This window comes from Oncorhynchus gorbuscha, linkage group LG26 (genome assembly GCF_021184085.1).
Source record: "Oncorhynchus gorbuscha isolate QuinsamMale2020 ecotype Even-year linkage group LG26, OgorEven_v1.0, whole genome shotgun sequence".
Lineage (NCBI taxonomy): Eukaryota > Metazoa > Chordata > Actinopteri > Salmoniformes > Salmonidae > Oncorhynchus > Oncorhynchus gorbuscha.
Window position 1 is genome coordinate 32,719,597 of NC_060198.1, and position 135,324 is coordinate 32,854,920.

At 46.8% G+C, this 135,324-nt stretch overlaps 5 protein-coding genes and 1 long non-coding RNA gene across 11 annotated transcripts; 3 read left to right on the forward strand and 3 right to left on the reverse strand.

Moving 5' to 3' along the window:
* The first annotated feature begins 15,648 nt into the window (after positions 1 to 15,648).
* Positions 15,649 to 62,001, forward strand: notch3 (notch receptor 3). The gene is given in 31 exon segments (XM_046331622.1): positions 15,649 to 15,924; positions 17,886 to 17,958; positions 39,032 to 39,174; positions 39,383 to 39,718; positions 40,603 to 40,959; positions 41,135 to 41,290; positions 41,411 to 41,596; positions 44,695 to 44,808; positions 46,064 to 46,177; positions 48,092 to 48,325; positions 48,461 to 48,910; positions 50,136 to 50,522; positions 50,734 to 50,962; positions 51,096 to 51,297; positions 51,550 to 51,706; positions 52,166 to 52,350; positions 52,483 to 52,615; positions 53,454 to 53,711; positions 53,817 to 53,929; positions 54,163 to 54,698; positions 54,792 to 55,267; positions 55,414 to 55,639; positions 55,751 to 55,934; positions 55,936 to 56,011; positions 56,212 to 56,516; positions 56,713 to 56,860; positions 56,993 to 57,090; positions 57,272 to 57,730; positions 57,733 to 58,362; positions 58,364 to 58,645; positions 58,647 to 62,001. Coding segments are annotated over 31 exon segments (7,428 nt in total). The 5' UTR covers positions 15,649 to 15,860; the 3' UTR covers positions 58,764 to 62,001.
* Positions 62,002 to 62,291: 290 nt separating this feature from the next.
* On the forward strand, positions 62,292 to 63,892 carry LOC124016455 (microfibril-associated glycoprotein 4-like). The gene is made up of 5 exons (XM_046332032.1): positions 62,292 to 62,485; positions 62,575 to 62,778; positions 62,982 to 63,078; positions 63,224 to 63,391; positions 63,534 to 63,892. Exons 1-5 carry the CDS (start codon positions 62,480 to 62,482, stop codon positions 63,779 to 63,781), a joined length of 723 nt encoding a protein of 240 aa, XP_046187988.1. The 5' UTR covers positions 62,292 to 62,479; the 3' UTR covers positions 63,782 to 63,892.
* Positions 63,893 to 64,704: 812 nt separating this feature from the next.
* Positions 64,705 to 65,168, reverse strand: LOC124016456. The gene is made up of 2 exons (XR_006835355.1): positions 65,059 to 65,168; positions 64,705 to 64,843 (listed from the first exon to the last, which is right to left on the reverse strand). It is a non-coding gene; the product is annotated as an uncharacterized LOC124016456 (long non-coding RNA).
* A 2-nt stretch (positions 65,169 to 65,170) lies between these two features.
* On the reverse strand, positions 65,171 to 78,948 carry zmp:0000001048 (retinol dehydrogenase 8). Of its 3 annotated transcripts, none has more exons than XM_046332031.1 (7): positions 78,767 to 78,948; positions 77,285 to 77,403; positions 76,995 to 77,156; positions 70,031 to 70,210; positions 69,821 to 69,914; positions 65,661 to 65,844; positions 65,171 to 65,521 (listed from the first exon to the last, which is right to left on the reverse strand). In XM_046332031.1, the coding sequence occupies exons 2-7, from the start codon at positions 77,373 to 77,375 to the stop codon at positions 65,306 to 65,308; spliced, it is 927 nt and encodes a 308-aa protein (XP_046187987.1). In that variant the 5' UTR covers positions 77,376 to 77,403; positions 78,767 to 78,948; the 3' UTR covers positions 65,171 to 65,305. The 3 variants fall into 3 exon arrangements, with proteins under 3 accessions (XP_046187987.1, XP_046187985.1, XP_046187986.1); XM_046332029.1 differs by having other exon boundaries at positions 77,285 to 77,441; XM_046332030.1 differs by lacking the exon at positions 78,767 to 78,948 and having other exon boundaries at positions 77,285 to 78,277.
* Positions 78,949 to 100,720: 21,772 nt separating this feature from the next.
* On the forward strand, positions 100,721 to 106,520 carry shfl (shiftless antiviral inhibitor of ribosomal frameshifting). The gene is made up of 9 exons (XM_046330952.1): positions 100,721 to 101,079; positions 101,574 to 101,709; positions 102,373 to 102,422; positions 102,589 to 102,648; positions 102,972 to 103,013; positions 103,156 to 103,311; positions 103,572 to 103,675; positions 103,766 to 103,926; positions 104,168 to 106,520. Exons 1-9 carry the CDS (start codon positions 101,053 to 101,055, stop codon positions 104,383 to 104,385), a joined length of 954 nt encoding a protein of 317 aa, XP_046186908.1. The 5' UTR covers positions 100,721 to 101,052; the 3' UTR covers positions 104,386 to 106,520.
* A 10,480-nt stretch (positions 106,521 to 117,000) lies between these two features.
* On the reverse strand, positions 117,001 to 133,946 carry LOC124015893 (histone acetyltransferase KAT7). 4 transcript variants are annotated; one of them, XM_046331376.1, is made up of 14 exons: positions 133,788 to 133,946; positions 125,504 to 125,651; positions 124,493 to 124,654; positions 122,811 to 123,050; positions 122,548 to 122,630; positions 122,307 to 122,393; positions 122,027 to 122,125; positions 121,634 to 121,744; positions 120,967 to 121,152; positions 120,736 to 120,825; positions 120,489 to 120,629; positions 120,308 to 120,401; positions 119,925 to 120,178; positions 117,001 to 119,336 (listed from the first exon to the last, which is right to left on the reverse strand). In XM_046331376.1, exons 1-14 carry the CDS (start codon positions 133,800 to 133,802, stop codon positions 119,238 to 119,240), a joined length of 1,809 nt encoding a protein of 602 aa, XP_046187332.1. In that variant the 5' UTR covers positions 133,803 to 133,946; the 3' UTR covers positions 117,001 to 119,237. The 4 variants fall into 4 exon arrangements, with proteins under 4 accessions (XP_046187332.1, XP_046187331.1, XP_046187330.1 ...); XM_046331375.1 differs by lacking the exon at positions 133,788 to 133,946 and adding an exon at positions 133,116 to 133,196 and having other exon boundaries at positions 121,655 to 121,744; XM_046331374.1 differs by lacking the exon at positions 133,788 to 133,946 and adding an exon at positions 133,116 to 133,196.
* Positions 133,947 to 135,324: the final 1,378 nt, after the last annotated feature.

Genomic DNA, 135,324 nt, shown 5'->3' on the forward strand with positions numbered 1-135,324 from the left:
TGGGGTGTTTCTCTCATGTGGGGGGTGTAAACCCCCATAGGTGGGGGGCTACTTCTTACATATCAGGAATATCAGAGTAGAGGTCTGCTTTTTGGGGGGAGTGATTCTGTTGTGTTCTCCAGGGGACTGGAGGGTGGGAGGATAAAAGGTCCACTGTAGCACAGGTCTACTACAGGGGTTGTCTTTAGGTGCCTCTCCCCTTGGGGCATGTGATCTAACACTCCAACAGAGCCATGGCACATTTCCACACAGAAACAACAGGGGCAACAATCACTAACCAGGAGAAAAGAGTAAATGAGAAAAGGGAGGGTGGAGAGTGGGAAAAGATCCTGAAAAAAAATCTAACCGTTCCCCTCTCTCACACACACACAAACTACCCCCCTGAGGGAGACGTGCACACATGCAAGATTTAATAGCCGTTTAGAGGACTTGTGTGAAAGTCAAACACCTTTTCCCACAATCCGTAAAAAGATCCATCACTCACAATTGTTTACTTTAGGTAACAAGCCTCAGTTTCCCTGTGTGTGTGGAGGGAGAGGGAGAGGGAGAGGGAGAGGGAGAGGGAGAGAGAGAGAGAGAGAGAGAGAGAGAGAGAGAGAGAGAGAGAGAGAGAGAGAGAGAGAGAGAGAGAGAGAGAGAGAGAGAGAGAGAGAGAGAGAGAGAGAGAGAGGGGAGAGGGGGGGAGAGGGAGAGGAGAGAGAGAGAGAGAGAGAGAGAGAGAGAGAGAGAGAGAGAGAGAGAGAGAGGGAGAGGGAGGGAGAGGGAGAGGGAGAGGGAGAGGGAGAGGGAGAGGGAGAGGGAAATATCAAAGCCAGAGAGCGAGAGAGGGGAGAAAGTGTGAAGGAGACAGGATGGGGGAGATTATGATGAATTAATATGAAGAAAAAAAGGTATTTTCCGCTTTTAAGCCTCCAGCAAACTGCTTCACCGGTATAGTTCATGAATACACACAGCGGAGAAAGTACAAGATCAAACCACATGAACACACATTTCACCAACACATTATTTAGCCTTCTAGTCGCTCTGTTGGCTCAGCAGGATATTCTTGAAAGATTAGGAAACAGGAAATGAACAAACCACACTCAGATAGGAAGAAAGGAAAAATCATATTTTGTTCCTCTCCATTTACTTATCATCCTGGGAAAGGCAGAGGTGTTCCCATTCCCGCCCTCAGAGATGATCCCAACTTTCCATTCAGAGCAGAGCAAGCGAGGTGATGTCTTATCATCCCGGGAAAAGGAGTGTGTGTGTGTGTGTGTGTGTTCGTGTGTGAGTGTGTGTTCTTGCACTACTTGTAGAACAAACTTTATTTAATGATAAGAACACAACACCACAATAATAAGTCAACGTGTCAACAATAGATATGGTTGGAATAGACCACATTCCCCTCCGAAACACAAACATTATTTTAACAGTCAAAGTTGTCCATTTTACAAGACCCTTGACCCTTGGGCCTGTAAGCCGCTTTTTGTTTCTCTACCTGGACATAACACACACTTAATCAATAGAGGGATCTATCGCATATGTACTTAATTACAATTCCATGGCTGACATGTAAAGCATGCAAATGGATTCAACCTTACAGAGCCTGATGATAGAGAGATCATAAGATCATAAAGGAACTGGGAGGAGCTATAGTTAGCTAATAAAGACAGCAGACCTGAATGTTGCGTTTTGATTGGCCGTGACGTCTGTCTGTAGGGGGTCAGAGTTGCTGATTGGCCGTGACGGGGTTGTGTGGCGGGGGGCTCTAATCCTCTCCACACTCAACAGGCGCTCTGGGAGCTTTTCCCACATAAATCAGCCTGGTCTGGGTGGTAAAAGTCATCACCTCCCCTCACTCAATCCAAACAGCCTCACATCACAGAGCAGGATAGGCTAGCCTAGATCTCAAAGGCCACTAGACTAGGCTAGAAGAGCACTCACTCACAGCACAGGGGCTTGCCACAGTCTGTTTTAGCATTAGTTCTCTCAGGTCATACTGCATGTTACAAACTCACCTTCCTATCATATGAGGCATGTTAGGTTAGTACAGGGCACAATACAGGGCAATTGTTTGTTTTTGTCTTTTGACAAAATTTTACCGCTTTTTCTCCCCAATTTCATGGTATCCAATTGTTTTTAGTAGCTACTATCTTGTCTCATCGCTACAACTCTCGTACGGGCTCGGGAGAGATGGTTGAAAGTCTTGCTTCCTCTGATACACAACCCAACCAAGCCGCACTGCTTCTTAACACAGCGCGCATCCAACCCGGAAGCCAGCCGCACCAATGTGTCGGAGGAAACACTGTGCACCTGGCAACCTTGGTTAGCGCACACTGTGCCCGGCCCGACACAGGAGTCGCTGGTGCGCGATGAGACAAGGATATCCCTACCGGCCAAACCCTCCCTAACCCGGACAACGCTGGGCCTATTGTGCGTCGCCCCACGGACCTCCCGGTCGCGGCCAGTTACGACAGAGCCTGGGCGTGAACCCAGAGTCTCTGGTGGCACAGCTGGCGCTACAGTACAGCGCTCTTGACCACTGTGCCACCCAGGAGGCCCCAGGGCAATTGTTTTGATGTCATCCCCAACAGCATTTTTTTCCCTACAGTCTTACTGTCTACAGTACATTTACATTTTAGTCATTTAGCAGACACTCTTATCCAGAGCAATTTAGGAGCAATAAGGGTTGAGTGCCTTGCTCAAGGGCACATTGACAGATTTTTCACCACGTCGGCTTGGGGATTCTAACCAGCAACCTTTGGATTACTGGCACAATGCTCTTAATCGCTAGGTTACCTGCTGCTACATAGTAGGGATTAGCCTACAGACTGCCAGTGGGCAGAAACAGACTCCAGATCAGGGCTTCAAAACAAAACTCTATCTCATTAGATATATCTTAGTGGTCAGTGTGTCTGTTATGTTTGTCCAAGTGACCCCTGCAGGGTATCAACGTGCTCCCCTGGGGTCTGGGTGCGAGGTGGAGGGAGGTTATGCAGGCAGCTTTAATCTCTCTTTACACACACACCTACACACACAGCAGGGTGGTCCTCCTCACTAAGTGGCTTTAACCTCAAGCTTTCATTCTCCTCTCGGTAAACAGAACATACAGTATCATTCTAATGTGCTGCTGAATGGATAAAAGCAGACTAGCATGCAGGCCAGGCTGGTGTTGCATCACAATAGTACAGAAGCACATGCTGTAGGTTTCTCATGGGAATCAGATTTGGAATAGTATACTTTGGACTAGTTAGTACAGCTGAACATACAACTAACTATACGTAGGGAATTGTCAACAACAAGATCTTACAAAAAGCTATTTTGAATAGCCAAGCCCTTGGATTTATGTCCTTAGTGTAAACATGGGATTTTAATAGGGACAGATAGATCTACAGTGCCTTGCGAAAGTATTCGGCCCCCTTGAACTTTGCGACCTTTTGCCACATTTCAGGCTTCAAACATAAAGATATAAAACTGTATTTTTTTGTGAAGAATCAACAACAAGTGGGACACAATCATGAAGTGGAACGACATTTATTGGATATTTCAAACTTTTTTAACAAATCAAAAACTGAAAAATTGGGCGTGCAAAATTATTCAGCCCCTTTACATTCAGTGCAGCAAACTCTCTCCAGAAGTTCAGTGAGGATCTCTGAATGATCCAATGTTGACCTAAATGACTAATGATGATAAATACAATCCACCTGTGTGTAATCAAGTCTCCGTATAAATGCACCTGCACTGTGATAGTCTCAGAGGTCCGTTAAAAGCGCAAAAGCGAAAATTGGGCGTGCAAAATTATTCAGCCCCCTTAAGTTAATACTTTGTAGCGCCACCTTTTGCTGCGATTACAGCTGTAAGTCGCTTGGGGTATGTCTCTATCAGTTTTGCACATCGAGAGACTGACATTTTTTCCCATTCCTCCTTGCAAAACTGCTCGAGCTCAGTGAGGTTGGATGGAGAGCATTTGTGAACAGCAGTTTTCAGTTCTTTCCACAGATTCTCGATTGGATTCAGGTCTGGACTGACTTGTCCATTCTAACACCTGGATATGTTTATTTTTGAACCATTCCATTGTAGATTTTGCTTTATGTTTTGGATCATTGTCTTGTTGGAAGACAAATCTCCGTCCCAGTCTCAGGTCTTTTGCAGACTCCATCAGGTTTTCTTCCAGAATGGTCCTGTATTTGGCTCCATCTTCCCATCAATTTTAACCATCTTCCCTGTCCCTGCTGAAGAAAAGCAGGCCCAAACCATGATGCTGCCACCACCATGTTTGACAGTGGGGATGGTGTGTTCAGGGTGATGAGCTGTGTTGCTTTTACGCCAAACATAACGTTTTGCATTGTTGCCAAAAAGTTAAATTTTGGTTTCATCTGACCAGAGCACCTTCTTCCACATGTTTGGTGTGTCTCCCAGGTGGCTTGTGGCAAACTTTAAACGACACTTTTTATGGATATCTTTAAGAAATGGCTTTCTTCTTGCCACTCTTCCATAAAGGCTAGATTTGTGCAATATACGACTGATTGTTGTCCTATGGACAGAGTCTCCCACCTCAGCTGTAGATCTCTGCAGTTCATCCAGAGTGATCATGGGCCTCTTGGCTGCATCTCTGATCAGTCTTCTCCTTGTATGAGCTGAACGTTTAGAGGGACGGCCAGGTCTTGGTAGATTTGCAATGGTCTGATACTCCTTCCATTTCAATATTATCGCTTGCACAGTGCTCCTTGGGATGTTTAAAGCTTGGGAAATCTTTTTGTATCCAAATCCGGCTTTAAACTTCTTCACAACAGTATCTCGGACCTGCCTGGTGTGTTCCTTGTTCTTCATGATGCACGCCCAATTTTCGCTTTTGCGCTTTTAACGGACCTCTGAGACTATCACAGTGCAGGTGCATTTATATGGAGACTTGATTACACACAGGTGGATTGTATTTATCATCATTAATCATTTAGGTCAACATTGGATCATTCAGAGATCCTCACTGAACTTCTGGAGAGAGTTTGCTGCACTGAAAGTAAAGGGGCTGAATAATTTTGCACGCCCAATTTTTCAGTTTTTGATTTGTTAAAAAGTTTGAAATATCCAATAAATGTCGTTCCACTTCATGATTGTGTCCCACTTGTTGTTGATTCTTCACAAAAAAATACAGTTTTATATCTTTATGTTTGAAGCCTGAAATGTGGCAAAAGGTTGCAAAGTTCAAGGGGGCCGAATACTTTCGCAAGGCACTGTATATCATCGAAAATAATTCATCAGAGAATTGCTGAATGCCATAGGGGTGAGGGTAATTTGATGTATGTGTAACGGTTCTCCTTCTCTTCTGAGGAGGAGTAGGAGAGATCGGACCAATGTGCAGCGTGGTAAGTGTCCATTTTAGTTCATTTAAACTGAACACTAAAGAATACAAAATAACAAAGTGACTGATACAAACGAAAAACTGAAACAGTCCTGCAATGTGAAACAAACATCCAACAGGAAACAATCACCCACGAAACACAATAGAAAACAGGCTCCCTAAATATGGTTCTCAATCAAGGACAACAATTGACAGCTGCCTCTGATTGAGAACCATACCAGGCCAAACACAGAAATAGCAAATCATAGAAAAACTAACATAGACAACCCACCCAACTCACTCCCTGAACACACTAAAACAAAGACATAACAAAAGAACTAAGGTCAGAACGTGACAGTATGTATTTCATGTCAACACAGTATGTACTGCATGTAGACTGCTAATAAAGACACATATCTGTAGAATTCCTCAGTGCATTGCTGTCTCCTATAGGAGTGAGGGTTCAAAGGGTAATACAGGGAGTGTTACTGGGTTCCCATCAGTGGCCAGGGGTTATAAATCCTGACTGCTGTCAGTGTTGTTTATCTGATGTGAGATCCCCTCGGAGTCCTGCGAGAACTCTGCCACCAGCCTTTTCCTCTCTCACACTCTCTGTCCCTAACACAAACAAACATTAAGTTCCCTATCTCTGTTTGTGTGTGTGTGTGTGTGTGTGTGTGTATTTGTGTGCGTGTGCGCACCCTCACGCATGTTTATGTATCTGAAACTATGTGCAGTAATGTAGGCTACAGAATCAACAAGAAGTTCTAAATTCACCTCGTCCCAAAAACGCATCGCACAAATAAACCATTGTTGCTGTGCACAGCCGAAACAACACAACAGTACACTACACACTCACCACCACAGAAGTAGTCTGGTCACGGTGTTCTCTTTCTTTCTCCAAACAATCAGGGAGAGTTCACATTTCCAGAGGTGAAGGGCTGGGGCTGGCTCTTCCACTGATGAGTTCAGAGAAAACACGTCAAACCAGAATCTGAAGTGATTGTGTTCCTATTTCCTGGGTTAAGATCAGATGAACCTGGTATTATTCCCACACATTACGGGGTTTAACGCAGGCCTCTGGGCCTGCAGGGTGATGAAAAGACTAGGCCCCCTTGCATATGAACCGAAGTCTTGGAGACGTTTACATGGTTTGCGCATGTGCCAGGTGAAACAAATTTCAACATCAGCACCTGTGCTCTAAAAACTTGGGTAAACAATACTTTGCTGTGGATATTTTGTCTCACATTTTGAGTAGTTGAAGGACCAATAGCATGGACAAGTTCAAATATAATTGTTTTCAACATTCTGGCTTATAGAGGACCATTTCCAGAATCAAACACTCATGTTCCAGACAGTGTATTTAGAAATTCACCATCTGGTCCTCAGGCAAGGTCAAACCTGCCCCGGTATCAGGGCATTCGAGATGACAATGATGACTATGACATGTCATACTCATCTGCCACGTTCACGTGCTAGTCGGAAACAGGAAACTCAGAAATGTAAGACTGGATAACTGTTTGGAGTTATACACGTGCAGTTAGCAAGTCGGACATTTCCAAATTTCCTAGTTCCGACTAGCACGTGAACGCAGCCCAAGGCAACATCTCGAACGCAACGATACTGCGGCACGACGAAGAGGAGACACGTCCGGAGAACAAGTTTGGTTGATGTAAGGCTCATGCTCTCAAAATGTCGGCGCCTGGAGAAGACATGTTTCTGAGTTGAACAGGACGATTATGAGATGGAGTTACATCAGGATGCCCCCCGGGCAAGCTAAGTCGGGAGAAGAGGAATATTGGGACAGGGACACAGAAATGTGGATTTCTGAGGAGGAAAGGAAGGGAAAAAGAGGAAGAGGTGGTTGAAGAGAATGAGGAAAGCAGAGGTTGGATTTGAATCTGATGAAGAAGGCAATAAAAATGGAGATGGGCTGTTGAAGGTGATTGGTGTCAAACAGAATGAGTCGTGAGCCAGACTGAGTTCAAGAGGAGAAATTAAAGTGAATAAGGGAAAGTTAAGTGAGGTGAAAGGTGAAAGGTGTGGTGAAGAGCTTGACATCGTTGGACAAAATACAAAATAATCTAGTTCAATAGGAGTGACATTTTTGGAGAAAGTGGACCCTTGCATTTTGGCAGATCCATTTGTGGTTTCAGGATGGGTGGACAATGAGTTGGGGGCATTAGAATCCATGAAGGTAACCTGAAGTGGACTTGTGATATTTGCTTGTGTTTCTTCTGTACAGATGGAGCAGGCGTTCCATGTCATGCAACTTGGGTCAAGATCTGTTTCGCGCGTTGCTCTTAGGAACAGGGCACCATTGAAAGGAGTGAATTCTGGGGAAGCGTTAAGTGTGGAGGTGGGGCAATTGAATTTGAAGATTCCTGGTGTTTGTGATGCCTACAATTTGGTGCAACACAGACACGATGGTGAGTGTGGTGAAACAGAGGAGTCACTGTCAGTCCTTCCGAGTTTTGAGCCTTTACCCGACAAGGTCATGTTAGGCTGTATCCTGTTTGAGCTTTTGTGGCGAATCCACTGCTCTGTTTCAGGTACAACGTTTATGGTCATGTTGCAGCAGTGTGTAGGAGGGAGATTCTAAGATGTGGGAAGTGTGCAGGAGGGCATGGGATAGAGGATTGTGTCGTTTCGGGAATGTTGAATGTGCCAACCTTGGGGTTGCCCATATTGCTGGGGATCGGAAGTGTCCGATGCGTGAGAGGCAGGTTGAGGTGGCTAGAGTCAGAGTAGTGAGTAGTAGATCTGTGCCAGCACACGGATAGGCCAACGAGTGATATATGCTTCAGTAAGGTTGGCTTCTTAGAGTTCATAGCGATGGTTATCAACTGTACTGCAGAAATGGAACATAAATCACAGAACATGTGGCAGCTGCAGAGAAGTATTTGGGTATACGACGTTTGACTTCAGAAGAGTTACAAACTGTTGGCATGGTGCAGGAGCAGATAGGGTCAAAGTGGGGTAGTGGGTTTTTAATGAGTTGGAAGGGTGTTAATTCCCCCGCCACCCTCCTTTTTCCTCTATGAATCACATAGTATAATGGATTTATATTATATAATGCAACATATTGAATGCCAACCGCCGTTAAACTCAAAAGAAGATAAAGAAGAGGAGAGGAGACACGTCATACCCATCGTCGACATCTCGAACGCACAGATGCTGGGGCAGGTCAAACCCAACCTCAAACACTCACAGCCAACTCAACACTACATGGCCCATGGGAGATTTAGGATTCCTTCTAACAGCAAAACATATCACATATCACAATACCTGGCAACTGACTCAATGAATAGGAAATATTAGGCAATATTTTTTGCATCTCTGTGACGACACGGGCTCGCGTCGTAACGCTTATTCAGAGTAGGCCCTAGGCCTATTTGTATCTTGCGCTGTCACGTGTGATTACAGTTGCCTATTTAGGCCTGTCCTTTTCAAATGAACGCTCACATTGGTATGTGTAAGTGTTTCTATACAGTCAAGCTTAGGCCAAGTCACTATGTTGCTTATTTTTCCTAAAAAGACACGGTTTAGATAGTAACATTTCTACCGCAACTCACCTGCTTGCTTGAAAATCACGTTGGGAAGTCTTATTCTTCTATTACATCATGGCGGTCCGCAAACAAACGTTTAAGTGCATGCCGCCACCTACTGTGCTGGAATGTACGATCAATCAAGATCTGGCCAATTCTGTACTAACATGAAAAATAACATTAAAAACCCCCACATAAATCCCTACCAACTCCCTACCAGATCCATAAGTCTGACAGTAGGTCCACTTACTACAGGTACATCCATGTAAACTCCATCAGTCTGACGGTAGGTCCACTTACTACAGGTACAGCCATGTAAACTCCATCAGTCTGACGGTAGGTCCACTTACTACAGGTACATCCATGTAAACTCCATCAGTCTGACGGTAGGTCCACTTACTACAGGTACATCCATGTAAACTCCATCAGTCTGACAGTAGGTCCACTTACTACAGGTACATCCATGTAAACTCCATCAGTCTAACGGTAGGTCCACTTACTACAGGTACATCCATGTAAACTCCATCAGTCTGATGGTAGGTCCACTTACTACAGGTACATCCATGTAAACTCCATCAGTCTGACGGTAGGTCCACTTACTACAGGTACATCCATGTAAACTCCATCAGTCTGACGTTCCTTCTGTAGGTCCACAGAGTTTACTCCAAACAGGTACATCCATGTAAACTCCATCAGTCTGACAGTAGGTCCACTTGACAGAGACACTACAGGTACATCCATGTAAACTAGGGACCATCAGATCTGGGAAGACTAAATGATGATTAGGGGAATAGGTCCAGCGAGAGAGTGAGAGAGGGAGGGGGAGAGAGAGGGATAGAAAGAGGGAAAGAACCTAATAAGACCAGCAGAGGGAAACGAATAGAATGGGGAGCACAGGGACAAGACATGACCATGTAAACTCCACCAGTCTAAACTCCACCAGTCTGACGGTAGGTCCACTTACTACAGGTACATCCATGTAAACTCCACCAGTCTGACGGTAGGTCCACTTACTACAGGTACATCCATGTAAACTCCATCAGTCTGACAGTAGGTCCACTTACTACAGGTACATCCATGAAAGATCCATCAGTCTGACAGTAGGTCCACTTACTACAGGTACATCCATGAAAGATCCATCAGTCTAATCTGTAGTTCTACCAGTCTGTCTTATGGCCTCTGCATATGATACATCATCATCGATCCTACTGTATATCTCTGAGCCTCTCTCTGCACCTGGCATCCAAATACTCCACTGCTTTCAGTATCTTCAAATCAGATCAAATCAAATGTTATTTGTCACATGCACAGAATACAACAGGTGTAGACCTTACCGTGATACACTTACTTACAAGCCGTTAACCAACAATGCAGTTTTGAGAAAAATAAGAGTTAAGAAAAATATTGACTAAATAAACTAAAGTAAAAAAATAAAAGAGCAACAATAAAATAACAATAACGACTAATGAGGCTATATACAGGGGGTACCGGTAGAGTAGGGGATAAAGTGACTATGCATAGATAATAGATAATAAACAGCGAGTAGCAGCAGCGTAAAAAAAATGGGGGGGGTCAATGCAAATAGTCTGGGTAGCCATTTTATTGGATGTTCAGCAGTCTTATGGCTTGGGGGTAGAAGCTGTTCAGAAGCCTTTTGGACCTAGACTTGGCGCTCCGGTACCGCTTGCCTTGCAGTAGCAGAGAGAATCTATGACTGGGGTGGCTGGAGTCTTTGGCGATTTTTAGGGCCTTCCTCTGACACCGTCTGGTATAGAGGTCCTAGATGGCAGGAAGCTTGGCCCCAGTGATGTACAGGGCCGTATGTATGCACTACCCTCTATAGCACCGGAGGCCAAGCAGTTGCCATACCAAGCGATGATGCTACCGGTCAGGATGCTCTCGATGGTAGAGCTAAATCATTTTTTGAGGAACTGAGGACCCATGATAAATCTTTTCAGTCTCCTGAGGGGGAATAGGCGTTGTCGTGCCCTCTTCACAACTCTCTTGGTGTGTTTGGACCATGATAGTTTGTTGGTGATGTGGACACCAAGGAACTTGAAGCTCTCAACCTGCTTCACTACAGCCCCGTCGATGAGAATGGGTGCGTGCTTGTCCCTCTTTTCCTGTAGTCCACGATCGTCTCCTTTGTCTTGATCACGTTGAGAGAGAGGTTGTTGTCTTGGCACCACCCGGCCAGGTCTCTGACCTCCTCCCTATAGGCTGTCTCATAGTTGTCGGTAATCAGGCCTACCACCGTTGTGTCGTCGGCAAACTTAATGATGGCTAACCTAACCATCTGGGGTCGGTCGTCAGGAAGTCCAGGATCCGATTACAGAGGGAGATGTTTAGTCCCAGGGTCCTTAGCTTAGTAATGAGCTTTGAGGGCACTATGGTGTTGAACGCTGAGCTGTAGTCAATGAATAGCATTCACACGTAGCTGTTCCTTTTGTCCAGGTGGGAAAGGGCAGCGTTGAGCGCAATAGAGAGGCGTCATCTGTGGATCTGTTGGGGCGGTATTCAAATTGGAGTTGGTCTGGGGTTTCTGGGATAATGGTATTGATATGAGCCATGACCAGCCTTTCAAAGCACTTCATGGCTACAGACGTGAGTGCTATGGGTCGGTAGTCATTTAGGCAGGTTACCTTGGTGTTCTTGGGTACAGGGACTATGGAGGTCTGCTTGAAACATGTAGATTTCACAGAGTCGCTCAGGGACACGTTGAAAATGTCAGTGAAGACACTTGCCAGCTGGTCAGTGCATTCTCAGAGTACCCATCCCGCTAATCCATCTGTTGACACGTTTAAAGGTCTTACTCACATCGGCGTGATCACATGATCTCTCTTCTTCCTATGTCTTTCCACTACAGACCATGCAGATCCTTGACCCTCATGCTCCCGCTCCATGTCATCAGAACGGTCATCCATATTGTTCACATTCCAGCACAGCTGTTGCTTCTCCAACCTTCTCTCCATTTCTTCCATTTTGACCACACTGCTCGCCGCCATTTCCCCACTCAATTCCTGCCATTATTTGTCTTCATGTTGGGAGTTCTAGAGAGCATGCCCTTCTCGTGCACTACTTTACCTGTGTAGTGAACACACATTGTTTGGGATAATCCATTCTGAATTGTCAGTGACATAATATTACATTTTGTGCTAATTAAAATGGCTTACACTATTTCCTATTACCACTGTATGTACTGATGTAAAATACATGTTTATTGAATCTCGTTGAGGTGTTTATTTAGTTTGAATGGACTGTACATCTGGACTGTACATTTGTAAATATCCTCATGAATGGATCCACCTGTCGTTAGGTCATAGTATGATCATTTCCGCTTTCAGGCTATTTATGCCATATGTGCTTTTTCACCTGATGTTGGTGGTATATAGACAACATGCTGTTGATACAGTGTTAGGTTGTTACAGTAAGTAGGCCTAGCCAACTTAAAACCTACTACTACAACCATTTGTTTTTTATGTTCCTGGACTGTACATTTGTAAATATCCTCAACATCACTTTTGCACTGTAGACCTACAACATTGTAAATAACTATGTTTTTGATCACGCTACTCCGTCTGCTCTCCCACTCTGGTCCCACTGTGTGCTCCAAAATCCAACTAACTGGGCTGCGGTCCATTATCCTTAAAGATGCAATATGCAGATATCGCTCCACCATTTCCTGGTTGGTCAAATTCAAGTAATTCGCCTAATTTCAGTTTATGTGACAAAACAAGAAAGTATAGTGTAGAAAATCATTGTACCGTCTAAACCGCTGTGAAATATCTCTTCCATAACCAAAAATATTGCATTTTCAACTGTTTGAAGCTGGTGTACAAAACCGAAAGTAAAAGACGCAAAAACTAAACTTAAGCTCGGGAAGCATAGAAATAGCAGACATCGAACAGATCTGCTGCTTCTTACACTTGCTTTCAATAACAATGACAGATTTACAACACACTTTTCTATGTGAATTTGGTCAGGTCACCCAAAAAGTTACATAGTGCAGCTTTAATAGGTCAATATTTTTTACACCTCAAATAGTGTCAAGGCTCTACACTGGCAAGCCTGTGTCTGTGTCTGTGACTTACACACCGTAACACTTAACTACAGAGTTGTTATAACAGTGTACATTTTTTTTTACAGTAAGTACAGTGTTAACAGCATATTGTCAATTGTTACACTGTATTGTTACACTGTATTTACAGCAGTAAAAAAATGAATAGTGAGAGTTTACAGGTTTCCAATCCTGCGCCACTCTGTCACATTTAGTGATGTGACTCATCGGTAACACCTCTGTTGTCAAAGCACTGTCAGAACAGAGCCAAACAGCCTGCAAGCTGGAAGCACAGGGAAACACACACACACTTTTTCACCCAGTGATATGACAGAGATATAGGTGCAGGGCGTGCCAGGCCAGTGCCGTGCATAAATCGGAAATACCAGAACACACACACAAACAAAAGTATCCCAAAACTACTTTGTGGTGCTGGGTAATGACCCTCTCAGTGGTCCATTACCCCCAAATATAACATCTCCAACAGCAAATTCTAATGAGATATATATCAGGACCCGGTTACGAACCCGGGTCTCCGGAGTGAGAAACAGTCACTTAACCAGCTGAGCCACGAATAGTCGGCAGAACCCAGAAGATGAGGCAGACACAGCAGTACTTGAGACGGTGTATTTAATGAAGTAAAAAATGAAGTTCTTCAGGAAAACATGTAACTCCACAACCTCAAAAGGAATCCTACAAGAACAAAGGTAATCCTCCAAGACAAAAAAGGTAAATCCACAAGATGGAAGGTAAAGCACAAAAAGCCTCAAAAGATACTCAAAAAAACAAACAAACAAGAACAAAAAAACAGAATTCCACAAGAGAGTCCACCGGGATCACAGAGTACTAGGGCTGGGTGCTAACATACAAACACAGAGCAAAGAACAGAGGAAAACAAAGGGTTTAAATACAATCAGGGGAAACGAGGCACAGGTGCAAATAATAATGGGCATCAAGGGAAAACAAAAGGTCAAAAGGCACAATGGGGGCATCTAGTGACCAAAAACCGGAACAACCCTGGCCAAATCCTGACAATATATGAGCGTATGACGAGGTTGCAGCTGGGATTGATCAACTGCCCATTTTGACCTCTATTGTGAAGGTCATCAGGAAAGAACGAGGGATGATAAGGCGGCCACAGTCAGACATGGAGTTCCTGGGTGATTATAGACTCCCCTAACAGACTCTCTGTCTTATAACAGACAGGGAGAAAACCCTCTCTGGGAAGTCTTCCAGCTGGAAAGGACTCTCAACTCAGATGGGAGCCTGCCATGACCCATATGGAGAGGTTACACCACAAGCCCTGCGGCTGCAAGACAAAACTGTAGCCAGCCAGGTGAGACACACAAACCCACCCGATCACACACACTCGCAACCTCTCTTCTTCTCCACATCTGTCTTTCGCAAACATATGGAGACACTCACACATAGTCAGAGAGTCTTGGTTGAGAGTGAGTTTGCATCCAGTGGCTATATCAGTGTGAGAACATCAAAATGATTTGTTGGTGCTGGTGAAGAAATGAACTCATCCACCCACCACGTGTCCATCATCAACCATTGTATTCGCTGCTGAATCCGGCTATTGACTGGGATGGTTACAGCAGAACACACGTTTTAGAGGGTCGGTACCAAAAGAGGCGGGTGTCTGGTGGGCCCTAACTAGCTCTTTTCAATTACCCCTATAGAGTGACGTCACTGGCTGTAACGAGCTCCACTCCAAACGAGCTCTGCTACATTCACACCCCCTATCTAGACCTTGCTAATTTATTCAAGGCCAGGAGCAGAATGTCAGTGTGCTTACTGCCCCCCTTCACCTCGGTCCCCCGCGGAGAGAAACTGTGTCATAATGCCGGACTCCTTTTCTCATTCAAATCACGCTTATTGTCTCTGTAAGCGACCGGCTCCGCTCTGAGCACACAGAACAACCGAGGCCCTATACAGCAGCTGTATGAAATGAGTCCACTGACGTGGGGCTGTGGACTCTGGAGAGGCAGGCTGAGAGAAAGAGAGGCCTGTAGCCCTGACAGTAGCAGTATAAAGGGTGGTAACAGGGATGTCTGCTCTCATTTTCATCATGTCAACACGATTCACAGACTTATCTGCACAGCATCAAGTGTAAACACACAAACAAACAAGTAGCACCCAGACACACTCCTGTCAGGATAACAAGGGGCGCATTGTCAGGAAAACAGTAGTCCATCACACTCTACTGTAAACATGATGTTATTCTACAAAGATTGTTATCTATTATTATCAAGTTGATGATAACAGATCATATCAAGTAGTAATGGAAATTATTTTTTTATGGTAAGTCTACTCTAGATTGGCTATTACAGATCGATTACAATGCTGAAAAAACTCAATATAAAGTGCCAGTATAAACTGACTGTCTACATGTGTCTTAACGTGCTGTTATATTAATTAGATAATTTACTGTTTCTTTGAAATTATTTTCAAGTGACATATAAGATACCTCAATGGAACCGCATTGTCATTCTCTTGAAAGACAACAAGACTGGTCTCTCCCTAAATGTCGCTAATGCCATAGAAAAACACTTTACCCTGTCCATTGAGGGGTGGCTTGCGGACTATTTGTCTTGAGCGGAGTGTAACCCGTTACTGCAAGTGGAAAGGGGAGGAAAGGAGGGCGGAGTAATACCAAGTTGTTTCCCAGCGCAGACTTCAAGCTGAGAATAAAAAAATAGTTATTCAAAAGTTCCAGGAGGAGACGCACAGCAGCCGCGTCGGAGCTGCGAATGCTAATACGGGATAGGACCTGTACGATTTATACGCCGTTTTTACTTTTAGTTGATTAATGAACTTTTTGAAGATCCCAGACACTGCCTCTTGGAACTTTTATCTCTCGGTGAACTCAAAGGATGTATTACTGCTAAGTTAACACTTCAAAGAGAAGTTGGGACAAATTTCCACCGAGATGGGGGGGAATTATAAAGTTTGGATATTTTTACCAATTTTATTCTTGGTCCATAATTGCGAAGGTAAGGACAATTAATTCATTTGACAGTCACATAAATTACAATGAATGTGTATGTGAGCTTTCTAAATTTGGCTAGCAGACAAGTCTGTACAAATTCTAGCTGTTTCCGTCCCCCCCCCCCCCCCCTTCACAAATTGTTAACGTTACATTTTGTCACCTGTGCGCTGCACCATTTAAATGTCATCATATTGAAGCACATGCCAGACAACATGCTAGCTGATCTCTAGTCTTGGCTACAAAGATTTGTTTTAAGCATTTCATTTACAAAAGCATGGTTGGTTGTTAGTGGCGTTCAAAGTTCGTTTTCTGACAGGTTAATATAACACCTACGAAGGCTGTCATAACGGGTTAATAGCTGGATAACAAGCATTCGTTTTTGTATAGCCTACAGTAAAAGGCTACGAGACTTTGTATTTGCATAATGTTCTTTGTAGACTGGTAGTGAACAAGGAGGATTCTATCCTGGAATATTTGCCCCCTGAAGTTATTCTATCTTCTAGCAGTGTTGAGTGACAAAGCCCAATGTATTCAATGGAAGGAAGTTGGGAGGTGTTTTGTGGAGGTTGATACCAATGTTGTATCGTCTATTGTATGGGTGAGATTTTTGTTTACAGATTGCACCCGATAACAGCAAAGAATCCGCTTGTCTCTGCGGGATTGGTATGCGTCTCTGTGGGTAACTTTGCGAGGCTGATCGCCACGGTGAGAACTTAATTACAAGCGATAGTATGGAGTGCCGCTGGCAGCGCTGTGCCAGCAAGCCCGCAAGAACGGAACGCGGAATGTAACAATTGAAAGAAAGTTACTTCGGGCATTCGTCCACAAGTTGTAGGCTAGACGCACGGTTCACTCACATAACAACGGAATTCCATATGTATGTCTTGTAGGAGATAAGTATTTTCCCTATTTCATTCAAGTCTATAATCTTCCTTCGTGGGGCTATAAAGTGAGATTTTTTTTGTGAGTGAAGGGCGGTGATGAGCCAACTTCACCCACTCCTTATCTGAACAAAGAGCTGTAAACAATTGAACTTTGTTGCTGTGGGGGATGGGATGAGTGCTAGAATATAATAACATGATTCCAAAAAGGTCATGTATCTGTCTATGCTGTGTAATTAACTCCCACATATGGCTGACAGACCTTTTTGGATGGATGTTTGATGGAGTTGTGAGTTTCAGATCTGTTTGTGCGCGACAATCTTTTGAACTAGGCCTACAGTTGAGAAAGTAACAAATAGGTCTATTTGGTTGACATCCTGCAAAATGTTAGTTTATGGTAGCACAATTTGATTGGTTGCATACAGGCAAGCTCATCGTTGAACTCCGAATTAATTCATTATCTTGCAATAACCCTGAACATTAATCAACTTGAGTCGGCTACATTTCACTGTAATTAAACAAATTATGGAAACCATTCATTGGCTTATAGGCTATGCCTACCCTCAACGAAACGGGTTGGCAGATACTCTTATAGTTATCCCACATAGTCAGTAATTACCATATCAAACCTATTACTACTAAAGCGATTTGGAATCTATGTAAAAGAAATGGAATCCTATCTCGTTTCCCTGTCTACACCCATCTCAGCATGCATCTGCATTCAGTCGCAGATAACGCTATCAGCTCTTGCCAAGAAAGTAAACATAAGCGTACCCATGTCAGCGGGTGTGTCCATAAAGTGTCATTTTAACGAGTGGGAAAATGGAACTGTCTAGCCAAGAGCAACATGTTTGAAATCCAGCACATGGCTTACCGGTATGTTGGAATGATTGATTCTGAACGGCGGAGAAGTGTAATTTGATTATAAAAAATACAATGTTCCTCCATGCCCACTTCTCCTCCCACAAATGATATAGTCTGCTCTATCAAATGTCTGGATTAAATTCATGTTTCAAACCTGCCCTGAGAAAAGGGCCTGATCACCATGGGTCTGCCTCCCTTCATCTCTCCTTCCTCTCCACAGGATTCCGCTGCGTGGATAAATACAGACCGTGTGACAATGGAGGAACGTGCATAGACTCACCCTCGCGATGCATGTAAGTGCAACATCATGTTTTATGGATCACACATGTACGAAATCACTGCAGGCCTACATTGATCCAAATGGTGACGTGATGAGGAGGAACTCTGGAAAACAGTATAGGCCCAGGCCTATGAGTAGGCTCTCAGGATTAGTTGAGGACTTATGGGGTAGAAACGGTTCAGGTAGGCATAGTTTAGTCATTTGTATCAGTAAGCAGAACTTGTGTTATTTAGCTTTGGTTAGTAAATCATTGCATTGCAAACTACTAGAGCTGCACCGCACTCACAATGGGCTGGAACTCAGCCAAGTGCTGGGTGGTTATCAAACTATGTGGACAATGGCAAGTGTTGACCGTGAACATTTGACACGTTTGATCAAATGTTTCAGTCTGCAGTCAAACCACCACATGGGGTGTAATGTGTGTAATGAACAACACATGGATACATACAGACAGGTTGAATGGAGTGTTCCAGTCTGCAGTCAAACCACCACATGGGGTGTAATGTGTGTAATGAACAACACATGGATACATACAGACAGGTTGAATGGAGTGTTCCAGTCTGCAGTCAAACCACCACATGGGGTGTAATGTGTGTAATGAACAACACATGGATACATACAGACAGGTTGAATGGAGTGTTCCAGTCTGCAGTCAAACCACCACATGGGGTGTAATGTGTGTAATGAACAACACATGGATACATACAGACAGGTTGAATGGAGTGTTCCAGTCTGGACTTGTTTGGCTTGTGACACACTGTTCACACCGGAGTTGCACCTGTTGAAGATGAAGAGCTTTGTGGAACACAAACAACAGTATTAAAGTGCTCATAGCGTGACTAAGGTGTTCCCTATACGCAATTTGATGGATTGTTTCGTAACCAGCAGAATTCATTTTGAGAGTTTCCCACGGTTTCTATGTCGGAGAGGTCGTGGCTCCAGTCCTTCGGAGCGAGAGCAACGTGATTGTTATCATGAGAGGGCCCGGGGGCTGCTGTTTTTACTTTCCCGCCTGATTTGGACATGTTCTGTGTGAGCTCTCACCGTCGTTCACGGTGATTAGGGGTCTTTGTTTTTCCACTAGGCGAGGGGGTAGGTGGGAAACAATCTCAGTAGTTAGGATAGATACAGTGCGATGATGGCGAGGGGGTACGGGTACGATTCCACCACAGTAGTCTATACTATAGTTGCTGCTTGCCTGGAACATTCCACGCTGCCATCTCATTACTTACATCCCAGTTCTGACCTGTCTGAAAACATGGCCATTGTAAAAGATCAGTCACAGACACCACATAAAAGTATAAACGTGTCAGGTAGTGTCTGTGTAAACGCACGTGAAGCCAGTCACCAGCAAACGACACTATAGTTCTCAAATCATTACCTAAAGCAGGGGAAGCGGTTGGTAAATGTGTAATTGTGTTAATAGCTCCTCAAGCTGTTCTTTGTGAGAGGAGCTCTCTTCTGTTTGCAAACCGCTTAGACTTTCTGGAGCTAAAGACTTCTGTGTCTTCACATAACTCTGCTACCAACTGGCCTATGCTTCAACCTTCTACGGGTCATTACTGTATCATTGGACATAGTTAAACCCTTGAACGTGGACCGAGCGTGTTCATTCATCTCCCAACTTTGATGGCGTCACGTCACAGGGTTAGTGTTTGCCTTTCGGAGAGTGTGTAGTGTGTTCATGCTTTGTGTTCCTCAGCTTCCTTGGCTCTGCGTGTCTATATGTATGGGGCGTGGAGGGCTATCCATTCATGGGTAATCACCCCTCTGGGTCAGTGTCAACAGCGAGACATAGAAGAGATTCCCAATAGGAAATTGAAATGCCGTACCACACAAAATGGTAACACGTCCACAGCCGGGCCATGACCGGGACAGGCAGCGTAGCCTCAGCCCGGGCCAACGGGGGAGCGGAGTGGTCTAACCAGTCCTAGACAGAGGCGACTGGAGGACCCAGCCCCATCCCCTGGGATCCCAGTGTAACTGGAGAACCACAACAGCAGAAAAGATCCTTTCTTACCCCAGACACCTGACTGTAACCGGGCACCATCAGGAGAGCTGAGAGCCGGGGAGAGGGTGAGAAAGGGAATGGGCACAGGAGAGTGAGGAAGGAATGGAGAGAGAGATAGCAGATAGAGATAAAATTGAGGGCTTTAGGAAGAAATTGCAAAGAGCTGGTGAGACATGTGAGATTTTACCTGAAAATCACTGAGGGCAAACTAGCCATTAGCTCTCTGTTTGAAATCAACCTGTGGATTTTCCTACCTGATGTTTCAGAGCAGAAGCTGTTGATCAGGTCCTTCTCTGAAGTTGTGCAACACGGCTATTATTTTCCTCTGGTCTCAAGTGACAGTAATGTTCTATCTTTTTTTATTGTCATTGGGACATATCTGGGACAGTAACAATGTATTCTCTGTCTGGTGGCCCTGTCTGTGTGGCCCCCTCATTGTTCACTGCTGTGGTCCTGTCTGTCTGGCCCCCTCATGGTTCACTGCTGTGGTCCTGTCTGTCTGGCCCCCTCATGGTTCACTGCTGTGGTCCTGTCTGTCTGGCCCTCTCATGGTTCACTGCTGTGGTCCTGTCTGTGTGGCCCCCTCATGGTTCACTGTTGTGGTCCTGTCTGTCTGGCCCCCTCATGGTTCACTGCTGTGGTCCTGTCTGTGTGGCCCCCTCATGGTTCACTGCTGTGGCTCTGTCTGTCTGGCCCCCTCATGTTTCACTGCTGTGGCCCTGTCTGTCTGGCCCTCTCATGGTTCACTGCTGTGGTCCTGTCTGTGTGGCCCCCTCATGGTTCACTGCTGTGGTCCTGTCTGTGTGGCCCCCTCATGGTTCACTGCTGTGGCTCTGTCTGTCTGGCCCCCTCATGTTTCACTGCTGTGGCCCTGTCTGTCTGGCCCTCTCATGGTTCACTGCTGTGGCCCTGTCTGTCTGGCCCCCTCATGGTTCACTGCTGTGGCCCTGTCTGTCTGGCCCCCTCATGGTTCACTGCTGTGGCCCTGTCTGTGTGGCCCCCTCATGGTTCACTGCTGTGGCCCTGTCTGTCTGGCCCTCTCATGGTTCACTGCTGTGGCACTGTCTGTCTGGCCCTCTCATGGTTCACTGCTGTGGCCCTGTCTGTGTGGCCCTCTCATGGTTCACTGCTGTGGCCCTGTCTGTCTGGCCCTCTCATGGTTCACTGCTGTGGCCCTGTCTGTCTGGCCCCCTCATGGTTCACTGCTGTGGCCCTGTCTGTGTGGCCCTCTCATGGTTCACTGCTGTGGCCCTGTCTGTCTGGCCCTCTCATGGTTCACTGCTGTGGCCCTGTCTGTCTGGCCCCCTCATGGTTCACTGCTGTGGCCCTGTCTGTGTGGCCCCCTCATGGTTCACTGCTGTGGCCCTGTCTGTGTGGCCCCCTCATGGTTCACTGCTGTGGCCCTGTCTGTGTGGCCCCCTCATGGTTCACTGCTGTGGTCCTGTCTGTGGTTCACCTGTGGTCCTGTTCACTGCTGTGGTCCTGTCTGTCTGGCCCCCTCATGGTTCACTGCTGTGGTCCTGTCTGTCTGGCCCTCTCATGGTTCACTGCTGTGGCCCTGTCTGTGTGGCCCCCTCATGGTTCACTGCTGTGGCCCTGTCTGTGTGGCCCCCTCATGGTTCACTGCTGTGGCCCTGTCTGTCTGGCCCTCTCATGGTTCACTGCTGTGGCACTGTCTAAGGTGAACGAGCAGGGTCTCAGACATGTGTAGTGGATAGCAGATTGCAGGAGTAATCCTTCTGGAACCTGTTCCACCATCTCACTGAGCCAGCATGACGGTCACTTCTGATAGGTGTAGGGGCTGGCAGGTCTGGCCTGGGCGGGACTACTATGCTGATGCACCTGTAACACTACAACGATCCAAGTGATTTTTGTCTTCTTCTCTGAGTCATGATAACAGTATATTGGATCCAGTACTTTGGCTTCAGGGCAGGATACTCCCTGTTGTGTCATATGTTGAGTCTTAGCTATTCTTTTCTCTTCTCTTGATGCGCCTGCTTACATCAACATCCTGGTTTGTTGGGGAAAGTACAAAACATACACAAATCATTGGGCAGAACGTTGTTGTTCTCTCTGTCTCTCATTCTGTCTCTCTGAATCCCATAATTGTACACAAGGCCAAGGGAGCACAAAGCCCAGAGACAGACAGACAGACAGACAGACGTGTAGTGCACTTGATGGTGAAGAGGTTGAGTATCATGGAGAGAGTGGCCCTCTAGGTGAGCAGTCAGTTGAAGGGCCATGGGTCCCCTCTGCTCCGCCCCGCCCCGTATGTCTGTGTGTAGATGGAATGTGCAACGGAGGGGCCGCTGGAGTGTCGGAGATAATTAGGCAGATTGAGAGGGTGTCATTCAGAGTGGATCCAGCTGGAAGAATTGGGCAGGGGGGGGACAGCTGGTGCATGTTGTGATGGTAATCCAGTGAAGTCAGATCTTTGACAAAGGGGGAGAAGCGGAGGGCCAGGTGCTGCCATTGAGCGGCCTGCTGGCCGCATGCTGGGAGAGACGGGCTCGTGCGTGGAGGAGTGGAGCCGGCCGGCGGACCAGCCCACATGCCTCCTCTTCTCTGAACATGCTCCCTTTCTCTCACTGCTATTGGGGATGAAAGCTCTTTGTCTCTGTGTGTTTTTCTCCCAGCTCCTCCAATGGTTAATCTATCCTCTGTGTGTTGTGTCTCTCAGAGCCCACAGTGGTGGACCCCACCGCAGATTGCACAATGGCTTCAGATCCTCTGGCAGGGAGGGATGGATCTGAAAGATATGTTCTTCTCTCTCTTGCTCTCTTGCTCTCTTCTCTCTCTCTCTCTCTTGCTCTCTCTTTCTCTCTCTTGCTCTCTCTTTCTCTCTCTCTCTCTCTTGCTGTCTGTCTCTCTGTCTGTCTGTCTGTCTGTCTGTCTGTCTGTCTGTCTGTCTGTCTGTCTGTCTGTCTGTCTGTCTGTCTGTCTGTCTGTCTGTCTGTCTGTCTGTCTGTCTGTCTGTCTGTCTGTCTGTCTGTCTGTCTGTCTGTCTGTCTGTCTGTCTGTCTGTCTGTCTGTCTGTCTGTCTGTCTGTCTGTCTGTCTGTCTGTCTGTCTGTCTGTCTGTCTGTGAGGCCAGGCCAATGGAGGGATGGAAACATTGTCTCTCTGTGTGTTATTAATAGCTGTGATGTGACCTCAGTAGCAGGGTGAGGTCTATAAATTGTAACTGTTGTGTTTTAATGACCTCCATGGAAGCTCCGGCCTCTTAGGACATGATGAACGAGGGACAGTTTTTCAGTTTGATAGGGAACAGCCACTTCAGCCTGTGTGTGTGTGTGTGTGTGTGTGTGTGTGTGTGTGTGTGTGTGTGTGTGTGTGTGTGTGTGTGTGTGTGTGTGTGTGTGTGTGTGTGTGTGTGTGTGTGTGTGTGTGTGTGTGTGTGTGTGTGTGTGTGTGTGTGTGTGTGTGTCTTTGTGTGTGTGTGTGTGTGTGTGTGTGTGTCCTGTGTGTGTCTGTGTGTGTGTGGTAAGAGCTCTGTGTCCTAGCAACTCTGTGTCCTAGGGTCTCTGTGTAGTATGGTCTCTGTGTCCTAGGGTCTCTGTGTAGTAGGGTCTCTGTGTCCTGGGGTCTCTGTGTAGTAGGCTCTCTGTCCTAGGGTCTCTGTGTAGTAGGGTATGAGCTCTGTGTAGTAGGAGCTCTGTGTAGTAGGGTCTATGTCCTAGGGTCTCTGTTCTAGGGTCTCTGTGTCGTAGGGCATCTGTGTAGTAGGGTCTCTGTGTCCTAGGGTCTCTGTGTAGTAGGGTCTCTGTCCTAGGGTCTCTGTGTAGTAGGAGCTCTGTGTAGTAGGGTATCTGTGTATTAGGAGCTCTGTGTAGTAGGGTATCTGTGTAGTAGGAGCTCTATGTAGTACGGTCTCTGTGTAGTAGGGTCTCTGTGTCCTAGGGTCTCTGTGTCCTAGGGTCTCTGTGTAGTAGGGTCTCTGTCCTAGGGTCTCTGTGTAGTAGGAGCTCTGTGTAGTAGGAGCTCTGTGTAGTAGGAGCTCTGTGTAGTACGGTCTCTGTGTAGTAGGGTCTCTGTGTCTTGGGGTCTCTGTGTCCTAGGGTCTCTGTGTAGTAGGGTCTCTGTGTCTTGGGGTCTCTGTGTCCTAGGGTCTCTGTGTCCTAGGGTCTCTGTGTAGTAGGGTCTCTCTGTCTTGGGGTCTCTGTGTCCTAGGGTCTCTGTGTCCTAGGGTCTCTGTGTCCTAGGGTCTCTGTGGCCTAGGGTCTCTGTGTAGTAGGGTATGTGTCCTAGGGTCTCTGTGTAGTAGGGTCTGTGTCCCTCATGTCTGAGTTTCCTCATGAAAAATGCATCAGGCTCTGTTGAATGTGAATATTGTCATTTGGATCCAAACCAGATGGACCAGGGATTTGATTTGGATGGGTCACTGGTGGTCTTACGGCCAGCTATCTAAACTTGTAGTAATCACGGTCGAATTACCGACCGGGCGGCCCCAATTGATTTTGTTAGTCAATCTCAGTCAGATATCATATTAAAAACTGCAAACATTTCTCTCCGCCCTATGGCAAAATTAGTAGAATTGTCGGAAATGAACTCTAAAACTTCACTTTTCGCTTAGGCCCTCCAAAAGGTTGCATATGTGAGTATGGATGTGGGTATGCAGACCCCCCCATGATGAGTTCAGCGTTTTGTGACCCCCGCCCCCATTAAAGTTGCCCATCCCTGAGATGTCATCCTGTACAGTACCCCTGAACAGAGCCAGTTCACCTTGGAAGAGAGATGCACACACATCCCCCACCCACTGGGCACAGGTGTCATTTCAACAACAGTTTTGATGTACATTTGGTTGAGTTGTCAACTAACATGAATTCAACATGAAATCAACAGAAAATGGCACCATGTCATTGGATTTAGGTCCAGAAAAAGATGATGAATTCCCTTACGTTGATGACTTACGTTGATGACTTTTTGCAAATCCAATCCGTTCCCCACGTTAATTAAACATCATCACATTGATTTTGTTTTGCTGCAATGACGTGGAAACAATGATGATTCATCAACAACAATAAAATCCTAGTGGGCAGTCACACGGTGACAGGCAGAGCGAAGCAGGCAGACAACACAGTTAGTTATTACTGTTGGCTTTGCCCGGAACACCTTGGGGCTGGTAGTGTTTTCTCTTGCGTCTTCATGCTGGATGAGAGAGGAATGCTTTAGTGAGATTCCTCCTTTCCCCTCCGATGCTCCTCTCAGTGTAGTGTCCTGCTCACCTCCAGCCTGTTTACCCCTGCAGTCTTCTCAGTGTAGTGTCCTGCTCACCTCCAGCCCGTTCACCCCTGCACTCATCTCAGTGTAGTGTCCTGCTCACCTCCAGCCCGTTCACCCCTGCACTCATCTCACTGTAGTGTCCTGCTCACCTCCAGCCTGTTCACCCCTGCAGTCATCTCAGTATGTTGTCCTGCTCACCTCCAGCCCGTTCACCCCTGCACTCATCTCAGTGTATTGTCCTGCTCACCTCCAGCCCGTTCACCCCTGCAGTCCTCTCAGAGTAGTGTCCTGCTCACATCCAGCCCGTTCACCCCTGCAGTCATCTCAGTGTGTTGTCCTGCTCACCTCCAGCCCGTTCACCCCTGCACTCATCTCAGTGTAGTGTCCTGCTCACCTCCAGCTCGTTCACCCCTGCACTCATCTCAGTGTAGTGTCCTGCTCACCTCCAGCCCGTTCACCCCTGCAGTCTTCTCAGTGTAGTGTCCTGCTCACGTCCAGCCCGTTCACCCCTGCACTCATCTCAGTGTAGTGTCCTGCTCACCTCCAGCCCGTTCACCCCTGCACTCATCTCAGTGTAGTGTCCTGCTCACCTCCAGCCCGTTCACCCCTGCACTCATCTCAGTGTAGTGTCCTGCTCACCTCCAGACCACAGATCACTCCTGTCTGGTTGACAGGCAGATTGAGCCATCCCCAGTCCGTCATGTCAGGAGGAGACCACAGATCACTCCTGTCTGGTTGACAGGCAGATTGAGCCATCCCCAGTCCATCATGTCAGGAGGAGACCACAGATCACTCCTGTCTGGTTGACAGGCAGATTGAGCCATCCCCAGTCCGTCATGTCAGGAGGAGACCACAGATCACTCCTGTCTGGTTGACAGGCAGATTGAGCCATCCCCAGTCCGTCATGTCAGGAGGAGACCACAGATCACTCCTGTCTGGTTGACAGGCAGATTGAGCCATCCCCAGTCCGTCATGTCAGGAGGAGACCACAGATCACTCCTGTCTGGTTGACAGGCAGATTGAGCCATCCCCAGTCCGTCATGTCAGGAGGAGACCATTGACTCCATGGATGAAACTCAGTTGTGTTTCTTGATTTCCTTGCATCCTCTTCCCTCACCTCCTCAAAACGCATCCATGAGAGAGGATCCATGGAGTCAAGTAAACACAATTGAGATTCACTCCCAAGGAGTCAGTGGTCTCTTCCCGACTTGAAGGAACCAGTGGATTCAGCTTGTTGGACCTGTAGATAAGATTCGAGATGGTTGTATATCTAAGGGAAGATGGCCTGTATTTATCTGAAACAGTGGTGGTTGGGTCTGAGCAGAGAGAGGAGGTAGCGGGTAGAAGGGGGTTTGTCCCCGTTGCTCTTGGGTCATGGGGGCTGGAGGAGAACTGGGGGCTGTGGTTCCCAGGCCCTATCAGAGGAAGTGGTGCCTTCTGACCCGCTGTCATACGCACATCCTGACTGTCTGTGCAGCTCAAAGCAGCTTACTCACTGCTCCCTGCCCTCCTCCTCCTTGACCCCTCCATCCACACTGACCACAATCCCACCAACAACGTCCCCTACACAATCATGTTACTGCCACAACTCATCATCAGGGATTGTGGTACAACTTGCCTGCTTGTTTTTCTCATGTGAACCCTTCATGTTTTGTGTTTGGAATCTCTACTAAGAACAAAAACTGACTCACACGCACACAGCACTCAGACACAGACACAGAGACACACAGACACTCAACTGAGCTAGATAATCATCGTCAGACTGTCCATTATTGTGTTGCCCAAAGAGGAAGAAAATATGTGATGAAGTCCTATGTTATTACTATATTATGCTTCAGTTCCTATATGTCTAAATCTCGTGCTTAGATAGGGATAGGCCTTCCTCTGATGTCTCATCCCCTGCTTGTTTCTCTTTCTGCTGGGAGACTACGGCTTCTAAAGAGACATGTAATTGGAATAGCTGAGGTTGAGCCCAGCCGATTGAGATTCCTCCCCGTGTTCCCCTCCCTCTCCTCTCAGACCCAGACTAGCTGAGGAGAGGAAGGGATGGGTTCTTCCCTCAGACAACCAGAGGAAAGGCAAGCACACCTTTCCACAACACAGAAATGTGTTAATGTAATTAATGACAATTACAACAATAATGAATGAGCACTTATTTTAACTTAATATAATACATCAATAAAATCAATTTAGCCTCAAATAAATAATGAAACATGTTCAATTTGGTTTAAATAATGCAAAAACAAAGTTTTGGAGAAGAAAGTAAAAGTGCAATATGTGCCATGTAAGAAACGTTGAAGTTCCTTGCTCAGAACATGAGAACATATGAAAGCTGGTGGTTCCTTTTAACATGAGTCTTCAATATTCCCAGGTAAGAAGGTTTAGGTTGTAGATGTTATAGGACTATTTCCCTCTATACCATTTATATTTCATATACCTTTGACTATTGGATGTTCTTATAGGCATTTTAGTATTGCCAGTGTAACAGTATAGCTTCCGTCCCTCTCTTCGCCCCTACCTGGGCTCGAACCAGGAACACATCGACAACAGCCACCCTCGAAGCAGCATGACCCATGCAGAGCAAGGGGAACAACTATTGAAAGTCTCAGAGCAAGTGAAGTTTGAAACGCTATTAGCGCACACCCCGCTAACTAGCTAGACATTTCACATCAGTTACACCAGCCTAATCTCGGGAAGTCATAAACAGCGCTTGAAGTCATAAACAGAGCTTGAAGTATTGCGAAGAGCTGCTGGCAAACGCACGAAAGTGCTGTTTGAATGAATGCTTACGAGCCTGCTGGTGCCTACCACTGCTCAGTCAGACTGCTCTATCAAATCATAAACTTAATTATAACATAATAACACACAGAAATATGAGCCTTTGGTCATTAGAATGGTCGAATCAGAAACTATGATATCAAAAACAAAACGTTTGTTCTTTCAGTGAAATACAGATCTATTTTATCTAACGGATGGCATCCCTAAGTCTAAATATTGCTGTTACATTGTACAACCTTCAATGTTATGTCATAATTATGTACAATTCTGGCAAATTAATTACGTCCTTTGTTAGGAATAAATGGACTTCACACAGTTCGCAGCGAGCCAGGCGGCCCAAACTGTTACATATACCCTGCTTGCACGGAACACAAGAGAAGTGACAATTTCCCTAGTTATAAGAAATTCATGATAGCAGGCAATATTAACTAAATATGCAGGTTTAAAAATATATACTTGTGTATCGATTTTAAAGAAAGGCATTGATGTTTATGGTTAGGTACATTGGTGCAACGACAGTGCTTTTTTCGCAAATGCGCTTGTTAAATCACCACCCGTTTGTCGAAGTAGGCTGTGATTCAATGAGAAATTAACAGGCACCGCATCGATTATATGCAACGCAGGACAAGCTAGATAAACTAGTAATATCATCAACTATGTGTAGTTAACTAGTGATTATGTTAAGATTGATTGTCTTTTATAAGATAAGTTTAATGCTAGCTAGCAACTTACCTTGGCTTCTTGCTGCCCTCAAGTAACAGGTAGTCAGCCTGCAACACAGGCTCCTCGTGGAGTGCAATGTAAGGCAGGTGGTTAGAGCGTTGGACTCGTAACCGGAAGGTTGAAAAAACGAATCCCAGAGCTGACAAGGTAAAAATCTGTTGTTCTGCCCCTGAACAAGGCAGTTAACCCACCGTTCCTAGGCCGTCATTGAAAATAAGAATGTGTTCTTTTAACTGACTTGCCTGGTTAAATAAAGGTAAGAAAAATAAGACAACTTGAAATCTGGCCTAATTAATCGGCCATTCCGATTAATCGGTCAACCTCTGGTTTAGATGGTACAATGATGCTCTACACTATACTTGCTTGTTTTGTCACATAAACTGACATTTTGGAAACTATTCTAATTTTAGCAACCATCAAATGGTGGAGCGATTTCTGCATAGTCCATCTTTAAAGTAGAAAGAAACCAGGCACAGTTACAGAACGATACAAGTCAAATTCCACGTTGTCGAGTGTTTGTTTTGGTGTTTATGAGATGTTGGAGGAGATAGAAGTGAGGACCTCACCCGTCATCTTAACGTTCTCCAGCGGTTTGTTGGTGAGAGTGCTTGAGATAACGGACATTCTTTGGCCCTTTTCCTAGCGTTCTCCCCCAGGTTTCTTATCACGGTGGAAGATAGTCCCTGTCTTGTAAACATACCTCCAACGACTCTGATTCTCACACAGCGTTTCTCCTGTAAAACGGTCTGCTGGTCTGGACTCCACATTCTAATCCATCAACCTGTCTTCATAAAAGCTTTTGTTTGAACATATTGGAATCCATTCATTGCTCTCTCCCAAAGTCTTTGTGATATAAATGTTCACCGAGGAGTAGAATGGCCAACTATGATAAATGAACTTGGTCTTTGGATTGGAACAAATGCTGTCTCATCATCATTAGTCACATTTAGGCCTGGCTATACATTATTCCTGAATCAACTTGGAACCAGCACAGCGATAAACAGGCAAGATATTGGGAGGGAAGTTCTGCCATTTCAACTTCATTTTGAAGTTGCCTTTGGTGCTGGAAAAAATTCCCTTTTGTTTTCTCAGGCCTTGCAGCAGTCTGGTTCAGTTTAGGTGGTGGGGTGGGGTTCTGTGGTGGAGCACGTTGAAGAATGCTTTGGAAGACCTCGACCCTGGGATGCATGCGATGCGGTTATGGACGTCTGCTTTGCTATTCAAACTATTTCAGGGAGTTTTTTTTTATCCCAAAGAAAAGATGTTGTCATTTGAGGTATTTCTTAAGACATCAACTTTAGTGTTGCATTGTCTCCTAAAGAATCAGTGTCTTCGTTTTCAGTTTAATGTGAGGTAAATGTGTGTGTTTACTGCATTACTGAGCCCTTATTTACACAATTGCAGACATGTGTCATGCCAAGGTACAAAAATGCACCATGTCCATGCAGTCTTCTGACCAGAGAAAACAAGGACTTACAAAGAGCATTGAGACGAGCAAAGCCACGGGAGTTTGAAATACACCGATAGGCCCATGTGTTCTTGTCCCCTCGAGGGTTAAGAGGGTTTAGTGACAGCTTTTTTATGCTCAGATTCATATTTGCTTTTCTCTAAGAGGAGGTTAATTGTCTTAATGTTCACATGGTTAATATTCATGCCATGGGGGCGCTCCTCAAACCTCCCTCTGCTCATTTCAATACCTCCATTGTCTGTCGCCAAGCACCATTGTTCAATAAAACGTTGGACTTTAAACTGGGATACTCTGGTACACTGGTCCTTTTATAGTTGATCATGGTCATTCTGTTTGATCTGGTCACTAACTGAACTCTACGTTACCTGTACATACTGTATGGTCTCCAGAACTTTACAAACTGTCTTCACAGAACCCTCTGTCTCTCACAAATGCCCCCCTCACCTCTCACCCTCTCCCCAACCATGGGTTACTGTTGCCAGGCTACAGCTGAGATCTGTTGGTCCGTGTAAGCTCAGGCCTGAAAGACTGTCTGTTTGGGTCACTGCCCCTCCTCCCTCCACTCCGCTCCAGCCCCCCCCCTCCTCACACAATGGAGTTCTGACTACTTTAGCTCTTTTATTTGGCCCACAGAACTCTCCCCTACCCCCAACCTGTTGGCTCCTCTCTGAGAAAGAGGAGAGCAGGGAGAGAGAGAGGAGAGGGGGTGTTGGGGGAGGAGGATCTCTTCTTGTTGGCAGTGTGGTGTCAGTATGGACTCTCACAAAGAAATGGTGGTGGTGGTGGGGATGGTGGTGGTGGTGGTGATGGTGGTGATGGTGGTGGTCAGGACAGCGGAGTCAATCACCGCCTTCCGGAGACACCTGAAACCCCACCTCTTTAAGGAATACCTAGGATAGGATAAGTAATCCTTCTCACCCCCCCCCCCCCTTTAAGATTTAGATGCACTATTGTAAAGTGACTGTTCCACTGGATGCCATAAGGTGAATGCACCAATTTGTAAGTCGCTCTGGATAAGAGCGTCTGCTAAATGACTTAAATGTAATGTAATGGTGGTGATGGTGGTGGGAGTTTGCCTGACGGGGGCTGTGCTTTGCTGTGGGCAGAACACTGCCTAAGAGGGACTTTAGTTGGAGGTTACCAAATTCCCATACCATCGTAAATTCCTCCCAAAGCAAAAGCTCGCAAACAAGGGAAGGATAATACTTCCATGACATTTCTCAGAAGTGTTGAGGTTGGAGATTCCTTCCTTCCTTCCTGTTGAAGGGGATGACAAGATGGTGGCCCTGCTGTGCTTTCAATCCTGTTATTGTTATTGTCCATTTGTCTTGTATGGGCTTTTGGTTGATTCACAATACCTGTGGAATAGGTCACCCTTTGAGTGGGGATCAGGCCATTCATCCATACTTGTTGCTCTGTAGGCCGTGACCGTGGTTGTGTCGAACCGTGTCACAGATTACGGCGTGACGTCCACAGGTGAGCTGGCCTGCGACCCCTGTGTCAGGCTGGGTGATGTATTGTGTCTCAGAGGGTGGGCTCAGTGTTACCTTGCACAATGGTCCACAGAGCATAAAAAGTGTCTCTGGGTTACTGTCACACACACGGGCTGAACAGAGGTGTCCTGATTCACACACATAAATCAATGCGTCTTTGCGGTAGGTCTGTCTGGGTCCCGTGATGTTGTTCAGAAGTCTCCCCCATAAAGTGTAGAACGTTGGAGTAGCTCAATGTCATTGTCACCTGTTTTGTCATTTCCCAGTGGATCCCCAGCCCTGTGATGGGCTCACCATACTGCCTCCCTCCTCTTCCAGCAGCTATAGTGGTTGTAAGTTCCTGCCTGTGTTTGGATGTGTACTGTGGTGTTTCTTTGCATGTGTGCGCACATTATACCATGTGAATATTTGCATTGTTTTTGTTGTTGTTGGTGCCCTTTTGGTTGAAGGTGTAAAAAGTACCTCCATTGCATGTGAGTGTTTGTGAAGGAATGTCGTGTGTGTGTGTGTGTGTGTGTTGGTGTTCGTGCCTCGTCTACCAGCCAGGCAGAATAGCTCCATTGTTCTAGCAAGAGTAAAATAAAGAGTGGACCAACACCAGACAGCCTGAGTCTCTGACAGATGTGGACAGATGCATGGTGCTGGCTGGGGCTGAGTGGGACTGCAGCTGGCGTTAACCCTCAGGTCTGTTGTGACGTGAGGAGATTACCCTGGCTTTTCTGGCCCCGGGCCCCCTGCACCCCACAGGCCTCCCCCTCGTCTGGCTTTGGCACACTCTCTTCCTCAAAGGTCAGGAGTCAGCCCTCAGTAAATCTTGACACAGGTTGCGCAACCCCCCACCTGCTCTCTCCACATCCTACCACTAAACACCCCCCCCCCACACACACACACACACACACACACACACACACACACACACCTGCTCCCTCCACATCCTACCACTAAACACTTAACAACCCCTGGCTCTGGTCGAAGGTCCAGCAGCTACTGCTCTGCTAGGCTACACTACAGCAGTCTCAACGGACATGGACTTTCAGTGGTGGAATCCAGATGGCTGTAAAAGTCTGAACTCCCAGATTCTGATACGGCTGCATAACTGAACCACAGGTGCAGGACAAAATAGCGTCCCCCACAGCCACGAGACTGACAGAACCCTGGTTTAGTTATGTGTTCCGAAAGTAGCATGTTGACAATGGCCAAGGCCCTACACAAAAGAACGTGTGTTTTGGCTGGAAGGAAAGCAAACAATCTCTCCACTGCATTCCCTCCTGCTCTACCGCTGCTGCTGCTCAATCACAGACACACACACACAGACACACACACACAAACAGACACACACACACACACACACACACACACACACACACACACACACACACACACACACACACACACACACACACACACACACACACACACACACACACACACACACAGACACAGACACAGACACAGACACAGACAGACACACACAGACACACACACACACACACACACACACACACACACACACACACACACACACACACACACACACACACACACACACACAGACAGACACACAGACACAGACACACACACACAGACAGACACAGACACAGACACAGACACAGACACAGACACAGACACAGACACAGACACACACACACACACACACACACACATACACACACATACACACACACACACACACACACACACACACACACACACACACACACACACACACACACACACACACACACACACACACACACAGACACACACACACAGACACACACACACACACACAGACACACACAGACACACACAGACACAGACACACACACACAGACACACACAGACACACACACACACAGACACACACACACACACACAGACACACACACACACACACACAGACACACAGACACACACAGACACACACACACACAGACACACACACACACACACACAGACACACACAGACACAGACACACACACACACACACACACACATACACACACACACACAGACACAGACACACACACATACACACACACACACACACATACACACACACACACACACACACACACACACACACACACACACACACTGATTTATTCTCACAATCCAGTCATACTCTTTCACCCTTACTTCCTGAATTGTAACATCTCTCAGTCAGTATTATCCACACATTATGCATCTCTCTCCACTCCTCTCTCCCTTAAACTTTTAACTGCCGTAACAACAGAATAGAAGTCAAAAAGATTTGAGTGTGACTGCCCGGGTCTCATTCACTGTGCCTCAGACAAACACACACACATACAGTCTCACATCCGCTAGTTTCTAGAAGTAGCTGTTATTCCCTGTCTGTCTGTCTGTCTGTCCAGGAGAGTTGTTATTCCCTGTCTGTCTGTCTGTCCAGGAGAGTTGTTATTCCCTGTCTGTCTGTCTGTCTGTCTGTCTGTCTGTCTGTCTGTCTGTCTGTCTGTCTGTCTGTCTGTCTGTCTGTCTGTCTGTCTGTCTGTCTGTCCAGGAGAGTTGTTATTCCCTGTCTGTCTGTCTGTCCAGGAGAGTTGTTATTGTCTGTCTGTCTGTCTGTCTGTCTGTCTGTCTGTCTGTCTGTCTGTCTGTCTGTCTGTCTGTCTGTCTGTCTGTCTGTCTGTCTGTCTGTCTGTCTGTCTGTCTGTCTGTCTGTCTGTCTGTCTGTCTGTCTGTCTGTCCAGGAGAGTTGTTATTCCCTGTCTGTCTGTCTGTCCAGGAGAGTTGTGAAGGCCTTTAGAACAGAACAACAGGCTGTAAAAGATGGCTGTTCTTTCTTCAGCGTTTTAAATGGCCACAGCACAGAATGGCCTCAAAAGAGTTTGAGTGTCAGTCTGTGTTGTTAGTTTTAAAACCTCCAAGCGGTTCCCCTTCCCCTCCTCAGTCCGTCCAGTCCTCTCTTTGTGCCGACGCAGCGCTGTCCTCGTTTCTTCCTGGGTGACACCCTAGATTCCAGACATAGTTCATTTGCTTCTAAATAAACCCAGCCAAGCCATGACAAATAGCTAAGGGGACGAAGGCTTGGGAGGGAGGGAGTGGGGGGGGTGAGGCGGGTGATTGGTCCGTTGTCAGGGCTTGCTCGTTCGTCTGTGAGGTTGCCTGGGCAACAGAGATATGGGATTCAAAGAGAGTGTTTTCAGAGCAGGGGACGAGAGATTACAGGAAATATGACATGACATTCTCTCTGGACCAGACCCCCCTCTATACCCCACCCATACCCTCCCAAAGACATTATCTCTGGGCCAGACCCCCTCTATACCCCACCCATACCCTCCCAAAGACATTCTCTCTGGACCAAACCCCCTCTATACCCCACCCATACCCTCCCAAAGACATTCTCTCTGGGCCAGACCCCCTCTATACCCCACCCATACCCTCCCAAAGACATTCTCTCTGGACCAAACCCCCTCTATACCCCACCCATACCCTCCCAAAGACATTCTCTCTGGGCCAGACCCCCCTCTATACCCCACCCATACCCTCCCAAAGACATTCTCTCTGGACCAAACCCCCTCTATACCCCACCCATACCCTCCCAAAGACATTCTCTCTGGACCAGACCCCCTCTATACCCCACCCATACCCTCCCAAAGACATTCTCTCTGGACCAGACCCCCTCTATACCCCACCCATACCCTCCCAAAGACATTCTCTCTGGACCAGACCCTCCTCTATACCCCACCCATACCCTCCCAAAGACATTCTCTCTGGACCAGACCCCCTCTATACCCCACCCATACCCTCCCAAAGACATTCTCTCTGGACCAGACCCCCTCTATACCCCACCCATACCCTCCCAAAGACATTCTCTCTGGACCAAACCCCCTCTATACCCCACCCATATTCTCCCAAAGACATTCTCTCTGGACCAGACCCCCTCTATACCCCACCCATACCCTACCAAAGACATTCTCTCTGGACCAAACCCCCTCTATACCCCACCCATATTCTCCCAAAGACATTCTCTCTGGACCAGACCCCCTCTATACCCCACCCATACCCTCCCAAAGACATTCTCTCTGGACCAGACCCCCTCCTCTATACCCCACCCATACCCTCCCAAAGACTTTCTCTCTGGACCAGACCCCCTCTATACCCCACCCATACCCTACCAAAGACATTCTCTCTGGACCAGACCCCCCTCTATACCCCACCCATACCCTCCCAAAGACATTCTCTCTGGACCAGACCACACTCTATACCCCACCCATACCCTCCCAAAGACATTCTCTCTGGACCAGACCCCCTCTATACCCCACCCATACCCTCCCAAAGACATTCTCTCTGGACCAAACCCCCTCTATACCCCACCCATACACTCCCAAAGACATTATCTCTGGACCAGACCCCCTCTATACCCCACCCATACCCTCCCAAAGACATTCTCTCTGGACCAGACCCCCTCTATACCCCACCCATACCCTACCAAAGACATTCTCTCTGGAACAGACCCCCTCTATACCCCACCCATACCCTCCCAAAGACATTCTCTCTGGACCAAACCCCCTCTATACCCCACCCATACCCTCCCAAAGACATTCTCTCTGGACCAAACCCCCTCTATACCCCACCCATACCCTCCCAAAGACATTCTCTCTCCAACAGAATCCGCCCAACCCCCGCCTTCCCTTCCCACAACCACCCACATCCCCCGGCCAGCTCTGCCCCCTCCTTTCCACAGCCTGACTGACATTATCATTACAATCACACTGGTGACCTTTGACATCTGACCTCCCAGCGTGTGAGTGCGTTCATAGGGAAAGCCAGGCCTATGCTGCAGGAGCTTTGGGACACGAAGGAGTAGCCGTGGAAACTAAGCGAGCCAGCGGGGGGGGGATCTCTCTCTCTCTCTCTCTCTCTCTGTATATATATATATACATATATATATATATAGCTGCTCAAGTTCTTCTTCCATGTAGAGGAGCATAACTCTCAACACTGTCCCAACTGACCCCAACACTGTCCCAACTGACCCCAACACTGTCCCAACTGCCAAGAACCATTATGTTCTTACTGTAATGGCAGTTTTGTTCAAAATGACCGGTTGTCTAATTAATCACAGCGGCGTACTTGAATGATCTTGTCTGAGGAGGACTTTCCTGTGTTTTTCTGGATTTTAGGTCCGGTGTGTGTGTGTCTCTATGGCTGCACATTCATGTGGGTGTGCCTGCCTCTCCATGCTGAGCCCTGTGGCTTCTCGGTCTCGCCATTGTCATGGCAGGTAGAAAGAAAGGCCACAGAACACTGAGCAGTCTTGTTTTTAGGAAGCAGAGCTGAGCAGCCAGTGGAACACAGTGTAATAGAGAGACAGAGAGCAGGCCGGCTCAGTATTCAGCACACAGGGCCTGGTAACCCACAAGAAGAGTGGCCCCTACGGGTCAGGAACAGCTCCTCCTCCCCCTGCACTAGCCTCAGGCCCCCCAGTCAGAGAGCAGGCCGGCTCAGTATTCAGCACACAGGGCCTGGTAACCCACAAGAAGAGTGGCCCTACGGGTCAGAAACTGCTCCTCCCCCTGCACTAGCCTCAGGCCCCCCAGTCAGAGAGCAGGCCGGCTCAGTATTCAGCACACAGGGCCTGGTAACCCACAAGAAGAGTGGCCCCTACGGTTCAGAAACTGCACCTCCTCTCCCTGCACTAGCCTCAGGCCCCCCAGTCAGAGAGCAGGCCGGCTCAGTATTCAGCACACAGGGCCTGGTAGCCCACAAGAAGAGTGGCCCCTACGGGTCAGAAACTACACCTCCTCTCCCTGCACTAACTTCAGGCCCCCCAGTCAGAGAGCAGGCCGGCTCAGTATTCAGCACACAGGGCCTGGTAACCCACAAGAAGAGTGGCCCCTACGGGTCAGAAACTGCACCTCCTCTCCCTGCACTAACTTCAGGCCCCCCAGTCAGAGAGCAGGCCGGCTCAGTATTCAGCACACCGGGCCTGGTAACCCACAAGAAGAGTGGCCCCTACGGGTCAGAAACTGGACCTCCTCTCCCTGCACTAGCCTCAGGCCCCACAGTCAGAGAGTCGAGTCATAAAAGCAGATTGAGGTCACAAAAGAAGCACAAACAGTAACAGAGATGATCTACCCCCTCCTGTAAAAAAGAAGAGGAAAAGCCATTGTTGTTTTCTGCCCGGGGGTTATTTTACAGTGAAAGAGGAGAGTGGGCCCCAAGGGAGGGCCAGGGCCCAGCCATCACTGCCCTGTCATCAGCTTCAAACGACCTGTTTGAAGTGGGAGCCAATTCCCGTCCCTATCCCTTGGCCGGACCGGGGCTCCCTGTCCATGGGTGGATGTAGGGTTATCTACCTATCACACTGGCCCCCCTCTCAAACAGACCCCAATAGGTACTGCTTCGCCAAGCTCTCCCTCCCCTGGGGCCCCTGGAGTAGGCCACAGGAAACCTGTTGTTTATCTCACCCTACCTGCACACTTTTGGTTCAGGCTTTAGTCGTCCATCAAGATGGTGTGATGCGTTACTGGAAAACAACCACTAGGAAGAGGCCCAGGAAGCAGAGACATTTATTTCTCACCTAGTCTTTAGAATCGTTCCAAAGCAGCTCTCAGTCAGTGAAATGTTGTGTTAGTGGAGTCTGCATCTCTCATAGGTCAGCTATGTCACAGGTGGTCTGTGACATTGTTGACATGCTTTTGTAAGCTGCTGGTTTTTGGGCGTGCTTGTTTTAACGTACGAGGGGAAAAGTGAGAGCTGAAGTGCGGAAAAGGAGTAATGGTGGAAGAATGTGAACTGGCATGGAGAGAGTGATGCTTTCCAGCTGGGAACAACGGAGGGAGAGGGAAATGGAGAGTGCATGTCTTGTCTTTTACAGACAAGAGAGAAAGACAATGACTGATGGCTTACATCTGTTTCCGAATTAGAAATAGTGTGTGTGTAATGTGTAGTGTGTGTGTGTGTGTGTGTGTGTGTGTGTGTGTGTGTGTGTGTGTGTGTGTGTGTGTGTGTGTGTGTGTGTGTGTGTGTGTGTGTGTGTGTGTGTGTGTGTGTGTGTGTGTGTGTGTGTGTGTGTGTGTGTGTGTGTGTGTGTGTGTGTGTGTGTGTGTGTGTGTGTGTGTGTGTGTGTGTGTGTGTGCTTGCAGTATAAATATTCTGACCGAATGGAACCCACCCAGTCCAGGGCCAAGGGGACTGACTCCTTCCAGGGTCAGAGTCAGGGGCGCCTGCCAAGGTGTTTATCAGGGGGTGGAGCAGGAACAGGGAGGGAGCTGGGAAGGGGGTTGCCTGCCTGGCTTTTGGCTGGAAATCACACTAGTTTCACATCTCTCCCAACTTGCTCAGCTCTGAGGCCTGCTGCTCTGCTGCCAGTCTGTCAGTCTAACCTAGGGTCTAACATACTGTGTTCCGTATTTCTGTCCAGATGTCGGCCGGGGTACATCGGCCCTCTGTGCCAAAGCCTGGACCCCTGTCACCGGTCGCCATGCCTCAACGGAGCCGCCTGCAAGAGCCAGGTGGCCAACGGAATGCCACAATTCACCTGTGTGTGTCAGAGAGGGTTCAGAGGTACGTCTGTCTGTCTGTCCGTGTGGATCAGTGTTTCCTGAGAGAGTGGTGTGGGAAAGAGCTGATCTGTGCACGTTTATGTAAGTATGTAAGAACATTGATGAGAGGCAGTTGAAGGCTCATGCATGCTAATAACAAGGCATATATTAGGTTTAGGTGTTAACTAAAATGTTCATAATGAGACATTGCATCCCTTATCTATCCTCAGGTCAAGACTGCTCCCTCATAGACGCCTGTGCCACCAGCCCCTGTGCCAATGGTGCCCGCTGTGCCAGTTGGAATAACCACTATAACTGTTCCTGCCCGCCCGGGTTCCAGGGGAAGAACTGCCGCAACGATATCGACGAGTGCCGCAAGTCTGGCGTCTGTCTCAACGCAGGCCTCTGCATGAACACCCATGGTTCCTTCCGCTGCCAGTGCCCACCTGGGTACAGCGGGCGCACCTGCGAGGTGTCCTCCCTGCCCTGCGCCCCCTCCCAGTGCATCAACGGGGGCACCTGCCGCCCGACCGGAGATCACACCTATGACTGTGCCTGCCTGCCAGGTAAGCTGATTGGCTCATAAACTGGCCTACACACACACACACACACACACACACACACACACACACACACACACACACACACACACACACACACACACACACACACACACACACACACACACAGAGCCCAGAGCCCCGCCAGTCACTATAAACCCCATGTCTTTCTCAGGGTTCCCATGCCCTTCTCTCTCTCTCTCTCTCTGGCTGCTATTAATAGCTTGTTGACGGGATGGGGGGGACAAACGGGGGTTGGGAGAGGAGAGTGGGCTTGTTGACGGGATGGGGGGGACAAACGGGGGTTGGGAGAGGAGAGTGGGCCGCTGCTCTACTCCAAACTGCTCCCTTCAGGAGGAATTTACTTCATGGCCCTCCTGGCTTCCCTCCTGGGAGCTGACAGGAAATGTCTCTGGGCCGGAGAGGAAGTCATTGAAACTGAGAGATATTATAAAACAAGCAAACATGGCAGGGAGTAGTGGACCTCTGTAGTGCAGCACAGCGCTGTGTGTCAGCCCGGTGGTGTCAGGGGCCTCCCTGGTGCTCTGCTGCTGCTGCTACCTACTGTGGGAAACATCACGCCATGAGAACATGTAAACACTTTTACTGCCCCTCTCTGCCCTTCACCTCCACGGCTGTGGGAAGCAGAGGGGAATGTTTAGGAAGACCATATGAATGGAAGTGGGGGGCATTGGATGTGTCAGTGAGCACTTAACTCTAATGGGAGTGCCTGTTATCCCAGAGACTTGGCTTCTTGGCTCACCTCTCTCTCTCTCTCTCTCTCTCTCTCTCTCTCTCTCTCTCTCTCTCTCTCTCTCTCTCTCTCTCTCTCTCTCTCTCTCTCTCTCTCTCTCTCTTTCCCTCCTCTCTGCTCTCTCTGTCTCTGTCAGGGTTTGAGGGACACAACTGTGAGACGAACGTGGACGACTGCCCAGGGCATAGGTGTATGAATGGAGGCCTGTGTGTGGATGGAGTCAACACCTATAATTGCCAGTGCTCACCTGAGTGGACAGGTCAGTACTGTGCAGAGGATGTCAATGAGTGCCTTATGCAGCCCAACGCCTGCCATAACGGAGGCACCTGCTTCAACACCATCGGGGGGCACACCTGCGTGTGCGTCAACGGCTGGACGGGAGACGACTGCAGCGAGAACATCGACGACTGTGCCACCGCCGTGTGCTTCAACGGCGCCACCTGCCACGACCGCGTGGCGTCCTTCTTCTGCGAATGCCCCGTGGGGAAAACCGGTGAGTCGGCTGGTCCACTGTTGCCGGGAACTTTCCCCAAATTACCTAGTTTTCCTGAAATCCCGGTCTGGAAAACCAGGGAAGCATCCAGATTTTTGCAGTCCTCGTCAGCTGTATGTTAGTTAGGACAGTGTTCCTGACATGACTCTGTTTGTCCCTGTGTCCCCTCCCTCAGGTCTGCTCTGTCACCTGGACGACGCCTGTGTCAGCAACCCGTGTAACGAGGGCGCCGTGTGTGACACCAACCCCCTGAACGGGCGCGCCATCTGCACCTGTCCCGCCGGCTTCGTGGGCGGAGCCTGCAACCAGGACATGGACGAGTGTTCCATTGGTAAGAGGGGATATTATTTAGCACCAACCTCTGCTTTGTGTTGGTCCTATCTCACCTGGCCCCGCCCTATATGTACTGTGTGTGAGCGGGTGCACTGACCCCTGTTCCCTCTGCCTGCAGGTGCCAACCCCTGTGAACACTTTGGGAAGTGTGTGAACACGGAGGGGTCCTTCCAGTGCCAGTGTGGCCGAGGCTACGCCGGTCCCCGCTGTGAGATCGACATCAACGAGTGTCTGTCCATGCCCTGCCAGAACGATGCCACCTGTCTGGACCGCATCGGAGAGTTTACCTGCATCTGCATGCCAGGTAGGACCACATCCCGCCCCGACCACCTGGAGACACCTCACAGCACAGAAATGCATCCCGGGAACTACAAGTAACTACAGCTACGGAACTAAAGTCAGAGAAATACAGCTAGGGAACTACAGGGAACTACAGCTACGGAACTAAAGTCAGAGAAATACAGCTAGGGAACTACAGGGAACGACAGCTACGGAACTAAAGTCAGAGAAATACAGCTAGGGAACTACAGGGAACTACAGCTACGGAACTAAAGTCAGAGAAATACAGCTAGGGAACTACAGGGAACTACAGCTACGGAACTAAAGTCAGAGAAATACAGCTAGGGAACTACAGGGAACTACAGCTACGGAACTAAAGTCAGAGAACTACAGCTAGGGAACTACAAGGAACTACAGCTACGGAACTAAAGTCAGAGAACTACAGCTAGGGAACTACAGGGAACTACAGCTACGGAACTACAACCAGAGAACTACGGAGAACTACAGCTACGGAACTAAAGTCAGAGAAATACAGCTAGGGAACTACAGGGAACTACAGCTACGGAACTACAACCAGGGAACTACGGAGAAGTACAGCTAGGGAACTACAGGGAACTACAGCTACTGAACTACAACCAGAGAACTACAGCCAAGGATCTACAGCCAGGGAACTACAGCTACGGAACTACAGCCAGGGAACTACAGCCAGGGAACTACAGCCAGGGAACTACAGCTAGGGAACTACAGCTAGGGAACTACAGCCAGGGAACTACGGCCAGGGAACTACGGCCAGGGAACTACGGCCAGGGAACTACAGCTAGGGAACTACAGCTAGGGAACTACAGCCAGGGAACTACAGCCAGGGAACTACAGCTAGGGAACTACAGCCAGGGAACTACAGCCAGGGAACTACAGCTAGGGAACTACAGCCAGGGAACAACAGCTACGGAACTAAAGTCAGAGAAATACAGCTAGGGAACTACAGGGAACTACAGCTACGGAACTAAAGTCAGAGAAATACAGCTAGGGAACTATAGGGAACTACAGCTACTGAACTAAAGTCAGAGAAATACAGCTAGGGAACTACAGGGAACTACAGCTACGGAACTACAACCGGAGAACTACAGCTACGGAACTAAAGTCAGAGAAATACAGCTAGGGAACTACAGGGAACTACAGCTACGGAACTACAACCAGGGAACTACGGAGAAGTACAGCTAGGGAACTACAGGGAACTACAGCTACTGAACTACAACTAGAGAACTACAGCCAAGGAACTACAGCCAGGGAACTACAGCCAGGGAACTACAGCCAGGGAACTACAGCCAGGGAACTACAGCCAGGGAACTACAGCTAGGGAACTACAGCTAGGGAACTACAGCTAGGGAACTACAGCCAGGGAACTAGAGCTAGGGAACTACAGCCAGGGAACTACAGCCAGGGAACTACAGCCAGGGAACTACAGCCAGGGAACTACAGCCAGGGAACTACAGCCAGGGAACTACAGCTAGGGAACTACAGCCAGGGAACTACGGCCAAGGAACTACGGTCAGGGAACTACAGCCAGGGAACTACAGCCAGGGAACTACAGCCAGGGAACTACAGCTAGGGAACTACAGCCAGGGAACTACAGCCAGGGAACTACAGCTAGGGAACTACAGCCAGGGAACTACAGCCAAGGAACTACAGCCAGGGAACTACAGCTAGGGAACTACAGCCAGGGAACTACAACCAAGGAACTACGGTCAGGGAACTACAGCTAGGGAATTGCAGCCAGGGAACTACAGCCCAGTCCTCTGATCTCATCTCTCACTGATCTCCCATCCCTCTGGTTTACTATAGACCCTCTGAGCCCCAGACACTCTGGAGATGATGGCTTTACACTTGACTTTCCCAGAGCAGCAGTGGCCACAGCTCTAACCCTCCACCTTCCCTAGGCACTAGATTTTATTATGTAACACGTTCTCACTGCTGCTGCTGCTGGTGGTGGTAGTGGGCTAGAGAGGTGCTCATAACCTTGACACCGGTGGTCCCAGTAAGACAGCCAGCCAGTGTGTTAGTTAGAATGGTACAGAGTCAAGGCTCCCGACCCTCCTTCACAAACACATTGAGACTCTCACGCACGGCACCGTCCTCAGGCCATGCATACTGGCTGGGGGGTTTGGTTTGGGGGACTATGCAAATTTGGGATGGGAGTCGTGGTCTATAGGGCTGGATGGAGAGAGAGAGAGGGAGAGAGAGAAGCGAGGCGAGGGGGAGGAGTGTGCTGTGAATAATAATGAGCGGTGGAGTGGTGGGAATGGAGCAGGACAATAGGGCCCCTCTGTGCTCCACTTTACACCCCTCATACACACACAGAGAAGAGAAGGGAGAGAGGCTTTTTCCCAGAGCTTCTACCCTCCCCGTTCCCCTCCACCTCCCCGTTCATTTTCCACAGACTGCCACCTTCCTCTCTCTCCACCCTCCTCATCATCGGCTAGCCTGGTGGAGCGCCATGTGGAGTGGCAGATTCCGCCTGATTCCACGCCGCTTCTGTCTCTTCAGAGCCGCCGCGGCCCACTCCACACTCAGCTTCACCTCAATGGAGGGGACGCTGCAACACTCTATAGCACGGTTCCACTGAATATAGGACAGTTGTTAAGGGGAAGATGACCCAGGGACAGGGAGTGGTAATACCGCGTGGAACCACGGTGGGGTTTGGTGATACAGGTCGCAGCCTTAGCCCAGACAGCCCAGACTTCAATTAGGTGTATTTGTGATGGTTTCCCATCCTGTGAGTAAAAGCTAACGTTCCCCCTGTGGTTTGGGACTCTTGACAAGAGCAGTGTTGATTGAAAACCTTCTGTGGCCCCTTGAGACTGTGTGAACTCTTTCCACTGCTAGAAGTCCCCTAGATAGATAGGGAAACTATATTGTCACGTCTCCTGGACATAGAAGGGCCCAGAATGAATCCTTTTTCACTTCACAGTTTTGTATTTTATGAATAAATGTGATCTTTGATATTTGTGTTAATAATGTGTATGCAGAGGCTGTTCTATAATAATTATGTTGATTGTCCTGTTTAAAAATCCAATAATATATATGTTAAAAATATATATATATATATGCATATTTACTTACCAGGCTACATGGGGACCTACTGTGAGGTGGATGTGGATGAGTGTGAGAGCAACCCTTGTGTGAACGACGGTATCTGCCGGGACATGGTCAACGGCTTCACATGCACCTGCCAGCCAGGTAAGACCATCATGTCTGAGTCTCTCTGAGCTGTTGAGGTACAGCAAAGAACCTCTCCGGCCTTTCATGAATGAAAATAGCTGACCTGTTGGTCAGTGTGAACCGAACAGGTGTGAGATGTAGAGTTAAATGTCCCTGTGAATCAGTGCTCCTCTTGCTAGTTTTGTCTGATGGGAGTTTAGAGCGACCAAGCCCAGTCATAAAAGCCACGCAGGCCCCAGAGGCAGCCTGCCTATCCTTTCCACTGAACAAAGACACTATTGTGACCCCCCCCCCCCCTTCCTCTCCCCATCTATGGTGGAATGTGGAAGGGACAGCAGTCCTACTAATGAGATTCTTATTCAGGTTGGCAATTTACATCTGGGGCAGACATCCCCCCCCAACCCCCATCTAGCTATTGAGCCTATGTAGCTGATGCAGGCAGGGGGGGTCCCTGAGAGAGAAAACAATCCCACTGTCTCTCCCCTCTAACCTCCTGCCCCAAGCAGCAACACAGACACACAGAGACACAGACCAGGTCCATCCTCTTCACACTGTTAATTACCACTAGGTATTTCTAAACCGACCGCACCAATTGACTCCTCCATGGGCCCCTTCCCCATAGATTTCTGTTGCTTTGCCAGCTAAACTTTTTTCTTAGACATGGAATACAAGTTCATTTGAAGCCTACTTTGGTGTTTCCGTCTCAACAAATTGAGAACGAGCTGTTTCAGACACCGTAGAAGAACGTGTACAAGATGAAATGCCTCAGCTAGTTGACCAAGGCATTAATCATACTCACTATTCTGGTTTGACATTTACATTAATGTCGGGGCAAGAAATCCATTTAAATGGTAAGCATGTGGGAGATAAAATGTTGCTGGGTTAAGCGATTGGTAGACGTGTTGGAAGTTGGAACCGTGACTTGACATTAGCAGACATTCCAGAACACCACATAGTCCTTAGGAGTCCAGACATTCTCAAATTCACCACACATCCCAGAATGCATCATAGTCCAGACGTAACAGAACACTGCAGATTCCAGACATTGCAGAGCCTAACCCCCTCCAGAACCATGTTTAGGTCCTACACTGTGGATCACAGTAAACGTTTCAAGTCCATGGATCACCCAGACACTTTAGAGCCTTACCATCCCACTGTACGGACGTCCCACCCCTAACCTAGCCTGGAGACCTATGGCTGACCTCACTGTGGACCCGTCTACGTCTACCAGAGCTTTTCTCTGACCCCTCACCTCTGTATTTGCCTGTCCCAGGGTTTACTGGCACCATGTGTCAGATCGACATTGATGAGTGCGCCAGCACGCCCTGCCAGAACGGAGCCAAGTGTTACGACCGGCCCAACGGATACGAGTGCCGCTGTGCTGAAGGTGAGGAGCAATAATAATGTCCATTTCTTTATGTCCATGTATGTGTTCTGTGTTTGTGTGTGTCAGTGTGTACATACATGAGTGGTCCTAGACTGTCCTAGACTGACAGTCAGCCCCTAGTCTGTCCCCTCACCTCTATAGGTGTTATAGATGGTGATGGTCTCAGTGAGAGTGAGTGTGATGGTCGGGTCAGATGACTCCCTGGTTGTGTGTCTGTTGCGGCCTCAGACTGCTGGTTGGACTGGACCTGGGAGACTGTTGCTGGAGATGGGCTGGAGAAGGACTGGGACTGAGGCTGAGCTTGGGTTGAGATTGAGCTGGGGTTGAGACTGGGCTGGGGTTGAGACTGGGCTGGTGTTGAGGCTGGACTGGGGTTGAGACTGGGCTGGGGTTGAGGTTGGGCTGGGGTTGAGACTGGGCTGGGGTTGAGACTGGGCTGGGGTTGAGACTGGACTGGGGTTGAGACTGGGCTGGGGTTGAGACTGCGCTGGGGTTGAGACTGGGCTGGGGTTGAGACTGGGCTGGGGTTGAGACTGGGCTGGTGTTGAAGCTGGGCTGGGGTTGAGGTTGGGCTGGGGTTGAGGTTGGGCTGGGGTTGAGGCTGGACTGGGGTTGAGACTGGGCTGGGGTTGAGACTGGGCTGGGGTTGAAGCTGGGCTGGGGTTGAGACTGGGCTGGGGTTGAAGCTGGGCTGGGGTTGAAGCTGGGCTGGGGTTGAGACTGGGCTGGGGTTGAGACTGGGCTGGGGTTGAGACTGGGCTGGGGTTGAGACTGGGCTGGGGTTGAGACTGGGGTTGAGGCTGGGCTGGGGTTGAGACTGGGCTGGGGTTGAGGCTGGGCTGGGGTTGAGGCTGGGCTGGGGTTGAGTCTGGGGTTGAGGTTGGGCTGGAGTTGAGTTTGGGCTGGGGTTGAAGCTGGGCTGGGGTTGAGACTGGGCTGGGGTTGAGACTGGGGTTGAGGTTGGGCTGGGGTTGAGGCTGGGCTGGGGTTGAGGCTGGACTGAGGCCCCTAATCCCCCTCTTCTCCCCAGCCGGTCCCTCGGACCCCAGGATCACACACAGGGTCACCTAGGGCCAGCAGCTGCTGGGGGTGCGGGGGGGTTGGGGCTGGTCATCCCCCCGACATCTGTTCCTCTGTACCCCAAAATACATACCCCCACACACCCCAACACGCTGCACTGGCCTTGTGGTATATCTTAGCTCACTCAAGGTCATTCCCATTCATATTAACATCTATGTGTATCTGTTTTTAGCATGTTTCTTGAGCAGGTGTGTTTGTGTTAGTTGATCTAGTGTGTGTGTATGTGTGTGTATGGGGGAGCCTGTTGCATTGTTTAGCGGTGACCAGCTGCTTGGTATTCCCTGTGTCCCCACACCCCCCCCTCCTCTGTTGTTGAGTGAAGTGGCCCTGTTAGACGTGGCGCGGACCATTGTCCCCGGTGGGAACAAAGCCAGGCCTGTGAGCCTTGTCAAGGGCCCTACTCCTTCTACACCGCAAGGCCCTGTCCCCTGGCCCACAGCACGATGGGGCCTACCTAGCACCCGGCATAGCAGCACTCAACTCACCACACGGCTCTGCTCTGCACACTAACGAACCAACTAACACTGCTCAGTCTCACACACACACACACACACACACATCACCGTCGGCATGGAAACCACGGGGCCCAGAACTCCAAACTGTAGAAGCTTTCATAGAGAGAGAAAGAGTGGGAAATAAGGGGAGGAAATAGAGGGATAAAGAGGGAAGTGGAGATGGAGAGAAGTGAATGGGAGAGGGGAAATGGTAGGAGGGGTTTGGATGAGGAGAGGTGGCAGGCGGATTTAAAGACAAAAAAACTGTCGAAAAGATGAAGAGTGAGACGCAAAGAAACCCCAGGAGGCCTGTTCTAATTCCTGCTGTCTCTTCCCCAAGGGTACGAGGGCACACTGTGCGAGAGCAACACCAACAACTGCCAGCCCGACCCGTGCCACCACGGCACCTGCGTGGACGGCATCGCCAGCTACACGTGTAACTGCGATGCGGGCTACACGGGTTACCGCTGCGAGAACCAGCTGAACGAGTGCCACAGTAACCCCTGCCAGAATGGGGGCAAGTGTGTGGACCTGGTCAACAAGTACATCTGCCAGTGTCAGCACGGTACCTCAGGTGAGAGAGCAGTACCAACATAACACATAACACTAAATATCTTCTACTTTATTCTGATTATGGACACAGAGTTTCTGCTGGGGTCTCTGTCTTAGTACTGCTGTTTGATTGGTGTTCTCTCTCTTGTACACACAGGTACCAACTGTGAGATTAACTTTGATGACTGCGCCAGCAAACCATGTGACTATGGCATCTGCAAGGACGGCATCAACCGCTACGACTGCGTGTGCAAACCAGGCTTCACCGGCCCTCTGTGCAACGTGGAGATGGACGAGTGCTCGTCCGGACCCTGCAGGAACGGGGGGACGTGTGTGGACGAGGAGAACGGCTTCCACTGCCAGTGTCCCGAGGGCTTCCAGCCTCCCTACTGTTACTCTCAGGTGGACGAGTGTGGCAGCAACCCCTGTGTGCACGGCGCCTGCAGAGACGACATCAACGGCTACCGCTGTGACTGTGAGCCCGGCTGGGTGGGGAAGAACTGTGACCTAGACCGTAATGACTGTCTGCCCAGCCCCTGTCAGAACGCTGGCACCTGCATCGATCAGCTGAACGGATTCACCTGCAAGTGTCGCCACGGCTTCAGAGGTGAGCCTGCTGTCATACCACAAACCCTATCTCTATCCCAACCCTGACTCTATCCCAGACCCTGACTCTATCCCAGACCCTGACTCTATCCCAGACCCTGACTCTATCCCAGACCCAGACTCTACCACAAACCCTATCTCTATCCCTAACCTAGACTCTACCCCAGACCCTGACTCTACCCCAGACCCTATCTCTATCCCTAACCCTGACTCTACCCCAGACCCTGACTCTACCCCAAACCCTATCTCTATCCCTAACCCTGACTCTATCCCTAAACCTGACTCTACCCCAAACCCTATCTCTATCCCTATCTCTATCCCTAACCCTGGCTCTACCCCAAACCCTATCTCTATCCCTAACCCTATCTCTATCCCTAACCCTGACTCTATCCCTAACCCAGACTCTATCCCCTAACCCTGACTCTATCCCTAACCCTGACTAACCCTGACTCTATCCCAGACCCTGACACTACCCCAAACCCTGACTCTATCCCAAACCCTGACTCTACCCCAAACCCTATCTCTATCCCTAACCCTGACTCTATCCCTAACCCTGACTCTATCCCTAACCCTGACTCTATCCCTAACCCTGACTCTATCCCTAACCCTGACTCTATCCCTAACCCTGACTCTATCCCTAACCCTGACTCTATCCCTAACCCTGACTCTATCCCAAACCCTGACTCTATCCCAAACCCTATCTCTATCCCTAACCCTGACTCTATCCCTAACCCTGACTCTACCCCAAACCCAGACTCTACCCCAAACCCTATCTCTATCCCTAACCCTGACTCTAGACACACAGAGGCACTACAAACATACACCAGGCACCCGTGATGTATACACTCTCACAGTATACAAACACATGGTAGATAAACACCAATCACTGTTTGAAAGTAAACTTGGAGATGCATGTATGCACCAAAACATTTGAACATCTACAGACCGTGTAAACTTCTGTGCGTTGTTCTCATGCCAACTGATGCTTCACACAACTCAAGAGGCCTTGTTTGGTTTGGTTTCCAGATCATCCATAAAGGGTCCCATCTAATATACTGGCTCATAATGCCCCCTAGTGTATATCTAAAATAACTGCAGCGGGTGACACAGTTTACTAGTTTACTTAGTAAGGTTTATCCCCGTGTTAAATGAACCTACTCAATGACTCTACTCCGTATCGTAATCTAACACATCTCCCTTGTGTCGCTCTGTCCTGCGTTGCCTAGGTAACCTGTGCCAGGTCAACATCAACGAGTGTTCGTCCAGTCCGTGTCTGAACCAGGGCACGTGTGTGGACGGCGTGGCCAGTTTCACCTGTCTGTGTGAGCTGCCCTACAGCGGGCCCACCTGTGCCGACGTGCTCACCCCCTGCTCCCCCAACCCCTGCGCCAACCATGCCCTGTGCACCAACACACCTGACTACCTGGGCTACCAGTGCAACTGCCAGCAAGGATGGCAAGGTCAGCTGTGCAACATTGACGTGAACGAGTGCATCGCCAACCCATGTAAGAACCGTGGTACCTGCACCAACACACTGGGAGGGTTCGTGTGCTCCTGCCGCGGCGGCTTCACCGGGCCCAACTGTGAGACGGACATCAATGACTGTGCCCCTAGTGAGTGACCAATGAGAGACTAGCAATATTCTATTACTGTACTTCATTATCCATAGGACCACAGTCTCTGCTGCTGCTGTACAATACTGGCCTCCATATCTGCTTCTACTTCCTCCAACTCCAGTTTATAACATTATCCATAGAACTATAGTACTGTATAGACATCTCATCCTCCTGCATCCCTAACCCCTCTCTCTCTGTCTTCCTGCAGACCCGTGTCTGAGTGGGGGTTCCTGTACGGACGGTGTGAACTCGATCCGCTGCAGCTGTCTGCCAGGCTTCACGGGGCCTCGCTGTGCCGTGGAGGTCAACGAGTGTCAGAGCGCCCCCTGTAAGAACGGAGGCACCTGCACAGACTACGTCAACAGCTACACCTGCACCTGCAGACCTGGCTTCACTGGCATTAACTGTGAGACCAACATCCCAGACTGCACTGAAAGGTGAGTCTCATAGCCCGCTGTGTTTGTGTGCGTGCCCGTCTGCCCTTTGTGACCTTTGAAACGGTGCGTGTTCTGATGTGTGCAGAATGGATCAGCAGTGATGATCGAACTATCTCTTACCCTACACCCACAGCTCATGCTTCAACGGAGGTACCTGTACAGACAAGATCAACGGCTACTCCTGTACCTGTCGCTCAGGCTTCACAGGCTCCCACTGCCAGTATGAGGTGAATGAGTGTGACTCCCAGCCCTGCCTCAACGGAGGGGTCTGCCAGGACGCTCTGGAGTCCTTCCGCTGTTCCTGTCCCAAGGGATACACAGGCAACCGCTGCCAGGTACACACACAGCATATACTATACTATTCTATTCTATACTATTCTGTTCTATACTATTATATTCTATACTATATTATACTATTAAATTCTAAACTATTATATTCTATACTATTCTATTATTTTCTATACTATGCTATTTTATTCTATACTATATTCTATACTATTCTATTCTATACTAATCTAGAAAGCATTAACACAAACACATATTCAGATACTGTGGTGTTAAGCTGGTTCTCTTCTCTGTCTCTCCAGATGCCAGTGGACTGGTGCAGACGCTCGTCTCCCTGTCAGAACGGAGGGCGCTGTCGTCAGAAGGACGCCTCCTTCTCCTGTGAGTGTCTGGGAGGCTGGTCTGGACGCTACTGTGACATCCCTGGGGTTTCCTGTGAGGTTGCCGCGCTCAAGAGAGGTACGGAAGCATGCTCTGTTCTTGTTAGTTGTGTGTGTTTACTGTAAGTGTTTTCAGCGCAGCGGTGTTAAACTCCCCGGGGGCCTCATTCGGTCTTCAACGAGGTCCAGAGGGCCGCACACAAACATCTTTATATTTCCTCTCCATCAAAGTTAGCAAATAATTGTCCTTTATCCATAGTTGTGGGATTTTCCGATGCTCCCTGACTGTCTAGCTTCATTTTGGTGATTATTAGAGAGCTGGACAGTCAACAAACTGTATGAATGTCGGCCCATTATCATTGCTACACTGTTTTGATTGAGTCATTTTAAAGTATATTGAGTTCGTACATATATATTTTGTTTTACTCCAACCACCCACAGGCCCTATGTTTGACACCCCTGGTTTAGCGCATGTATGCAGTATGTGTTTGTATTTATACCGTAGTATAACCGTCCCCGGTCTCTTGTCTGCTCCCAGGCCTCCAGACAGACGAGCTGTGTCATCATGGAGGTCACTGTGTCAACACAGGCAACACCCACTACTGTAAGTGTCCCGCAGACTACTCAGACAGCTACTGTGAGAGCCAGGTGGACCACTGTGAGGACAAACACTGTCGCAACGGCGCCACCTGCAGGGGCTACGTTGGAGGATACCAGTGTGACGTGAGTCTGATTAGTCAAGTCAGAATTCTGTATAAACTGCAGTTTGTCTAATAACTCTAAAGTGATTGTCTTAATGTTGTTGTAATATGGTTCTAGATATGATGTTAATGGAATGTGTCTATGGCCCTACAGTGTATGCCAGGCTACACCGGAGAGAACTGTGAGATGGAGGTCAACGAGTGCCAGTCTCACCCATGCCAGAACGGTGGCACCTGCATTGACCTGGTGGGACACTACATCTGTTCCTGCCCACCTGGCACCTTGGGTATGTCCTCTTCTGTCCTCACCCATGTCCTCTTCTGTAGTCACCCATGTCCTCTTCCATACTCACCCATGTCCTCTTCCATACTCACAACGTGTTCTCTTCCATACTCACAACATGTCCTCTTCCATACTCACAACATGTCCTCTTCCATACTCACAACATGTCCTCTTCCATACTCACAACATGTCCTCTTCCATACTCACCCATGTCCTCTTCCATACTCACAACATGTTCTCTTCCATACTCACAACATGTCCTCTTCCATTCTCACAACATGTCCTCTTCCATTCTCACAACATGTCCTCTTCCATACTCACAACATGTCCTCTTCCATACTCACAACGTGTCCTCTTCTGTCCTCACCCATGTCCTCTTCTGTCCTCACCCATGTCCTCTTCCATTCTCACAATATGTCCTCTTCCATACTCACAACATGTCCTCTTCCATTCTCACAACGTGTTCTCTTCCATACTCACAACATGTCCTCTTCCATACTCACAACATGTCCTCTTCCAACATGTCCTCTTCCATACTCACAACATGTCCTCTTCCATACTCACAACATGTCCTCTTCCATACTCACAACATGTCCTCTTCCATACTCACAACATGTCCTCTTCCATACTCCCACATGTCCTAATAATTAGAGAAGATTGCTCAGAAAACCAGGTGTTTTAATCTGCGTATGCTAACTACCATTATAGCCTTACGCTGATTAAGATAAGCAGAGTAAGGTGTTTACATGACTATACTCCATACGCCATACTCAGTTTGATATTTCATTACTAGTGTGCCTGTAAACATACTCAATGTTGATACCTGTCCATCTCTCCTACAGGTGTTCTGTGTGAGATCAACGAGGATGACTGTGCTCCTCCTCTGCGGCTGCGCGGGACTCCTCCTAAGTGTCTGAACAACGGTACCTGTGTGGACAGAGTGGGGGGCTACCGCTGTAACTGTCCCCCTGGCTTCACTGGAGAGAGGTGTGAGGGGGACATCAACGAGTGTCACTCCAACCCCTGCATCCCCGCCAACAGTCTGGACTGCATCCAGCTCCCCAACGACTACCAGTGTGTCTGCAAGCCCGGCTTCACAGGTAAGGAGGGTGCGCGTGTGTGTATAGTCGTATTGCTGTGTAATAAATGTGTGTGTTTGTATCTGCTCTTGCCACTCTAACGTGTGTGTGTGTTATTGTGTGCAGGTCGGCGGTGCCAGAGCAGGTTCAGTGTGTGTGAGTCTCAGCCCTGTCAGAACGGAGGGGCCTGTTCTGTCTCCAGCAGCTCAGCCCTGGGATACGCCTGTACCTGTCAGCTGGTAAGTATCAACATGTCACTGTGGCACACTTTTACCTCGTGTCTAGTCCGCCTGTGGAAACAGCTGATATTTCTACAACCATCTCTGTCTCCCTGAACTTCCCTGCTCACAGAGCATAACCTAGAACCATATGTCAAAGCCCCCTGGATTTATTACAATGCTAACGTCCTGTAGTTGACCACATCTGTTTCTTACCCACACTGACGTTGTATGTGATTGTTCTCCCTCCTCAGGGCTATGCTGGGAACAACTGTGAGAGGAGCATGTCGTGTCGGGAGTTGTCTTGCTATAATGGAGGTAGTTGTGCTCTGACCACGCGGGGCGCCCGCTGTACCTGCCTGACAGGCTATGCCGGGCCCCAGTGCCAGCACCGTAGTAACGAGGGCTGCTCCTCCCAGCCGTGCCGCAACGGAGGCCTCTGCACCGAGGAGACCAGCTTCCCCTTCTTCCTCTGCCAGTGTGCCCAAGGCTGGATGGGCAAGCGCTGCGAGCAGGGCAGCACCAGGCTGGTAGAGGCCCTTCTGCCGCCCGCCTGCCCCCTGGCCGACTGCCACGGCAAGGCCAACGACGGTGTCTGCGACAAGGAGTGCAACACATTCCCCTGCCGCTGGGACGGGGGCGACTGCTCGCTGGCGGTGAACCCGTGGGCTCGCTGCACCGATCCGCGCTGTTGGCGTGTCTTCAACAACAGCCAGTGTGACGAGTCGTGCAACAACGCCGACTGCCTCTACGACAACTTTGACTGCAAGAACAAGGAGAAAATCTGCAAGTAAGTACTCCACCGCCAGCATTCTGTTCTGGACTCTCATTCTTTCACCTTAGACCCTCTAAGCTGATCTCTGTAACTCTCTGTCTCCACCAGTCCCATCTACGAGGCGTACTGCATCGACCACTACGCTGACGGCCGCTGTGACCAGGGCTGTAACTCAGAGGAGTGTGGCTGGGACGGGCTGGACTGTGCAGGGAAGGTTCCAGAGAACCTGGCTGACGGGGTGCTGGTCCTGGTGGTCCTGCTACCCCCGGACGAACTCGTGAATACGGCCCCTGCCTTCCTGCAGAAGCTCAGCGCCATCCTGAGAACCACCCTGCGCTTCCGCCTGGACCACAACGGAGAGCCCATGATCCGACCCTACACCCGTCGAGAGGCTCGCCTCAAACGAGAGCTGCAGCCCCACCAGGAGGTGATTGGGTCCATAGTGTACCTGGAGATAGACAACCGTCTGTGTTCCCAGCGGTCTGACGACTGTTTCCCGTCGGCAGACAGCGCAGCAGACTACCTGGGAGCTCTGTCAGCCGTGGAGATGCTCCGCTTCCCCTACCGCATCAAAGAAGTCCGCGGTGAGTAGAAACCCACGGACACTATACCAGGATACAGCATCTAAAGATAACAGGAGATAACCTTACAAACATTTACATATACATCATTTCTCCATCAAATACTGTAACCACAGCTTGTTTACTAAAGTCCTTGTAATAACATGTAGGTGAGAAGATCCCAGACCCTGTAGACATGCCAGAGTGGGGCAAGCTGATGCTGGTGGGCGTGGCAGCCCTGTTCCTATTGGTCATCCTGGTGGTGGGCGTGCTGATCGGCCGCAGAAAGAGAGAACACAGCACCCTGTGGTTCCCCGAGGGCTTCTTCCCCAAGAAGGAGCCCAGCAGCAACAAGAACCGCAGGGAACCCTTAGGCCAGGACGCACTGGGCATGAAGTGAGTAACCACACTGTTGTGTCCTCACTTACAGCACTCCTATGGTGATTCCAAATCAATGTATCTGCTCCACTATGGTATTGTGACTGTGTGTTACCGGTCTCTCTCCAGATACATGCCCAAGACGGTGGAGGAGTCTCTGCTTGGCGACCACAGTGACTCGTGGATCGACACAGACTGCCCCGAGGCCAAGAGACTGAAGGTTGAGGAGCCCAGCATCCTGTCAGACAGTGAAGACACTGTAGACTGTAGACAGTGGACCCAGCACCACCTAGCGGCTGCAGACATCCGCATGCCCCCCCTCCATGGCCCTCACCCCGCCCCAGGGAGAGTTCGACCAGGACTGCATGGACGTCAACGTCCGAGGACCTGGTCAGTATTCAAATGAACCACATGGAGCGTTGTATGTGTCTGGAATCCTTGAGGCTGTAGTATATCCTTTAAAAACCGCTCCTCCTGATTCGTATTCCCGGTGTTTATTGTTAGTTGCTATGTTTGATCTGTTCCTGTCCGTCGTGTTTTGATTGACACATTGACTGACCCATCGCCTCTCCCGTCCTTCTCCCCTCCAGACGGATTCACCCCTCTGATGCTGGCGTCGTTCTGCGGAGGCGGTCTGGAGCCCGAGCTCCCCGAGGAGGAAGAGTCAGAGGAGTGTTCCGCCAACATCATCTCTGACCTCATCTACCAGGGCGCCACATTGGCCGCCCAGACGGACCGCACAGGAGAGACCGCCCTTCACCTGGCTGCCCGCTACGCCCGCGCTGACGCCGCCAAGCGGCTGTTGGACGCCGGGGCCGACGCCAACGCGCAGGACAACACAGGGCGCACGCCGCTACACGCCGCCGTGGCAGCCGACGCCCAGGGGGTCTTCCAGGTAAACACACTGTTCAGATGCTTAATGTTTAAGTTAAATCTTCACATTAACTCAATGTATTCCTCAGTCTTTCTATACGCAGCATTACACATGTAAGACTTGACTTGGCTACTTCTTACAGTTGCCCACTTGCTGAGTAGACTGTTGTGTCATCTGCCAGACTGACATGTTATTTCTCCCTGTCTGTCCTGGTTAGATTCTGATCCGAACCCGGGCTACAGACCTGGACTCTCGTATGTACGACGGCTCCACCGCCCTGATCCTGGCTGCCCGCCTGGCCGTAGAGGGCATGGTGGAGGAACTCATCACCTGCCACGCAGACATCAACGCTGTCGACGAACTGGGTACGTGATTGGCTAAACTAGTGTGTGAGTGTGTGTGTGTTGAAGAGAGACTTGATGCAGTTGAATGGTGATGCTGTGTTTCGTGGTAAGAGGTAGGATGAGTAACAACAGTGTGTGTTCCTCCCATCCCAGGTAAATCTGCTCTGCACTGGGCAGCTGCTGTCAACAACGTGGAGGCCACCATGGCCCTGCTGAAGAACGGAGCCAACAAAGACATGCAGGACCTCAAGGTACACACAGCCCTCTACCTATATCTACAACTGTCAGCTCCCCACAGTCATACAGTCTGGAATATATAGAGATATTGAGGAGCCAACATGTCTAATTCTCTCCCTCTATCTCTCTCTCCCATCTTACCCCTCTCTCTCTCTCTCTCCCGTCTTACCCTCCCCCCCTCTCTCTGTATATTAGGAGGAGACGCCTCTCTTCCTGGCGGCGCGTGAGGGTAGTTGTGAGGCGGTCAAGGTCCTCCTGGCCCACTTCGCCAACAGGGAGATAACCGACCATATGGACCGTCTGCCTCGGGACATCGCCCAGGAGAGAATGCACCATGACATCGTTCAGCTGCTGGATGAGTACAACACAGTGAGGAGCCCCCAGGGCCACGGAGGGGCCCCACACCACCTGGCCGGGGGACACACCCTGTCCCCCCTCATGTGCCCCCCCAGTGCCTTCATGTCCGGCCTGAAGAACACCCCCCAGGGGAAGAAGAGTCGCCGCCCCGGGGCAAAGGGTTCAGGTCTGGGAGGGCAGCATGCCCAGAACCTGAAGGATTCAGCTAAGGCCCGCAACAAGAAGCTGACCCTGGACATGCAGAGCGCCCTGCTGGAGAGCTCTGTCACCCTGTCCCCCGTCGACTCCCTGGACTCCCCCCCCGCGGAGGAGCTAACAACGCCGGCTACATCACCAACCCCTGCTCCCCGGTCGCCATGCCCTCCTCGGGGCTCTTCCACTCCTCCATGTCGGTGCCCAGCACTCCCATGGTGCACAGCAGCATGATGGACAGCTCTGGCCCTTTCGCTGTGTCTCTAGCCCAGCTCAACGACCTGGGAGATGGAGGCATGTCCATGCAGGGCCGCGTGTCCATGGCCAGTCAGGTCAACCAGGGCCCCCACGGCTATGTGCTCAATGCCGGCCAGCTGGGGCTCAACATGGGCCTGGTGAGCCCTGTCAGCGTGCCCTTCGACTGGCACAGCCGCATGCCCTCCTCCTCCCAGTGCGGGGGACAGGTGGTGAACCTGGTCCACAGCAGCCAGGCGGGCATGCACCCTCAGAGCCCCATGCAGCAGCAGCAGAACAGCCTCATGATGCAGCAGCACCAGCAGAACCTGTACCGCAGCGCCCAGCAGGCCATGCTGCAGCCCACGCCTGTCATCGCCAGCACGCCCATCTCCCACAGCCCCGTCAAGCTGCCCTCCATCTCAGAGCAGCAGCAGCAGCTCCACAACCACTCCATGGCCAGCCAGCAGAGCCTCCGCATGGGCACCTCCTCCCCACCCACCCCCCCAGACGACACAGCCCCCTCCAGCCTTCTTCCAGCAGCAGCAGCAGCAGCCTCCTCAGCCCCAGCCAGCCACTCAGCCCACCTCTCCACAGGCCTCCCAGGCCCCTCCGCCCCAGGCCAGTGGCAGCACTGCAGGCTTGGAGGACTACCCCACCCCGCCCTCCCAGCACAGCTACTCCTCTGCCCTGGATGCCACCCCTAAGCATTACCTCCGCCTGTCCAGCGAGCATCCCTACCTGACCCCCTCCCCAGAGTCGCCCGAGCCCTGGTCCAGCCCATCCCCCCCACTGTGTGTCTGATTGGTCAGACTCCACCCCCAGCCCGGCGGTGGCCGGTCCTGCCCAAACCCAGATTCCCCATGTCCAGGAATCCAACGGCAAGATGCAGGTGTTTGCATGAACCCCCAAGGCACCTGGTTAACACCTGGTTAACACCTGGTTAACACCTGGTTAACACCTGGTTAACAGAGACCTGCCTGGGGGAGAGGGGAGAGGAGACGACTGGCTGTAAAGGCCTGTGTGTCTGGAGTTTGTGCGTCAGCCTGGTTCCAAGATTTCCATTGGATTTGGATTGACTGTGTTTTATCACGAGGACCGTCTGCTAGTGTTGTTTGCAGAGAAAGAGTAAAGGGAAAAATGTGTTGTCTGGATATAAAAGAACAGACAATTTAATGAAGTAAGACTTATTCTGTCACAGATGGACTTGTTTTTTTATTATTATAAAAAGTATATGAAGAAATCGAAGTCTTTCATTTCAAAGACTTAGGGATGCTCTCCTGAAAAACTAACAAACCTTTTAAAAAGTAGATCAAAGAAAGAAAAAAGCAACAATGTTGAAGGGAATTCCTTTATTTTTATTTATTGTTTGTTTTCTTCTCTCAGAAGTGCCTTTTCAGGTGTTTTCTCAGCCTCATTCTGTCCTGTCCTCTCACACAGTTTTTCTCACTCACCTGTTACATGTCTTGGGCTCACCTGGGTCCAGTGGTGTTACAAGGAAAACGACTAGTGATTCAGTCACTCTCTCTCCACCCAGCCCACCACCACCACCGGTGTCTAACACTCTGTAGGCAGATCAACATGGGGTTCAGACAGGAAGAGGAAGAGATCCCGCTTCTCTTGACTGATGTTATTTATTTAGGCCAACGGGTAAAACGATCAGATTGGCTTGGGAACAAATATGTACTCTTCTAAGTTGGCTGTCATTAGTGATATTATGTTCTGATTTGATGAACTAGGAAAAAAGGACTGATTAAGTATTATGTGTAACAATGTAGAATGATGGGCGTCTCTGAAGCACTTGACGGGACAAAGCGATGGGAGGGAGGGTGATCAGGGAGGTGGGGTTCTGACACTGCAATGAGGCACTCTGCTTATCCCACACACAAGAGCCGGGAAGGCTTTTAAACATTCATTACAGTACGTTCATTGGCCAGTGTTCAGTAAGAGGGACAACTCAACAAAAACATTGATGTGTTAAAAGTTTCAACTTCCCATTGACTTAAGCTACGTTCTCCCCCAGGCCGTCTGCCTGTCAGTCCCAGGCCGTCTGCCTGTCAGTCCCGGGCCGTCTGCGTGTCAGTCCCGGGCCGTCTGCGTGTCAGTCCCGGGCCGTCTGCGTGTCAGACCCGGGCCGTCTGCGTGTCAGTCCCGGGCCGTCTGCGTGTCAGTCCCAGGCCGTCTGCGTGTCAGTCCCAGGCCGTCTGCGTGTCAGTCCCAGGCCGTCTGCGTGTCAGTCCCAGGCCGTCTGCCGTGTCAGTCCCAGGCCGTCTCTGTGTCAGTCCCAGGACGTCTGCGTGTCAGTCCCAGGCCGTCTGCCCGTCAGTCCCAGGCCGTCTGCCCGTCAGTCCCAGGCCGTCTGCCCGTCAGTCCCAGGCCGTCTGCCCGTCAGTCCCAGGCCGTCTGCCCGTCAGTCCCAGGCCGTCTGCCCGTCAGTCCCAGGCCGTCTGCCCGTCAGTCCCAGGCCGTCTGCGTGTCAGTCCCAGGCCGTCTGCCCGTCAGTCCCAGGCCGTCTGCCCGTCAGTCCCAGGCCGTCTGCCCGTCAGTCCCAGGCCGTCTGCCCGTCAGTCCCAGGCCGTCTGCGTGTCAGTCCCAGGCCGTCTGCGTGTCAGTCCCAGGCCGTCTGCGTGTCAGTCCCAGGCATGGCTGGAGTCATCCTAGTTATTAGTCTCATTGGTCCTGGTCTAAAGGGCTTGCCCCCCCAGTCTGCCATCACTACTTCAGTCATGCAGCTTGTTTTCACTCATTCTGAACATTCATTCAGATGAGGGCATTATTATGCCAATTCTAAAATCAGCCTTGTCACTGCCCTTTAGTTTTGGTTTTAACTCAGTTATGTGTTGTTGTTTTTTTACATACTGTATATGTGTTGACACCATGGTTACTATTTTGAACATCTCCTCGGTGTACTAAGCTATGTTTATCAGCTGCTATTCCTTTACCACTCCCCTGCAAACATTCCTGCATGTTGCCTGTCAGTGTGATAGCAGATTTTTTGACTGCTTCTATTCTATTCTTTGATCTTTTTGTGTAGCCTGAGTCCCACATCTGCTTGTGCTCTCTTGCCGACTCCATTGCGGTCATTGTTATGCGTGCAAGACCGCACACATAGATCTGGGACTCAGGCTAGCTGTCGCGTTGGCCAATAGAAGCACATTCTCTTGCGGTTCCACTGGTAACTGAGGTGTTGGTATGTTCTCCTGCGGTTCAGTTACGGATAAGTCTGTGGACTGATTCCAACTCTGGTGCGCTGCAGTCGTGGTCAGTCAGTCGGTCAGTGTGAGGGCCTGGCTGGTGGGTCGGGACTGCTAGTGCTCTGTCACTCCTCAGGGAGGTGCTATACTACAGCATGCAGAGGAGCGTTCCCCTGCATCTTTAGCAGCTTGCACCCCACTAGCCACAGAGAGGACATTTACATATGACTTGTTAGAAGACGTAGAAGGAGAGAACACTACTATGTAGTGCTGTACCCCCCTACTGTAGCTCTTCACTATGGATGTCACTCCCCAGGGATCCAACTAACCCTCACAACCAGACCACTGCTGCTCCCTGGATAGGATACTTACTACTGGGAAAGCCAATCAGATCCTCCTCCCCTGTTCGATTTCATTACTATGTTTCCTTCACTGGTCCAAGCCTGTTCACTATAACCAGCTACTACAGTACAGTCAGACCTGGGAGGTTTCTGGGTTGGACTGATACTAGGTTCAGATTCCAGTTCAGGGTTCATTTAGTGAAGTGTTTATTTGTTGTCCTTTGATTTCCTTTCCTGGCGACACTACTATGCTCTGTCTGTACATTTCAGATATCCCAACTTCTGTCTGTAAATAATGTTTGTCCTGGGTAGATTTACTTGTTTAAGATGCATCTTATGTTTCTATAAATGATTATGTACTAAAAAGGACAAAAATAAAATGTACTTCCTTTTAGGATTATTGTGAAAATTGAGGATGTGACTGATATTTTATTGGTCTTGTATTATTAGAAGTCATAGATATTTTCTATCATTATTATTAATTCCTATACTTGTTTAAAAGTAGTTTAAAAATCATTGTACATAAAAAAACTGTTCCACAATGTTTCTTTCTACAGACAAAAGTTGTAAAGTAAGTCAATTCTAATAAAAACTGTAGGGAACTACATTTCTGTGTATCTTTTTGCAATCATCATATTTTCACACATTTATATTTGACTTATAATAATGTACTAATTATTAAGTATCACGTGTGAATAGAGCAAATCCTTTCAAATGTACAATATGATGTTGATTGGCGTTTTAGTGAATGGTTAAAGGCATCGCTACGGCCTTCCTGAGACCTAGAAGTACTGTCTCCCTGGGTTTAGGAATGCCTTAGCATTTCTGGGTCAGTGGTATTGACAGTACTTCTTGAGTACGTTGTTACGCCGCTGAGAGTTGTGTGTTCGTGCCCATGTCGGGTGGAATTTCCACTCTGTCGCAATTGCACAAAAGTAAACCAGTTTAAATGGTATAAAACTGAACTTCCAAAGACCAAAAAAGCTATTCATCATTTTCTTCCAGTTCAACGTTACTCTGGGAGCGAGAAAGGATCACAACTTTGGACAACTTTCCTCAGGTCATTTTATCCTATCAGAGAAACAATGAAGGTGAGATTGGTTGTCTTGAATAGGGGATGGGGGATTATTATTCTATAATAATAATCGTGTCTTTAAGTTAAAGTTGACATTTATTGCAGGCTTTGGATGTGCTCATTCTACTACTCCCAGTGGCAGTCAATACTCTACCGTACGATATCATGCCAGTGGATTGTGCTGATGTGTATAGAAAGGGCTTTGGACACAGTGGAGTGTACACCATCTACCCTGCAGGAACAACCTCCCCCATCCAGGTCTACTGTGACATGGGCTGTGAGGACCAACCTGGGGGGGGGAAATGGACAGTGTGTACAGTGACTCGACCGTTTGTTTATAGCCTTTTGAGCTTCATCACTACCACTACCTCAGGGCTCAATCCATGTTGTTGTTTGCGCAATTCACATTTGAAGTAGAGAATTTTATCAACCCGGAGAGATGGATAAAAATTCCCCTTGTGTGGAACATCTCACATTTCTGTGGAACATCTCAAAATGTCCCTCTATTCCAGGTGATCCAGAAGAGAAAGGATGGGACAGTGAACTTTTACCGTGGATGGGACCAATACAGGAGTGGGTTTGGGCAGGCATCTGGAGAGTACTGGTTAGGTAAGAGCATGACGCACTGGACACATTTGAAGTGTCTATGCTGAGATACGAAATGCATTAAATGTCTATTCATGTGTATTATTACTATCTTTAGTACTCACCTCGTGTTATATGTTCTCCCCCAACACCTTGTGCTCTCCCTCAGGCCTAGAAAACATCCATCTCCTCACTCAGAGGAAGAAGTATGAGTTGAGGGTGGACCTGGAGGACTTCGAAGGGGCTAAAGTCCACGTGCAGTACTCCTCCTTCTCTGTCGACTCTGAGCATGAAGGATACAAGCTGCATTTAAGTGGCTTCAAAGATGGAGGTGCTGGTGAGTCTAGAGAACATTTCCATTTCTCCTCCTTTCCCGTGAAACAACAGTATTACCAATCTGAAAAGACTACTTGGTCGATACAGTATGAATAAATTTATACTGTAAATGGAAATGTGGAACAATCCCTTCTGCATTCCAGGAAAATCTATGGATGAACACAATGGGCAGAAGTTCTCCACCTTCGATAAAGACCAGGACACTCACGTTTCAAACTGTGCTAAATCATATCTAGGAGGATGGTGGTATGGAGAATGCCACAGTGTCAATCCCAACGGGGTATATCTGTGGGGCGACTCAATCTATGGTATTGGTATCAACTGGGTGAATTGGAAAGGTTATAAATACTCTTTAAAAGCCATTGAAATGAAGATAAGGCCAGTGGAATAAGTTCACAACCTCTCACACTCACACTTTACATAAAAATATTACCTTTCAAATTATGAAAATATTTGGAAAGCCACTGAAGTTTAAACATTTTAAAGCTAATAAATTGAAGGGAAAAAAGCTTTGTCTCGTTTTATTGAAGTGTTGCCAGTCTTACCGTAAACCTTCATTACACTGTTAAAATACAGTAGTAACACACTAATATCCTCTAAAAGCTAAAGGAACAGTTGAAGGAGTACAGATTTCTGAGACACACTGAACCCTTAGTCCGTACGGCGAGGTTATCGGGTTTGATTAGAGGACAACAACAAACATCAGTCCTGAACTGAGCAGTCATTGATAGTTTAAGGACTGGTTAGAGAATGTTCATAAGGAATCGTGTTGGTCTGAGGCGTGCATCTTTTACTAAGGATCTATCAGGAAGGTCTCAACAGTAATCTTTTGTTGTTTCTATACACAAACATGACTAGCAGAAAAGAAAAGGGGGCTTGTGCACTGCAGAATGGAGTCACTCAATGACTCACTCCTTCTGCTCTCTCTATCCCCATATCTCTCCTCACCAGGTTATTCACTCTGTCTCTCCAACCTTCTGCTCTCTCTATCCCCATATCTCTCCTCACCAGGTTATTCACTCTGTCTCTCCAACCTTTGCTCTCTCTATCCCCTTATCTCTCCTCACCAGGTTATTCACTCTGTCTCTCCAACCTTCTGCTCTCTCTATCCCCCTATCTCTCCTCACTAGGTTATTCACTCTGTCTCTCCAACCTTCTGCTCTCTCTATCCCCCTATCTCTCCTCACTAGGTTATTCACTCTGTCTCTCCAACCTTCTGCTCTCTCTATCTCCCTATCTCTCCTCACTAGGTTATTCACTCTGTCTCTCCAACCTTCTGCTCTCTCTATCTCCCTATCTCTCCTCACTAGGTTATTCACTCTGTCTCTCCAACCTTCTGCTCTCTCTATCCCCCTATCTCTCCTCACTAGGTTATTCACTCTGTCTCTCCAACCTTCTGCTCTCTCTATCCCCCTATCTCTCCTCACTAGGTTATTCACTCTGACTCTCCAACCTTCTGCTCTCTCTATCTCCCTATCTCTCCTCACTAGGTTATTCACTCTATCTCCCTATCTCTCCTCACTAGGTTATTCACTCTGTCTCTCCAACCTTCTGCTCTCTCTATCCCCCTATCTCTCCTCACCAGGTTATTCACTCTGTCTCTCCAACCTTCTGCTCTCTCTATCCCCCTATCTCTCCTCACTAGGTTATTCACTCTGTCTCTCCAACCTTCTGCTCTCTCTATCCCCCTATCTCTCCTCACTAGGTTATTCACTCTGTCTCTCCAACCTTCTGCTCTCTCTATCTCCCTATCTCTCCTCACTAGGTTATTCACTCTGTCTCTCCAACCTTCTGCTCTCTCTATCTCCCTATCTCTCCTCACTAGGTTATTCACTCTGTCTCTCCAACCTTCTGCTCTCTCTATCCCCCTATCTCTCCTCACTAGGTTATTCACTCTGTCTCTCCAACCTTCTGCTCATTTGGAGCTCTTCCCTGCCCTCTTCTGCAACATGCGCAGCAGCCCCAGACTGGCAGTGAATAGACTGTCGTGCTTGAACAACAGCTTATAAAAGGTGTCCAGGGGTAGACGACCGGTAGGGTCTGCGTGCTTCAGGGCAGTCATGGGCATGTACACACGGTTGGTCTGGTGGCGAAACGGAGGCTCCTTCGCTGTGATCAGTTGAAGTGTTTGCTGCAAGAGAGTAGAGTAGAGCGATTAGTATATTCTGTTTAACATTTAGCCACCAAAGGATGAGATGTTGAGACTGCATACCAAATAATACTAGGATAGTAGTCACAAAATATAAGATAGTGACATAACAGAGTGTTACCTCTGCTATTTCCTCGGGTGTCTGTGCGAGAGAGTTGAACACCTTCCTAGAGTAGGGCAGGTAGATCTCACGGAAGATCCTAGCAGTCTCCTCGTCTACCCCCGCGAGGTCCATCTTCTCAGCGTCCTCGTACACCTTCCTCTCAAACTCCGTCCCCACCGGACCAGGCTCCACTAGTGTCATTCTCAGTGTGGAAGGACAGATGGACAGAGCGGGGAAAAGGACAGATGGACAGAGCGGGGAAAAGGACAGATGGACAGAGCAGGGAAAGGGACAGATAGACAGAGCAGGGAGATGGACAGATGAACAGAGCAGAGAGAAGGACAGATGGACAGAGCGGGGAGAAGGACAGATGGACAGAGCGGGGAGAAGGACAGATGGACAGAGCAGAGAGAAGGACAGATGGACAGAGCGGGGAGAAGGACAGATGGACAGAGCAGAGAGAAACCCAGATGGACAGAGCAGAGAGAAGGACAGATGGACAGAGCGGGGAGAAGGACAGAGCAGAGAGAAGGACAGATGGACAGAGCGGGGAGATGGACAGATGGACAGAGCAAGGAGATGGACAGATGGACAGAGCAGGGAGATGGACAGATGGATAGAGCAGGGAGATGGACAGATGGACAGAGCGGGGAGAAGGACAGAGCGGGGAAAAGGACAGATGGACAGAGCAGGGAAAGGGACAGATAGACAGAGCAGGGAGATGGACAGATGAACAGAGCAGAGAGAAGGACAGATGGACAGAGCGGGGAGAAGGACAGATGGACAGAGCGGGGAGAAACACAGCGCAGGGAGATGGACAGATGAACAGAGCAGAGAGAAGGACAGATGGACAGAGCGGGGAGAAGGACAGATGGACAGAGCGGGGAGAAGGACAGATGGACAGAGCGGGGAGAAGGACAGATGGACAGAGCAGAGAGAAACCCAGATGGACAGAGCAGAGAGAAGGACAGATGGACAGAGCGGGGAGAAGGACAGATGGACAGAGCAGAGAGAAGGACAGATGGATAGAGCAGGGAGATGGACATATGGATAGAGCAGGGAGATGGACAGAGCAGGGAGATGGACAGATGGATAGAGCAGGGAGATGGACAGATGGACAGAGCAGGGAGAAGGACAGATGGATAGAGCAGGGAGATGGACAGATGGACAGAGCAAGGAGATGGACAGATGGACAGAGCAGGGAGATGGACAGATGGATAGAGCAGGGAGATGGACAGATGGACAGAGCAGGGAGAAGGACAGATGGACAGAGCAGGGAGATGGACAGATGGACAGAGCGGGGAGAAGGACAGATGGACAGAGCGGGGAGAAGGACAGATGGACAGAGCGGGGAGAAGGACAAAGCAGGGAGATGGACAGATGGACAGAGCATGGAGATGGACAGATGGATAGAGCAGGGAGATGGACAGAGCAGGGAGAAGGACAGATGGATAGAGCAGGGAGATGGACAGATGGACAGAGCAAGGAGATGGACAGATGGACAGAGCAGGGAGATGGACAGATGGACAGAGCGGGGAGAAGGACAGATGGACAGAGCGGGGAGAAACACAGCGCAGGGAGATGGACAGATGAACAGAGCAGAGAGAAGGACAGATGGACAGAGCGGGGAGAAGGACAGATGGACAGAGCGGGGAGAAGGACAGATGGACAGAGCGGGGAGAAGGACAGATGGACAGAGCAGAGAGAAACCCAGATGGACAGAGCAGAGAGAAGGACAGATGGACAGAGCGGGGAGAAGGACAGATGGACAGAGCAGAGAGAAGGACAGATGGATAGAGCAGGGAGATGGACATATGGATAGAGCAGGGAGATGGACAGAGCAGGGAGATGGACAGATGGATAGAGCAGGGAGATGGACAGATGGACAGAGCAGGGAGAAGGACAGATGGATAGAGCAGGGAGATGGACAGATGGACAGAGCAAGGAGATGGACAGATGGACAGAGCAGGGAGATGGACAGATGGATAGAGCAGGGAGATGGACAGATGGACAGAGCAGGGAGAAGGACAGATGGACAGAGCAGGGAGATGGACAGATGGACAGAGCAGGGAGAAGGACAGATGGACAGAGCGGGGAGAAGGACAGATGGACAGAGCGGGGAGAAGGACAAAGCAGGGAGATGGACAGATGGACAGAGCATGGAGATGGACAGATGGATAGAGCAGGGAGATGGACAGAGCAGGGAGAAGGACAGATGGATAGAGCAGGGAGATGGACAGATGGACAGAGCAAGGAGATGGACAGATGGACAGAGCAGGGAGATGGACAGATGGACAGAGCAGGGAGAAGGACAGATGGACAGAGCAGGGAGATGGACAGATGGACAGAGCAGGGAGAAGGACAGATGGACAGAGCGGGGAGAAGGACAGATGGACAGAGTGGGGAGAAGGACAGAGCAGGGAGATGGACAGATGGACAGAGCATGGAGAAGGACAGATGGACAGAACAGGGAGATGGACAGATGGACAGAGCGGGGAGAAGGACAGATGGACAGAGCAGGGAGATGGACAGATGGACAGAGCAGGGAGAAGGACAGATGGACAGAGCAGGGAGATGGACAGATGGACAGAGCAGGGAGATGGACAGATGGACAGAGCAGGGAGAAGGACAGATGGACAGAGCAGGGAGAAGGACAGATGGACAGAGCGGGGAGAAGGACAGATGGACAGAGCGGGGAGAAGGACAGATGGACAGAGCGGGGAGAAGGACAGAGCAGGGAGATGGACAGAGCATGGAGAAGGACAGATGGACAGAGCAGGGAGATGGACAGATGGACAGAGCGGGGAGAAGGACAGATGGACAGAGCGGGGAGAAGGACAGATGGACAGAGCGGGGAGAAGGACAGATGGACAGAGCGGGGAGAAGGACAGATGGACAGAGCGGGGAGAAGGACAGATGGACAGAGCATGGAGAAGGACAGAGCAGGGAGATGGACAGATGGACAGAGCAGGGAGAAGGACAGATGGACAGAGCAGGGAGATGGACAGATGGACAGAGTGGGGAGAAGGACAGATGGACAGAGCAGGGAGAAGGACAGATGGACAGAGCGGGGAGAAGGACAGAGCGGGGAAAAGGACAGATGGACAGAGCAGGGAAAGGGACAGATAGACAGAGCAGGGAGATGGACAGATGAACAGAGCAGAGAGAAGGACAGATGGACAGAGCGGGGAGAAGGACAGATGGACAGAGCGGGGAGAAGGACAGATGGACAGAGCAGAGAGAAGAACAGATGGACAGAGCGGGGAGAAGGACAGATGGACAGAGCGGGGAGAAGGACAGATGGACAGAGCAGAGAGAAACACAGATGGACAGAGCAGGGAGAAGGACAGATGGACAGAGCGGGGAGAAGGACAGATGGACAGAGCAGAGAGAAACAGATGGATAGAGCAGGAGAATGGACAGATGGACAGAGCAGGACAGATGGACAGAGCAGGGAGATGGACAGATGGATAGAGCAGGGAGATGGAGATGGACAGGGAGATGGACAGAGCAGGGAGATGGACAGATGGACAGAGCAGGGAGATGGACAGATGGACAGAGCATGGAGAAGGACAGATGGACAGAGCATGGAGAAGGACAGAGCGGGGAGAAGGACAGATGGACAGAGCGGGGAGAAGGACAGATGGACAGAGCGGGGAGAAGGACAGATGGACAGAGCGGGGAGAAGGACAGATGGACAGAGCGGGGAGAAGGACAGATGGACAGAGCATGGAGAAGGACAGAGCAGGGAGATGGACAGATGGACAGAGCATGGAGAAGGACAGATGGACAGAGCAGGGAGATGGACAGATGGACAGAGCGGGGAGAAGGACAGATGGACAGAGCAGGGAGAAGGACAGATGGACAGAGCAGGGAGAAGGACAGATGGACAGAGCAGGGAGAAGGACAGATGGACAGAGCAGGGAGAAGGACAGATGGACAGAGCAGGGAGAAGGACAGATGGACAGAGCAGGGAGAGATAAAAGACCACTGTTTAACTGAGGGAATTTAACTGAGGGCTATTCCCTATCTCATGCTAATCATCTACATGAAAACATAACCTGTGGGTTCACTGTCGTGGTATTAGGGCAAAGTCTTATTACTGCCAAGTGCTGGTTTAGCTACTGATGTATGACTCGTGAAGTGAGGTGGCTGGATCTCCTTAAATGTAGACTCACTTCACACTGAACTTCATGGCTTGTACTGCTAGACTCTCACAGAACCCCTCCACAGCAAACTTTGAAGCAGAGTAGACATCATTGAAGAGTAGCCCTATCCATACAAATACAATCCATTCATTTGTTTTAATGTACGATTCTATAGGGACACGTTTAGGAAGTAAACACCTTATTTATTTCTGAAGCTGCATTTATGTACTGACTACTCACCCTGAATGCCCATGATGCTGCTCATCACCACAATATGTCCGCTTCGACGTCGCTTCATATCAGGCAGGACCTCCTTCACCAGCCGCACCAAGCCAAAGAAGTTGGTGTCGAAGAGCCCCTGCATGTCAGACATACTTTGACACTCCAACGGCCCAATCATGCCTACACCTGCATTACTCACTGAGGGAGACAGACACTGCCATGTCACACCCTGTTCACTCATTATGGATGACAATGTGTTATGGTGTACTGTGTACAGTACAAGTGAGTTTATATTGGAGTGTGGTTTCAAGTTATCATGCCGTGTGCACTAGTACAGTGAAATGCCAAAAATGCAGTACATTTTTTATGTCAAGTAGAACAATAATGCACAAAAAATTGAAATAAGAAGAACACAAGAAAGTCAGTAGGCTGTATACTGGGTCAGTTCCAGGGTCAGTAGGCTGTATACTGGGTCAGTTCCAGGGTCAGTAGGCTGTATACTGGGTCAGTTCCAGGGTCAGTAGGCTGTATACTGGGTCAGTTCCAGGGTCAGTAGGCTGTATACTGGGTCAGTTCCAGGGTCAGTAGGCTGTATACTGGGTCAGTTCCAGGGTCAGTAGGCTGTATACTGGGTCAGTTCCAGGGTCAGTAGGCTGTATACTGGGTCAGTTCCAGGGTCAGTAGGCTGTATACTGGGTCAGTTCCAGGGTCAGTAGGCTGTATACTGGGTCAGTTCCAGGGTCAGTAGGCTGTATACTGGGTCAGTTCCAGGGTCAGTAGGCTGTATACTGGGTCAGTTCCAGGGTCAGTAGGCTGTATACTGGGTCAGTTCCAGGGTCAGTAGGCTGTATACTGGGTCAGTTCCAGGGTCAGTAGGCTGTATACTGGGTCAGTTCCAGGGTCAGTAGGCTGTATACTGGGTCAGTTCCAGGGTCAGTAGGCTGTATACTGGGTCAGTTCCAGGGTCAGTAGGCTGTATACTGGGTCAGTTCCAGGGTCAGTAGGCTGTATACTGGGTCAGTAGGCTGTATACTGGGTCAGTTCCAGGGTCAGTAGGCTGTATACTGGGTCAGTTCCAGGGTCAGTAGGCTGTATACTGGGTCAGTTCCAGGGTCAGTAGGCTGTATACTGGGTCAGTTCCAGGGTCAGTAGGCTGTATACTGGGTCAGTTCCAGGGTCAGTAGGCTGTATACTGGGTCAGTTCCAGGGTCAGTAGGCTGTATACTGGGTCAGTTCCAGGGTCAGTAGGCTGTATACTGGGCTCAGTTCCAGGGTCAGTAGGCTGTATACTGGGTCAGTTCCAGGGTCAGTAGGCTGTATACTGGGTCAGTTCCAGGGTCAGTAGGCTGTATACTGGGTCAGTTCCAGGGTCAGTAGGCTGTATACTGGGTCAGTTCCAGGGTCAGTAGGCTGTATACTGGGTCAGTTCCAGGGTCAGTAGGCTGTATACTGGGTCAGTTCCAGGGTCAGTAGGCTGTATACTGGGTCAGTTCCAGGGTCAGTAGGCTGTATACTGGGTCAGTTCCAGGGTCAGTAGGCTGTATACTGGGTCAGTTCCAGGGTCAGTAGGCTGTATACTGGGTCAGTTCCAGGGTCAGTAGGCTGTATACTGGGTCAGTTCCAGGGTCAGTAGGCTGTATACTGGGTCAGTTCCAGGGTCAGTAGGCTGTATACTGGGTCAGTTCCAGGGTCAGTAGGCTGTATAGGGTCAGTAGGGTCAGTTCCAGGGTCAGTAGGCTGTATACAGGGTCAGTTCCAGGGTCAGTAGGCTGTATACTGGGTCAGTTCCAGGGTCAGTAGGCTGTATACAGGGTCAGTTCCAGGGTCAGTAGGCTGCAGGGTCAGTTCCAGGGTCAGTAGGCTGTATACCGGGTCAGTTCCAGGGTCAGTAGGCTGTATACAGGGTCAGTTCCAGGGTCAGTAGGCTGTATACAGGGTCAGTTCCAGGGTCAGTAGGCTGTATACAGGGTCAGTTCCAGGGTCAGTAGGCTGTATACAGGGTCAGTTCCAGGGTCAGTAGGCTGTATACCGGGTCAGTTCCAGGGTCAGTAGGCTGTATACAGGGTCAGTTCCAGGGTCAGTAGGCTGTATACCGGGTCAGTTCCAGGGTCAGTAGGCTGTATACAGGGTCAGTTCCAGGGTCAGTAGGCTGTATACAGGGTCAGTTCCAGGGTCAGTAGGCTGTATACTGGGTCAGTTCCAGGGTCAGTAGGCTGTATACAGGGTCAGTTCCAGGGTCAGTAGGCTGTATACAGGGTCAGTTCCAGGGTCAGTAGGCTGTATACCGGGTCAGTTCCAGGGTCAGTAGGCTGTATACAGGGTCAGTAGGCTGTATACTGGGTCAGTTCCAGGGTCAGTAGGCTGTATACAGGGTCAGTTCCAGGGTCAGTAGGCTGTATACAGGGTCAGTTCCAGGGTCAGTAGGCTGTATACTGGGTCAGTTCCAGGGTCAGTAGGCTGTATACAGGGTCAGCTCCAGGGTCAGTAGGCTGTATACAGGGTCAGTTCCAGGGTCAGTAGGCTGCTGTAGGCTGTATACTGGGTCAGTTCCAGGGTCAGTAGGCTGTATACAGGGTCAGTTCCAGGGTCAGTAGGCTGTATACTGGGTCAGTTCCAGGGTCAGTAGGCTGTATACTGGGTCAGTTCCAGGGTCAGTAGGCTGTATACTGGGTCAGTTCCAGGGTCAGTAGGCTGTATACTGGGTCAGTTCCAGGGTCAGTAGGCTGTATACAGGGTCAGTTCCAGGGTCAGTAGGCTGTATACCGGGTCAGTTCCAGGGTCAGTAGGCTGTATACAGGGTCAGTAGGCTGTATACTGGGTCAGTTCCAGGGTCAGTAGGCTGTATACAGGGTCAGTTCCAGGGTCAGTAGGCTGTATACAGGGTCAGTTCCAGGGTCAGTAGGCTGTATACTGGGTCAGTTCCAGGGTCAGTAGGCTGTATACAGGGTCAGTAGGCTGTATACAGGGTCAGTAGGCTGTATACTGGGTCAGTTCCAGGGTCAGTAGGCTGTATACAGGGTCAGTAGGCTGTATACAGGGTCAGTAGGCTGTATACTGGGTCAGTTCCAGGGTCAGTAGGCTGTATACAGGGTCAGTTCCAGGGTCAGTAGGCTGTATACCGGGTCAGTTCCAGGGTCAGTAGGCTGTATACAGGGTCAGTAGGCTGTATACTGGGTCAGTTCCAGGGTCAGTAGGCTGTATACTGGCTCAGTTCCAGGGTCAGTAGGCTGTATACTGGGTCAGTTCCAGGGTCAGTAGGCTGTATACTGGGTCAGTTCCAGGGTCAGTAGGCTGTATACAGGGTCAGTTCCAGGGTCAGTAGGCTGTATACCGGGTCAGTTCCAGGGTCAGTAGGCTGTATACAGGGTCAGTTCCAGGGTCAGTAGGCTGTATACAGGGTCAGTTCCAGGGTCAGTAGGCTGTATACTGGGTCAGTTCCAGGGTCAGTAGGCTGTATACAGGGTCAGTTCCAGGGTCAGTAGGCTGTATACAGGGTCAGTTCCAGGGTCAGTAGGCTGTATACCGGGTCAGTTCCAGGGTCAGTAGGCTGTATACAGGGTCAGTAGGCTGTATACTGGGTCAGTTCCAGGGTCAGTAGGCTGTATACAGGGTCAGTTCCAGGGTCAGTAGGCTGTATACAGGGTCAGTTCCAGGGTCAGTAGGCTGTATACTGGGTCAGTTCCAGGGTCAGTAGGCTGTATACAGGGTCAGTAGGCTGTATACAGGGTCAGTAGGCTGTATACTGGGTCAGTTCCAGGGTCAGTAGGCTGTATACAGGGTCAGTAGGCTGTATACAGGGTCAGTAGGCTGTATACTGGGTCAGTTCCAGGGTCAGTAGGCTGTATACAGGGTCAGTTCCAGGGTCAGTAGGCTGTATACCGGGTCAGTTCCAGGGTCAGTAGGCTGTATACAGGGTCAGTAGGCTGTATACTGGGTCAGTTCCAGGGTCAGTAGGCTGTATACTGGCTCAGTTCCAGGGTCAGTAGGCTGTATACCGGGTCAGTTCCAGGTTCAGTAGGCTGTATACTGGGTCAGTTCCAGGGTCAGTAGGCTGTATACAGGGTCAGTTCCAGGGTCAGTAGGCTGTATACCGGGTCAGTTCCAGGGTCAGTAGGCTGTATACAGGGTCAGTAGGCTGTATACTGGGTCAGTTCCAGGGTCAGTAGGCTGTATACTGGCTCAGTTCCAGGGTCAGTAGGCTGTATACCGGGTCAGTTCCAGGGTCAGTAGGCTGTATACTGGGTCAGTTCCAGGGTCAGTAGGCTGTATACAGGGTCAGTTCCAGGGTCAGTAGGCTGTATACTGGGTCAGTTCCAGGGTCAGTAGGCTGTATACAGGGTCAGTTCCAGGGTCAGTAGGCTGTATACAGGGTCAGTTCCAGGGTCAGTAGGCTGTATACAGGGTCAGTAGGCTGTATACAGGGTCAGTAGGCTGTATACAGGGTCAGTTCCAGGGTCAGTAGGCTGTATACAGGGTCAGTTCCAGGGTCAGTAGGCTGTATACCGGGTCAGTTCCAGGGTCAGTAGGCTGTATACTGGGTCAGTTCCAGGGTCAGTAGGCTGTATACTGGGTCAGTTCCAGGGTCAGTAGGCTGTATACAGGGTCAGTTCCAGGGTCAGTAGGCTGTATACTGGGTCAGTTCCAGGGTCAGTAGGCTGTATACCGGGTCAGTTCCAGGGTCAGTAGGCTGTATACTGGGTCAGTTCCAGGGTCAGTAGGCTGTATACAGGGTCAGTTCCAGGGTCAGTAGGCTGTATACTGGGTCAGTTCCAGGGTCAGTAGGCTGTATACAGGGTCAGTTCCAGGGTCAGTAGGCTGTATACCGGGTCAGTTCCAGGGTCAGTAGGCTGTATACAGGGTCAGTAGGCTGTATACAGGGTCAGTAGGCTGTATACAGGGTCAGTTCCAGGGTCAGTAGGCTGTATACAGGGTCAGTTCCAGGGTCAGTAGGCTGTATACCGGGTCAGTTCCAGGGTCAGTAGGCTGTATACTGGGTCAGTTCCAGGGTCAGTAGGCTGTATACTGGGTCAGTTCCAGGGTCAGTAGGCTGTATACAGGGTCAGTTCCAGGGTCAGTAGGCTGTATACTGGGTCAGTTCCAGGGTCAGTAGGCTGTATACCGGGTCAGTTCCAGGGTCAGTAGGCTGTATACTGGGTCAGTTCCAGGGTCAGTAGGCTGTATACAGGGTCAGTTCCAGGGTCAGTAGGCTGTATACTGGGTCAGTTCCAGGGTCAGTAGGCTGTATACAGGGTCAGTTCCAGGGTCAGTAGGCTGTATACCGGGTCAGTTCCAGGGTCAGTAGGCTGTATACAGGGTCAGTAGGCTGTATACAGGGTCAGTAGGCTGTATACAGGGTCAGTTCCAGGGTCAGTAGGCTGTATACAGGGTCAGTTCCAGGGTCAGTAGGCTGTATACCGGGTCAGTTCCAGGGTCAGTAGGCTGTATACTGGGTCAGTTCCAGGGTCAGTAGGCTGTATACTGGGTCAGTTCCAGGGTCAGTAGGCTGTATACAGGGTCAGTTCCAGGGTCAGTAGGCTGTATACTGGGTCAGTTCCAGGGTCAGTAGGCTGTATACCGGGTCAGTTCCAGGGTCAGTAGGCTGTATACTGGGTCAGTTCCAGGGTCAGTAGGCTGTATACAGGGTCAGTTCCAGGGTCAGTAGGCTGTATACTGGGTCAGTTCCAGGGTCAGTAGGCTGTATACAGGGTCAGTTCCAGGGTCAGTAGGCTGTATACCGGGTCAGTTCCAGGGTCAGTAGGCTGTATACAGGGTCAGTAGGCTGTATACAGGGTCAGTAGGCTGTATACAGGGTCAGTTCCAGGGTCAGTAGGCTGTATACAGGGTCAGTTCCAGGGTCAGTAGGCTGTATACCGGGTCAGTTCCAGGGTCAGTAGGCTGTATACTGGGTCAGTTCCAGGGTCAGTAGGCTGTATACTGGGTCAGTTCCAGGGTCAGTAGGCTGTATACTGGGTCAGTTCCAGGGTCAGTAGGCTGTATACTGGGTCAGTTCCAGGGTCAGTAGGCTGTATACCGGGTCAGTTCCAGGGTCAGTAGGCTGTATACAGGGTCAGTAGGCTGTATACTGGGTCAGTTCCAGGGTCAGTAGGCTGTATACAGGGTCAGTTCCAGGGTCAGTAGGCTGTATACCGGGTCAGTTCCAGGGTCAGTAGGCTGTATACAGGGTCAGTTCCAGGGTCAGTAGGCTGTATACAGGGTCAGTAGGCTGTATACTGGGTCAGTTCCAGGGTCAGTAGGCTGTATACCGGGTCAGTTCCAGGGTCAGTAGGCTGTATACTGGGTCAGTTCCAGGGTCAGTAGGCTGTATACAGGGTCAGTTCCAGGGTCAGTAGGCTGTATACCGGGTCAGTTCCAGGGTCAGTAGGCTGTATACAGGGTCAGTTCCAGGGTCAGTAGGCTGTATACCGGGTCAGTTCCAGGGTCAGTAGACTGTATACAGGGTCAGTTCCAGGGTCAGTAGGCTTTATACAGGGTCAGTTCCAGGGTCAGTAGGCTGTATACAGGGTCAGTAGGCTGTATACAGGGTCAGTTCCAGGGTCAGTAGGCTGTATACAGGGTCAGTTCCAGGGTCAGTAGACTGTATACAGGGTCAGTAGGCTGTATACAGGGTCAGTAGGCTGTATACAGGGTCAGTAGGCTGTATACAGGGTCAGTAGGCTGTATACAGGGTCAGTTCCAGGGTCAGTAGGCTGTATACAGGGTCAGTAGGCTGTATACAGGGTCAGTTCCAGGGTCAGTGCCAAAACCATGTTTACAATGTGCAGGGATACTGGAGTGGTAGGGTTAGAAATGTATAGGGGTAAGGTGACTAGGGGTAATGTATCAGGACATTTGATAAACAGAGTAGCTGCAGTGTATATGATTATTGCATGTGAGTGTGTGTGTGAAGAGTCAGTATGAATGTGTGTTTGTGTTATGTTTGTGCGTGCGTTCGAGCGCGCATGCGTGGTACCCTAATATTCACCGAGTACATCCACCTGTCTGTCTTGCAGGCTGTCCACACACTCTCTGATGGAGTCTTCACAGCAGGCATCCAACTGTCTGATCTCCAGGGATCTGTTCAGGGTGTCCCCAGCCACTCTCTCCAGGGGTCCCCGCTTCTCTAGGTCCCTCATGGTGGCAACCACTGCCTCACACAGACACACTGCAAGTTAACAACACTTGCATTGCATCTCAACTGATGGGGTTGAGCATGTCAATTTCATTTATGAAAACCACAATGTTTTACAATCAAGGGTTCAGTGCCTCTCTGACCTTTGAATCCCTTCTCCTTGGCTAGTCTTACAGCCACAGCCATCCCGATCCCAGAGGAACAGCCTGTCACCAGCACCCTCCTGGTCCCCATGGATACCTCACGGCAGCTACAGTTGCTCCTGATTGAAACGGGGTTCTCAGCAACTCTCCCAGAGTCCTTTGCAGTTGGAATGCATGGACCTTAGTGACCAGTCAACCTTGCGGTCACGGCCAGTGTATGAAGCAGGTGCTTTGTTCAAAGATTAGAAGGCTAATCCTATGCGTCTATCCTGGGAACGCATTGGCTCCATAGACGGGTTGGCTATTTAGCAACAAAACCGACACGTGCGCAACTATGTGGCAAAACTGACGTTGTTGGCTTTTGTTGACAACATGTAAACTATATTTCGTTTACAATATTTGTTGAAAACATAAATCAATTTGCAGTTGTTGTCTCTCAAATACGTCGTTACAGTTGTTGGTTAGTTAGCTAGCGAATTTTTGCCATATTAACATTGACATGAAATCAATCAAAACACCTCAAAACAAGAGATGGTATAAAGTATACATTTCCCACATGGCAGTCTCTTGTCAGCTTTGTTAGCAATCTGGTCATCCAGAATCACAACAACACGCCGCATGGAAGCGCGCCCATCGTTTTCGTGACGTTGTCAGCTAACCCATCTATGCTGTACGACCAAACCGATTGGTACAACGGGTCTGTGGGGTTGCTGCTTGCCCCACTTCATTCAGATGTCAGTAGCCTGTTGCTGATTGCTTAATTTCACTCTAGAGGGTAAAGTTCATTATATGGATGGCTATGTGGATTTCAGTAACAAAGCCTCCCCTCAGCCCCCCCCCCTCACATTAATTTCAATCACTTAAGTATTTTTGCTGGGCTTTACAAATGCACATTTTTTAATGACAACGGGTCTGCACCACTTTACAAATCTAAATACATTTCTAATATAAATATTTAAGTACATAGCATACACACATGCTACCCATGATGATACATTACATCATATTATAAACTGGGTGGTTCGAGGCCTGAACGCTGATTGGCTGACAGCAGTGGTGTATAAGACATATAACATGGGAATGACAAAACCTGTATTTTTACTGATCTAATTACGTTGGCAACTTGTTTATAATAGCAATAAGGCACCTCGGGGGTTTGTGATATATGACCAATATACCACGGCGAAGGGCTGTATATGCAGGCACTCTGCGTTGCGTCACAAATAATAAGAACAGCCATATACCACACCCCCTCTGGCCTTATTGCTTAATTATAATGTAATAGTGAAAGTTATGCGAGTTCTGGTCAGCCTAAAAGGCTACAACACAAAGTTGAAGAAGTTGCCAGCTGCGTTGTTTCCAATGACAAAAAAAAGGTTGCTTGGTGCTGCTATCTGAAATGACCCATGTGCCGGTTAATACAACTACAGCAGGCTACAGTTACAGCCGTTATAAATGGCTATAGTCTACCGGTATACTAACCTGTAGTGTGGGAAATAGTGCGCAGTTGCTACGGTGCAGGTATATATCCCACGTACATGTATAATCTAATACAGATATATATATATAAGTAAAGATTGACAATTTAGAGCAACGTGTAAACATGTAGGTTATTCTAACCAACGCTAAAGCAAAGTGAACAGTCACATAACGACGACCGAGCAGCCGCCAGCCGGATGACCTAACTGGGTCATGTCATATTGCAAACTGTGGCTGCTCTACTGGGAGTTGTAGTTCTTCGTCGGCAATTTACATTAGGTTCTAAATCGTTGGTTTAGGAGAGGGGGCTAGTGATTCCGTGATTCAGTTCGCTTAGATGTGACAGAGTGGTGGGGACGGTGGGGGTTGTGCTACATTCGTTAAAGAGGGGTTGGCATACAGAATATTGGAGATACAGGAATTGGAATGTGCAGGAAGAATAGCAATACAGTTGCAGTCCGAAGTTTACATACACCTCCTCATTAAAACTCGTTTTTCAACTACTCCACAATTTTTTTTAAACAAACTATAGTTTTGGCAAGTCGGTTAGGACTTTATGGATGACACAAATCATTTTTCCAACAATTGTTTACAGACAGATTATTTCACTCATAATTCACTGTATCACAATTCCAGTGCATCAGAAGTTTACATACACTAAATTGACTGTGCCTTTAAACAGCTAGGAAAATTCCGAAAAATGGCATGGCTTTAGAAGCTTCTGATAGACTAATTGACATCATTTGAGTCAATTGGAGGTATTTCAAGGCCTACCTTCAAACGTAGTGCCTCTTTGCTTGACATTATGGGAAAATCAAAAGAAATCAGCCCAGACTTCAGAAAAAAATTGTAGACCTCCACAAGTCTGGTTCGTCCTTGGGAGCAATTTCCAAATGCCTGAAGGTACCACATTCATCTGTACAAACAATAGTACACAAGTATAAACACCATGGGACCACACAGCCGTCATACCGCTCAGGAAGGAGATGCGTTCTGTCTCTTAGAGATGAATGTACTTTGGTGCGAAAGTGCAGATCAATCCCAGAACAACAGCAAAGGACCTTGTGAAGATGCTGGAGGAAACAGGTACAAAAGTATCTATATCCACAGTAAAACAGGTTCTATATCGAAATAACATTAAAGGCCGCTCAGCAAGGAAGAAGCCACTGCTCCAAAAATGCCATAAAAAAGCCCGACTACGGTTTGTAACTGCACATGGGGACAAAGAGCTCACTTTTTGTCCTCTGGTCTGATGAAACAAAAATAGAACTGTTTGGCCATAATGACCAAAGTTATGTTTGGAGGAAAAAGAGGGAGGCTTGCAAGCCGAAGATCACCCTCCCAACCGTGAAGCACGGGGGTGGAAGCATCATGTTTTGGGGGTGCTGTGCTGCAGGAGAGACTGTTGCACTTCTCAAAATTGATGGCATCACATGGGAGGAAAATTAAAAGGATATATTGAAGCAACATCTCAAGACATCAGTCAGGAAGTTAAAGCTTGGTTGCAAATGGGTCTTCCAAATGGACAATGTTCCTAAGCATACTTCCAAAGTTGTGGCAAATGGTTTAAGGACAACAAAGTCAATGTATTGGAGTGGCCATCACAAAGCCATAGAAAATTTGTGGGCAGAACTGAAAAAGTGTGCGTGAGCAAGGAGGCCTACAAACCTGACTCAGTTACACCAGCTCTGTCAGTAATAATGGGCCAAAATTCACCCACATAATTGTGGGAAGCTTGTGGAAGGCTACCCGAAATGTTTGATACCAGGTTAAACAATTTAAAGGCAATGCTACCAAATACTAATTGAGTGTATGTGAACTTCTGACCCACTGGGAATGTGATGAAAGAAATAAAAGCTGAAATAAATCATTCTCTCTACTATTATTAGGAGTAAAAAGCTAATATGGTGTGATTTTAATACCCATCATTTTTATTTCACCATTATTTTTTATTTTATTTTACTAGGCAAGTCAGTTAAGAACAAATTCTTATTTTCAATCACTGAATGCTCTAACCACTAGGCTACCCTGCCGCCCCTATTTAACCAGGTAGGCAAGTTGAGAACAAGTTCTAATTTACAATTGCGACCTGGCCAAGATAAAGCAAAGCAGTTCGACACATACAACAACACAGAGTTACATATGGAGTAAAACAAACATACAGTCAATAATACAGTACTCACGTCACCCCGCTCCTCCGCTCTCTCCACTGGCTTCCAGTTGAAGCTCGCATCCGCTACAAGACCATGGTGCTTGCCTACGGAGCTGTGAGGGGAACGGCACCTCAGTACCTCCAGGCTCTGATCAGGCCCTACACCCAAATAAGGGCACTGCGTTCATCCACCTCTGGCCTGCTCGCCTCCCTACCACTGGGGAAGTACAGTTCCCGCTCAGCCCAGTCAAAACTGTTCGCTGCTCTGGCTCCCCAATGGTGGAACAAACTCCCTCACGACGCCAGGACAGCGGAGTCAATCACCACCTTCCGGAGACACCTGAAACCCCACCTCTTTAAGGAATACCTAGGATAGGATAAAGTAATCCTTCTCACCCCCCCTTAAAATATTTAGATGCACTATTGTAAAGTGGTTGTTCCACTGGATGTTGTGACGACCCTCCCACTCTGTCTGCCGTATTCTGTCTTTGTTCTTGTTTTCTTATTAGGATGCCGGTGGGCGGAGTTGAGAGGGTCGTCAGCTACATGGGAAACACCTGGGCCAGGTGTCTCCCAGGATAAATAGACCTCTTCCACATTCATGGAGAAGACTCTCTCCATGCAGACACCCGTTGTAGATTGTGTTGTGGTTCTTGGTGGCCGTTTGTTTGTTTGCTTTGGCACCTTTCATCACCCTGCATTATCACATTCATGCATGCAAAACACTCACTTACACTACTGATTACTGATTACACACACCATTGTATATTATACTTAATTACTTCTTTAATAAATATAGATTTTGCTACTCCTTATCTCCACGTTGTCTCCCTTTGTTACGGGCTTTGAGCCGGTTCGTGACAAGTGGGGGCTCATCCGGGATATTTGAACTATTGGTTTGGGAGACCGTGGAGGTACGTGTTTGGATTGAATATGGTGTTTGAGTGTGATCGGCCCAGTATTGGTTGCCTTTTTTGTTTGGTTTGTGTGCTATGTTGGAGAGAGTATAATGGTTAGTTTCCAGGCCCTGCCTAGCCTGAACTCTTGTTCTACTTTCTGTTGGGACGTCAGTCTGAAGTGAGTAATCTGCTGTGTACCTCGGTGGGAGATTTGGGTAGGGTAGTGGAACTTGCTACCCGGAGCTATAGCCTTTTTCCCCTGATAGGTTTAGCGACGTGTTTCATTTTTTGGAATATGTTGGGCATGGTTAATGTTTGTTATTTTTGTGTGGTGTCTGTGGACTGAGCAGTTGTCTCGGGGCACATCCGTGGCTTGGTGGAATTTGCCAGCATGCTGGGGAGTTCTATTTCCTTGCCAGCGGGCTACAGTGCGTAAATTCCCACCGCAAATCTGCACGAAGACTAGGGTTGAGTTATTGTAGGTTTTGGGGAAGCTCCATATCTCATCTCTCTTCTGTGGTGCTCAGGGTGATTGTCAATTCTCGGGTTGTGTTCTGGTGTGCTCAGCAGAAGGGAAGAGCGAGAATTGTTTTTTGTGTGATTATGGCGTCTTATGTAGATAAGTTCATTCGCTCTCCATCAGAGGAATTGTTAGATTTAGGTACTAAAGAACAGCTGTTGAAGGTCGCGGAACACTACAAGGTTGAGATTAGTGATAAACGTCTAAAGAATTCTATTAGGTTGATATTGAAAGCCAATCTGATGGAGAGTGGTATTCTTGAAGTTACCACCGGGCCAGCCTCTGCTGAGGATTTGTTGTCTCCCATAACGTTACAATGGCCATTCCATCGGTTAGTCCTAGTAGCCTTCTTTTTGAACAGCAGAAAGAACTGCTTTTGTTACAGCTAGAGCATGATCGTGAGAAGCTAGAGCATGATCGTGAGAAGCTAGAGCATGATCGTGTGAAATATGAAAAGGAATTGGCATTTAAACAAGATATGGAGCGTGCTAAAATCAAGTTGCAACAAGAACGTATAGAGTTGGTTAGGGAAGGAAAGATCTCAGGGGAGAGTTTGTTTTGGGAAGGTCACCCAGATTTACCTAGGGGTAGTTCCGCTTTTGGTCGTGCCCCAGAGACATTTGATATTGTTGGGAACTTGCGGTTATTGCCTCGGTTTAATGAAAGGGACCCCGAGACATTCTTTTCGTTGTTTGAGCGGGTTGCTGACGCTAGAGTTGGCCTGATTCTGACCGCACTTTAATGTTGCAGTGTGTGCTGACTGGTAAAGCGCAGGAAGCATATTCAGCTCTTAGTGTACACGACAGTGCCAGTTATGATAAAGTTAAAACAGCTGTGTTACAGATTTATGAATTGGTCCCTGAGGCTTACCGCCAACGATTTAGAACTTTAAAAAGGGACGATAACCAGACTCATGTTGAGTTTGCGCGACAGTTATCTTTACAGTTTAATCGCTGGTGTTCTGCCTCTGCAGTTGTGACTTTCCAAGGGCTGTGTGATCTGATTATGTTAGAGCAATTTAAGGACACAATTCCTGATCGTATTGCCACTTATATTAATGAACAGAAAGTAAAGAATGTTGCTGAAGCTGCGGTTTTGGCGGACGAGTATGTGTTGACTCACAAAAGTGTCTTTGCAAAACCCCGTATTCGGAAAGAGTGGGGGTGTTCGGATAGATTTGGGCTTCGCTCACCGAGATACTTTGATTCTCGGGCAGAGTTCTATTCAACTAGGGTTGAACCTGACTCCCATGGTAAGGCTGACTTTGGGCAGGAGTGTCACTACTGTCAAGGTTCAGGTCATTGGAAAAACGAATGTCCACTTCTCAGGTCAAAGGGTGCTTACGCTAAATCTAAGCCTGCTGCGTTAGCTGCACCTGTTCCACATCAGTTCATTCTTGACTCATTTCCTCAGGCCCAGGAGAATGTGAAAGTCCATATTGATCCAGACTATTTACCTTTCATTACAGAAGGTTTTGTGTCTATGTTAGGAAGTAAAGACCTAGTGCCAGTGAAGATCCTGAGAGACACAGGTGCCTCTGAATCATTTGTGTTGGAGTCTGTGTTACCCTTTTCTGCTGAGACTGATTCGGGGAATAGTGTTCTAATTAGGGGAATAGGTTTGAACACTCTGTCAGTTCCATTGCATAAACTGATGTTGGATTGTGGGCTGGTGAAGGGTGAAGTTGTTGTGGGGGTGCGTCCTTCATTGCCTATTGAGGGTATCGACGTTATCCTTGGGAATAACTTAGCAGGTGAGCGGGTATGGCCAGTTGTGTTTCCATCTCTAGTGGTTTCCACTAAGCCGTCATTTGTTGGGATTCCTGATGAGAGTGTACAGAGTTTCCCAGAGGTGTTCTCTGCGTGTGCAGTGACACGTTCTATGAGCCGTGGCGAACTAGTCACTGCGCCGACTAATGATAATAATACAAAGTATGTCACTGTTTTCCCTGTTATCCCGTTATCTGTAACCCGCTCAGATCTAATCAATGCTCAACGGGATGACCCCACGTTGGAAGAGTTGCGTGATCAAATTGTGCCTATAGAACAGTTGGGAGATGTCGCCCATGGCTATTTTCTCCAAGAGGATGTCCTGATGAGAAAGTGGGTGTCTCATGATAGTGTTTTTCTGGGGAGGCAATTAGTCAGGTTGTTGTACCAGTTAAGCTTCGTGAGTTGGTGTTGGAAACTTCTCACAGTGACGTTGCTGGACATATGGGGGTGAGGAAAACCTACAATCGCATATTAAGACATTTCTTTTGGCCTAGATTAAAGAGGGATGTTTCTGATTTTATCAAAACTTGTCACACCTGTCAATTAACTGGTAAGCCTAATCAAGCTATTAAACCAGTACCATTGTTTCCTATTCCTGTACTCAGCCAACCTTTTGAGTATCTAATTATTGACTGTGTGGGTCCTCTGCCTCATTCTAAAAAGGGTAGCAGTTACCTGTTCACTGTGATGTGTCAGACCACTAGGTTTCCTGCTGCCTATCCTCTCCGATCTATCACGACTAAATCGGTGTTAAAAGCTTTGACTCAGTTTCTCTCATTGTTTGGAATCCCTAAGGTCATTCAGAGTGATCAAGGATCTAATTTTACCTCTAATCTGTTTGGTCAGGTTCTTCAACAGCTTCATATTAAACACATGTGTCTAGCGCCTATCACGCGCAAAGTCAAGGAGCACTGGAACGTTTCCATCAAACACTTAAGTCTTTGTTGAGAGCTTATTGTACTGAGATGGATAAGGATTGGGAGGAGGGGTTGCCTTGGTTACTGTTAGCCGCTAGGGAAGTTTCACAGGAGAGCACAGGTTTCAGTCCAAATGACCTTGTGTTTGGACATAGGGGTGCGTGGACTTTTATCTGTTCTCCAGGATGACTGGAAGTCTCCCGAGCCTCCTCAGTCCCTGTGTTCGTATGTGTGTGATTTCCGCGACGGCTGTATGCCGCTGGTGAAATGGCTAAAGAGAAGTTATCATCTTCACAGGATAGGATGAAGGGCATATTTGATCGCCGAACTGAGCCTCGTCACTTTAGTCCAGGTGACCAGGTTCTTGCTCTGCTGCCAATTGTTGGTTCTCCTTTTCAAGCCAAGTTTCAAGGTCCATATACAGTGGTGCGCCAGTACACTGAGCAAAATTATCTAGTTGCCACTCCAGAACGGAGGAAAGCACACCAGCTGTGCCATGTAAATCTGTTAAAACCCTATTATGCACGTTCCTCTGAGACTGAACAGTGGGATTCTACAGAGGACGGTAAACCTGTTCTTTTGGCTGATACCGTTGTTTCCTTGGGTTCTTGTCGTGCTAGATCTGTGCATGAGGAGGAAGATGTTCCTGGTCCTGACGATTGTATATTGCAGGGTAGATTGAAAAATTCAGAAACACTGGATATTTTAGACAGTCTTCTCACTCACCTACCTGTTGATGAGCGGAAAGAGATGGTTGGTCTGATTCAGAGATTTCCAGGTTTATTTTCTGATACACCTACACGTACAAACTTAATAGAACATGATATTGACATTGGAGGTGCTGACCCCATTCGTCAGCGGTTCTATAGAGTTTCTTCAGAGAAACTACGTTGTCTGGATGCTGAGGTCAAGTACATGCTGGAGAGTAAGATAGCAGAGCCTTCTTTCTCCAGTTGGGCTTCTCCTGTATCTTGGTCAGTAAACCGGATGGAACAAACCGTTTTTGTACGGACTACCGTAAGGTAAACAGTGTCACAAAGCCAGATTCATTTCCTCTTCCTCGGATGGAGGACTGTGTTGATCAAGTCGGTGCAGCTAAGTTTGTGAGCAAATTTGACCTGTTAAAAGGCTATTGGCAGGTGCCACTGACGAGTAGGGCACGTGAAATCTCTGCCTTTATTACACCCTTTGGTCTGTACTCGTATTCAGTTATGAGTTTCGGTCTGCGCAATGCACCTGCCACTTTTCAGCGACTTATGAACAGGGTTGTCGCCGGTCTGACCGGGTGCGCTGTTTATTTGGACGATGTAGTGATCTATGCAGATACTTGGGAAGAACATCTGTCCCGTATTCAAGCCTTGTTTGAACGTCTGGCTGCAGGTCGCCTCACAATCAATCTGGCAAAATGTGAGTTTGCTCAGGCGACCGTTACATACCTTGGAAAAGTGGTTGGGCAGGGTGAAGTGCGTCCTGTTCGGGCTAAAGTGGTGGCTATTGATGCTTTTCCACCACCAACTACTAAAAAGGAACTGATGCGTTTCTTGGGCATGATTGGTTATTACCGTAGTTTTTGTAATAACTTCTCTACTGTGGTCGCTCCCTTGACAGATATGCTGAAAGCTAAGGCTGTTTACGTTTGGTCTACTCGTTGTCAACACGCTTTTGAAGATTCAAAGAGGTTGCTTACCTCAACTCCAGTGCTGGCTGCTCCTCGCATGGATTTGTCATTTACCTTGCAGGTGGATGCTAGTCATGTGGGGGCAGGTGCAGTTTTGCTGCAAGCAGATGTGTCTGGGATTGAGAAGCCTGTTAGTTTCTTTTCTAAAAAGTTTAACGATTATCAGTTGAACTATTCGGTTATTGAAAAGGAAGCGCTAGCACTCATTTGGGCGCTACAACACTTCGAAGTGTATGTCGGGTCGGGGTAGTACCTATTGTGGTCTACACCGACCATAACCCCTCACTTTTTTGAGGTCCATGATGTGTCCAAACCAGAGGATAATGCGATGGTGTTTATTTTTACAATCATTTCATCTCGATGTGAGGCACATCCGGGGACTGAAAACGTGATTGCTGATGCGCTCTCTCGTGCGCCCTGTTCCTAATGTTTACGTGACTAACCATTGTTTCGTATTGTCATGTTCTCTCTGTCCTGTCTGCTCCCTCCTGGTCTTGTTTTCTTTCCTCTTAAATGTTGCTTCCTGTGCGAAGGTTGCTGAGGTCTGGGGAGGAGGTTGGCTGGGGCAAATTGTAAGTGTGAACACGTAAACCCTCATCAATTTGGGGCGCAGAGGCCTGTGTCAATTTGGGGCGCAGAGGCCTGTGTCAATTTGGGGCGCAGAGGCCTGTGTCAATTTGGGACGCAGAGGCCTGTGTCAATTTGGGACGCAGAGGCCTGTGTCAATTTGGGACGCAGAGGCCTGTGTCAATTTGGGACGCAGAGGCCTGTGTCAATTTGGGACGCGGGAGGCTGGTATGTTGTTCCGGGGTCCTTGTTGGTCCCCGGTTTTATGGGGGGGAATGTGACGACCCTCCCACTCTGTCTGCCGTATTCTGTCTTTGTTCTTGTTTTCTTATTAGGATGCCGGTGGGCGGAGTTGAGAGGGTCGTCAGCTACATGGGAAACACCTGGGCCAGGTGTCTCCCAGGATAAATAGACCTCTTCCACATTCATGGAGAAGACTCTCTCCATGCAGACACCCGTTGTAGATTGTGTTGTGGTTCTTGGTGGCCGTTTGTTTGTTTGCTTTGGCACCTTTCATCACCCTGCATTATCACATTCATGCATGCAAAACACTCACTTACACTACTGATTACTGATTACACACACCATTGTATATTATACTTAATTACTTCTTTAATAAATATAGATTTTGCTACTCCTTATCTCCACGTTGTCTCCCTTTGTTACGGGCTTTGAGCCGGTTCGTGACAATGTCATAAGGTGAATGCACCAATTTGTAAGTCGCTCTGGATAAGAGCGTCTGCTAAATGACTTAAATGTAATGTAAATGTACAGTAGAAAAATAAGTCTATATACGATGTGAGCAAATGAGGTGAGATAAGGGAGGTAAAAGGCAAAAAAAAGGCCATGGTGGCGAAGTAAATACAATATAGCAAGTAAAACATTGGAATGGTAGATTTGCAGTGGAAGAATGTGAAAAGTAGAAATAGAAATAATGGGGTGCAAAGGAGCTAAATAAATAAATAAATACAGTAGGGGAAGAGGTAGTTGTTGAGTTGCTCTGACAGCTGGTGCTTAAAGCTAGTGAGGGAGATAAGTGTCTCCAGTTTCAGAGATTTCTGTAGTCAATTCCAGTCATTTGCAGCAGAGAACTGGAAGGAGAGGCAGACAAAGGAAGAATTGGTTTTGGGGGTGACTAGAGAGAGTTATACCTGCTGGAGTGCGTGCTACAGGTGGGTGCTGCTATGGTGACCAGCGAGCTGAGATAAGGGGGGACAGCAGGGTCTTGTAGATGACCTGGAGCCAGAGGGTTTGGCGACGAGTATGAAGCGAGGGCCAGCCAAAGAGAGCGTACAGGTCGCAGACTCGATATGGGGCTTTGGTGACTAAACGAATGGCACTGTGATAGACTGCATCCAATTTATTGAGTAGGGTATTGGAGGATATTTTGTAAATGACATCTCCGAAGTCGAGGATCGGTAGGATGGTCAGTTTTACGAGGGTATGTTTGGCAGCATGAGTGAAGGATGCTTTGTTGCGAAATAGGAAGCCAATTCTAGATTTAACTTTGGATTGGAGATGTTTGATGTGAGTCTGGAAGGATAGTTTACAGTCTAATCAGACACCTAGGTTTTTGTAGTTGTCCACATATTCTAAGTCAGAACCGTCCAGAGTAGTGATGCTGGACGGGCGGGCAGGTGCAGGCAGTGATCGGTTGAAAAGCATGCATTTAGTTTTACTTGTATTTAAGAGCAGTTGGAGGCCACGGAAGGAGAGTTGTAATAGCATTGAAGCTCGTCTGGAGGGTTGTTAACACAGTGTCCAAAGAAGGGCCAGAAGTATACAGAATGGTGTCGTCTGCGTAGGGGTGGATCAGAGACTCACCAGCAGCAAGATCGACATCATTGATGTATACAGAGAAGAGAGTCAGCCCAAGAATGGAAACCTGTGGCACCCCCATAGTGACTGCCAGAGGCCCGGACAACAGGACCTCTGATTTGACACACTGAACTCTATCAGAGAAGTAGTTGGTGAACCAGGCGAGGCAATCATTGAACCAGGCGAGGAAACCAAAGCTATCGAGTCTGCCGATGAGGATGTGGTTATTGACAGAGTCGAAAGCCTTGGCCAGGTCAATGAATACAGCTGCACAGTATTGTTTCTTATCGATGATGGTTAAGATATCGTTTAGGACCTTGAGCGTGGCTGAGGTGCACCCATGACCAGCTCTGAAACCAGATTGCATAGCGGAGAAGGTGCGGTGGGATTCGAAATGGTCGGTAATCTGTTTGTTAACTTGGCTTTCGAAGACCTTAGAAAGGCAGGGAAGGATAGATTTAGGTCTGTAGCAGTTTGGGTCAAGAGTGTCCCCCCCTTTGAAGAGGGGGATGACCGCAGCTGCTTTCCAATCTTTGAGAATCTCAGATGACACGAAAGAGAGGTTGAACAGGCTAGTAATAGGGGTTGCAACAATTTTGGCAGATCATTTTAGAACGAAAGGGTCCAGATTGTCTAGCCCGGCTGATTTGTAGGGGATAGTGAATAATGATAATGATAATGGGTAATGAAGACGACAATGGGAGTACAGTTGAACAATGTATTGATAACAGGGGATTAGTGTGTGTTAATGATGGGAGGGGGGTGAGAATCAATGTGGTGAGTGTCAATGCTCGGACTTGGCATTGGTGTCTGCAGCGGTGGCAGGGAGGTGTGAATGAATGGGAAGTGATGAGAGAAACCACCATGGGAGTGATCATTTTCCAGTTAGATGTAAGGTGTGTGTGTGTGTGTGTGTGTGTGTGTGTGTGTGTGTGTGTGTGTGTGTGTGTGTGTGTGTGTGTGTGTGTGTGTGTGTGTGTGTGTGTGTGTGTGTGTGTGTGTGTGTGTGTGTGTGTGTGTGTGTGTGTGTGTGTGTGTGTGTGTGTGTGTGCTGGAAGTGGTGTTGGAGGGCCAGTAGAAGGCACCCTTTCCTCTGGTCTATAAAAGTATCCCAATGCCCCAGGGCCATTGCCCTGTGTAAGGTGCTGTCTTTCGGATGGGATGTTAAACGGCTGTCCTAAGTCTCTGTGGTCACCAAAAGATCCCATGGCACTCATCGTAAGAGTAGGGGTGTTAACGCTAGTGTATTGGCTAAATTCCCAATCTGGCTCTCATAGCATCATGGTCACCTAATCACCCCCAGCTTACAATTCCATCCCCCTCCTCTCCCTTGTAACTATTCCCCGGGTTGTTGCTGTAAATGAGGATGTATTCTCAGTCAACTTACCGGGTAAAATAAAACAATAACATAAGGTCGTGCTTTGGGAAAGCTAACTGGAAGACATTAGTACCTGTGTGACCGTGTGGAACAAAAGTGATCAATGGAGGAGTCTGTGAGGCAGTAATGTCTGTAATTATATCAGCTGCCGATGTGACTGTTCCAGTGTGTGTTGGAAGCAGTGTTAGGGTTGTATAATGAGGACTGGGACATCTGTTTAACTGGATCATGGACTTCCTGTTCGATTGAGTCATACGCGTGAGGGTGGGGTCAGATTTGTCAATGGGGTTGGAAGTGGACAATGGTACTCCTCAGAGAAGTGTGGTTAGTCCGGTGTTGTTCACTCTAATGATAGATTACATATTTAAGGAGCTGAGACAGGGAGTGGGTGTGGCCTTGTATGCCGATGATTGGGCTGTGTGGAAGAGAGGTGGGAATGTGAAGTTGTGGGAGTAGTGGAAGATTGGTCTCTAACATGAGGGTTTAAAATGTCTGTGGCCAAGCCCTGGTTTCTGGTGTATTCTAAGAGATAGGCTAAAAACGTAAGAATGAAAATATATGGTCAGGATATAGGTACACTCTTCCAAAGGGGTTATTCAGCTGTTCCCATAGGATAACCCAGGTAGAACCCTTTTGGGTGCCATGTAGAACCCTCTGTGGAATGGGTTCTATAGTGCATTTGGAAAGTATTCAGACCTCTTGACTTTTTCCACATTTTGTTACGTTACAGCCTTATTCTAAAATGGATTTTTTCCAACTCAACAATCTACACACAATACTCCATAATGAAAAAGTGGAAACAGGTTTTTAGAAGTATTTGCAAATTTAAAAAACAGAAATAACTTATTTATATAAGTATTCAGAACCTTTGCTATGAGACTCAAAATTGAGCTTAGGTGCATCCTGTTTCCATTGATCATCATTAAGATGTTTCTACAACTTGATTGGAGTCCAGCCCTGGTAAATTCAATTGATTGGACATGATCTGTAAAGGCACACACCTGTCTATATAAGGTCCCACAGCTAACAGTAAATGTCAGAGTAAAAAAAAACAATCAATGAGGTTGAAGGAAATGTCAGTAGACCTCCGAGACAGGATTATGTCGAGGCACAGATCTGGGGAAGGGTACCAAAATGTCTTCAGCATTGAAGGTCATCAAGAACACAGTGGCCTGCACCATTCTTAAATGGAAGAAGTTTGGAATCACCAAAACTCTTCCTAGAGCTGGCCACCCGGCCAAACTGAGCAATCGGGGGAGAAGGGCCTTGATCATGGAGGTGATTAAGAACCCGATGGTGACTCTGAAAGAGCTCCAGATTTCCTCTGTGGAGATAGGAGAACCTTCCGGAAGGACAACCATCTCTGCAGCACTCCACCAATCAGGCCTTTATGGTAGTGGCCAGACGGAAGCCACTCATTAGGAAAAGGCACATGACAGCCCTCTTGAAGTTTGCCAAAAGGCCTCTGAAAGACTCTCAGACCATGAGAAACAAGATTCTCTGGTCTGATGAAACCAAGATTGAGCTCTATGTCCTGAATATGAAGCATCACATCTGGAGGAAACCTGGCCCCATCCCTACAGTGAAGCATGGTGGTGGCAGCATCATGCTGTGGGATGTTTTTCAGCGGCAGGGACTAGGAGACTAGTCAGGATCGAAGGGAAAAATAAATGGAGCAAAGTACAGAGAGATCATTGATGAAAATCTGCTCCAGAGTGCTCAGGACCTCAGACTGGGGGCGAAGGTTCACCTTCTAAGAGGATAACGACCCTAAGCACACACCCAAGACAACACAAGAGTGGCTTCGGGACAAGTCTCTGAATGTCCTTGAGTGGCACAGCCAGATCCCAGACTTGAACCCGATTGAACATCTCTAGAGAGACCTGAAAATAACTGTGCAGCGACGCGCCCCATCCAACCTGACAGAGCTTGAGAGGATCTGCAGAGAAGAATGGGAGAAACTCCCCAAATAGAGGTGTGCCAAGCTTGTAGTGAGGCTGTAATCGCTGCCAAAGGTGCTTTAACAAAGTACTGAGTAAAGGGTCTGAATACTTATGTAATTGTGATATCAGTTTTTTAGTGTTGATACATTTGCAAAAATTTAAAATGATCTGTTTTTGCTTTGTCATTATGGGATATTGTGTGTAGATTGATGAGAAAAAAATACAATTTAATACATTTTTGAATAAGGCTGTAACGTAACAAAATGTGGAAAAAGTCAAGGGGTCTGAATACTTCCCGAATACACTGTGTACAGAACCCAAAGGGGTTCTACCTGGAACCAAAAATTGTTCTTCAAAGTGTTCTCCTATGGGGACAGCTGAAGAACCCCTTTAGGTTCTAGACATAATTTTTTTTCTAAGAGTCTAGGGTGCCTGAGTTTAAGGATTTAGGTATGTGGTTTGATGAGAGGCTAACATGGAAGAGACATGTTGAGTATATTGAAATTAAGTGTAGGAAGGTGCTGAACCTCATGAGGGTAGTGGCAGGATATGATTGGGGGTCGAATAGACAAATACTGTTATATTTGTACCAGACGTTGATCAGGTCATCTGTGGATTATGGGGGCTTTGTATATGGATCGGCAGCCAAAACGGTACTACTGGATATGATACAGTCAAGGGCCCTGAGATTGTGTGTGGGTGCCTTCAGGACGACACCTGTTGAAGCATTGCAGGTGGATAGTTGCGATCTGCAACTGAGGATAAGGAGGGACAAACTTGCATTAGTGTACTGGGCGAGGTTGAAAGGGAGTTCTGGGTGCGGAGGGAATGCTTCAACAGGTGTCGGAGGGAATGCTGGGTGCGAGGACTGGGTAAGCAGAGGGCGTACTGGTGGACAATCGGGCAGAAGGTGTTAGAGTGGTAGAGTATGGACTGCGGAAGAGAGGGAGAGGGCCGGCAAATACATTGGGGAACGTTCCTTCATGGCTGTTTCCTTAACCAAGTGTAGATGTTTTCATGAGTGAGGGCAGGAGAGAATTGGGTGATGTGAGACGGTGTGTAGAGTTTTTTTAATGATACATGCAGATAGTTCAAAGGATCAAGTCAGTGGTAGGCTGGGGGCAGGGGTGTATATCTCAGATTTCAATGTTAGTGTATGTAAGCAGTTAAATTATTATGTGTCAGTATATGCGGACGAGTTGATGACCATTATTATAGGTTTGAGATGGGTGGATAAGGTGAAACCACTCAGAGTGGTGATCTGCTATGATTCAGCTGCAGTTTTGGGTAGTGTGAAGACTGGCAGGTCAGAAAGTTTCGACTTGTTTGTGGAAATGATGGTGCTGTTAATGGGATTGGAGAGGATAGGAGTGATGGTGAGCTTGTGCTGGGTTCCCGCCCATGTGGGTGTGGAGGGTAATGAGAAGGCCGATGTGGTGGCTACGAGTACTGTGAGGAGAGAGGGGGAAGATATTCAAGTCCCGCTGGGACACAGGGATGTCAAGTCCTTGATCCGGGCAAAAGGGCTCAATCTTTTTTAAAGGCAATGGGATGCTAGTTATAAGGGGAGGACATTTCTTTGCGTGCACCGGTCAGTAAAGGAAGAGGTGGAGAGGATGGGATGTAGGAGAAAGGAAGCTGTGTAGAGTAGACTACAGTTTGGGCACACAGGTTTGAATGCCACGTTGTGGATGATAGGGAGACATGAAACAGGTCTGTGTGATGAGTGTTTAGTGGACGAAACAGAGCATGTGTTGATATTTTGTGATCTGTATGACGTACAATACAAGTCAAAAGTTTGGACACACCTACTCATTACAGGGTTTTTTTTACATTGTAGAACAATAGACATCAAAACTATGAAATAACCCTTATGGAATCATGTAGTATCCAAAAAAGTGTTCAACAAATATTATATTATATATACAGTGGGGCAAAAAAGTATTTAGTCAGCCACCAATTGTGCAAGTTCTCCCACTTAAAAAGATGAGAGGCCTGTAATTTTCATCATAGGTACACTTCAACTATGACAGACAAAACTAGAGAAAAAATCCAGAAAATCACATTGTAGGATTTTTAATTAATTTATTTGCAAATTATGATGGAAAATAAGTATTTGGTCAATAACAAAAGTTTAACTCAATACTTTGTTATATACCCTTTGTTGGCAATGACAGAGGTCAAACGTTTTCTGTAAGTCTTCACAAGGTTTTCACACACTGTTGCTGGTATTTTGGCCCATTCCTCCATGCAGATCTCCTCTAGAGCAGTGATGTTTTGGGGCTGTTGCAGGGCAATACGGACTTTCCATGTGACAACACAACTGATTGGCTCAAACGCATTAAGAAGGAAAGACATTTTACAAATGTACTTTTAACAAGGCACACCTGTTAATTGAAAGGCATTCCAGTTTACATCATGAAGCTGGTTGAGAGAATGCCAAGTGTGCAAAGCTGTCATCAAGGCAAAGGATGGCTACTTTGAAGAATATAAAATATATTTTGATTTGTTTAACACTTTTTTGGTTACTACATGATTCCATATGTGTTATTTAATAGTTTTGATGTCTTCACTATTATTCTACAATGTAGAAAATAGTAAAAATAAAGAAAAATCCTTGACTGAGAAAGTGTGTCCAAACTTTTGACTGGTAATGTAGATTGGGAGAGATGTGTGAAACGGTTAGAAAGGCTGAATGGGGTTGGAGTTTTGGTGGTGTAGTGGGGGGAGTAAAGGGGAGGGAAGTAGTATTTCCCTTTCTTAGAGGAACAGGACTAATGAAGATAATTACATTTTGGTTTGGCTGTGACTGGCCATACACTCCAGTACAGTAGGTGGTTATAATATAATGTAATATTTGTTATTTTATTGTATGCACCTTAAAATTTGGATGCGATCCACCAATCCAATCCCAAAGAAGAAGAAGCAAAGGGGGCTGGTTGGAGCGGTTCACTTGAAAGGGGTTCTGAAGAGGAATCATGGAACAAGAAGAGGAATATTGGGACAGGGACACAGAAATGTGGATTTCTGAGGAGGAATGGAGGCCGAAAAAGAGGAAGAGGTGGTTGAAGAGAATGAGGACAGTAGAAGTTGGATTTGAATCTGAGGAAGATGGAGATAAAAATGGAGATGGGGTGTTGAGGATGATTGGTGTCAAACAGAGTGAGTCATGAGCCAGACTGAGTTCTAGAGGATACATTGAAGGGAATGAGGGCAAGTTACAGTAGAATCTGTGAAGGTAACCTGAAGTGGACTTTTTGTTTTTGTTTATGTTTCTTCTGACCAGAGGGAGCTGGCGTTCCATGTCACGCAACTTGGGTCAATATCTGTTTCGTGCTTTGCTCTTAGGAACAGGGCAACATTGAAAGGAGTGATTTCTGGGATCGCGTTAAGTGTGGCGTTAAGTGTGGCGGTGGGGCAATTGAAGTTGAAGATTCCAGGTGTTTGTGACGCCCGCCGTTTGGTGCGACACAGACCTGGTGGGGAGCGTGGTGAAACAGAGGAGTCACTGTCAGTCCTTTTGAGTTTTGAGTCAGAGTCTTAACACGACAAGGTCATGTTAAGATGTATCAGTTATCCTGTTTGAGCTTTGAGTGGGGGTCAGTGGGGGTGTCCCGTCCTCCCAGGCCATTGGCATGGTGTAGGAGCAGATAGGGTCAAAGTAGTGGAATGGGGTTGTGGGTTTTTTAATGAGTGTAGCTGGCAGCTGGGTGTATGAGATTTTTTAGATTTTTACAAATTAAATAGTGTTATATAGTTGTAGCATTGATTACTGGTGAATGTGTATATATATATATATATATATATATACATTCACCAGTAATCAATGCTACAACTATATAACACTATTTAATATATATACAGTGGGGAGAACAAGTATTTGATACACTGCCGATTTTGCAGGTTTTCCTACTTACAAAGCATGTCCTCGGATGGGGCCACAGTGTCTCCTGACCCCTCCTGTCTCAGCCTCCAGTATTTATGCTGCAGTAGTTTACGTGTCCGGTGGCTAGGGTCAGTTTGTTTTATCTGGAGTACTTCTCCTGTCCTATTCGGTGTCCTGTGTGAATCGAAGTGTGCGTTCTCTAATTCTCTCCTTCTCTCTTTCTTTCTCTCTCTCTGAGGACCTGAGCCCTAGGACCATGCCCCAGGACTACCTGACATGAAGACTCCTTGCTGTCCCCAGTCCACCTGGCCGTGCTGCTGCTCCAGTTTCAACTTCCACCTGACCGTGCTGCTGCTCCAGTTTCAACTGTTCTGCCTTATTATTATTTCGACCATGCTGGTCATTTATAAACATTTGAACATCTTGGCCATGCTCTGTTATAATCTCCACCCGGCACAGCCAGAAGAGGACTGGCCACCCCACATAGCCTGGTTCCTCTCTAGGTTTCTTCCTAGGTTTTGGCCTTTCTAGGGAGTTTTTCCTAGCCACTGTGCTTTTACACCTGCATTGCTTGCTGTTTGGGGTTTTAGGCTGGGTTTCTGTACAGCACTTTGAGATATCAGCTGATGTATGAAGGGCTATATAAATACATTTGATTTGATTTTGATTTGATGTAGAGGTCTGTAATTTTTTATCATAGGTACACTTCAACTGTGAGAGACGGAATCTAAAACAAAAATCCAGAAAATCACATTGCATGATTTTTAAGTAATTAATTTGCATTTTATTGCATGACATAAGTATTTGATACATCAGAAAAGCAGAACTTAATATTTGGTACAGAAACCTTTGTTTGCAATTACAGAGATCATACGTTTCCTGTAGTTCTTGACCAGGTTTGCACACACTGCAGCAGGGATTTTGGCCCACTCTTCCAAACAGACCTTCTCCAGATCCTTCAGGTTTCGGGGCTGTCGCTGGGCAATACGGACTTTCAGCTCCCTCCAAAGATTTTCTATTGGGTTCAGGTCTGGAGACTGGCTAGGCCACTCCAGGACCTTGAAATGCTTCTTACGGAGGCACTCCTTAGTACACCCCCCAAATTGGGCCCAATTAGCCATTTTCCCTCCCCGGTGTCATGTGACTCGTTAGTGTTACAAGGTCTCAGGTGTGAATGGGGAGCAGGGGTATTAAATTTGGTGTCATCGCTCTCACACTCCCTCATACTGACTGGTCACTGGAAGTTCAACATGGCACCTCATGGCAAAGAACTCTCTGAGGATCTGAAAAAAATAATTGTTGCTCTACATAAAGATGTCCTGGGCTATAAGAAGATTGCCAAGACCCTGAAACTGAGCTGTAGCACGGTGGCCAAGACCATACAATGGTTTAACTGGACAGGTTCCACTCAGAACAGGCCTCACCATGGTTGACCAAAGAAGTTGAGTGCACGTGCTCAGCGTCATATCCAGAGGTTGTCTTTGGGAAATAGACGGATGAGTGCTGCCAGCATTGCTGCAGAGGTTGAAGGGGTGGGGGGTCAGCCTGTCAGTGCTCAGACCATACGCCGTACACTGCATTAAATTGGTTTGCATGGCTGTCGTCCCAGAAGGAAGCCTCTTCTAAAGATGATGCACAAGAAAGCCTGCAAACAGTTTGCTGAAGACAAGCAGACTAAGGACATGGATTACTGGAACCATGTCCTGTGGTCTGATGAGACCAAGATAAACTTATTTGGTTCAGATGGTGTCAAGCGTGTGTGGTGGCAACCAGGTGAGGAGTACAAAGACAAGTGTGTCTTGCCTACAGTCAAGCATGGTGCTGGGAGTGTCATGGTCTGGGGCTGCATGAGTGCTGTCGGCACTGGGGAGCTACAGTTCATTGAGGGAACCATGAATGCCAACATGTACTGTGACATACTGAAGCAGAGCATGATCCCCCCCTCCCTTCGGAGACTGGGCCGCAAGGCAGTATTCCAACATGATAACGACCCCAAACGCACCTACAAGACGACCACTGCCTTGTTAAAGAAGCTGAGGGTAAAGGTGATGGACTGGCTAAGCATGTCTCCAGACCTAAACCCTATTGAGCATCTGTGGGGCATCCTCAAATGGAAAGTGAAGGAGTGTAAGGTCTCTAACATCTACCAGCTCCGTAATGTCGTCATGGAGGAGTGGAAGAGGACTCCAGTGGCAACCTGTGAAGCTCTGGTGAACTCCATGCCCAAGAGGGTTAAGGCAGTGCTGGAAAATGATGGTGGCCACACAAAATATTGACACTTTGGGCCCAATTTGGACATTTTCACTTAGGGGTGTACTCACTTTTGTTGCCAGCGGTTTAGACATTAATGTCTGTGTGTTGAGTTATTTTGAGGGGACAGCAAATTTACACTGTTATACAAGCTGTACACTCACTACTTTACATTGTAGCAAAGTGTAATTTCTTTAGTGTTAAAGATATACTCAAATATTGACAAAAATGTGAGGGTGTGTACTCACTTTTGTGATATACTGTATATATATATATATATATATATATATATATATATATATACGTTAATTTATATACACTGCTCAAAAAAATAAAGGGAACACTTAAACAACACAATGTAACTCCAAGTTAATCACACTTCTGTGAAATCAAACTGTCCACTTGGGAAGCAACACTGATTGACAATAAATTTCACATGCTGTTGTGCAAATGGAATAGACAGGTGGAAATTATAGGCAATGAGCAAGACACCCCCAATTAGCAAGACACCCCCAATAAAGGAGTGGTTCTGCAGGTGGGGACCACAGAACACTTCTCAGTTCCTATGCTTCCTGGCTGATGTTTTGGTCACTTTTGAATGCTGGCGGTGCGTTCACTTTGGTGGTAGCATGAGACGGAGTCTACAACCCACACAAGTGGCTCAGGTAGTGCAGCTCATCCAGGATGGCACATCAATGCGAGCTGTGGCAAGAAGGTTTGCTGTGTCTGTAGGCGTAGTGTCCAGAGCATGGAGGCGCTACCAGGAGACAGGCCAGTATATCCGGAGACGTGGAGGAGGTGGTAGGAGGGCAACAACCCAGCAGCAGGACCGCTACCTCCGCATTTGTGCAAGGAGGAGCAGGAGGAGCACTGCCAGAGTCCTGCAAAATGACCTCCAGCAGGCCACAAATGTGCATGTGTCTGCTCAAATGGTCAGAAACAGACTCCATGAGGGTGGTATGAGGGCCCGACTTCCACAGGTGGGGGTTGTGCTTACAGCCCAACACCGTGCAGGACGTTTGACATTTGCCAGAGAACACCAAGATTGACAAATTCGCCACTGGTGCCCTGTGCTCTTCACAGATGAAAGCAGGTTCACACTGAGCACATGTGACAGACGTGACAGAGTCTGGAGACGCCGTGGAGAACGTTCTGCTGCCTACAACATCCTCCAGCATGACCGGTTTGGCGGTGGGTCAGTCATGGTGTGGGGTGGCATTTCTTTGAGGGGCCGCACAGCCCTCCATGTGCTCTCCAGAGGTAGCCTGACTGCCATTAGGTACCGAGATTAGATCCTCAGACCCCTTGTGAGACCATATGCTGGTGCGGTTGGCCCTGGGTTCCTCCTAATGCAAGACAATGCTAGACCTCATGTGGCTGGAGTGTGTCAGCAGTTCCGGCAAGAGGAAGGCATTGATGCTATGGACTGGCCCGCCCGTTCCCCAGACCTGAATCCAATTGAGCACATCTGGGACATCATGTCTCGCTCCATCCATCAAAGCCACGTTGCACCACAAACTGTCCAGGAGTTGGCGGATGCTTTAGTCCAGGTCTGGAAGGAGATCCCTCAGGAGATCACCCGCCACCTCATCAGGAGCATGCCCAGGCGTTGTAGGGAGGTCATACAGGCACGTGGAGGCCACACACACTACTGAACCACATTTTGGCTTGTTTTAAGGACATTACATCAAAGTTGGATCAGCCTGTAGTGTGGTTTTCCACTTTAATTTGGAGTGTGACTCCAAATCCAGACCTCCATGGGTTGATACATTTGATTTCCATTGATACTTTTTGTGTGATTTTGTTGTCAGCACATTCAACTATGTAAAGAAAAACTATTTAATAAGAATATTTCATTCATTCAGATCTAGGATGTGTTATTTTAGTGTTCCCTTTATTTTTTTGAGCAGTGTATTTTTTTTAGCACTTTTTATTTTTGTATAACGTGATTGAACATACACTACCGCACAGTAGGTGGCGAAATGCACAAACAAAATGTGCAAACGCCATGATACCAAATAATAATAATAAGAAGTAGCGGGGGCTGGTTGTGTGCTCATTGGTTGGTGTGTGTTGGTTTTTACGGTGTGTAGCGTGCGTGGGCGTGTGTGGACGCGTGGTGCGTATGACCAGCCTAGTGATACGTTCAAAACAACTCGGAACTGGGAACTCCGAAATCCAACTTCAGCGCATTAAAAAAAATGGGAAATCGCACAAAAAAACGACAGGGAAAATTTGATTTGAACGGTCACCCAACTTGCAATTTCAACTCGGGAACTCAGGCCTCTTTCTCGAGCTCCGACTTTTCGCCCTAAAGATCCCTGGCGTAATGATTTGACATCGTATTGTTCCAAGTTCCCAGTGCTTTTGAACGCGGCATCTTATCAAAGTGAAAGTTAACGTTAGTCAACACTGCAACTGCAGCGCTACATGGAAATAGATCGATTGTTGCAAAATATGTTGCCATAGAACGACATACAAGGATAGAAAAAGCCGAGACGATAACAAAATGAGTTCTCTGCAAGATGAATTTGAGGTAGGATACGGTAAACTTAGTTTTCATTTGGCCAATAACCCTGTTTTATATGGTCCATTTGTATGCGCCTTTCTTGTTTGTATTGTAGTCCGACGGATCCAATGTTCAATTTGTGTTATGGTCGATGTGAAACTTTTAACGTTGGATAAGAATTATGTTTTTTTTAATCACATGTTTAATCACACGAATCACATTTCTCATACGTTTAGACTAAACCTAAATAACGTCATCAAACACTATTGAGTTATTACACTTTATAAGTAGGCCTATGTGGTTAGAGAGGACAGGGCAAGAGCAGTGTGTTTCATTGTGCGCTGTGTTGTGATCTGTTTTTGAACAAACCATGCCATTAGGCTGCATTTGCAATTGTTGCAAGGTTCTGTCGAGCTTCATGTTGAATGTGCCCGATCCTCTATTTTATTCACCACACGATTGAGACCAGCCTGTTTATTTTAGATTCTTATTGTCCTTTTCTTATTTGTCTGTTAACTCAGCTGGAGAAAAGTGTCAGGCGGTTCAGGGAGACATTCCATGGAAAGATAGCGGTGGAAAAGGCAACCTTACTGATGAGACGCTATGCCAACAACCATCAAATGGTCACCTGGGCAGTTATACTGAAGAAAGGCAACGGTAAAGAAATGGTTCACAGTAAATGCAAAAACCCCAGTCATACCACCATAGGAAACCCCCATGGAGGGTGTTCCAAGACACCGGGTCCTGTACTAAAAAGCTTGTTCAATGGGGGTCCTCCGTTAAATGTAACCTTTAGTCCAGGAACAGAACTAGGATTGATCTGTCCTGGAAACTATCCTTTAAAGGGGCAATCTGCTGTTGCTACATCCGTTTGTTGGACTTATGCATTTATGATATGTGCCCATTGATTCTTGAAGAATATAACTTATAAATGCCTCGTGAGCTTAGTTCAACTGTCGTAACCCATCAGAACCCCAAATATAAGCTTGTTTTACTCCATTGTTTGTAAGCAAAGTCAATAAAATAAAATAAACACTATATATCTTCAAAACATGGTTAAAACGATCATTTTTATATCATGGATGGTCAGTCCTTGCATCCATAGCTCTGCGTATACATTTAAAAGTCCCTACATTATTGACAGAGCCAGGGGCGAGGAAGACTGTTATTGTTTCAGCTGCTGATGGCCTCTTTAACCTCTCTCTTCAGACATGGTCTCTGGGGGTTTAACAACCAGACCCATTTGATTTGCGTTAAAGGGTTGGCCATGTTGACAATCTAATCTCTGACTCTTCCTCTTTCTCTACTCTTGCCGTGCAGAGCTGGATGATGAGGACAGAAAATGCTTACAGACGGATCAGGCTGTCAAGGTTACATTAATAAATGCCATACTATTCTCTGTCGCTTTGTGTGTGTCTCTTTGGCATAGGGGTGTATCCAGGCGGGTCTGTACTTCTTTGAACATGTGGTCTTTGTGGTCATAAACATGATAGTTCAGTTGTACCCTGACCCTTGACCCACCTCTCTCTCTTTCAGAATGTGGTGCAGAGACTCACCGCTGAGGACAGGGAACCTCAGGTCCCTCCTGCACAACAGGTACAACACAGTCACAGTGTCAGTTAGTCCCTCTTTCATTGGGTTAAAGAATCAATGTTCATCAGTAGACATCTGGATATCAGGCATTTCAGCATAATCTGTTGATTTTGAAGTTACATATTCCATAACCATATTGGTAATGGGTAATAACACATTGGGAATAGATTTGTGAGCCATTATAACAACACTGTTCAAGGGCTGAAAGAGGGAATATACAACTCCTATCATATTACATTGGTCCTATATCCAATCTGATGATCAGGTTGGTAAATTGGTTGCCTTGACTATTTCTAATTCTATGACTTACATTGTCTTCCCTACAGCCCCGAGGTAGCAGACAGCCTGAACACGATAATGATATCAAGGTCAGTCATCCACGGGCTATTTTCCGACTTTACTGGTAGGGAAAGAGATGAAGGGTTAAGTGGATGGCTAACTGAAAGGCGTGTGTGCGCATGAGTGTGTCCCTGCCTTTACGTGTGTGGCTCGTGTGTGTTGAGTCTTCAGGAGCTGGGAGAGCGTCTGCGGGCCCTGCCTCTCACTGAGAAGAACAAGAGAATGTTTGATAATGCCCAGCGCCACCTCACCCCCTCTGTCCTGCACCAGTTTGCCTGCCAGACCTGTGACAAGGACTGGTGGCGTCGGGTACCCCAGAGGAAGAGGGTAATGCTCTTCCTCCACGCAATCCTGTGTGTGTGTGTGTGTGTGTGTGTGTGCACCCACCTGGTATTCACCGTGGTCTCCACACATTGGTACACTCTGTTTGGTATGCCAAACCCCATGCACAATAGTTCAAAAGTATTTCTCCATGCCTGTGTCTGTAACTGTGTTCCTGTTACCTTGCTACTTTGTCTTAGAATGTGTATTTCACATGGCCAGTTCATCTACTAACTGGGGACTCCACTGACTGTCATCTCTCCTAGGTATCTCGCTGTCACCTGTGCAAGAAGAAATATGACCCTGTCCCTTATGACAAAATGTGGGGTATTGGAGAGTTCTGCTGCACCAAATGCACACGCTCCTTCAGGTAAAAACTGGAGCGTCCTGTACATGTGTGATTATAAGACACTATACATGTGATTTAATCTCTATGCACTTGGTTTGATTTGTCCATCAGGGGCTTTGGGAGGATGGATCTGGGCTCCCCCTGCTACTCCTGCCGAACTCTGGTGATCCCAACAGAGATTCTTCCTCCACGCAAGGGAGGGGTACGAGGAGCAGGACCCAGAAAACCTATCCCACACAGCTGCCTCGCTGAGGACTGTTACAACAGACAAGGTTAAACTACACACACACACACACACACACACACACACACACACACACACACACACACACACACACACACACACACACACACACACACACACACACACACACACAGGATTGCTGTACAGTGCAATGTACTGTGGTTTGTAGAGTGTGTTACTACAAACAAGTACTCCCAGATGGCGGCCTTTTACATGTCTGTCTGGCTGCTGGCTCCAGCCAACTAACTGGTCTTGTACTTCCATGCCAGAGCCCCATGTTCCTGGGACAGAGTGTGTCCACCCCCGCAGTCGCCAGAGGAACAGGAAGCCTCGCGTGGTCAATCCCAGCTCCGTCCACATCAGCTCCGGCTCCACCGTCAACACCTGCCTGAGCCAAGGAAGCCTGGAGAACCTGTACGACCTCATCATGGATGACATCAGAGAGGAGAGTGAAGAGGACAACCGTAGTGGTAGCAGCAGCAGCTAGAGCAGCACTGATGTTACCAGTGACCAACAGTCGTGAGCAGCTTCCATGCTTCCCCAATGGTGCTTCCAACGCTTACCTTAGGTTCACATTCAGCGTAAGGATGTCATCTCATAGGCCTAAAGACATAGTATTGGTTCTACTTTCCTTTCATTTTAAAAACCATGAAAATACAGCTCAATAATTCACAACAGTCAGATGATATAAGTGAGATGATATAACTAGTTTCATGTTTTCCTTTTGTCTATGTTTATGCTTCTTGAAGTGTTGCCACGTGTTGTTGCTGCTGCTTTGTTAATGTGTGAATGATAAGGGGAGATTGACCGCACTGGCTTCTGCCCATAATTCTGACTTTACTTTTGGTTACCTATTCAGGAGTTAGCTTTCTAGTGATATGTGTGTTCAAATAGATTTGTCATATCAACTTGAACAAGAATATATTATAAAACACAAAAAATGCATTTTGGTCCCCCCCCCCCACACACACAAAAATGCATTATGAAATTTTACTATTATTAATTTTCAATACGACTCGGGTTCAAATCAAATTGTATTTGTCACATGCACCGAATACAACAGGTGAAACGCTTACTTACAAGCCCTTAACCAGCAATGTAGAGTTTTTTAAAAAGTAAGAAAATATTCAAAAACGTAACACAATAAAATAACAATAACGAGGCTATATATAGGGGTTCCCGGTACCGAGTCAATGTGCGGGGTACAGGTTAATTGAGGTAATATGTACATGTAGATAGGGGTAAAGTGACTATGCATAGATAATAAGCAGGGCGTAACAGCAGTGTAAAAACAAAGGGGGGTCAATGTAAATACTCCGGGTAGCCATTTTGATTAGATGTTCAGGAGTCTTATGGCTCGGGGATAGAAGCTGTTAAGGAGCCTTTTGGACCTAGACTTGGCGCTCTGGTGTCGCTCGCCGTGCGGTAGCAGAGAGAACAGTCTATGATATGGGTGGCTGGATTCTTTCACAATTTTTAGGAGGAAAAATCACAGACATGCCACCGTGGATTTTAATATATCTCTGTAAATTATTTAGAAGATACCTGTACACCAATAAAGCATAATTTATTCTGTTTGTTTAAGAATAACCTGAGAAAAACATTTAAAGTAGGGTTCAAAGTTATTGATAAAGATAAGCAATATTGACTTTATTAACAAAAGAATTCAAATACTGAGCTATATTGTATGTGCAAAAAAATTGCGAAATGATTATTTTAAACTAATAATACAATTCCTCAGAGAAAGAGATGTTATTTAACAAGTAATATTTTTTCTCTCTCAAAAGGGTAGTGGTCAAAATGATTGACATCCCTAAAGATTCTAATAAATAAAATAGTTAAAAGTGTTGTATTTGGTCCCATGTCCCTAGCACACAATGACTACATCAAGCTTGTTACGACAAACGTTTTGGATGCACTTGCAGTTCGTTTAAGTTGTGTTTCAGATCATTTTGTGACCAATAGAAATGAATGGTAAATCATGTATTGTGTCTTTTTGGAATCACTTTTATTGTAAATAAGAATATAATGTTTCTAAACACCTCTACATTAATGTGGGTGCTACCTTGATTGCGGGTAATGAATCGTAAATAATGATGAGGGAGAAAGTTACAGAGGCACTAAAGGTATAACATTGGATGGTCTACATGTACATACTACCTCAATCAGCCTGACTAACCGGTGTCTGTATGTAGCCTCTCTACTTTTATAGCCTCGCTACTGTATATAGCCTGTCTTTTTACTGTTGTTTTATTTCTTTACCTACCTATTGTTCACCTAATACCTTTTTTGTACTACTGGTTAGAGCCTGTAAGTAAGTATTTCACTGTAAGGTCTACTACTGTACACCTGTTGTATTCAGTGCACGTGACATATAAACTTTGATTTGATTTGAATTATCATTGGATGGTCAATTATCATATTGACTAAGTTTTTGTGAAGCGGAGAAAAACCTAGCAAATCTGCAGCTGTTTGACAACAGCAGCACGCCTTGCCCTTACAGTGCATTCGGAAAGTATTCAGACCCCTTGACATACAGTACCCCGTAATGAAAAAGCAAAAACAGGTTATTCGACACTTTTTCTAATTTATAAAAAATACAAAACTGAAATATCACATGTACATAAGTATTCAGACCCTTTACTCAGTACTTTGTTTAAGCACCTTTTGGCAGCTATTACAGCCTCGATTCTTCTTGGGTATGACACTACACGCTTGGCACACCTGTATTTGGGGAGTTTCTTCAATTCTTCTCTGCAGATCTTCTCAAGCGCTGTCAGGTTGGATGGGGAATGTCGCTGCACAGATATTTTCAGGTCTCTTCAGAGATGTTCGATCTGGTTCAAGTCCGGGCTCTGGCTGGGCCACTCAAGGACATTCAGAGACTTATCCCGAAGCCACTCCTGCATTGTCTTGGCTGTGTGCTTAGGGTCGATATCCTGTTTGAAGGTGAACCTTCGCCCGAGTCTGAGGTCCTGAGTACTCTAGAGCAGGTTTTCATCAAAGATCTCTCTGTACTTTGCTCCATTCATCTTTCCCTCATCCTGACTAGTCTCTCAGCTCTGGGAAGAGTCTTGGTGGTTCTAAACATCTTCAATTTAAAAAGGATGGAGGCCACTGTGTTCTTGGGGACCTTCAATGCTGCAGAAATGTTTTGGTACCCTTCCCCTTATCTGTGCCTCGGCACAATTCTGTCTTGGAGCTCTTCAGACAATTCCTTTGACCACATGACTTGGTTTTGCTCTGACATGCACTATTAACTGTGGTACCAAATCATGTCCAATCAATTGAATTTACCACAGGTGTACTCCAATCAAGTTTTCTAAACATCTCAAGGATGATCAATGGAAACAGGATGCACCTGAGCTCAATTTCGTGTCTCATAGCAAAGGGTCTGAATACTTATGTAAATAAGGTATTTCTGTTTTTTATTTTTAATAACTAACTTGCAACCATTTCTAAAAACCTGTTTTCGCTTTGTCATTATAGGGTATTGTGTGGAGATTGATAAGGATTTTTTGTTGTTGTTAAATCAAATCAATTTTAGAATGAGGCTAAAGGGGTCTGAATACTTTCCGAATGCACAGTAACTGCATAACATCAACAACATGCATGCCAATCTTTCCTTGTTGAGAGTTAAAGAGAGATTAAAGTATGAGTATGAGAAATATTACTTTGATGAAAATTCCAGATCGCCTGTATAATCAAATAGCATACATCTCAGACACCCATACATACCCCACAAGACAGGGGACTCGCCACAGTATTATACAGAGCCACGATCGCATGGAACTCCCTTCTATCTCCAATTACTCAAGTAAACATCAAAATGACCTAAAAATGTTTTATAAAACAACATCTCACGGCACAATAGGGACTGTGAAATGACACACACTGACACACTCTAACACAGTCTAAGGCACTGCATTTCAGTGCTCGAGGCGTCGGTGTAGGCCGTCATTGTAAATAAGAATTTGTTCTTAACTGACTTGCCTAGTTAAATAAAGGTAAAATAAAAAAATATACACACATTCTTTAGTTGTATTGTTTGTATATCGTTGTATTTTACATTTGTGTGACGGTTCTTGTCTATCAGTGTATCCGTGTTTTGTTACTTGTCGTGTTCTATGTTTTTGTGTGGAACCCAGGAAGAGGAGCTGCTGCTTCGGCAAAAGCTAATGGGGATCCTAATAAACCAATAAAACCAGTAGTCATTCAGGATTTTCGGACACAATACATTAATTACCATTCATTTCTATTGGGCACAAAATAATCTGAAACACAACCAAAACAAACTGCAAATGGATCCAACAAGTTCGTAGAGTCAAAAGCGTGATGTATTCATTGTTTGCTAGGAATATGGGAACAAATACGAAACTTTTGACTACTTATTTTTTACGAATCTTTAGGGGTGTCAATAATTTGGACCCCTGCCTTTTTGAGAAAAAAGTTATTACTTGTTAAGCTAAATCTATTTTTTTTAGCAATTGTATTAATATAAAATGTTATAATTTCCCACTTTTTTTGAGCATACAATATAGCTCAGTATTTGAATGATTTATTTTATACAGTCATTATTGCTCATCTTTATCAAGGGTGTCAATCATTTCAGACCCGCTGTACATAGTCTTTGCCCCTGGGAAATAATATTTATTTGCCAAATTGAAGCATATGGAAAGCAGTTAGGAGCTTGGAAATGCCTCAGGGATGAATCTATTTACCAGGTTATCTTTTCCCTGAAGAAGGAGCAAAAGTTTATTGCTGATTTATAAAGGATCTATAAAATAACATAGTTATATTGTTATTATTTTAATTTCAATGGCATCACAGTATGTGTTACCCTGATATCTTCATATAATAAACAGAAGATTAAATAGCAGGATCCTGCTGAGCATTGAATACACAACTCATTCATTGAGCCATTCCATGTGTGATTTAACACTGCTTATCGTCCGATGTGACAGTTATAGTTTAGTGAAAAGGAGTTGACTTGATTATAAAGCCCACAGTGCGTCAGTAGTTTACCACACAGTAGCTAGTGGTGTGGAGAGGAGATTAAGGCGGATGCCTCTCAGTGACTCGCTCTTTAAAAGACAATTTCCTAACAGGGTGTGGGTGTACCTCACAGCTCAGTCTGACAGGTAGTGAGATCTAGCCCATCTGTGACACACACGCGTTGCAGCGGAGAGCGAGTGTGTACCATACGACAACACACCAGCTAACTGACTGATGCTTGATTTGAGTTTAACTGCTTTCCGATCAGTCAAGGAAACATGCCTCAAAGACACATGTTGGTCTCTCAGGCAAATTATTGAGTCAATCCATCATTGAGGGAAATGCCCAGTCATATGAATGATATACTCATTGGAGTAAGCTTTCTTTACTACATTATTCCATATTTGTTATTGCATATTTTCGATGTCTTCAACATTATTTTACATTAAAAATAAAGCATAACCCTTGAATGAGTAGGCGTGTCTAAACTTTTTTGACTGGCACTATATGTGCATAAATATGATATAGCACCAGGACCATACCCTGATGAAGACAGCTTGTCTGTCGAAATGTTGGTTATTAGGTTATAAAATGATTGCATCCAGTGCGGCTCTCCTTTTCTTTTTCAAGTGTTCTACTCTGCCAGCCATCACCTAAACAGGTGTTCGTTTCTTTCGCCTCCTGATAGCACCAGTATTACCCTTGCAAGACAGAATATTTGTAGACACATTTCTGTAGAGACGGTTATGAGCAGTGCCATGATGGCAATGTCGTTCCTTTTAGTCTAGAATTCATATGGACAGAAGCAGTCAAACAAAAATCCCTGTCCGTTTGGAGAGCGGTTACAGTGTTTCTCATCAGGACACTCAGATCATCTGAGGACCCTCCTTAGATCACGTCCTCAAATCAGCCTTGGTCTAGTCTGGTCTAACTCATCTCATCTCTCTGCATCCTCTGACCCTTCCCCCATCACTCCACGCCTAAACATGGCAAGAGAGGTCTGACTACTTTCAATCACCACAAAGTGTCAGAGAGAAATGTCTCACCTCAACTAAATGTTCCCTTCTGTAGATGTGTGCCTTGATGAAATGTCGGCATCTGGGAGAGTTATGCTAAAAGCACAAACAAAGATGATTACCAATCAAATTGAATGTTTTGTTAACATGAAATGAATACCTTGATAGTTGACGGTGGACTGGTTAACTGTATTATTGACATGGTCCAGAGAGCTATGTGAAAGACATTGGTCCAGTTATCAATTGGTTTGGGACTGATTTAACCGGTCGGGACTTTTTTGTCACCCTTGGTGAACATAACTCATGAAACACAAACCACATGTGGCGTCCCACAAAGTTAGATTTTGGGTCCTTTACGGTTCAGTTTATATATATGTTACACCTTGGCAGCGTTATCAGTAAGCAAAGCATTGATTTTCACTGCTACGCAGACAATACACAACTTTACATTTCTGTGTCACCAGAGGATTTTAGCTCCACAGATAAATTATTAGGCCGTATTAGCGATTTAAATACTTAGATGGCTCACAACGTCCTCCAGCTGGGGTACTTATTGTTGGAGCCAAAGCACAGAGAGAGAATCTAGTTGCACATTTTAATTCACAGGCAATAAAGATCAAACAAAAGATAAAAAACCTAGGTTTTACTTTAGATTCTGAACAAAATATCAAATCACACGTTAGGAATGTGACCAAAAAAAGCTTTTTACCACCTGAGGAACATTGCCAAGTTGCGGCCGTTTCTCTCTCAGGCTGATACAAAGAGAATCATCCATACTTTTATTACAAGCAGGCTTGACTGCTGTAATGTTCTCCTGTCTGGTCTACCCCAAAAAAAGCCATTTGTCAACTGCAAAACATACAGAATGCTGCAGCGTGGGTACTGACCAAGACCAGAGAGCACACATTACACCAGTTTAACAGAATGCTGCAGCGTGGGTCTGTACTGTAAAACATACAGAATGCTGCAGCGTGGGTACTGACCAAGACCAGAGAGCACACATTACACCAGTTTAAAGGTATCTGTACTGTAAAACATACAGAATGCTGCAGCGTGGGTACTGACCAAGACCAGAGAGCACACATTACACCAGTTTAAAGGTCTCTGTACTGTAAAACATACAGAATGCTGCAGCGTGGGTACTGACCAAGACCAGAGAGCACACATTACACCAGTTTAAAGGTCTCTGTACTGTAAAACATACAGAATGCTGCAGCGTGGGTACTGACCAAGACCAGAGAGCACACATTACACCAGTTTAAAGGTCTCTGTACTGTAAAACATACAGAATGCTGCAGCGTGGGTACTGACCAAGACCAGAGAGCACACATTACACCAGTTTAAAGGTATCTGTACTGTAAAACATACAGAATGCTGCAGCGTGGGTACTGACCAAGACCAGAGAGCACACATTACACCAGTTTAAATGTCTCTGTACTGTAAAACATACAGAATGCTGCAGCGTGGGTACTGACCAAGACCAGAGAGCACACATTACACCAGTTTAAAGGTCTCTGTACTGGCTGCCTGTGAGTTTTAGAATTCATTTTAAGATTCTTCTCTGGGTTTTTAACTCAATCCACGATTGTGCACCCCAATGCATGTCAGACATGCTTTTAAGTTATGTACCCAGTAGGTCCCTCAGGTCCTCTGACACTGTCCTTTTAACTGTCCTAAAGCTTACGGCCAAGAGGCATGGAGAGGCAGCTTTTAGTTATTATACCCCCAGCCTCTGGAATAGCTTCCCAAAGAACCTGAGGAGGGCCCAAACTGTGTTGGTTTATCTGACGTTTGTTGTGTAGTAAATACTTCAGCTTTTATTTTCGTAGGTTATTCGTGATTTTTTCCTGTAAAGCACATTGCGTTGCATTCCATGTCTGAAATGCTTGATTTCATTTGATTTGATCGGTGGAACAAGAGAGACAACACTAGGGACTAATCATGCTCTCCCTCAGGAGCGTTTTAGTTGGCAGTGTGACATTCCAGACTGAAGGCAGAAGTGTTGAGAAGGAACTGGCATACAATTCTCATCCTAATTGGCTTGAAGTCAATCTAACCTATGCATTCCTCGGTACCTGTAATAGAAATGGCTGACATGTATGGCCCAGGTGGGATGACTTTTCAACGAGGTCCAATTCTAGGAACACATTTTTGCTCATTTATACCCTCAGAGTTATACGATGTAGCATATGTGTGTAGGGTTGCGTAACAATCCAAATTAGCAGGCTAATTTCAGAATGAATTACAATAACTAATAAAGAAGCTTTCAAGTTGATGCCAGATGTTGAAAACTTGAAGACTAACATTCTTTATTGCTATTTATTGCTCTTTGTAGATGGGTTGCCTGACAACGTCGCAAAAATGATGTGCGCGCATCGATGGGCAGAATGCTGTGTGTTTTATGATTCTGAAAGGTCAGATAGCTGGGAGAAAACTACTCAACCACATGGCTGCTATGTCTCCATCAAAATTTGGCTGATGTCTTGAGCTGTGCTAGACATGATTAACACAACACAGCTATGTTACCAAAATGTTGTTTCAGTTATATGGCTGAAACAGGACTGTAAAACACAAAATAAAGATGACTGGACTAAACATTTATTTCAGTTTTTTATCTTCCAGAAATATGTCATTATCTCCTGATGACGTCCACAATGTCCATTGATACTGACCCGCATGACTTCAATGGAGAATGGTTTTCAAATGGGTCTAATTTTCAATACAGCTAGATTACAGGCATTTATATCATGTACTTCTGGCAGGTTCTATATAACCTCTCACCTGTATCAATCATTCTACTTCAATGATACATTCATTTTATTACATATACTTTTTTTGTTTTTTTATCAATCATATTTAAAAAAGTGAATCCCGTCAAAGACGCTAAGTTAACTTAACTTCCCAGCCAGCCTGATCTTCCTGGCACATATTCACACCTCTAGACATGAGGCAGCAACATGCCTGAGATTGACTGCCTACTCAGTGAGACCTGCCATTTCACTGAAACAACCTCTGTGGCCTGGGTAGGATTGAGCTGGATAGAGCAGCAATCTCATTTTACAGATTCATCCCTAGAGTTGACCCCAATGTCCAAAAAGACAATGAGGATATTAGGAACCTTTGTGACTGGCTGGGATATTGAATGCGAAACACATGTCTATGTGCTGATTGAACCACTCTTGTCACGCACATCCAATAGCACCTGTACTTCAGCCTGGAATTGGTCCATCTATCATTAGAGGGATGATATAACCAATGCATGTGTAGCATGTTATTTTGTTCTCTCTTGTGGTGTATATCCAGCCTGTATTTTAATGTATGTATTGTATGTGTGTATTAACATAGACCTTAGCCTATGCCTGCTATGTGACGCATGCCATAAAACACATGGATGATGTAGGCCTACATGCTACATGCAGATCTGCCACCAGAGGTGTCATGCCCATAAAGGGCACAGGGGCACGTGCCCCCTCAGATGTGTCCTGGGGAAGGAAAAAAAAGAACATGACATGTTTTTGTTTAATTTGTTGTTATTGTTTCTCTGTAATACTACTAGACGCCTACATATGTAGGATGTTAATTTGAGGCAGTTTACTACAGCAGGAAAATAATCCTGCAGCAATAGGAAATATTATGTGGATTATAATTGATGCAATTTTTTGTAAGGAATGATACATTTTTTGTAATTGAAAATCAAGTCTGTTATTTCAAAGTGGAAATGACAGACTTCAGAAACCTTTTTAAACCTCAAATACACTACAAGTGTTACATTTCCTGCATTGCAGGAAAGTTATGCTGCAACAGGGTGATCAAATTATGTTTTTGGAAGCAAACCACTCGATTTCATCCCTACTTTATATCGTCATCGAACATGTCACCCTCCATAGGAGAGGGGGTGACCTCGACAATTTATTGTTAAAACGAGAAGCTGCCTGGATCTTTAATTTAAAGACCATTGTTCCTTTCGGTCTTAACGTAGACTTTTATCTGAAGCCATTCTTGTGATTATTGTGATTTTGCTATTGTAAATGTTTGTAGGCCTATGTAGCCAAATTGTATCTATGATCATATGCTATCCATTCATGTTTTTGGTATGTTATTTCTATATCTGAGAATTAACCAATGGTATCAGGCCACACCGGCCATGATTACAGACACCTGTGTGTGTCCTTTGACACTATGTGAAGACAGCTTGTCTGTTAAAACTTTGGTTATTAAATTATTGCATCTGAGCTCCTAGAATGTGCGCCTCTCCTTTAATTTTTCAAGTGATCGAATTAAGATCCTACATCTGTAGCATTTTTATGAAGTTGGCTTTAGCTAGCCCAGATATGTTCCCAATCTCCCTACCTCATAACTAGCTACCAAGAAGACATTTCAGGCTATCAAGTTAGAGTAGCTTGTCTAACTATCTCAGCTGGCATGCCTGCTGGCAAGGTTGGTAGACTAGAAAAGCAAGCAATTACTAAATGTACTGTATAAGACTCATTCATTTCAATATTTTACTCAGATTTGAGTAGAAATGCAAAGTAGCATATTTAGTTTATTACATTTTTTAAAACACCAGTCAGTAGGATACAGACAGGTCAAGAGGTATGATTAGATATGCAGAAAAATAACCATGTTGTTTTTACATAGAATTAAGCATAATGCTTATGGCTCTAGATTGCAGAAAAAAAGCTGTTTCAAATGTTTGAAAAATTCTAAATTCTCCAAATTGGCAAATAGCTGAATTATTGGTGATAATGAACAGAGCAATGTTAAACATTCCTAATTAATGACATAATTGCGTTCAGGGTATATTTTGTAAATGAGCTTTATGATTTTATATTTATAGCCTTCCTCTGGCCGCCCACCCACCAGACATCCTCACATACATTGTGCCCCCTCGGGTTTTTGGGCTGCATGACTCCCCTGTCTGACACAGAGATAGAAAGAGTGAAATTACTGAATAAGAACTGTTAAGATATAAGAAACTTTTTTCAATACATATATTGATTCGAGAGGGTTGGATTTGTCCAACATTGATCTAATTAGCATTTTGTCACCAAGTCAACTGCAACTGCAATATATATTTCTTCAATAAATCATTGCTTATTGTGCTAACTCAATAGTACTCACCTCTTGAGTGTTTTGCACTCATTGGATGATCATTTATCCAGAGGTAAACAATTCGAACACACCATGTGAAACAAATGGGTTGGAAAAAAACAACACATGCATCATGAGAAAAGGTCAGATGGTTTTAGACACTCGTGAGTTTGCTCACCAGTTGCGCACAAAGCTATGTCAAAAACAATATTTATTCTCATAAAAATGCACATATGATGCTAGATGGAGAGAGGGGCGGAGCAAAAACATTGGAATATAAATTGACCACAGCGTTACCGATTGACAGGCACACGAGAGAGACCACACTATAAAGACTGTTACAACTTTGGCTTTGCTTATTAATAGATATCTGTTTGTTTCAAACACAAGAAACACCTGCTGCCTATCATCTATTTCCTCAAATTTACCGAGATGGACGTTTTAAAGTTTGTGGTTTTGATTGTTGCAGTTTTTGCGCAGGTTTACTGTGCCCTGGGAACCCCAACCAGCGACGATGGAGATATTTGGTCGATTGAAAACTGGCAGGTAAAACCCTCTTCTGAAGTACATAGCTAGTTGGTTAGCAGCGAATGTTGTAGCGTCCTGCTGCGTTCAAGCTATTATTTTGGGGGTTCACGTTTAGGACATCTTATATGGCAATGGTTGATATAAGGCTTATGTTACTTATTCACTGTTACAATATTGTTACAGAGGGATCCGTTGGAAAGTGGCTTTGCCTTCCGAGTGGCTGACCCCATCAAGAGGTCCAACCCGCGGCAGTTTCATGGACTAATTGGGCGAAGCTCAGGTCAATTCAACTTTCATATCTTTTAATTTGGTCTGGGTTTTTTTTTTGGGGGGGGGGGGGTCATAGTAAAATGAGCTTGTAGGCTATAATTTATAGAAATGATAGAAATTTGAATGAATTAAACACATTTCATTTCCCAATTTAGGAGTCCCTCAACCGATTCGACTGGGGCAGAAAAGTAAGTTTTTCAAATGTGAAAGCATTATTAATTAAATTATTAATTGGCCTGCTTTGGGCTATAGCCTATATTATGTATTTCTCAAATAAAATACATATTTGTGTGTATTTCATCAGGAAATAAAGGAGAAATGTATATTGGACTCATGGGTCGAAGGTCCTCAAATGGAGGTAGAGTCAAGCACCTTACCAGATGATAAATATGTTAGCCATCATTCTTCAGAACAATTTCAATCTAATGTATTTATTCCATATTTGTTTTTTTCCAGAGTCACAAGAGGAATGGAACAAGCCCCAGTATTACTAGAGATGAAGATATAACTTGATTGTTCAAAGTTACTGTAATAATCAATGTTGCTCAAAGTATTAATCTAGTTCAAAGCAATCCAATACATGCAACAAAGCTTAATTGATGTAACATAAGGAATGTGTAATAAGGGTCAATAATTATTTGACCCGTGTTTAAACTGCGTCAGGGATTTGCTGCAACTAATTGACATTTTATGCCTTAACTGTATCATTCTGTACTCTTCTTTGCAATACAAGCCGCTTGTTATGTTCAGTCAAGTATTTTTTTGTTGCATAATATTAGATGGATTGTTGTGCAAACAAACAGGTATATTTGTCTAATGTAAGATAATTCACACGTCCCATCACTGAACTTCAAGATTCATTAATATTGAAAAAATGATTTGCTTTTCTGTGCTTCATATCAAATGCTGATAATTTGTCAGTGAACCCCTACACATCTATGTGGCAAAGGCTCAATGCTGTTCACATTTCCTTAATAAAAACAATTTGTTCAATCAAGTGCACTTTTTGTGTTCATTTGCTTTCAACTGTGTAGATTTACCAGATTGGTGCCGGTCATGGAACGGAGATGAAACCACTAGACTGATCCATGCACCCGAGACAGCAACACATTGCAGTGTGTAGTGGCAATTGGTTGAGGAAATAGAAGATGCTGCCCAAGAAAGTTCAGAAAGAACACCTTGCACACAGGATCAAGACATTTTGGAGTTTAGATTTATTGGAGAGGAAGCAAGTACAAAAGCAGGTGCACACAACTTATCTACATATTAATGCTGTACAGAGGTACTGCTGACTGCTGTGCAGCAACAGTGGTCTACTGCTCTTTTGATAGCTTATTGAAGAACAAATGCTTGTATGAATGTGAACATTATGACCACACACACTGGTTTCAGATAAACTGAGCTGTTCTGGAGTGTCTTTCTATAGCTGCCATGACTGGCACAGGAGGAAACATCAAGACAACACAGACCACAGCAACATGTTGGGAGGCAAAATATGAAAGGCAGAGGTAAAGGAGAATTGTTTTGGGGAAATTAACAGTTGACCTGTTGTAGCAGTGTTTTCTCAGGTTCCAATAAAATATACAGTGAAATGAGCTGCAAGTTGACCTGCTATAATACCTCTGTGTGATGTTAGGCCAAGTTTGCATCTATTCATGCCAAAGATGCTGCCATTATACAGACTCTTTGAAGAACCATGAACTTTGCAACTAAATCAAAATCATACCCCAAAATATAGTGGACAGTGTTACAATCTAGTTTTAGAGAGTCAAAATAAGGAGGTAAACAAACTGATGGGCAGGTATATTTCAAGGTCTTTTACTTAACATTCAAAAGCAGAAGGAATGAATGAAGTGGCCCAAAACTATTTTAACATGCAATTTCAATTGGACATCCAACACGGGTGCTTATATTCGGAAAATAATCATAACGCCATATTATTGGAGTATTAGTTTCCTAGTTCAACCTGGATCCATTGAAATATGACGGTGAAATATACAGTCTATTTGTCAGCCTTGAAGAAATACCTCCTCTCAGATTCTGAGCTTGGTTTTGTTTCTCCCCTCTGACATACAAATACACAGATCAAATAGCTTATTTTTTTTTAAACACACAAGAAAGAACCCAGAAACACAACGGAATAAAAGACTCAAAACTCTACACAAATGATTAACACCATTTCAGAATGACAGTGAAGTTTGTGAATCATTTACGGTGTTAATAAAGAGTTCACTTTTGACATAGTCAGTAAAGGCCATTTCTTCTGCAACTATAAAGATGTGCACTTTATACATTTGTTGCCCTATTGTGGCTATAAATTCTTGAGATGAGGGCCATATGTCGTTGTGGAAACTCAAAATCTTTATATACACACAGCAGATGGAGGTCAGTTCTGGTTTCATCCCATGTATATGCACAGTCTAACAGTCAGTAACATCCATTATTTTATCCTTATACACATAAACAGACATAAAATGAGTTGACCACAGCGCAAGACAAATAGTCTCTTTTGCTGTGTACTACATGCATTTGCTTGTTCCTCTGCAACATGTTCGAGAAAGTCTCTTCTAAATGACACGTTCAAATCTAGTTCTCAGTACGGCTAGGAAACCAGTCCTGCACATTTTAAAAACGTTCTTCAAATATACTTTGTCTTGCCAAACCTGTACTATAAAATCTTCTCTCCATCATTTAAATATATTGACAGCATGACTTGACATCAAATTCGCACTTCGGCCTCAGGCAGAGCCTGACTGAGAATTCCAGTTCTTCTCCTCCTCCCACAAAGTGTTTACTTGTGCACTCTCCCTCATGGATTTAAAAGGAAGGGATTGGGGTCAGGAACTTCCTCCAGCCAACGTTTTCACCAGTCCGATGCTTTTAAATACTTGAAAGAGAGTGCACACTGTGGAGAGAAGGGGAAGAAAGAGAATTGGCAATCTTTCAGGAAGCCAAATGTAAAATAGCTTAAAAAAGGACATTAGCCAAAACAGCTTAAAACAGTGGTAAAACCAAACAGAAGTTGAAAACATAAATAAAAAAATTAAGTAAAATAAAGCCCAAACCAAACAGAAAATATTAAAGACAATCAAGACACATGGATACATTGTGGTGTTACCTCAACCCCTCCCCAGAAAGACAGCTATATTCCCATACGTACTAACTGACTGGCTCACTAGGTTAATACGGTTCTACTGAGAAGTTGTGTGAGGCAAGCTAGGGTCTGGATTCAAGCAACCCACCATCAGTATTCTTGTTGCTATTATGATCTACAACTTAAGCCTGGTTAGGACTCTCAATAATCATGATCAATAATTCTGCACTAACACAGTGTACTGATCAAAAAGTTGTTTGAAGTAAACTATTCTGATCGTGAGCTTTGAACCCAGGTCATTGTGTTGGAGAGTTGGCGTGGTATGGTGTAGGGGGAAGAAGTGTCCTATGTTCCTTTAGGTGGGGTCCACTTTAAGGCAGTGGGTTCAATAGTCTTGCTGCTGCCACGCTTGGTCTCCTTGGCTTTCCAGTCGTCGATTAGGTCCTGGAGGAGATAGTTAGCATATTAGCCTCAGAAGCCAAGGTTTGTCACGCTCCGTTCCAAAAACCTGTGGAAGTTCTCCTCAGGAAGACAAAAAAAGGACAGACAACAGTGGTATAGATGGAAACTAGACATGTTGCCACTTTTCAAACCCATTAAATATTTAGCATGTTTCAGCTTATTTTATTTATTCATACACAACTAACACAGCATAGGCAAACTGACTGACACGGTAGAAAGAGAAACAAAGTGAATTTTAAAAAGCAACAAAAAAAAGGCCTCTCCTGAGGGGAAACGTCACTTCTACTCAAATTCCAATACCAAAGTTCTCCAGACTTCCAATAGTAAAGTCATCGTGATGATATTTGGAAGGATGGCTCCGTGGGGCTAGTAGCACGTTAGCACTGCTAGGCTCAATGATAAGTGGATGTCCAAGACAATATCGAGACTGAACTGACGTCTAATGGAATAACCCAAACCCCAACTAATTCCACAGTTAGTTGGAGAAATGTCCTGGCCGTCACACTAAAATCAGAACTTGTTCTTGGCAGATTAAAGAATAAATATATGAGGAAATGGTAGGTGACATACCTGTCTCTTCAAGACCAGGTGCTTCCCTTTCCAGTACTTGAGCATCTGGAGGGACTGCAGGGTGCTGACGATGTCCACTGGGTTAACGGCTGTCTCCTGGCTGATCTCCTTGATGGAGATCTCCTTCCCCTGGAACTGGTTGAGGTAGCGCAGCAGCACCTCCTTCCAGTAGGACCTGTAGCTGATTAGGCCCAGGTCTGAGAGGGGCCGCTCTGGAGAGCCCACCTTCTCCTCCACTTTAGACAGTAAGTAACCTGGGAGAGGGCAGACCACACACAGGGTTACACAGAGACCAGGGTTAGAGAGAAACCAGGAACTCACACGGGGTTACACAGAGGTCAGGTAGAGTTACAGAGAGACCACAAGGTAGTGGCTGTACTCACTGAAGTCAATCAGCATCTTTCCGTAGCCCTGCCTCATGTACTGTGGCATGGTGAGGATACAGGAGACATTGTAGTTCAGGAACGAGTTCTTCTCCTAAAATGGGAGGGCATAGACATTTTGAGTTTGAGAAAAGCAGTTTATAAATTAAACATAGCATTATACCTACGACTGACTGGTTACCTTTGAGAAGTAGCCAACAAGATGGCAGCCGGTGTTGTCAGCCTCTGTCATGACGTAGAAGAGGAATGGCTCCACGTCGTAGTATAGGGTCTTGTGGTCCAGGAAGAGCTTAGCCAGAAGGCACAGGTTTTGGCAGTAGATCTGTGGATGATAGGGTCATTTATCAGGGCTATGGTCAGAGCAGGGTAGTCATAACATTCACAAGGCAGGATAACATTACATTCCTGGGACCCCAGCAATCTCTCACCTTGTTCTTTTTACCGTCCACCTCAAAGACGGAGATGTTTCCCTTTCGATAGATCTCATCCCCTGGTGGGTGTTTCCAGACACACTTGGCCTGTACAGGGGGAGGAACAACACCGACCATCATATAAAAACCTATTCAGAACTGAGATACACTCTGAAACGTCTGAATCCATCCATAAAGAACAATCAGAAAACACAGGAGAAACTAATTGACATGCACCAACGTTCTCACCATGTGCCGGCGCAGGATGGTCAGACTCTTCATGTACTTGAGGCAGAACTCACACATGTAGAGGCGTCCCAGGCGGGCGTACTCCTCGGGGTAGGGCGAGTGGTACCAGGTGTCCAGCTCGTAGCGGCCAAACACGATGGTCTTGATCATGTTGCTGCCCTCCGCCACCTGGCCCTGCAGCTTCTCCTGCAGCAGGCGGAGGACAGGGAGAGGGGACAGAAAAGGGAGGAGGAAGAGGTTTGACCAACGCAGCAGGGAGAGGGGCAGGCAAAGCGCCACGGTAGGAGAACTCATTACTCTCCGTGGAAGCGACCACGGAGATTACGCTTTCATTTAGAAAGAAAAGGTTAGAAATGTGTGTGGAAAGGATAAGAGAGAGCTTTGATTTGGAAGACTGAAAGGGGAGCCTCTTAAAGATATCGGCTAGGTAAATCTAACTCAAAGAGAGCGAAGAAGAACTTCTCCATAAACTACCCGGTCTTGTAACTGACAACACCAGACAGTGTGAGTAGCCAGATTACCCAGAATGCTCCCCGTCTGGCACTGCCCACTATAAACGGTGAGAGCTGGGCGTCGACTGGGCCCAGTCCAGACAGTCACTAGTACAGGCTCAGGAAAAGAAAGAGGAAAATGGGAGGAAGGGCGATGAGTTCTCTCTCTCTCTTACAAGATCCTCCGAAGCACGTGCCTGGGCTTTTCGAAAGAGCTCCAGGTCGTAATCACTTGTGATGTTCTCCAGGAGGGGCTCTCGGTTGTTGCCGTGGGACTGCCGGTGATCCTGGGACATCAGAGAGGGAGAAGAAGCCTTTAACCTCAGAAAAATCAGCACATCTCTTCAACCGGACACATTATTTACCTTCAACATATGTTGTCCGAACAGTTGTCAAACTGTGCTTGCGAGACACTTTTTAATATTGGAAGTATTATATTTGTTTACCTTTCGTATGGGATAAGAGTGTATTACAACACGTAGGCTACAGCTTTTTCTTCTGGCACTAATTGAAAAGGGTCGTTTTTTCTTTCCTAGAGTTTGGATTAGAGGTCAGATCATCACACTCACCATGTACTGGTCTTTCTGCTCTTTTAGCAGACCCGAGTTCCTCTTCTTCCTCATTTCCGTCACCTTCTCCTTGTACCTCATCTGTCTCTCCGTTGGGGCCTAATCCATTATGCAATGTTATGAAACGGCCATGATACTGCCTTTAAATCCAAATCCTATTTTGCGCCCTATTGCCTTTCTTGAAACATTTACTGCAAGGAGGGACAAATCCAAACCAAAAACAGTAGCGTAGTGATAAAATGAGATGGTCGACCAAATGAAAGGCCCAGGATCATAGTACCTGGTGACGGGTACCGTGTCTGTTCTCATCCTGCCGGTGGGACAATGTCCGCTCCTCCACCTGTTTGTCACGAGAGGAGGCCCTCGTCTGTGAAGAGAAATCCCGTTTGGTAAGCCATCCCTACTAAAGATATGCCTACAGTATGTTGTTTTATTAAGTAGTAGGCAGACAGATGTCAGACACGGTCCTAGAATACCACACCTCAACACTAAAGCCAACTCCCAAGGTCTCGTAGAGTTACCTTGCATTCATCTACAGAGAGGTTGTGGAAGAGAGGGCAGCCAGATATTGAGAAGTGCCTCTCATGTTTCCCTGTCAAATGGCCTGAAAAACAAATAAAACAGAGATCGTCAAGTGAAACAAATGCAGAACATAACAATTAACAGTGTGTGTTTTGAAGGTGTAGCGTTCTGTGGTCCACATTGCACAAAAAGTCAACTATGTAAATAAAATGTCCTGCCCTCATTGACGGTGGAGCTGACAGTTAAGAATGAGATCATTTACCCAGAGAGTTGCAGCCTGGTGTGGGGCACTTCATGTTGAAGTTGTAGCTCTCGTGGAAGCGGCGGCGCTTGGGCCTGTGGGAGAGGTCACTGCCAGTGTCTTTAAGTGACAGCTCCTTGGCCAGGCTCTCGTCATGAGAGACGTTAGGGCTGGACACGTCAATGTCCGACTCCGATGAGAGGGCATTCCCTGTTGGGGTGCGGGGCGGAGACTCGTCCTGGTCTGCTGCCCGCTTCAGGTCTGGAAGAGCCAACGAAGAGAAGAACACATGTAAAGGAATTGTTATGTGAATTTAAAGTAGGCTCTCTCTAATTCTCTCGCTCTCTCTCGGGGGACCTGAGCCCTAGGACCATGCCTCAGGACTACCTGGCCTGATGACTCTTAGCTGTCCCCAGTCCACCTGGCTGTGCTGCTGCTCCAGTTTCAAACTGTTCTGCCTGCGGCTATGGAATCCTGACCTGTTCACCAGACGTGCTACCTGTCCCAGACCTGCTGTTTTCACTCCTGAGGTGCTGTTGCACCCTCTTCATCCACTGTGATTATTATTTGACCCTGCTGGTCATCTATGAACATTTGAACATCTTGGCCATATTTTGTTATAATCTCCACCCGGCACAGCCAGAAGAGGACTGGCCACCCCTCATAGCCTGGTTCCTCTCTAGGTTTCTTCCTAGGTTCTGGCCTTTCTAGGGAGTTTTTCCTAGCCACCGTGCTTCTACACCCCTGCATTGCTTGCTGTTTGGGGTTTTAGGCTGGGTTTCTGTACAGCACTTTGAGATATCAGCTGATGTAAGAAGGGCTTTATACGTACATTTGATGTTATATTCACAAGCCCGACAGACACCTCACATTTTTTTATTTTACCTTTATTTAACTAGGCAAGTCAGTTAAGAACAAATTCTTACTTATACAAAATATATTTTTTTAACCTTTATTCAACTAGGCAAGTCAGTTAAGAACATATTCGGACGACGCTGGGCCAATTGTGCGCTGCCCAATCACGGCCAGGACTCCCAATTACGGCCAGTTGTGATACAGCCTGGAATCGAACCAGGGTCTGTAGTGACACCTCTAGCACTGAGATGCAGTGCCTTAGACCGCTGCGCCACTTGGGAGCCCACATGATGGGGCTTAGTTCATATTTCAAGTGCCTGGCTTGTATCTAGAATTGTGAATGAGGACAATCTGACTATCTCACCACCCTCTCACAGTACCATGTTTATACAGTTTCAAGACACAAGATTCCATTTTGTTGTGATGCTGTTTTACACACACACTATGCTATATATATTTTTTGTCAATGTGATGCATTTATTTTTCACAATTCTTGCACACCCCCTTCAGGTTTGGAAAAACATGCCTTGGGAGGTATGAAACAGGACAGGAGGGGATGATGACTCATCATGACACCAAACACCCAATACATGATCGCATACAACGACCCCACCACACCAGCAACGGAAACCCAAAGGAATGAATAGGGATGGTAGCTACAAGCATAGGCTGCAATTTTAAAGAGTAGAAAAGCACTGGTTGAGCATCACTGCCTCTTCGAAAACTTAAAATGATAAACTGAAAATATAACATAAATAACACAGTGGGTGGCCAGCTCTTGGGTGTGGACAATGGAGCAGGGGGGGGGAACTGTGAGAGAAAGTGACCATGCTGCCTCGTCCTCCTACCCTCCACATGCTGCTCCGTGTCCGACCCCGAAGAGCGACTCTGGCGCAGAGGGTATTTCTTGGGGGTGACCGGCGGCCCTTGCTGCAGACTACGGCTACGGGTCACTCGCCGGGCAGAGAAGGTCACCACCTCTGCTGGGCTGATCTGGACAGGGCTGGAATCTAAAAACACATTTTTTTGTTTTAAAACAGATGTCTTCAGGAGTCTCTGGCCCTCAGCAGTGATGTAGCAGGCTAGGAGCTACAACTCTTGTCTCGTCAATGGACAAATCCCTTTCGAAGCAGAGACACTTACGTACGCTCCCTTAACAAACGGATTCGTTTCCACAACATAACTGACCAGTAGAGTACAGGCAACAAACAAAACATAGGCCCAAGCAGTAGCCTACTTGTTGTGTATAACAACTTAATAACAATATCAGTTCAGTTGTCAAATTGAGGACCAAGGGACATGCCATGTTTTTTTTAAACCACATAGAATGCATCCAGTTTTTTTCAATAACAAAAGGGAGTGGAAGCTATATCATCCTCTACTCAAACCATGACTGCCACACCGAATAGGGATCAGGGGAGACGACTGCTGTCTCAACCTATACACAGTTTAGGAGTTTGAATGCTGATATACAATGGCTATTGTACAGCAAGCGATAATAACCCATGAGCACCTCTATGGGTATATCTACAGACAGACAAAAGACAACCCCAGCATTACATTCAGTATCTTCATTTTGAATCTTCTGACTTAGATTATTGTCATAACATTTGGTTCAATGACCGAGACTAAAAACTCATAGGGCTGGAATCCAAGGGATTCATATAGGATTCATAGTTATCCAGCGGGTTCTTGATGCAGAAACATAACAATATAAATATATTGGCCATCTCATGACAGTTCCATATCAAAACTGCATTGTTGGTTAAGGGCTTGTAAGTACGCCACCGTAAGGTCTACCTACACCTGTTGTATTCGGCGCATGTGACAAATATTCGATTTGAAAAAGGCATATTTACCTTGTGAACTTTGGCTGAGTCGCAGCGATGCCCGGGTGAGGCGCGTGTTCCTCCGTGTTCTCCCATAGGTCTCGATTCGGTCTGTGTGCTCATGGTCAGCAGAGAAGTCTGAATCCTCAGTGCCGTCGGAGCTGCTCCCAGCATTCCTCTTTCATAGAACAAAAGGGAAGATCGGTCGTCAGTTATGCACATCAGTAACATAAACATGACGATTATTTGGTTTGGTTCCTGTTAGCTTGTATGAACACAATGCTATCGTTGAATCTATTTATGATTATCACGAAGCATCACTTGTGTGCCCCAATCTTCCTATTTCTTTCGTTGTCGTCTTCCAACAACATGTGGGAGTAAAAAGCGCAATAGCCGCTCTAACTGCGACGTGAATAGGCTATATTCAGTAGCCTACAGTGCATTCGGAAAGTAAACCGTTTTTCCCCTCCTCAATCTACACACAATACCCCATAATGACAAGGAAGACCCTTTGCTATGAGACTCGAAATTGAGCTCAGGTGTATCCTGTTTCCATTGATCATTCTTGAGATGTTTCTATAACTTGATTGCAGTCCACCTGTGGTAAATTCAATTGATTGGACATGATTTGGAATGGCACAAACCTGTCTATACAAGGTCCCACAGTCGACAATGCATAACAGAGTAAAAACCAAGCTATGAGGTCGAAGGAATTGTCCGTAGAGCTCAGAGACAGGATAGTGTCGAGGCACAGATCTGGGGAAGGGTACCAAAAAAAATGCCTGCAGCTTTGAAGGTCCCCAAGAACACAGTGGCCTCCATCATTCTTAAATGGAAAAAGTTTAGAACCACCAATACTCTTCCTAGAGCTGGCCGCCCAGCCAAACTGAGCAATCGGAGCCTTGGTCAGTGAGGTGACCAAGAAAAAGAAAAGAACCCAATGGTCACTCTGACAGAGCTCCAGAGTTCCTCTGTTGAGATGGGAGAACCTTCCAGAAGGACAACCAACTCTGCAGCACTCCATCAATCAGGCCTTTATGGTAGAGTGGCCAGACGGAAGCCACTCTTTAGTAAAAGGCACATGACAGCCCTCTTTGAGTTTGCCAAAAGGCACCCAAAGGACTCTCAGACCATGAGAAACAAGATTATCTAGTCTGATGAAACCAAGTCTGGAGTAAACTTGGCATCATCCCTACGATGAAGCATGGTGGAGGCAGCATCATGTTGTGGGGTTGTTTTTCAGCGGCAAGGACTGGCAGACTAGTCAGGATCAAGGCAAAGATGAACAGAGCAAAGTACAGAGAGATCCTTGATGAAAACCTGCTCCAGAGCCCTCAGGACCTCAGACTGGGGTGAAGGTTCACCTACCAACAGGACAACGACCCTAAGCAGACAGCTAAGACAACGCAGGAGTGGCTTCGGGACAAGTCTCTGAATGTCCATGAGTGGCCCAGCCAGAGTCCGGACCAGAACCCAATCAAACATCTCTGGAGAGACCTGAAAATAATTTGCATTTTATTGCATGACATAAGTATTTGATACATCAGAAAAGTATTTGATACATCTTGTCATGCTGGAAGACCCAGCAACGAACCATCTTCAATGCTCTTACTGAAGGAATGAGGTTGTTGGCCAAGATCTCGCGATACATGGCCCCATCCATCCTCTCCTCAATACGGTGCTGTCGACCTGTCCCCTTTTCAGAAAAGCATCCCCAAAGATGCTTCACGGTTGGGATGGTGTTCTTGGGGTTGTACTCATCCTTCTTCTTCCTCCAAACACAGTGAGTGGAGTTTAGACCAGAAAGCTCTATTTTTGTCTCATCAGACCACATGACCTTCTCCCATTCCTCCTCTGGATCATCCAGATGGTCATTGGCAAACTTCAGATGGGCCTGGACATGTGCTGGCTTGAGCAGGGGGACCTTGTCTGCGCTGCAGGATTTTAATCCATGATGGCATAGTGTGTTACTAATGGTTTTCTTTGAGACTGTGGCCCCAGCTCTCTTCAGGTCATTGACCAGGTCCTGCCGTGTAGCTCTGGGCTGATCCCTCACCTTCCTCATGATCATTGATGCCCCACGAGGTGAGATCTTGCATGGAGCCCCAGACCGAGGGTGATTGACCGTCATCTTGAACTTCTTCCATTTTCTAATAATTGCGCCAACAGTTGTTGCCTTCTCACAAAGCTGCTTGCCTATCGTCCTGTAGCCCATCCCAGCCTTGTGCAGGTATACAATTTCATCCCTGATGTCCTTACACAGCTCTCTGGTCTTGGCCATTGTGGACAGGTTGGAGTCTGTTTGATTGAGTGTGTGGACAGGTGTCTTTTATACAGGTAACGAGTTCAAACAGGTGCAGTTAATACAGGTAATGAGTGGAGAACAGGAGGGCTTCTTAAAGAAAACCTAACAGGTCTGTGAGAGCCGGAATTCTTACTGGTTAGTAGGTGATCAAATACTTATGTCATGCAATAAAATGCTAATTAATTACTTCAAAATCATACAATGTGATTTTCTGGAATTTTAGATTCCGTCTCTCACAGTTGAAGTGTACCTATGATAAAAAATTACAGACCTCTACATGCTTTGTAAGTAGGAAAACCGAAAAAATAGGAAGTGTATCAAATACTTGTTCTCCCCACTGTATATCCATCCTGCCCTGCCTTATTAAAGTCTTCGAAAGCTAAGTTAATAAACAGATCACTGACCATTTAGAATCCCACCGTACCTTCTCCACTGTGCAATCCGGTTTCGAGCTGGTCACGGGTGCACCTCAGCCACGCTCAAGGTATTAAACTATATCATAACCGCCATCAATAAAAGACAGTACTGTGCAGCCGTCTTCATCGACCTGGCCAAGGCCTTCAACTCTGTCAATCACTGTATTCTTATCGGCAGACTCAACAGCCTTGGTTTCTCAAATGACTGCCTCGCCTGTTTCACCAACTACTTCTCAGAAAGAGTTCAGTGTGTCAAATCAGAGGGCCTGTTGTCCGGACATCTGGCAGTCTCTATGGGGGTACCACAAGGTTAAATTCTCGGGCCGACTCTTTTCTCTGTATATATCAATGATGTCGCTCTTGCTGCTGGTGACTCTCTGATCCACCTCTATGCAGACGACACCATTCTGTATACATCTGGCCCTTCTTTGGACACTGTGTTAACAAACCTCCAAACAAGCTTCAATGCCATACAACACTGCTTCCGTGGCCTCAAACTGCTCGTAAACACTAGTAAAACTAAATGCATGCTTTTCAACCGATTGTTGCCCGCACCCGCCCACCCGACTAGCATCACTACTCTGGACGGTTCTGACCTAGAATATGTGGACAACTACAAATACCTAGGTGTAGACTGTAAACTCTCCTTCCTGACTCCAATTAAACATGTCCAATCCAAAATTAAATCTAGAATCGGCTTCCTATTTTGCAACAAAGCCTCCTTCACTCATGCCGTCAAACATACCCTCGTAAAACTGACTATCCTACCGATCCTCGACGATGTAATTTACAAAATAGCCTCCGACACTCTACTCAGCAAACTGGATGCAGTCTATCACAGCGCCATCCGTTTTGTCACCAAAGCCCCACATACCATCCACCACTGCAACCTGTATGCTCTTGTCGGCTGGCCCTCGCATCATATTCGTCGCCAAACCCACTGGCTCCAGGTCATATATAAGTCTATGCTAGGTAAAGCTCCGCCTTATCTCAGCTCACTGGCCACGATGACAACACCCACCCGTAGCACGTGCTCCAGCAGGTATATCTCACTGGTCATCCCCAAAGCCAACACCCCCTTTGGCCGCCTTTCCTTCCAGTTCTCTGCTGCCAATGACTGAAACGAATTGCACAAAAAAAAAAAATCGAATTAAAATCAATTAAAAATAAATAAATAAAATTGCTGAAGTTAGAGACTCATATCTCCCTCACTAACTTTAAACATCAGCTATCTGAGCAGCTAACCGATCGCTGCAGCTGTACACAGCCCATCCAATCTACCTACCTCATCTCCAGATTGTTTTTATTTAATTTTTTTGCACACCAGTACTTCTACTTGCACATCACCATCTGCACATCTATCACTCCAGTGTTAATTTGCTAAATTGTAATTACTTCGCCACTATGGCCTATTTCTTGCCTTACCTCCTCACGCCATTTGCACATACTGTATATAGACTTTTTTCTATTGTGTTATTGACTGTACGTTTGTTTGTGTCGCACTGCTTTGCTTTATCTTGGCCAGGTCGCAGTTGTAAATGAGAACTTGTTCTCAACTGGCCTACCTGGTTAAATAAAGGTGAAAAAAATGCGATAGGATATTTTCCTGTGTTTAGTCCGGACTGTATTCTCACCTGCAGTGAACCGCACCACGGTATGAATAGAATCGGACAGAGTACACCCTTCTTGAGCAAATCACAGTGCGTTGTTTAGTGTGCTTTCGAGTGCAGATAGTAATCACACCAGTCCAACTAAGGGGGTAAATGCACCAGAGGTCGGAAAAAAACACACCAAACCAATTGTGTGAGAGCCCCCTACAACTGCAAAAACATGTGGTAAAGAAATGTACTTTATGTCCTGAATAGAAAGCGTTATATTTGGGGCAAATCCCAACACATCACTGAGTACCACTCAAATCAAATCAAATTTTATTTGTCACATACACATGGTTAGCAGATGTTAATGCGAGTGTAGCGAAATGCTTGTGCTTCTAGTTCCGACAATGCAGTGATAACCAACAAGTAATCTAACTAACAATTCCAAAACTACTGTCTTATACACAGTGTAAGGGGATAAAGAATATGTACATAAGGATATATGAATGAGTGATGGTACAGAGCAGCATACAGTAGATGGTATCGAGTACAGTATATACATATGAGATGAGTATGTAGACAAAGTAAACAAAGTGGCATAGTTAAAGTGGCTAGTGATACATGTATTACATAAGGATGCAGTCGATGATGTAGAGTACAGTATATACGTATGCATATGAGATGAATAATGTAGGGTAAGTACATTATATAAGGTAGCATTGTTTAAAGTGGCTAGTGATATATTTACATAATTTCCCATCAATTCCCATTATTAAAGTGGCTGGAGTTGAGTCAGTGTCAATGACAGTGTGTTGGCAGCAGCCACTCAATGTTAGTGGTGGCTGTTTAACAGTCTGATGGCCTTGAGATAGAAGCTGTTTTTCAGTCTCTCGGTCCCAGCTTTGATGCACCTGTACTGACCTCGCCTTCTGGATGATAGCGGGGTGAACAGGCAGTGCTTCGGGTGGTTGATGTCCTTGATGATCTTTATGGCCTTCCTGTAACATCGGGTGGTGTAGGTGTCCTGGAGGGCAGGTAGTTTGCCCCCGGTGATGCGTTGTGCAGACCTCACTACCCTCTGGAGAGCCTTACGGTTGAGGGCGGAACAGTTGCCATACCAGGCGGTGATACAGCCCGCCAGGATGCTCTCGATTGTGCATCTGTAGAAGTTTGTGAGTGCTTTTGGTGACAAGCCAAATTTCTTCAGCCTCCTGAGGTTGAAGAGGCGCTGCTGCGCCTTCTTCACGACGCTGTCAGTGTGAGTGGACTAATTCAGTTTGTCTGTGATGTGTATGCCGAGGAACTTAAAACTTGCTACCCTCTCCACTACTGTTCCATCGATGTGGATAGGGGGGTGTTCCCTCTGCTGTTTCCTGAAGTCCACAATCATCTCCTTAGTTTTGTTGACGTTGAGTGTGAGGTTATTTTCCTGACACCACACTCCGAGGGCCCTCACCTCCTCCCTGTAGGCCGTCTCGTCGTTGTTGGTAATCAAGCCTACCACTGTTGTGTTGTCCGCAAACTTGATGATTGAGTTGGAGGCGTGCATGGCCACGCAGTCGTGGGTGAACAGGGAGTACAGGAGAGGGCTAGGGCAATGTGGTTGAGATTGCATCGTCTGTGGACCTATTTGGGCGGTAAGCAAATTGGAGTGGGTCTAGGGTGTCAGGTAGGGTGGAGGTGATATGGTCCTTGACTAGTCTCTCAAAGCACTTCATGATGACGGAAGTGAGTGCTACGGGGCGGTAGTCGTTTAGCTCAGTTACCTTAGCTTTCTTGGGAACAGGAACAATGGTGGCCCTCTTGAAGCATGTGGGAACAGCAGACTGGTATAGGGATTGATTGAATATGTCCGTAAACACACCGGCCAGCTGGTCTGCGCATGCTCTGAGGGCGCGGCTGGGGATGCCGTCTGGGCCTGCAGCCTTGCGAGGGTTAACACATTTAAATGTCTTACTCACCTCGGCTGCAGTGAAGGAGAGACCGCATGTTTTCGTCGCAGGCCGTGTCAGTGGCACTGTATTGTCCTCAAAGCGGGCAAAAAAGTTATTTAGTCTGCCTGGGAGCAAGACATCCTGGTCCGTGACTGGGCTGGGTTTCTTCTTGTAGTCCGTGATTGACTGTAGACATGCCTCTTGTGTCTGAGCCGTTGAATTGAGATTCCACTTTGTCTCTGTACTGACGCTTAGCTTGTTTAATAGCCTTGCGGAGGGAATAGCTGCACTGTTTGTATTCAGTCATGTTGCCAGACACCTTGCCCTGATTAAAAGCAGTGGTTCGCGCTTTCAGTTTCACGCGAATGCTGCCATCAATCCACGGTTTCTGGTTAGGGCATGTTTTTATCGTTGCTATGGGAACGACATCTTCGACGCACGTTCATATTTTCAAGAATGGTGGTGGCTGCATTATGTTATGGGTATGCTTGTCATCAGCAATGACAAGGGATTTTTTTTTGATCAAATAAATGGAATAGAGCTAAGCACAGGCACAATCCTAGAGGAAAACCTAGACACTGTGAGGCAAATTCACCTTTCAGCAGGACCATAACCTAAAACATAAGGCAAAATATACACAAGAGTTGCTTATCAAGACAACATTGAATGTTCCTGAGTAGCCTAGTTACAGTTTTGATTTAAATCGGCTTGAAAGTCTATGGCAAGACTTGAAAATGGAATGGTCACCAACCACCTTGACAGAGCTTGAAGAATTTAAAAATAAATAAACATGTGAAAATATTGCACAATCCAGGTGTGCAACGTTTTTTTTAAAGATTTACCCAGAAAGACACAGCTGTAATAGCTGAAAAATGTGATTCTAACATGCATTGACTCACGGGTGTGAATAATTCTGATTTCATTTTCAATAAATTTGCTAATATTTCTAAACTACATGTTTTCACTTTGTCATTATACTTATGGGGTATTGTGTGTAGATGGGTGAGAAAAAAACATTTAATCCATTTTGAATTCAGGCTGTCATGTGGAATAAGTCAAGGGTATTTGAATACTTTCTGAAGGCATTGTATGTTTTGAAGCAAACTGGACTGGAATACTAACTAATACTCTACACAGAAAAAAAGTCCTAATCCAACAGCACAAGCACATAAAATACAAGAATCACCGAAAACATTGTTTACAAGCGTCAATGGTTTACATCTTGATTCATGTGGAGGAGGAGCATGTGTACAAGCAACACTTCCGTAGTACTTTTCCCACAATGCACCATATCAAAACATTTACCAACGGTCAGAACTGAAATCAACTCCATAAATGTTCCAAAACAAACATGAACATGCAACGGACCATGCATATGTATATCAACATTACCATACGGTTACGTTGACAACTAGCGTAGCGAAAATAATTTCGAGATGAAAATGGTTCAACAATCATGAGGGCACTATGTGTCTTTAACCAATTGCAAGGGAGGAAAGGCGGGACAGGAGAAAATTAAACCAATTGACACTATGTTATTCCTGAATCAATCCAATGAAATCGTTGTTTTGAGGAAGACAAGTATTTGCCTCACCACCAGCAGGATTCAACTAGCTTCAGCCAGAGAGGTTTGAACCTAGATAACACCTTTTCCGTACACCCTGCGGGCCTGTTCCACCAAGCTTTTGGTTTTATCACTGCTAGCTGGTGGTTCATCTGTAAGATAGATAACTACGTTAGAAAGCTAAAGCGATTGTGAAATGATGTTCAAATGCGCCCAATCACTATAGCCATGAATGAACACACTCATGGATAGATGGTTAGCATTAACTAGACCAGTATCGCATCAGCTTGCCATGGCATTTGTGCTATTCTAAATGTTACACAAAATTGATTGTGCTATGCTTTAAGGCCAACCAGGGCTCAATTAGCTCCTATCTGTCACGTTATAGTGACATTTCGACATGATAGTAAGTTAGCTAAACTAATTGACATTAGATATAGCTAGCATGAGTCAGTCACCTGTATTTTACAACTACGTATATAAATAAACCAAGTTCTTACCTTTCTCCGAGGCATATTTCACTTTAACGGTGTCTGTTTTAAGACGTTAGCTATCCCTTAGCTGTAAAAAAATAAACAGCGTTTTAAAATGAAAATGCTCACTAATGAAACTGGTTGACTGGAGATGCCGCTCAACGTTTGTCTCACACTTCCGTGGTATGTTCAAGCAAGTCGACACGTTTCGGAATGTTTTGAAACGGTTCTACTGTTATTCAATTGGCCACTAGATGGCAGGGTTGTAACGTGTACATGATGGTCCATTGTGTAAAGGCCCCTTGCTATCCGGAATCCATGGGAAGTCCCTACCATACTACAAGTTGAAATGTAAGGTTAGGGTCTAGAGGTACGGACATCCCAAGGACCCCAGATAATGTACGGTGAAATACACTGACAATACACTGACTCATACAGTTTACATAAAAATAGATGGTGTATTTTTTTCTGAGGTAAAATACAGTACAGTACACAAGATGAATAGTGAGAAGTTTGATGAGGATGTACATAGACCATTCATTCATCATAGAGCGCTGATTGACTGTATATCAGGGGAGGTCTTGTGTAGCTGACCTCCCCTCCCCCACACACTCTGGCTTTGCTACTAAGTCTCACTCCCACCGAGTTCTATAGAGTTCTATACTGAACAAAAAATATAAATGCAACATGCAACAATTTCAAAGATTTTACTGTTACAGTTCATATAAGAAAATCAGTCAATTTAAATAAATTCATTAGGCCCTAATTTATGGATTTCACATGACTGGGAATACAGATATGCATCTGTTGGTCACTGATACCTTTAACAAAAAAAGTAGGGTTTTGTATCAGAAAACCAGTCAGTATCTGGTGTGACCACCATTTGCCTCATGCAGTGCAACACATCTCCTTCGCATAGAGTTGGTCAGGCTATTAATTGTGGCCACTTCTTCAATGGCTGTGCAAAGTTCCTGGATGTTGGCGGGAACTGGAACAGGCTGTCTTACACGTCGATCCAGAGCATCCCAAACATGCTCAATGGGTGACATGTCTGATGAGTATGCAGGCCATGGAAGAACTGGGAAATGATCAGCTTCTAGGAATTTTGTACAGATCCTTGCGACATTATTATGCTGAAACATGAGGTGATGGTGGCGGATGAATGGCACGACAATGGGCCTCAGGATCTCGTCACGTTATCTCTGTGCATTCAAATTGCCATTGATAAAAATGCTATTGTTTTCATTGTCCGTAGCTTATGACTGCCCATACCATAACCCCCCCACCACCATGGGGCACTCAGTTCGCCCACACGATGCCATCTGCCCGGTACAGTTGAAACTGGGATTCATCCGTGAAGAGCAAACTTCTCCAGCTTGCCAGTGGCCATCGAAGATGAGCATTTGCCCACTGAAGTCGGTTTCACGACGGACTGCAGTACACGTGGTCTGCGGTTGTGAAGCCGGTTGGACATACTATCAAATTCTCTAAAACAACGTTGGAGGCAGTTTATGATAGAGAAATTAACATGAAATTCTCTGGCAAGAGCTCTGGTGGACATTCC

Coding starts and splice junctions, on each gene's coding strand:
- shfl (XM_046330952.1), top strand. CDS start 101,053: ATGAGTTCTCTGCAAGATGAATTTGAG. Junction 101,080..101,573: donor CTCTGCAAGATGAATTTGAG/GTAGGATACGGT, acceptor CTGTTAACTCAG/CTGGAGAAAAGTGTCAGGCG. Junction 101,710..102,372: donor TATACTGAAGAAAGGCAACG/GTAAAGAAATGG, acceptor CTTGCCGTGCAG/AGCTGGATGATGAGGACAGA.
- LOC124015893 (XM_046331374.1), bottom strand. CDS start 133,181: ATGATTGTTGAACCATTTTCATCTCGAAATTATTTTCGCTACGCTAGT. Junction 120,826..120,966: donor CCATCCTGCGCCGGCACATG/GTGAGAACGTTG, acceptor CCCCCTGTACAG/GCCAAGTGTGTCTGGAAACA. Junction 120,630..120,735: donor TGGACGGTAAAAAGAACAAG/GTGAGAGATTGC, acceptor TATCATCCACAG/ATCTACTGCCAAAACCTGTG.
- zmp:0000001048 (XM_046332029.1), bottom strand. CDS start 78,889: ATGTTTACACGTTGCTCTAAATTGTCAATCTTTACTTATATATATATA. Junction 70,211..76,994: donor CAGACAGGTGGATGTACTCG/GTGAATATTAGG, acceptor TGTCTCCCTCAG/TGAGTAATGCAGGTGTAGGC. Junction 65,845..69,820: donor GCCATGAAGTTCAGTGTGAA/GTGAGTCTACAT, acceptor TTCCACACTGAG/AATGACACTAGTGGAGCCTG.
- LOC124016455 (XM_046332032.1), top strand. Junction 62,779..62,981: donor CTGGGGGGGGGAAATGGACA/GTGTGTACAGTG, acceptor CCTCTATTCCAG/GTGATCCAGAAGAGAAAGGA. Junction 63,392..63,533: donor CTTCAAAGATGGAGGTGCTG/GTGAGTCTAGAG, acceptor TCTGCATTCCAG/GAAAATCTATGGATGAACAC.